Here is a 144,179-nt window from a genome sequence, read left to right as displayed (position 1 = left end):
CACGATAGAGGGCGGCTTCATCCACGCTCCGGTCCCTTGAGTCGAGTCGAAAGCAGTGATGCCGTGTCTAGTTCTGAAACATCGATTGGCTCATGTTGTAATTAAACTTTAATGAACTTGTAGTATGTCCTTTGGTTTCGAGAGTCGTTCAACTTAGATGTAATCGATGCTATTAATGTCTTGCTTTTCTCTTCTGATCGTTCTGTTGCATACTTATATATTGCTTATGTATTGTCTGTGAATTGGTACTAACGTTTCGTTTGGCTACTACATAGCGATGCCGTCGTATGTCGTGTACAAGGGTAAGGTTCCCGGAGTCTACGACGACTGGGAGGAGTGTCGGAGACAGGTTCACCGATTCAGCGGTAACAGTTACAAAGGGTACACCACTAGGGCCGAGGCCGAATCTAGATACGCCCGCTATCTAGCGGGAGAGGGGAGGGAGCGCTGGAGGAACCGGATGAAGACGAGTTTCATCGTGATGATGCTCATCGTGATGACCGCAGGTCTCTTCTATGTGATGGTAGTTTAGATGATCGATATCGACTTGTAATGTGAAGACAAACTCGCTACTCGCGGTATCGAGACTTGTAATATAATGTTCTATCTTTGTTCGGTCTTTTCAATTCGGAGACTAATATGATGAATTGTATTCGGAGACTAATATGATGAATTGTATTCAGAGACTAATCTTCTATTGTATTCGATGAATCTGTTGTTGATGTGTGCTGTTTATATTTTGTCCAATTATACATTTTGTAACCTGTGCAAAAAACAGAAAATTAAAAAATTAAAAAAAACCTAATATTCATACTAATGGCGCATCACATCACAGTGCGCCATTAGTATGCCAAAGGATACTAATGGCGCATCATTAAACAGTGCGCCATTAGTATGCCGGAGTTACTAATGGTGCATCTTGTTGTTGTGCGCCATTAGTATGCCAAAGCATCTGGGTATACATGGCCCCCTGGGAGGCATACTAATGGCGCACTGTTGTATATACTAATGGCGCATCTGAGGTGCGCCATTAGTATACCAGATACTAATGGCGCACATGTGGTGCGCCATTAGTAAAATATACTAATGGCGTGGCACTAATAGCGCACCACTAATGCGCCATTAATGGCCAAATTAGGTGCGCCATTAGTAGGCCTTTTCCTAGTAGTGTATATAACCTAGCTCCTTGGTTGTGTATGAAGAAAAAATACATTATGATGTCAATGATTATCCAAGGCCCAAAGCAAGCTGGAAATGACATCGACATTTACTTTCAGCTACTCGTAGAAGAACTGCTGACAGTGTCGATAGATGCACCTGCCGTAAAATGTTATGATGCTTACAGAAAGGAGATTTTTGATCTACATGCGATGCTGGTGCACACCATTCAAGATATGACGGCATTAGGCAACACATCAGGGAAGAAAACAAAGGGAGATGTAGGGTGTGTCACATGCATGGATAGGACAGCTAGCAAATTTCCTCCCAACTCACGCAAAACCGTGTATTTGCGTCATCGTAGGTTCTTACGGAGAAATCACCCATTCCAAAAGATGAAAGCTGAATTTTATGGTACTGCAGAGGTAGGTGTGGGCCCAAGACCCTATGATGGGGATGTGGTCCACAACATGGCTAAACAAATTAATGCTTTGCTTGGCAAGAAGCACGCTTTGACAGTGCAACAAACACCCAAGGGTCAAGTGTTTAAGAAGAAATCTGTGTTCTGGAAATTACCTTACTAGGAGATTCTACGTGTACGTCACTGCATCGATGTCATGCACATAGAGAAGAACATATATGAAAGCATCCTTGGTACTCTGCTCAAGATTAAAGGTAAAAGAAAGGATGGTGACGGTTCATGGCTCGATATGCTTGCTGATCAATCAAAATGCAAGAGTGAAGCAGAAGATGATGACAAACTCATCAATGCTCCCCAGAGTTAGAATTTCAGTACAAAAGAAGCAACACAGTTCTTCACCTATTTGTTGTCAGTTAAGACACCCTCTTCCTACTCCGCAAACATCAGAAATCTCGTGGATGTGAGCTCAGGTAAAATGAAGTTGGGACACATGAACTCACATGATTGCCACGTAATGTTGACACAAATCCTCCCGGTGGCCATCAGGAATCTGATGGAAAAATATATAAGAAACACACTCATTGAGCTCTGTGATTTCTTCAACCAATTATGGCAGAAAGTTGTAGATCCTAAAGAGTTGGATCGTATGAAAGATGATATTGCAAGAATATTGTCCAACCTAGAGGTGTTTTTCCCACCATCATTCTTTGATGTCATGGTCCATCTCACTGTGCACCATGTCGACAAGATAGAGTATTGTGGTCCTCTGTTTCTTCACAACATGTATACCTTCAAGCGGTTCATGGGAATACTGAAGCGCTTTTATCGGAACCGAAACCATCCAGAGGCAAGCATCCTACAAGGTTATACCGCGGAGGAGGTGGTTGAGTTTTGCACCGAATATATGAAACAAAGACCTATAGGTTTCCCCCTCTCTCGCCACGAGGGGAGGCTGAAAGGTAACCCGGTCCTTGCTGGCACGCAAATGGCTGCACCGAAGAATTGGCAGAGAGTGCCCATTTGATGGTACTGCTTAACAACGCAATTCTCGGCGCTTATGTCGAAGAACACTTGGTGGAGATACGCCAAAGTTTCTTACCAATGGTGCCTGCATCAGATGTGGAGATGAAGGATGACACTAAGAACAACGCCGAACGGCTGAAGAATCGTTTGGCACAAGGATCCATCGATGACATTGCTACGTGGTTGGCACAAAAGACATCACCTACGGAGTTGACGTACCAAGCATATGACATAAATGGATACAAGTTCTACACTGAGGAACGTGATGAGAAGACCTCATATCAAAACAACTCTATTTGAATAGAATGCATGACTGTAGATGAAGCCGATAAAAGGGTATACTATGGAACCATCAAAGAGATTTGGGAGCTTGACTATGTGGAAGATAAGGTGGCATTATTCAGGTGGGCATGGATCCGTCTTGGTCATGTAAAGGTTGATGATTACAGGAAGACCTCTATTAACAGGACAACGATGGCATATCACGTGAACCCATTCAATCTGTCAGTGATGCTACCCAGATTTTCTTTGCGGAAGACCCCTTGCGTAAGAACTGCCATGTAGTGATGCATGGGAAGAGGAGGGTACTGGGTGTCGAGGATGTTGCCGATGAGGACGAGTACGATGAATTTGCTGAGTTTCTAGCCAAGGGATCATCCACCCGTGTAACAAACAAGCATAAAATCATCAGAAAACCCAAGTTCATTCAGGGTCAACGTAATGATCCCACTTCCCCCATGTACATGGGAATTAAGCCATAAGACTAGTCTTTATGCCTACCCTGCAACTTAATTCGTACAATTTAGAACCGTCGCGTGATACGTCTCCAACGTATCTATAATTTTTGATTGTTCCATGCTGTTATATTATCAATCTTGGATGTTTTATAATCATTTTATAGTCATCTTATATCATTGTTTTCTACTAACCTATTGGCATAGTGCCAAGTGCCAGTTGCTGCTTTTTCCATATTTTTTACATCACAAAAAATCAATAACAAACCGAGTCCAAATGCCACGAAACTTTACGGTGATTTTTTATAGACCAGAAGACACCTAATGGGCCAAGGTTGTGCCTGGGGGTGCTCCGAGGAGAGAACAACCCACCAGGGCACGCCAGGAGGCCTACGCGCGCCCTGGTGGGTTGTGCCCACCTCGGGTGTCCCCCGGACCGCCTCTTTGCTCTACAAATACCCCAATATTCCAGAAACCTTAGGGGACTCGACGAAAATCAATTCCAGCCGCCGCAGAGTCCAGAACCACCAGATCCAATATAAACACCATCATGGATGGGGTTCACCACCTCCATTGGTGCCTCTCCGATGATGCGTGACTAGTTCTTTGTAGACCTTCGGGTCCGTAGTTAGTAGCTATATTGCTTCCTCTCTCTCTTGTTTGATTCCCAATACAATGGTCTCTTGGAGATCCATATGATGTAACCTGTTTTGTGGTGTGTTTGTTGGGATCGGATGAACTTTGAGTTTATGATGCATGAGTAGTTCTTTGTACACCTTCGGGTCCGTAGTTAGTAGCTAGATTGCTTCCTCTCTCTCATTTGATTCTCAATACAATGGTCTCTTGGAGATCCATATGATGTAACTCTTTTTGCGGTGTGTTTGTTGGGATCGGATGAACTTTGAGTTTATGATCAGATCTATCTTTTTATATCCATGAAAGTATTTGAGTTTCTTTGATCTCTTATATGAATGACTGCTTATAGCCTCGTATTTCTTCTCCGATATTTAGGTTTTGTTTGGCCAACTTGATCTATTTATCTTGCAATGGGAAGAGATGCTTTGTAGTGGGTTCGATCTTAGGGTGCTTGATCCCAGTGACAGAAGGGGAACTGCCACGTATGTATCGTTGCTACTAAGGATAAAACGGTGGGGTTTATCTCTACATAGACAGATCTTGTCTACATTATGTCATCGTTTTTATTGCATTACTCCGTTTCTCCATGAACTTAATACACTAGATGCAGGCTGGATAGCGGTCGATGTGTGGAGTAATAGTAGTAGATGCAGGCAGGAGTCGGTCTACTAATCTTGGACGTGATGCCTATGTAATGATCATTGCCTGGATATCGTCATGAGTATTTGAAATTCTATCAATTGCCCAACAGTAATTTGTTTACCCACCATTTTCTATTTTTCTCGAGAGACGCCACTAGTGAAACCTACGGCCCCCAGGTCTCTTTATCATATTATTTGCCTTCACAATCTATTTTATTTGCCTTTTATTTTCATATCTACTAAACCAAAAATACAAAATTACCTTGCTGCAATTTATTTTATATTGGCGTTCGATCTATCAATATTTACAACTCTCTCACATCCGTTTGCCCATCTTTGGGTGCCACTACCCGAAGGGATTGACAACCCCTTTTACATGTTGGGTTGCGAGTAGTTGTTATTTGTGTGCAGGTGTTGTTTACGTTGTGTTGCTTGGTTCTCTACTGGTTCGATAACCTTGGTTTCATTTCTGAGGGAAATACCTACCGCCGTTGTGCTGCATCATGCCTTCCTCTTTGGGGAAATACCGACTTAGCTTCAAGCGACATCAAAAGGAATTTCTGGCGCCGTTGCCGGGGAGGATCTTCAATATATACCAGGTTCCTTATCACAAATGTCGTCTCCTCGCAATTTACATTATTTGTCAGTTGCCTCTCATTTTGCTCTCCCCCACTGCACAAAAAGTTGTCGTTTTTATTCGCCCCTCTTTTTCATTCACCGTTTTCTTGCCGGATCTGTTTTTGAGTCCAATCTTGTTGTGTAGTCATCATGACTCAAGAGAACACCAGGTTGTGTGATTTCTCAAATACCAAAAACAATGATTTTATTGGCACTCCGCTTGCTCCTCCTGCCACTAGTGCGGAGACTTGTGATATTAATACTGCTTTCTGAATCTTGTTATGAAAGATCAATTTTCCGGTACTCCTAATGAGGATGTCGCTTCCCATCTCAATACCTTCGTGGAATTATGTGATATGCAAAAGAAAAAAGATGTGGACCATGATGTCATGAAGATGAAATTATTTCCATTTTCTTTGCATGATTCTGCAAAAAAATGGTTCTCTTCTTTGCCTCGCAATAGTATCAATTCTTGGAATAAGTGCAAAGATGCTTTTATCACTAAGTATTTTCCGCCCGCAAAAACTATTTCCCTTAGAACCCAGATCATGAATTTCAAGCAACTTGAACATGAGCATGTGATACGTCCCCAACGTATCTATAATTTTAAATTGTTCCCTGCTATTATATTATTTGTTTTGGATGTTTAATGGGCTTTAATATGCTCTTTTATATTATTTTTGGGACTAACCTATTAACCGAAGGCCTAGTGCCAGTTTCTGTTTTTTTGCCTATTTTAGAGTTTCGTAGAAAAGGAATATCAAATGGAATCCAAACGGAACAAAACCTTCGCGAGGATCTTTCTTGGAACAAACGCAATCCAGGAGACTTGGAGTGGAAGGATGGAAGTCCGCGTGGCGGACACGAGGCTAGAGTGCGCGCCCAGGGGGGTAGGCGCGCTCCCCACCCTCGTGGGCCCCATGGAGTTCCACCGGCGTACTTCTTTCGCCTATATATACTCTTGTGCGCTAAAAACATACAGGAGAGCCACAAAACCACTTTTCCATTGCCGCAACCTTCCGTAACTGTGAGATCCCATATGGGGCCTTTTCCGGCGATCTGCCGGAGGGGGAATCGATCACGAACGGCTTCTACATAAACACCATAGCCTCTCTGATGAAGCGTGAGTAGTTTACCACAGACCTTCGGGTCCATAGTTATTAGTGAGATGGCTTCTTCCCTCTCTTTGATTCTCAATACAAAGTTCTCCTTGATGTTCTTGGAGATCTATTCGATGTAATACTCTTTTGCGGTGTGTTTGCCGAGATACGATGAATTGTGGATTTATGATCAAGATTATCTATGAATATTATTTGCTTCTTCTCTGAATTCTTATATGCATGATTTTTCATCTTTGCAAGTCTCTTCGAATTATCGGTTTAGTTTGGCCTACTAGATTGATCTTTCGTGCAATGGGAGAAGTGCTTAGCTTTGGGTTCAATCTTGCGGTGTCCTTTCCCAGTGACAATAGGGGCAGCAAGGCACGTATTGTATTGTTTCCATCGAGTTTAAAAAGATGGGATGTATATCATATTGCTTGAGTTTATCCCTCTACATCATGTCATCTTGCCTAATGCGTTACTCTGTTCTTATGAACTTAATACTCTAGATGCATGCTGGATAGTGGTCAATGTGTGGAGTAATAGTAGTAGATGTAGAATCGTTTCGATCTACTTGACACGGACGTGATGCCTATAATCATAATCATTGCCTAGATATTCTCATAACTATGCGCTCTTTTATCAATTGCTCAGCAGTAATTTGTTCACCCACGGTAATTTATGCTATCTCGAGAGAAGCCACTAGTGAAACCTATGGCCCCGGGCCTCTTTCTTATCATATTGCATCTCTTTTATTTACATCGCATCTCGTTTTATTATTTTTGCAATCTTTACTTTCCAATCTATACAATAAAAATATCAAAAATATTTATCTTATCATCTTTATCAGATCTCACTTTTGCAAGTGGCCGTGAATGGATTGACAACCCCTTTATCGCATTGGTTGCAAGGTTCTTGATTGTTTGTGCAGGTACTAGGTGACTTGACCGTTGTCTCCTACTGGATTGATACCATGGTTCTCAAAACCGAGGGAAATAATTACGCTACTTTGCTGCATCACTCTTTCCTATTCAAGGGAAAACCAACGCATGCTCAAGAGGTAGCAGCATGTTGCACAATCTTGGGAAAGGATGAAAATGATGCTAAGGAATTGCCTAACTCATGGGTTAAATCTTTGGATGATCATACGCAAATTTTATGCGGGATTGAATTTTGTTTCTCGTAATATTTTAGATTCCCCCGCAGGTGGTACTTTTATGGAAATTACTTTGGGTGAATCCACCAAATTGCTTAATAATATCATGGCAAATTATTCACAATGGCATACCGAAAGAGCTCCTACTAGTAAAAAAGTTAATCCGGTTGAAGAAATTTCTTCTTTGAGTGAAGAAGTTGATGCTCTTATGAAATTGGTTGCTAGTAGAAGTTCTCCTATTGATTTCAATGATATGCCTTTGTCTACTTTGATTGAGCAAAATAGTGATGCCGTAGATGTGAATTTTATCTCTCGGAATAATTTCAACAACAATGCTTATAGAGGTAATTTTAATCCTAGGCCTTTTCCTAGTAATTCCTCTAATAATTATGGTAATTCCTATGGAAATCCTCCTTATAATAATAATAGGAACACCTCTGATCATGAGAATAATATTAAAGAATTTATCAACAGGCAAAAAGTTTTCAACACTTCCATAGAAGAAAAGTTGAATAAGATTGATGATTTGTCTAGAAGTGTTGATAGAATTTCTCATGATGTGGAAAATCTCAAGATGAAATTTTTTGTTCCTAAGGTTGATGAATCAATTAAAGCTCTTTATGTTTCTATGGATGAAAGTAAGAAAAGAACCGCTATGCTTAGAGCTAAAATAGAATTTTTAGAAAAAATGTTTTCTAGTGATTACTTTCGCAAAAGTGATGAAGACCTTAAAATGATTGGTGTTTCTTCTATTGATTCCTTGTTTAGTAATATTAAGATTGATGAAAAAGGGCCGGGAGAAGAGTCAACTTTAGCTAGAAGGCGTCCCCATATTTCGGAGGGTGAAAATCTTGTTGAGAAAATTGATAAAAGTGGTTTGAAGAGGTCAAAACTTTAACTAGTGATGTGCCCACTCTTTTGGATTAAAAAGACTTTAATTATGATAGTTTCTCTTTGATTGATTATATTTCTTTGATGCAATCCATGATTAATTCACCCCATGCTTATGAACAAAGTAAAGCTTTACTAAACATATTGTTGATGCTATGATGAAAGCTCTAGAATAAAAATTGGAATTGGAAGTTTCAATTCCTAGAAAATTGCATGATGAATGGGAACCTGCTATCAAAGCCAAGATTAAAAATTATGATTGTTTTGCTTTGTGTAAATTGGGTGCTAGTGTTTCTACTATTCCAAAATCTTTATGTAATGTGCTTGGTCTTACCGATATTGAATCATGTTCTTTAAACTTGCACTTGAGGGATTCTACTTAAAAAGCTTATGGGAAGAATTAATGATGTTCTTATTCTTGCAAATAGGAATTATGTGCCCATAGAATTTATTGTTCTTGATATTGATTGCAATCCGCCTTGTCCAATTATTCTTGGTAGACCGTTTTTACGCACTATTGGTGTCGTGATTGATATGAAAGAAGGAAATATTAAGTTCCAATTTCCTTTGAGGAAGGGTATCGAATACTTACCTAGAACAAGAATTGGGCCACCATATGAATCAATCATGAGGGCATCTTATGGATCTTGAACCAAAGATGACAAAACTTAGATCCTTGCTTTATGCCTAGCTAAGGGCGTAAAACTATAGCGCTTGTTGGGAGGCAACCCAATGAACAAAAATTATTTTTGCTTTTTGCTTCCTGTTATTGAGTGTTAGCACAATTATGATACTGTTATTATTGTGTTTTTGTGTGTTTTAATTAGTGTTTGTGGCAAGTAAAGCCTTTAGGATCTTCTTGGTTGATAGTTGTTTGATCTTGCTGAAAAAACAGAAACTTTTGCGCTCACAAAAACAATTCTCATTTCTAACCAGAGAGCGATAAAATACCCATTCCTTTTTCAGTAGATCATTATACAAATTTCTCAGGCCTTCCTAATTTTTCAGAATTTTTGGAGTTATAGAAGTATTCGAAAAACTCAGATTGCTACAGACCATTCAGTTTTTGACAGATTCTGTTTTCTTTGCGTTGTGTGCTTGTTTTGACGGCCCTATGGTTTTCTTTGATGATTTTTTGCCATAGAAAAGTTGGAATACGGTAGATATAATGCAAGAACAAAATATGAATTGGTTTGATACAACACTTATAGTAGTGATTTATTTTCTTATACTAACGGATCTCACGAAGGTTTTGTTGAGTTTTGTGTGATTGAAGTTTTCAAGTTTTGGGTTATCTTACGATGGATGAAGGAATAAGGAGTAAGAAGAGCCTAAGCTTGGGGATGCCCCGGCATCCCCCGCTATTATCCAAAAGAGAGCAAGCAACTAAGCTTGGGGATGCCCCCGAGTGGCATCCCTTCTTTCTTCTAACGACCATCGGTATTTTACTCGAAGCTATATTTTTATTCATCACATACTATGTGTTTTGCTTGGAGAGTCTTGTATGATATGAATCTTTGCTTGTTTTATTTTTGTGTTTTAAGTCTTGATTCTTTGCTGGACTCACCAATTTGATAGAGCCAAAATTATGTCATGACTTGTTAGAATTGTTGTCTATGCTTCACTTAAATTTTTATGAGCTATGGACTTGCTCTAGAGCTTCACTTATATCTTTTTGAGGACGGTGTGTTGTAGTATTTTTGAAAAAATGCTCTCTTGCTTCACTTAGATTTATTTGAGAGTTAGTAAAAATTTCAAGAAATTCTCTCTTGCTTCACTTAAATTAATTTGAGAGAAATTAAAATTATGCTCATGATCTTCACTTACATTTGTTTGAGCTTATCAAAAGCAACATATGAAAATTAGTTCCAAAGTGATAGATATCCAAGAAGGATACACTAAAAACTTTCATGAAGATCATTGGACAAAAAAGTTGATTCTTAGTAATAGTTTTGAGATATGATGATGTGATATGTGAGTTATGTTGATGAGTAATTATGCTTTAGTAAGAATATTGGTGTTAAGGTTTGTGATTCCCTATGCAAGCACGAAAATCAATAATTATGCAATGAAATTATATCCTACTTGTGGTGCATTATTCGTTGTTAATTATGCTTAATGCTCGCTTACGAGATTATTCGTTTCTTGGTTGGTCGCTTCTCAATCTATTGCTAGCCTTCATTTTGCACTAAGTATGATCACTGCTTGTGCATCCAAAAACGTTTAAACTAGTTTTTCCACATGAGTCCACTATATCTACCTATATGCGGTATTCCTTTGTCGTTCTAAGCAAATTTGTATGTGCCATCTCTAATTTTCAAAATAAACTTCTCTTTTGTGTGTTCGTTTCTCTCACGGAGCGGTGAGGGGTGGCTAATATTTTCCATGCTAGATGTGTTATTCTCACGATGAGTTTTTATTCACTTATCATTGCACGAGAGTAAGGCAAAGGTATTAAGGATGCCCAGTCCCGAAATGAAAAATAAATTTACTTTATGTTGTCAAATAATAAATTCCTTGGAAAGTGTTGGTATGGAGGGCAACCGTGGATACAACTAGCCATGGGAAGTGAATGTATGGTTGAAAAAGGAATAAAATTTATTTTCTGTTTGGGAACCACTTATGATATATCTAGCATGGAAAGTGTTGGGAAATCTAAGTCGTTTTCGTTGGTGGGATGGATACACCTCCCAAAAATTTTTTATCTCTAAGTTTTCGCTTTGAGCTCTAGCACCTCTACAAATCCCTACTTCCCTCTGCGAAGGGCCTTTCTTTTACTTTATGCAATTTTTATTTTGAACTTGAGTATCCATCTTCTCTTATAAAAGCACCAACTAAGAGGCACTATGATCGCACTTGAGCATTGGGTGTAGTTAATATGTGAGTGTGTTTCATGAATGGATCAATGATTGAGCATTATGGGCTTGGCATAACTTATTTTAGCATTGATATTTTCAAAGACATGGTTTCTTGTTGATATGCTTGAGTATTTAAGTTATCATGTCAAAACTAGACTATTGCTTTGAACAATATAAAATTCCAAATGTCCATGCTATAAAGAAAAGAGATATGATATGACATGATAGGCAACATTCCACATCAAAAATTCTGTTTTTATCACTTACCTACTCGAGGACGAGTAGGAGTTAAGCTTGGGGATGCCGATACGTATCCAATGTATCTATAATTTTTGACTGTTCCATGCTATTATATTATCAATCTTGGATGTTTTATAATCATTTTATATCATTTTTTGGTACTAACCTATTGACATAGTGCCAAGTGCCAGTTGTTGTTTTTTGCATGTTTTTTACATCACAGAAAATCAATACCAAACGGAATCCAAATGCCACGAAACTTTACGGAGATTTTTTATGGACTAGAAGACACCTAATGGGCCAAGGCTGCACCTGGGGGGTACTCCGAGGAGAGCACAACCCACCAGGGCGCGCCAGGAGGCCCAGGCGTGCCCTGGTGGGTTGTGCCCACCTCGGGTGCCCCCGGACTGCCTCTTTGCTCTATAAATACCCCAATATTCCATAAGCCCTAGGGAAGTCGACGAAAATCAATTCCAGCCGCCACAGATTCCAGAACCACCAGATCCAATCTAGACACCATCACGGATGGGGTTCACCACCTCCATTGGTGCCTCTTCGATGATGTGTGAGTAGTTCTTTGTAGACCTTCGGGTCCGAGTTAGTCGCTATATTGCTTCCTCTCTCTCGTTTGATTCTCAATACAATGGTCTCTTGGAGGTCCATATGATGTAACTCGTTTTGCGGTGTGTATGTTGGGATCGGATGAATTTTGAGTTTATGATCAGATCTATCTTTTTATATCCATGAAAGTATTTGAATTTCTTTGATCTCTTATATGCATGATTTCTTTTAGCCTCATATTTCTTCTCCGATATTTGGGTTTTGTTTGGCCAACTTGATCTATTTATCTTGCAATGGGAAGAGGTGCTTTGTAGTGGGTTCTATCTTACGGTGCTTGATCCCAGTGACAGATGGGGAACCGACGCGTATGTATCATTGCTACTAAGGATAAAATGATGGGGTCTATCTCTACATAGATAGATCTTGTCTACATCATGTCATCGTTCTTATTGCATTACTCTGTTTCTCCATGAACTTAATACACTAGATGCATGCTGGATAGCGGTCAATGTGTGGACTAATAGTAGTAGATGCAGGCAGGAGTCGGTCTACTAATCTTGGACCTGATGCCTATGTAATGATCATTTCCTGGACATCGTCATGAGTATTTGAAGTTCTAATTTCCCAACAGTAATTTGTTTACCCACCATTTGCTATTTTTCTCGAGAGAAGCCACTAGTGAAACCTACGGCCCCCGGGTCTCTTTCTCATATTATTTGCCTTCGCGGTCTATTTTATTTGCCTTTTAATTTCAGATCTACTAAACCAAAAATACAAAAATACCTTGCTGCAATTTATTTTATTTTGGCATTTGATCTATCAATATTTACAACTCTCTCATGTCCGTTTGTCCATCTTAGGGCGCCTCTACCCGGAAGGGATTGACAACCCCTTTTACACGTCGGGTTGCGAGTAGTTATTATTTGTCTGCAGGTGATGTTTACGTTGTGTTGCTTGGTTCTCCTACTGGTTCGGTAACCTTGGTTTAATTTCTGAGGTAAATACCTAGCGCCATTCTGCTGCATCATCCATTCCTCTTTGGGAAAATACCGACGTAGCTTCAAGCGACATCATCACGTGTACTAAATTTGTGAGTTATGCCCGGTTTTCTATTGATGTAAGAACCATTAATATGTTGACCTTGATATGCTGTCAGCTCAGGCAATCAATATGAACTGTCTATTATTATTATTATTATTATTATTATTATTATTATTATTATTATATCATAGAGATAGCACACTCAATTGATCTCACTACGGTATGTGTGAACAAAAATATGCAATCTGGTTTGCGAATAGCACACGATTCATTCATGAAAGCCGTGTGTCGACCAAACCCCGCGTGTGATCTGAGTCGTGCTTTCTGATTGGCCAAAACCCAAACCCCACGGATCGTACGTTTGCACCATGGTGGATGCTCACAAATCGAACAGCGATCCTCATCCCTTTCGACAACACATGCAGTTTCAGTTGTAATTTTATTTTTATGCACAAAATGCACGTTAAAGTCAAAAAATGTCTTCAATATAGCTAACAATACATGAAATGCGCCAGAAAATCAAACCCGTGGTATAATGGTGATTGCGTACCATGGAAGTTTTTATGAGGCCAAACGATGAAGTCACCGGCCACTGGAGTTTGAATTGACACGTCTCCTTTTGGAAACCATGATCCTTCATGTGAGATGCTCCGGTTTCAAAGGAGCGATCATGAAAACTTGTGCCTAACTTTACCAACAAATTTCGACAGGGTCGTGAGAGCATGCCATGGGGACACATCGATTTTGATGATGTCTGGACTCCATCTGAATTTCCTGTAATTAAAATACCAATTAGGCCTACGCCAGTGATCGCACCTCGCGGCCAAAATGTTTGAAACTTCTCCCCGCTTCTCGGACAAACGGATGAAAACTCGCAAAGCGACACACAAATGATTTGTACACCTTCTTTGCTAACGGTGGCCATAGTGGGGGTATCATAGCTGGTATCATGCACTCGGGAATAGAAAATATGATGATGTGGCAAGGAATTAAAGAAGGGAGAGTGGGTTATAGTAACATAGATAGACACCGTAACATAATAAATGCTATACTACTTTGTGTCATGCATGGCCATAAATACGGTCATCTATGATTCTACTCTATGATTCTATGCACTATGAAGGTACGTATGTAGTATCATACACTAGTATCATATGCATGATACTAGTATATGATACTCCCCTCTATTAGGCTGGCCATAGTGGTGGATCATAGCCGGTATCATGCACTCAGAAATAGCAAGTATGCTGATGTGGCAAAGAATTAAAGAAGATAGAGAGGGTTGGAGTAACATATAGGTAGATACCATATCATGTTAAATGCGATGCTAATTTGTGTCATGCATGGAAATAAATATGATCATCTATGTTACTACTCTATTATACTATGCACTATAATTAAAGGTAGTACCATACACTAGTATCATATATATGCATGATACTAGAATATGATAATCTCGACAATGAGTAGCCTAAGTATATCCTAACTAAAACACCCACATGTAGTTGTAATAGGGTTTTTGATTTTATATGCACTAAAATGCAAGGTAAGTGCAAAGAATGACTTAAACATAGAGGACGAGACCTAAAATGGGCTGGAAAATCAAACCAAGGGTATATCCATGATTGTTTACCATGATTTTTTTAGGAGGAATGATGTAGTAACTGAGGATTTGGAGCCCGAAGTGTCGCATCTCCTTTTGGAAACTATGATCCTTCTTGTGAGATGCTTCGGTATGGAAAGTGCAAGCACCAAAACTTGTGCCAAACTTTACCAAATGTTTTCCATGCAATCGTGAGAGCACGCCACAGTAACACAATGATTTTCGTTATTTTCTGGACTCTATATGCATTTCCTGAAATTAAAATACCAACAAGGCCTACGCCTCTGGCCGCACCCTGCGGCCGAACTGTTTGAAGTTTTTTCCCGTTACTCGAACAATGAATGAAAACTCGCAAAGTGTCAGTGCACAAAAGGAGGGGCTCTATTTTGTACCCCTTTACCTGTGCGCATGCAGTGGGAGACGTGCCTGCGGCCACACCTAGCGGGGCAGAGGAAGGAAGCAAAGCCACAAGACAACCAGAACAACGCCAAGCCAGAAACAAGAAGAGCGGAAGGGCGAGGTGAGCCCCCGGGCAAGGCCCTTGCCTGGGCGGCCTCCACAGCCCCGGCAAGAACCTTGCCGGGGCAACTTGCCAAACACCAGCAGAGCCGCCACCCTTGAGCCCAAGGGTTCCAACACCATCGACCACTTTGGAACCGAGCCTCGGGAGGCACCTCCATGGTGGCATGCAAATCTTTGTGGAAACTACAAGCACACAAGACTAGATGATAACCAAAAGATGACGATCCTCGGCAAGATCCTTGCCAAAGATACCCATGAGACCCCTGGCAAGACCCTTGCAGGGGACGACCACGATGTCGCGGCAAGAGCCTTGCCGGGGCCCCGACAAGACTCTTGCCGAAGACATCCACGGGGCCGCCGCCAGGCCCACATCTCCCAAAACTCCACCGCTGTTCCCATACAGCTACCAACCCTCCAGCTAGGCAGGCACCTGTGTGGCGACGTGCGGCCTCTAGGCCGACTCGGCAAGCACCTGCATGGTGGCATGCAGATCTTCGTGAGATTCTGCCACCCCACCAACTCAACAGCCAGCCAGCGTGGTGCTACACTACACGCCTCGTCAGTTCGGACGCGCGTCGAAGCCAGGCGAAGCGGTGACATTTGGGACGAGCTTCCTTGCCGTCTCCGATAAAGCAAGAAGGGCACGTCGGCAGTGCATTAAATGCGTTTGTCCTATGGTGTCAGGAGATAAACTCGACTATTGTATAGCTTTCCGCCTCCTGTGTGCCACTGCGGCAGCCCCTTTGACTATAAAAGGAGGCCCGCGATGTACTGAGTGGGGATTCGGATCTTTTGGATGACACACGCATCGTAGCAAGTTCAAGAACTCAAGAACACTCAAATATACACCAAAGCAGGACTAGGGTATTACGCATCCTCGCGGCCCGAACCTGGGTAAACGATCCTCGTGCTGGCTTCTAGACCCGCTCTTTGCACAACCCCGCGCCCGCCAACCGTAGCAAAAGGGATCCCAGTGATCCCATAGGTGTCGTTTCCCCCGACATCTCTGGCGCGCCAGGTAGGGGGCGCCATTGTGAAAATCCGGTCTACCAGTTAGTTTAGCAATTCATCATCGCCATGGCTTCCAAGAAGAAGGCGATCACGGCGATCGGTTCATCTGGAGCCGAACCGCCCATACCAGGGTGGGTGACGGAGCAGTCGTGGGTGGGAGCCGAGGCGTGGCTCGCGAGCACCCACGATGCTCTGGCAGCCAGAGCCCAGTGAGCAGCGTCGTTCACGCACGAGACGACGGGCCGCACGCCGATAAATCCAAAAATGGAGCCATGCCCCTAGCAGGTGGTGCGGGCCCCTCCAAGAGCGGTGTCGTGCCGCCTACAGGAGGCGCGGTGACTTCCAGGACGCCCACGCCGGCGCCCTCAACACGCTCTTCCCAGGTCATGCACGACGCGCAGCGCTACCACACCAGTGACCCCGGTCACCGTCGCGGGAAGAGTCCTATGCACCAGTCGTGGGACGCGCTGGACCAGCATGCACGCTGAGGCGCTGGAGAAAATGGCGCGCAGCGGCAATGCCGTGATAGAGCTCCTTCTAACATAGTTAGAAGTCGGAGCGCGTCATGGTCCACGCAGCTTCCACTGCCACCCATGCCAGCAGAAGCTTTGGCGCGCGCGCAGTTGCTCCTCGACTTCCCTCCTGCCACAGAAAAGCTCGACGAGTGGAGAGCCACCATCCGAAGCCTCATCGGCATCGCCAACAAAGACGATCCGTGACCAACAGGGCCCTCAGGTCGACGCTCTATCGAGCCACCGCACGCCATTGGTGGAAGGACCAGAGGCGCTGCGGCCATGGTGCATTCTCCTCCTCCACGCTAGTTACCGCGGGTACCGGTCCGTCGGGACGACGCTTGTGGTAACATTTCCGTAGCGTCGTCCAACCCATGGACCCACCGTGATCAACGCCAAGTTCTTTGGGAACGAGCCCATGAAGACGCTCGAACCACTATCGAGCGGCGGGGCGAATCGCGCCACTAGTCGGATAGGCGAGCATGGCCCACTATGGACCACCCAGCTCCGGAGGGCTCTGGTGGGCTACCTTACGAGGTGGGTTGCCCAGCCTTTACCCCTGAGCTATGGCAGTTCCAGTGGCCCACTCACCACACGTTCAAGCCTGACATCGGTGAGAAGTACAATGGAAAGACTCACCCGTCAGAGTTCCTTAGCATCTACACCATCGTGATGCAAGCTGCCGCAGCTCGCGACGACAAGGTGCTTGCCAATTACTTCCTGTTGGCGCTTAAACCCAACATCATGTCATGGTTGATGCACTTGCCAGTGGATTCTATTTCTTCTTGGTCGGATTTGTGCCATGATTTTGTTGGCACCTTTACGAGAGGCCACCAAGCTCATGGCCAGGCAAGCGACTTGGATATCATCCCCCAAAAAGAAGGCGAGAACCTGCGCAAGTACCTACAGAGGTTCAGTCGGGTGCAGTACAACATCCCAGACGTTCATCCCGCCGCTATCATCAGCGCATTCCATCAGAATGTGCGTAATCGAAAGATGCGTGAAGAGCTAGCGATGAACAAGGTGAGAGATGTGGCAGAACTCTACGTTCTAGCCGATAGGTGTGCTCGGGCAGAAGAGGGAAGGAATTACCCCGACAAAGACGCAGGTGTGGAAACCGATTCCTCAGATGAAGACGCTGCCGCCCCCCCAAAGAAGGGCCGATGTCGCAACAGGAAGCGCAAGGGAAAGGCCGTGCTTGCCGTCAAAGGATCCGATGACGCCGCCGCTGCCAAGAAGACCAAGGCAGACGACCCCGGCAAGGAAGTTGCCGGGTGCGCCGCTTGCCGGGCCTTGGCGGCTGCCGACAAGACAGGAGGCTCCGACAAGCAATACTGCAACATCCATCGCACCAAGGGCCACGACCTCCAGAACTGCCAGCAAGTCGAGCAGCTCGCAGAGAAGCAAAAAGCCGAATATGAGAGGTGAGATAAGGAGAAAGGCCAGGATGATGCTGAGGGATCCGGAAAGAAGCATGGTGGCCAAGCTGGACGCCGCGGCAAAGATAATCAACAGGAAAGGCCCGCCCGAGGCCGCGACAAGAAGCAAGAAGACGACGATCATGATGAGGATGACGAGTCCGGCGAGCATGAGTTCCAGAAAGCTACAGAGGCCATGTGCGTCGACGGGGGCGCTTCGCTGCACACCTCTCACCGCCAGCTCAAGCAGTGGGCGCGTGAGATCACAGTAGCGGAACCATTGTTCGATGCTCAAAGGCCACTGAAGTGGTCCAGCTGGCCTATCATTTTTGACACCGAGGACCACCCTGATCGCACAACTGCGGTCGGGTGTTTGCCGTTGTTGGTTTCGCCAACAATGCGCAACCTCAAGGTGACAAAAATGCTAGTTGACGGCGGGGCGGGTCTGAACTTGATCTCGCCCGTTGTGATCAAAAGGCTATAGATTCTTGATGGAGACCTTGAGGAGACGGGCACGTTTCGAGGAGTCAACCCGGGAAGAAGCCAGCCGAAGGGTAAGGTCACGCTACCCATGACATTTGGAGGCGAGCTGAACTATAGGACAAAGAGGATTGTTTTTTAGGTCGCCGAGATCCCCTTGCCCTACAACGGGATCCTCGGTCGCCCAGCACTAGCCAAGTTCATGGCAGCATCACATTACGCCTACAACACACTGGAGATGCCTAGGCCGATGACCATCATCAACGTCCCCTCCGACAAGAAGGATGCGCTGATTTGCGCTGACCAACTCTACCGGGAGGCAGTCGCAGCAACTGCCGCCAAGTTACTTTCTCCTGCCACTAAAGCCCCGGGAGGGAAGAAGACCAGTAAGACCTCTTGCACCAACTCCGGCGAGCGCACCTCTTTGGAGTGTTGTGTTCCCGTCGAGGACGTGCCGGAGAGCTCCACCGGCAAGAGCAAGAAATCCAGAGCTGCACCACCAGAAACCAAGAAGGTGCCCGTCAGGGAGGATGGCACGGGCTTTCACTATAAGCTCCACCCTCGACAGCAAATAGGAAGGTGAGTTCGTCACCTTCCTGCGGGCGAATGTCGATGTGTTTGCATGGCAAGCATCCGACATCCCCGGCGTTCCCAGGGAGGTGATTGAGCACCATCTTGCTGTCTGTCGTCATGCGTGACCCGTCAAGAAGAAGGTCAGGAAGCAAGATTTAGAGCGGCAAGAGTTCATCACAAAGGTGATCAAGAAGTTGGAAGCGGCAGGCGTAGTCAAAGGAGTGCTCCACCCAACGCGGTTGGTGTCGATGTCAAAACTGGCGGATATCGGGTAGGGGGGTCCCGAACTATGCGTCCAAGGTCGATGGTAACAGGAGACAGGGGACACAATGTTTACCCACGTTCGGGCCCTCTCTATGGAGGTAATACCCTACTTCATGCTTGATTGATCTTGATGAACGAGGCCCCGGACTGCAGCATGGGCACGGACGGATCACCGGCCTCCGTGTAAACTGGCGGCGGTGACGTCCCGATGATCCAGGCCGGAATTAGAGACGGTGACGGTGGGAACCGGACCAGCTGGATCGGAAGACCACCCGGCGTGGATTGGCCCATGCTGGAGTTGGGCGGCGGCGGTTGAACCTGGACCGGCGCCACAGGCACGGATGGCGCGGCTGTGACCGGCACGGGCCAGGCCGGCCACTGCGGGGCCGGGGCGGGCATGGACAACGCTGGCGGCGCCGCGAGTGCAGGCGTGGGCCACTGGGGCCAGGACGGCGTTGGAGCGGCCGGCTGCGGGAGCGCCGGGTAACCCCCGGCGATTGCCGCGGGGACCGAGTACCACGGCAGGGCGGGCGTGCCGGAGGGAACGGCCGGCGGCAGCATTGGTGGCGACCCGTACGAGCTGGCCAAGTAAAGGCGGATGCCCTGGACCGCGATGACCAGCTCATTGAGGACACCGGCCATGGCCTCTGGGGAGTAGTGGGTCGGCATGGCAGACGATGATGGCGGCAGATCCGTGACGGGGGACGGTGATCGGCCGGTCGACGCGCTGGAGGTGGAAGTCATCGGCGCCGAAGGGAGGGCCAGCGGCCCCGTGGCAGTCGGCGATGGCGCGGTGGCAGTGGTGGCGAGGGGCGGCGACGGGGTCGGTGGTGGTGATGACATGGTTGAAACCAAGCTAGCTGATACCAAGGTGATAGGAGCTAGGGTTCTCCCCGGTCTAGGGCGTAGCTTGTAGGGAAAGGAGGGAGGTGGGTGAGGGCTGGAGCGCGGCGGCCGGTGGCGAGGCGCCGTCCTTGCAGCGATGCGGCGGTGGCTGAGTCAGGAGGCGGCTAGGGTTTAGGGTTTCCGGCTCCTCTAGGAGCCGGGCAGTAGAATTGTCTTATTGCTTAAATCTCAAAATAGTCTTACAAGTTGTATATATATAACCACCATGTGAAATAAAAACTAAGATAACTTGCGGGCTAAGCTTGCCCGGTGGGCCTCCTACGGTCGTAGGTCCGGCCGGTCATAACAGAAAGTAGTAATATGCATTTGTGATTAGTCTCTTTGGTTCTACAGAGAGTCTGCAGGTGGAGGTGAGCTACGGGCTTCCTCATTGTTGGTGTTGTTGGCTTCCATCTATGTAAGGTGCTACGGATTTGAATCATTCCTACTTCCTCCATAGCGGCTGATTGTCTACAGGTATTTTTATTTCTTGTTACCATATGTTAGCAAGTTATATTACTTATATGTGTATTAAGACCAAGTAAGATGGCTTACATGTACTAACTGAAATATGGGTTCATGCAATGGATTTTTCACATGTGCTGGCTATAATGTTGGAGCTAGCTTTCCTCATGGTTCTGTTGACCTGAAAAAACCGTGGGAGAGGTGAACTGTTACCAGGAGCATAAAACTCATGAAAGTGCATGTCCCAATGTATTTAAATAATTACAATGTGGCATGCGTCTAATAGTGCTTATGTTACTGCTGTTATCACAGTTTTGGCCCAGTTTTCAGCTGATTAACATGGAAATTCTCTTCTGCTTGATTAATTGATTGAGGCCTTTGGCCTCCGCTTTCAAAAATAAATAAATAAATATACCATTGTTATCTAATATAAGTCTTCCTTATATTAATGGATGCCAAGTATTCCTACTCTATATCAGTAAATACAAATAGTATGTCTTACTACTGACTTTCAACATAATTAACATATAATCTTCCGCGCTTCTTCAGATTTCCCATCCAATGAGTTCATCAAGTTCAAGACAAATGTATTAAGATTCTTTTGTCACCCTCATTAAAGAAATTGCAGCTTGTAGTAGTTGTACAACCACTAATTTGGAGTTGAATACTATGCCTACCATACAATTGTATTTTGTGCAGAAAACTATCACCACATGACATATACCAACATCAAATATATTTTTGTAACATATCTATTGTAGATATTGGCATGGATGAAAAATCCTAAATAAGTTACGCAAAAAATTAATGTTAGCAATCTGAAGAAGTTCAGACACATTACTAAGTCGAATATGGCTCCATAAGGTTATAACTGATATAACTCAATTGTTCCTACAGGTCTTAGAGTCTTGTTGTTCTCGAAAAGTGGTGATATCTTATCTTAGAAGAAGTCTGATGCCTTACCTGATTTTCTTAGTTTCCATGTGCCATTCCAGTAAGTTCGGTAAAACATTTGTTATTCTGGTGTACCTTGCATACTTTTCTATCTATCTCGGTCATTTTTGGCGAAGTTTCTTCTAGTGAGTGTCTCCATATATGGAGTTAGTCAAGTATAATTATTATTTTACATTGGTTAATAAAAATGATTCATGCTTCATTAGTTCATAAATAATAAAAGATAGTGTTTCATACCTGCCAAGAAGTTTGTGAGTTGCAGATATATCTAGATCTGTATATACTTGTAGTAGTGGTTGACTTTGGGCACTATCCTATTTAACCATGAAAAACTTTTTTAAAAGTAATAGAAGATGTTGTGACTTTATTGGACTTACTGCTAAACTCCACCATTGTTGGTGTCACAATAATGATAGTTTGGCTGTCGACTACATCCTCATTCAAAAAATAAGTAGAATTTCCCCGATAGTGTAACTCTGATTTTATCACTCATGAAGAGTTTAAGCTGGAAAAGTTAATGTTAATGCAATGATGGACGTCAAATTAAAGTCTTTGTTATTATACACTTACTCTGTCAGCGTATATACCTAAATAGTTCATCTCCCATACACCCAATTCTCTCAACATGCAGCCTTCCACATCACCAATATGCCAAATCAGCATTTTTATTTTGGGACAATTCCATTTCTGCCCCTAACTAGAACCCACTACTCAAATTTGCCCCTAATTTCAATGTGTGCTCAAATTTGCCCCTCTGCCGTTAGTTGCCCTTATAGAAATGCCCTTCTGCGTCGTTACCGTCCGGTCAAACAACTTTGGACATCTCGAAAAAAATAGTAAAAAAATCAAAAAAATCTAAAATTTTGTGGGATTGAAGCTATTCATGTGCGCAAGGTGCGTACAAATTTTCATGCTATTTAGACATACCACGAGCTCATGGCAAAGGAAAACAATAAATATGTACATCTTTGAATAGTAAATTCAAAAAATAGCAAGAAAATTCAAAAATGTATGAATTTTTTTGGCATCAAAGGTGCTCGGGTGCACAAGGCATGTGCAAAAATTTGTTATCAAATGACATGCGAGGAGCTCTTGCAAAAAAACCAAAATAGTGTATTTTTTATAAGTTTTTTTCTCAGACAAATTTTGTTTTTTTCTCCATGAGCTCCTACAATGTCCAAACACAACAAAAATTTGCACACACCTTCCACACCTAAGTATCTTGGATGCCAAAAGAATTCATATTTTTTTTGAATTTTTTGCTATTTTTTTGAATTTACGGTTCACACGCGTACATATTTACTGTTTTCCTTCGCCACAAGCTCCTAGAATGTCCAAACAACATGAAAATTTGCACGCACCTTGCGAACCTGAGTACCTTCGATCCCACAAAATTTCAGATTTTTTTGACTTTTTTTGCTATTTTTTCAAGATGGTCAAAGCTGTTTGACCAGACGGTAACGACGCAGAAGGGCATTTCTATAAGGGCAACTAATGGCAGGGGGGCAAATTTGAGCACACATTGAAATTAGGGGCAAATTTGAGTAGTGGGTTCCAGTTAGGGGCAGAAATGGAATTGTCCCTTTTATTTTTATTCTTCTATTTTCTGTGCAGACCTATCGTCTTGATTCCACATGCTTCATTTGGGCGAGTAGTCCAAAACAGCATGTGTAAAACTGGTGATTAATTACTCCATAGCTAGAAAGATTAGTTAGTTGAGTCTTATTTGGAACTATATAGTATAGGTAAACCTGAGCATTGCTTATCTTTCCTGGCATGTTCTTGTACAGTTTCCTTGGAAGCAAACTCGAAGTAGTAATCAGGAAAACATTTTGATGATCCTTACCTTTGTATTTCATTGGTCGACTGGTGATACTTTGTTGCTTTCACAACTTTAAAATGGTAAATGCATAAACATAATTCTCTTTTATCTTTGATCAACAATTGTGTATCAACCTCCTCCGCATTTATAGTATCATGATCTTTTAGTGGTCACAGTAAAATGCATTGCTTGGCCCTGTCAAACAGTTACAATATATTAGCACTTGTGGTTCAAAACAATAGAACGATCAGCATGTAAATATATACTCCCTCTATTCCTAAATATAATACCTACTAGATATTCTAATATGTTCTACATATGGAGCAAAAGGAGTGAATCTACACTCTAAAATATGTCTATATACATCTGTATGTAGTCCGTATTGAAATATCTAAAAGGATTATACTTAGAAACAGAGGGAGTAAATATATAAACATTTTCATCCATCGAAGCTCATATGCTCATCGGTCGGAGGATTGATTGAATATATATTCTCGTCACTTTCACTTGAGTGTCGTTTGTCCTATCATTGTTAAGGCACTAAGATTCTTACACGCCATGGTGCCTTGGCTGCAAAACCATTTGAAAATTGTGTGTTAATTGATAATATCTCATAGATTTTATCCTCAGTAAGTGAATTCACTAAATAATATTTACGAACCTTGATTATTCAGGAGAGGCAGCAACTCCGAAGGTTTGGCTGGCGTCGTGACATCTGTCATAGTTTTGGCTGATTTGCATTGCATCGTTTGTTTCATCATTGTGGCAACTCAGAAGGTTTGGCTGGCGTCGAGACATGTTCTGTCACAGTTCTGGCTGATTTCTGTCGCATTGTTTGTTTCATCACGGCATCGGCAGATTTCTATATTGTAGGTGGTCTGCTTGTCGGGCAGATTTTGCTTCCTGGATCTCTCACAAAAAGTAGCCCTATATCTATGGAGCGAACTTATGGATGTATTTTGTCCATCATGATGCTCTCTAGCACAGTCCGATCCTACCCTGATTGCATCCATTGCACTTTGGTGCGGTGTTTACCATGCTCTCGGATGTCGTCCAATCACGCCCTTTTTGCATCCATCACACTTTGTCATGGTGATTAGCCTCACGTGGAGCATGATATGGATCGTGTCGGATCTCACTTGTGTTGTAGTACATGGAAAAAAAGTTTGGGCTTCTTGGGCGTTGCTGGACGTGGCCAGCTGGGTGTCTTTATTTGTTCGTGTTAGCCGACCCCGAGTGGAGTTCTTTGGTTGAGTCCGTGTGTATAGATTTGGAATTCCAACCACGCATGGAGTTCTTTGGTTGAGTCTGTGTGTAGATTTGGAACCGTGAACAGTAGATTCCATAGAGTATACTCTTCTTTGACAACTACTATATCGTACACCTATACTTTTTGTGTGGCGGGTATTTGTGGTTGTCTCGGACACATTAAAAAGGCTGGCATGTTCAGGATGACAGGCGTGTCAGTAGTGCGTGACAATCAAATTATTAGTACCTACAATAGTTGTATGTAACTTTTAATATCTTTAAATCTCAGCCGTTACCTTAAAAAATTAACGGTGGAGATAATTTAATCTATGTGGATTAACGTGATGGCTTGTTTGCCTTTTGTCTTAATTATATAATAGATATGAGTATTACAAGAGTTGATCTACCACGAGATCGTAATGGCTAAACCCTAAAAGTCTAGCCTGTCCGACTATGATTATGAGGATCTCTAGCCCTCCGGTTTATATAGACACCGGAGGGATCTAGGATTACATAATGTCTGTTACAGAGAAAGGAATCTTCATATTTGGACACCAAGCTTGCCCTCCACTCCAAGGAGAGTCCCATCCGGACACGGGTAGAGTCTTCGGTCTTCGTATATTCACAGCCCATCTGTCCGGCCCATGTCCAATAGGTCGGACGCCCGAGGACCCCTTAGTCCAGGACTCCCTCAGTAGCCTCCGAACCAGACTTTAATGACGAGGTGTCCGGCGCGCAGATAGTCTTTGGCATTGCAAGGAGGGTTCCTCCTTCAATGACTTGAAAGTGATATATTCGGCTTTCCATTTAATGTCGTACCCTTCGGCTTCCATGCCTTCCTGACTTCAGCTTCCGCGTGGCGAGTGAATACGAGAGGTCAGGGTATTTTTGCACATACCACCCTGACCGTACAAGAGAGGTGCCTATTTAAAGAGAATATATCTCAAATCCATTCCACACCCCGCGGAAAAATCCTCGGAGCTTGCTAAGCAGAACCACCCCAACATGGCTAATGCTCCCAGCTCCTCCTCTTGTCCCCACGGCTCTGAAAAGGGTGATTGGGAGAGATGCTCCGTGACTCATAGTCAGCTGTCAAAGCTGCAAAAACAAGGCTTTCTTCCCCCCGCGGATCTAGTCCCTGTACAAGCAGGGCTCACGTCCTTCAATGGCGGGGTTCAGGCGGAGAACTTCCCCAATCTGTCAAGGGGGAACGGGTATGATTCATTCCCTTCTTGTTAAGAGGCGTCGGATTTCCAATCCATCCCTTCCTCCGAGGACTTATGGAGTATTATGGCCTCCAACTGCACAGTTTCATTCCCGCCTCCATCCTGCACATCGCGGGTTATGTCTCTTTGTGCGAACTATTCCTAGGCTGCAAGGCCCATTTTGAATTATGGAGAAAACTGTTCTGCCTCGTCCCTCGTAATCAAGTGGGGTCAATATTCAAAGTGGGAGGAGCCGAAGTGTGGCGTATCGCCAGGACCGGATACCTGTCCGGCACGCCGAAGAAGGCTTCTGAAGAGTGGCCTTCCGAATGGTTCTATATTGACGATGTCGCTCTTCCTGACCCAGTCTAGATGGGCCTCCCCGAATTTTCAAGTGCTCCGTTGAAGAAACACTATAGCTGGAGTCCTCGGAGCCTCGAGGAGGAGGATAGCGAAGAAGTCAGTCAGTTGATGGGCAAGATTAAGATGCTCGCCCAGTCCGGATTGTCAATAATCGAGGTAATGGCGATCTCCATGGTGTGGGGGGTCCAACCACTACAATACAGAGGGCTTCCCATGTGTCACTATAATGGGGAAGATGACGCCTCACGCTGCGGTCGGAAGGGCCCGAAAATCCCCGCCGCTTTGGTCAAAATATTGGCCAAACTGTACAAAGGGGAGAAGGAGGAGTTCACTCGTCTTCAATGTCGAGATGGATTTTCCATGTATAATCCTCCTAGTTGGGTAAGCTCCAATCCCACCATTTTACTCCTCTCCCTGAATCACTTTCGATGGACAATAACCTATCCACTCACTACAGGAATGGTGGAAGGCTGTCGAGGGGATCCATAGCCCCGCTCCCCAGCCAGAGGGTCACAACCGGGACCTTGACCCCGGATTCGAAGAAGATCCGGATATATTTGTGGAGCTCGAGGATGGAGTATTCTATCAGACGAGTTACGATGGTACGGAAGTACCCATCATCGCCGATTACCCCGATCTCCTTCCTGCTTCGTATGTGAGTAATTTAAAAGACACCTTCTTCGAAAGAGTTTCCTTACTATGCCTCACCCACCACACTATTTCGTGTTCCAAAGGGGAGGCGCTCGACGCCACAAGGTGCACTAGAAGCGTCTCCGAGGAGAACGGCGCCCGCGCCGAGCATATCTTCGAAGAGGAAGGCAAACGATAGCATGGCAGAACCCTTGTCAAAGAGGCAAGGCTTTATTTTCAAGAATACATCTTCTGATCGCCACATCAAATCGTGATGCCATCCGCCGCATTCTATCATGAAAAGTATCCGCCGGACTGTGTCCGGGTATTCGGCCGGACGTGCCTCCACTAGTCAGGTTCCGGACCCTGCCCTAAGGACGGGAGCTGACACGGGAGTGGCGCCGAACTGTCCTTCCACAGAGGATTCGGACGATATGTCCGTCACGAACTCCGAAGTGGAGAGCGCCATGAATCACCATCGTCGGAGGGCTGCTCTTCGTGACCCCGGCTTTTCAAAGGAGGCATTTGATGCCTTCAGCTCGGCCAATGCGTACATCCGAGCTGCTCGGGACGGGCTTGCCAGAGCCATGGACCAGCATATGAAAGATATGCGGGTAAGCGTAGATTTAATAATCATACACTAGTAGCCCCTGAGACTTAAAGCAATTGATACAACTGATTTAAGGATCATTGTATAACCAGGTGCTTACGCAGAAGAACAACCTGTTATCTCAGGAACTAGAAAAGTATCGGACTCAGCTAACTGCTGCCAATGCCGAACTAGAGAAATCCATGAAGGCGTCTCCTGGTAATGTTCCCCTCCATCGCGAAAACATAATGGTATGCCAATAATGCTAACACGGTTGCTCACCTCTTAATAGGATCATTAGATCAACTGCAAGAGCAACTGAAAAGCTGCTCAAGGCGGAGAACGAGAAGCCAAAAAACTACTAGCCGCAGGCGAGTGTGTGCTAACAAAATTCGTGATGGAGAAAAGCAAGCTCCAGGATTCACCATGGGCGAGGAACTGAAAGATGTACGGGCCCAGCTGGCTGACTCCGTAAAGGAGAATAAAAGGCTGCGAGGCGGCATATTCAGTATGTGGTCGAACTTACCTTCGAATAATTCGGAGATAGAGGGGACTGATAGAGTTATGTCCACAGGTATGATGTCCGGTCGTCCCGAAGAGGAGATGTCCGGATTCTCGAGCGATCTGCTACAAGAGCTGTCGCAAGTGCACGAGCAGGCTCGGCAGGCGATGCGAAGTGTTGCCAAGGCCTTATGGCCATCCGCCTCCCCTTCGGGAAAGATGGAGGAGCTTATACAGCTATTCAAGGGAGCGCGGCGGCGCTTTAGATTGTGGAAGATATCGGCCTGCCGGGAAGGTGCATGAGAGGCCTGGGCCATGGTGAGAACACGGTATACCAAGCTTGATCCGAATCATATGGCTCGGGTCGGACCTCTAGGGTCAGATGGAAAAGAAGTTCCTGTTAATTTGGTATATGACCAAGTAGAAGTAGCCGCCAAGTATTCCCACCAGGATTGTAAGTTAGACAGCCTGCTGGACTGTATAGAGAAGGAAATTTTTGAATCCAAGTGACTATGTACTTTCCTTGACATATGTAACTCTAGCTGAATTGTAAAACGATTGTCATGGCAGACCTTTTCACTTCGACCTCTGGACCCGAAGGTGCGGAGTGTTTCCGAATACCTGAGCGGTAAAATAGACCGGGGTATGCGTGGAAACCAGGCGTAGGGGTCATAGTTGCTTGAACAGACAAGTTGTATCCGGCTAGTTATGTTATATTACATTATGATTGTAAGAAACATATTCCAGAGAGAATAGTTCCATTAAGGGTTTCTTTCCCTGGGTGTGCATGCGTTAAAATGCATGTCCGAACTGTGATTGGAAAAAATCGCAGTATACATAACATATGGGGGTTCACCATGGGGTGAATGCAAAAACATATTTAATACACTGACCGAATATTCCCTTAAGAGCGCTAGCTTTCGGCTTCACCTAGTCCGAGGTACACATCTGGATGACCCGGCAGTAACAATCACAGAGGTGCTCCCTTTATGCCCTAGCCGAACTAACGGGAATGTAGGGCATAAGCACAGGAGCCAGGCAACCCAGCTTGGCCAAAACTTAAGTCATATTGATACATATAATGGCAAAGAAAAGGTACATATGGGGAAAACGCATATGTGATGATCTTGATGCTCGGGAAATAAGAATAAGCTTCTGTTCGGGAAGCCCCCCAGGTATAATGGACGTACATGTTCGAGGATGTGTACATCACAGGTGCACGGTTTAGCCGTGCGAAAACTTTCAGGCTTAGAAAAAAAGGAAGAACGAAAAGAGAGGAAAAAGTAAAGGAAGCAACAGGGAGAAGGAGATGAACAAATAGTTCGGCGCTAGGCATAGAATCTTCGGAGTCTGGCCGCGTTCCAGGGGTTCGGCTCTAGGCGATTGTCTGATGCAACATGCAGGCGGTCCGCTCCTCCAGTGAGAACTTCGTCAATGATGAAGGGACCTTCCCACTTGGGCTTGAGTTTTTCTTTTTCTTCTCCGGCAAGCGTAGAACGAGTTCACCAACATTATAAATCTTGGCCCATACTTCTCTGCTTTGATATCTGCGGGCCTGTTGTTAATAAAATGCGGAACGGGCTTTTGCAACATCGTGCTCTTCATCCAGGGCATCTAGGCTGTCCTGCCGATCAAGCTCGGCCTCTCTCTCTTCGTACATGCACACTCGAGGTGAGTCATGAATAATATCACAGGGCAACATAGCCTCCACGCCGTACACCATGAAGAAAGGTGTATATCCAGTAGTGCGGTTGGGCATGGTCCGCAGCCCCCAGAGTACGGAGTCAAGCTCCTCAACCCAGTGCTTGTCTGATTCTCTCAAAGACCGCACTAGTATGGGTTCAATGCCGCTCATAATAACACCATTGGCCCATTCGACTTGACCATTTGTTTGCGGGTGATAGAAAGAGGCATAATCGAGCTTAATGCCCAAATTAGCACACCAAGTTTTCACCTCATCGGCTGTGAAATTGGAGCCGTTATGGATGATGATGCTGTGTGGAACACCATAACGGTGCACCACGCCGGATATGAATTCTATCATTGGCCCCGCCTCGGTCGTTTTAACTGGTTTGGCCTCTATCCACTTAGTGAATTTATCCACAATGACCAGCAGATACTTTCTCTTATGGCTTCCTCCTTTAAGGGGTCCGACCATGTCGAGCCCCCAGACCGCGAAAGGCCAAGTGATGGGGATCGTTTGTAGAGCGGTGGGGGCATATGGCTTTGATTAGCGAAGAGCTGGCATCTGACGCAACGTTGGACAAGGTCATGTGCATCTGCTCGGGCCATCGGCCAGTAAAAACCTGATGTAGGGTACAACCCTAATCGCCCGATCTTTCACGAAAGGAGCAGATCCCGCAAAGAACAGAAGGAACACGAGGGGGAAAACGAGGGAAATTATGAGGGGAAACACGAGAGAATCACTCAACCAACAAGAAATAGTCACACATGTTCTAGATCCTCGAGTACAAAGGGGAAGATACATGATCCAAAGTCAACAACGGACGATACATGGTAACCGGCTCTTCTCCCTGAGGAGGTCTTGAATCCACAAGGGGATCTTCCCATGAGGGGTCTTGAATCCTAGGTGGATCTTCTCCGTAGAGGGACCGCGGTCTCTCTCGTGGAGTAGATCCGATATGGATGAGCGAAGCTCTATCTCTCAAATGAGCTATCACAACGCTAACCCTAACTAGAAGGAGGTGGAGGAGTATATATAGTCTAGAGCCACGAAGGGGTAAGTGAGGAGGGGATACATGGGCCTTTGGACTGGTTAGGCACGCGCAGGTGCCGGACGTCCGGGCTGGGGGCCGGATGTCCGGGGCTTTGGGACGAGCCGGATGTCCGGGGTCACGGCCGGATGTCCGGGCTGAAGTGGAGGTTCAGCTGCTCTCTAGATACGTTGGTGCCGGATTTCCGGGGGAGATGCCGGATGTCCGGGCTGTCGGGAGGCGCCGGATGTCCGGGGTTGGCGCCGGATGTCCGGCCGCTGAGGCTTGTTCGGCCGACTGTTGGTGCAGCAGTTGGGCGGCTGCACAGGCGCCGGATGTCCGGCCTCTGGCCCGGATGTCTGGCCGCTGTAGCTTCAGCAGCGCCGTCTTCTTCCGTCGTCGCTTCCAGGCTTCCCTCGCGGATGGTGTAGTTGCTCCTTGGCACTTGCACTCCTCCTCAACATCCGTGAAGCTCCGACAATACCTATGCATGCACACGGGAGAAGTGTCAAGTAGTATACCATCCTCGAAGGGGTCAAGTGAGCACGTGTGAAGGAGATGATTCACCTTTATGTATGTGAAGTAGATGTCGCACGTGTCACCCTCCAAACGGACTCTTGACATGGTGATGTCCATAGGATGCTCCGCATCATCTCCCCTCCCTTGGGAAAGATCCGTCCTTGAATCGAAAACCAAATCACCATGGGAAAGTGGCTTCGCCGTGTAGAAGTGGACGTTCACCAAGTAGTTGTCATCTTGAAGCTTGAAATGGGAACTCTCCAATGTCGCACCGTCTTGTGATTCCTTCAAAAGGAGTAAGGACAACAAACACTTGGAAAAACAAATGTGGTTAGCGTTAGTGCAAAACCAAGCATTCAAGAGGTGAGTCGCCAAACAAGTGTCGTCATCATTCAAAGCATATAGTGTGACAAAGGACTGTGGCATGGCATGTAAGCATATCAATCTAGCACAAGCAAAGAAATCACGGGGACAAGCATGTGAATGTGAGGTAGTGATGCAAATATGTGTGACAAGAGAAGAAGCATCTACCTCAAGTTCATAGCAAGCACTCACAAATTGCTCAATGAAAGGTCTATGGTAGGCATAGGAATCATTCACAACACCAAATAAAATGAAGTGTCTAAACACATGGGTCAAGTGCAAGACAATCCAAGCATAATGTGCATTGGGTCTAGTGAATATCGTGTGGCACTCAACACAATGGAAAGAGCAATTGTTCATCATGTGTGAGGCAATCAAGGCAAGCATGTAGCAGTCAATGGGACATGGCATATGTGAAGTGATGACATTGTTGCAACCAAACATGTGAAAGGAGAAAGTAATCCAAGAATTGGATGCAACACACAAGGCATATATATCATGATGCATTGAATTGTGAAAATGACAAATGGAAGCAAGATCTCTAACATGTGCACAAGCAAGGGGTCCAAGATGACAAATAAGTCGCATGGTGCAAGCAACACAAGTAGTATGATCCACAATATGCATGCTCATGGTTTGGAGGTTCTCAAAAGAGAAGGACATCACCTTGAAAGCATGTTCTTGTGCGTCCTTCACAATGCCGAAGTACAAGCAAGTGCGGTGTAGAATCGTTGTGGTAGAAGGTGGTTCGCTCTCAAGAGCTCGGATGGTCAACCCATGTGTGGAAGTTGACACGAAGTCCAAGTATCCTACACATGCACACAACAAAAGAAAGAGTGCATGGTAGATAAACACATCATCCATCATGATGGTTCTCTGCTCTTGCACATAACCATTAGAAGCACAAGTGCATGAATAATATGATGAAACAATGGCAATATTTATGGCACTAGGTATATGGTGCAAAGAGGTAAGACAAGCATGCTTCATAAGGAATATGTCAAAATCTCCAAATATATGTGAGAATGCTATGGGGGCAAACTCATTATCAAGACTAAAGGCATAATTGCACTCAATACATGGCAAATCATCTAGCATGAGAGAGGCAACATATGGAAAGATATGACAAGAAGCGATAACAATCATGTCGTGCAAACTAGTGGAGCGAAGATGCAACACACTAGAGGAAATCATGGCAATGATGTCATGTGAGTAAATAATACGCATAGGCAATGCACATGACATATCGCAAGCACAAACACAAAGCAAGATCATAGTATAATCATACGCATGGGGCACAAAGCAAACATGGCAATAATAAGTGATATCTCCACCAAGCTTGCAAATACACATAGAAGTACTAGAATCAATCATCATGTGTAATGCAAAGCATGGGTCGCGAATGCATGGCAAAGGCATAGTAATGAGCATAGCATGCAAAGTGAACATGGCAAGATGGGCATATAATATGTAATGGACAGTAACCCATAGCCAAGTGAGAGCCAAGGAGAAGAAATGCGTGAAGTCTTTGCGCGAAGAGAGTGGTGGGAAAGACAATCCATGGAATCCCAAGTCATCATTCCTCTCTAGAGTTCGTTTTGTCAACTCGTGGGATTGCGAGGTTGACAAGAATTCGTGGGTACCTACACAAAAGAGACACAAACGAAAGAGATTGTGTGTGTGGTAAATGTACACATCATCCATCATGATGTGTATGTGCACATGAGAGTTAGTACAAGATAAGCATAGCTCAAAGAAATTTGATGCATGGTATAAGAACATGTCATCCATCATGAAATAATAGTTATTGTGTATGACACGATGGGGACACAAATTGAGAATGCAAGTATATGGCACATCAATAGCATGTTTATTCATGGGAAGCATATGATGCACACAAGTATTGGGATCATGCAATGAATGGGATGAATCAAAATCTCCTAAAATGTATGAGGAAACTATGGGGGTCTCCTCATGAGCAATATTGGAAACATCATATGGAGAAAATGGACAACATCCTAAACAATGCATATCCGAAGCTAGGTGGTTATGGCATGGCATATGAGATAAATGATGCAAAGGTAGCATGTCAATATCATCACAAGAGAAACAAATGCCAATAACCACGGGCTTGTCATCTATGCCATAAGTGCAAATTGGGTTAATCTTAGTGGCATATGCATAGTCACTATGAAGAGATTGCAAATATGACATGTGGTCGATCTCATGCATAGCATATGACAATTCAAGCGGATTGTCAAACATGATGTGACCTAGAGAATTGTCACAAGAAATCCTATGTAACATGGCATCACAACTAAGAGACTCCACATGGCAATCATCATACTCATCATAAATGGGTAAACCATTGCATGGGGAAGTCGCACTAGCATGAAGCATGGTAATAGGTTGATCAACATCATGCAAGCAATCAATCTCAAGAATGTCCACTAGTGGGACTAGAGCATCACCTTCACCTATGTTACCTTGTTCATTCCACTCTAGTGGTGTAGGTGAGGTGGGTAAGACCAAACGGTGGTCAAGATCATCATCGTGATGGAACCATGTGGGGGGTGCATCATATTCCACCATGGCCATAGTCTTGTCCAAAGGGAGGACGAAGTCATCACGAATCGGCGCGTCATCATATATGGGACCTAGCACCAAATGAGAAGGCACAATAGAGGTAGAGGTCAAGTCATTAGTGTTGAAAGTGCCCTCACATGACCTATCAACTATCTCACTCTCTCCATGTGGTGGCTCACTCACTCCCTCAAAATAGGTGCACTCAAACTCATGTATGGTGCAGTCACTTATCTCACTCAAGTGGTGGGGGTTCTGGCTCTTCTCACATGGGAATTGTGGCAACACATCATATACGAGGCTAGTGGTGAAGTCACTCCCACTCTCAATATGGTGGCACAAGTCACTCAAGTCATCATACGTCGCCGTGGTCGAAGGGAAAATCCCATGCTCAACCATCTCGTTGTTGTCGCCGTGGATGAAGGCCGAAGATGGCACATCATCACTCTCGCCTCCTAAGATGGAAGCATCATCCTTGCTCGCCACCATGTCGCTTGCCTCCAAAGCTTGTTCCTTGAGGGTCTCCGTAGTCGTACTCGTCATCGCCGTCTTGAAAAAGAGTCATGGAGGACTCGGCATCATCAATGCCACAAAGAGGGATGGCGGTGAAGTGGAACTTGGGAGCATCGTTTTGGAGCTCGTCGGGCTTGGACATATTGGTGGTACTATCCTCATGCTCGTTCTCATGGAGCTTGGTCATCGCGAAGTGAGCTTGGGGTGGAGAAGCTTTGGCCTTCATGAGTTCTTGTTCCACCTTGAGAGCACCAATGTAGTTGTCGTCGAGGGACTTGTAGTTCTCGAGGAAGATCGTCTTGGAGATGTCGTTGTGCAATCCCATCATGAAGTGGAACTTCATCGAAATGGGGTCGTCCATGCCGGCTAGTCGCAAGGAAATCTTCATCTCCTTGAAGTACTCGTCGATGGACTTGAATCCTTGGATGGTGTTCTCCAATTAGCGTTGAAGTTGTTCCGTGTAGGTTGGAGGCACGAACTCTCGCCGCAAAGCTCTCTTCGTCTTGGGCCAACTCATGTCATAGGTCTCCGAAGGTGCGTGAATCCACCATGTGGACGCGTAGTCATGGAAGTTTCTTGTGGCGCACTTCACTTGATCTTCGGGAGGAACTTGATGTAGCTTGAGGTAGTCGTCCATCAAACGCTCCCACTCGAGATACTCCTCGGGTTCTTGAGTCCCATATAAAGGAATCTCATGGTCGATGTCGAGGTCGTAGTAGCTCGTGGAAGTCACGGACTTGAGCTTGGGGAGCTTCTCTTGAGCGTATTCTTGAGGTGCTTGTTGGCGAAGATGTCGTATATCCGAAGGCGAAGATGCCTTGAAGTCGCTTGGCAAAGATGCCAAGGGAGATGGTGAAGTCGTCGAGCGGTTGTTGGTGCTGAGCTCTTGACCTTCACGTTCGTGGTGGTGATGGTGTTGATGCCGATGTGTCCTTGCCGGAGATGGTAGCTCGGAGGCATGTGCTCTTGAGCATCTTCTCAAAGATGAGGAAGACCGCTTGTAGGACTTGATGAGGGATTTGATCTCCTCCATTTGAGCTTGCATCTTGGCGTCGTTGGAGTTGTTCATGGCATCGAACTCGTCATTGTTGTTGTAGACCGAAGATGAAATGCCTTGCCTATCCATCACTCCAAGAGAAAAATGTGAGTGGTAGAAAGAGAAGAACGAATACCAAATGTACCTTGACCGAAGTTGAAAGTGGATCAATGATCACTCCAATGTGGACAAGGAAATAGCACAATTGGTACCAATTCTTGTCAATTTCTCACACCTACACAAATAAGGCTTATGGTGGAGCTCGGTGAGGATAGTGGCACAAAAATTTGATGTAAAATGTTAGCAATAGTCAATAATGTTGAAAGAGATTCACAAATTCGCAAGTGTAACAAGTAGACCAATAGCAATGAATGGCACATGGAAACACACACACAGATAGATAAATGGGGTCGTGCAACCAAGGAATGAGCACAAAATGTGGAATCCATGGAAAATGCTCGTGCTGCACAACTCAAGAGAGACGCTAGCACGATTGCTCTATAGGCGGATACGACACTTGTGCACAACCTATAAGATGCAAAATGTATTGACTTTCTATCCCAAGTATGCTATATATGTATGATGTTCCGGTGGTATGATCCAAGATGATCGGATATGACAATCTTATATGCAATGTGGTATGATGCTATGGCACTTTCTTACAAGCTTCTTTGCTCTTTCACTTTTGCTTAAAAGCTTATTCTCCTTTCTTTTTTTGTATGGCCACTATGCGAAATGCACAAACCGAGATAACAATTGGGTATATACGGGAACAATCTTGTGACACAAGGGATGATATGATACCAATATGATATGGTATGTATGCAATGTATGGTGTAGATCACTAATCTACACAAGTAACGTTGCCGGCAATACTCAAAGGCTAGTCTCGATAGGTAAGTGACACAAAATGGGCTAGGGGTAAACAATGCAATGGCAAGGGAATATACAATGGAGGGATACCACGATACTAAGATGATATGGAGGTTACCGTCCTTGACGATGAAGAGTGGCGGTGATCTTGATGGAGATATCAAGATGATGGAGACTCGTCCCTAAGTAGCCGAAACACCTTAGGAAACAGAACACCACGAACTCAAAATCTCAAATGTCAAATGGTGGTAGCGGGATGCGGTGGTGGTTGCGGAAAATCAATGGGATTGCGGAAATGCAATGATGGGTTTTGCGAGTAGGCAATGCGGAAGTGGAGGGTAAGGTTGGCTATACACGGTGTCAGAGTTGGAAGCACGGTCCCTAAGTAGCCTAAACACCTTAGGAGACACAACTCACAACACAAAACAAAAATTGGGTTAAATTGGGTTGGTGGAAGTGTATGGTGGTCAAGCCTATGCGGGAGTTATGGTGGTGGTGGTGGTTGATGAAGATGCAACCATCCCTAAGTAGCCTAAACACCTTAGGAGACTCAAATCACAACTCAAACAACCACAAATGCTATAAGGAACAAAATTGGTTAGGTTGCGGAAGTCGGTGGTGGTTATGCGGAGGTTGTGGTGGAAGCCCTAGGCAAAGATGCCAAAGTTCCAAAAATTTGATGGAGTCAAATGGTTATGGTAGTATTTTTGTTGGAAGGGGGGTGTCAAGAGCTTTTCAACGAGCTAAAGAACGCGAAAATCAGACTCCGGATGAATTAGTTATGGACAAAACGGTCAAACGGGAAAGCTGAAATGTACAGGGGCCGGACATCCGGAGGTGGGGGCCGGATATCCGGGGGCTGATGTCCAGAACCGTGCGGGTTTTATGCTCCAGGGGCCGGATATCCGGGGGCTGATGTCCAGAACCGTGCGGGTTTTATGCTCCAGGAGCCGGATGTCCGGCCTGATGGCCTGGATCTCCGGCCTGAGGCCCGGATGTCCGGCCCGATGATTCCAGATCTCGTTTGGGGCGGAAATTTTCGAATTGGGGGCGGAAGTGGATGATTCCAAAGGCAAAATTGGAGAGATTTCGTGGATGGAAAGTGGAGAAAAGTGGGGATATGCTAGATCCACTTGAAACCAAGCAAATCCATGGATCAAATCCAACAAAACTTCGTCAAACCAACAAATCACAAAAAAATTGGGGCTATTTTTGGTGGGGATTTTCGAAATTGGGGAAGAACACAACAACATTAGGCTAGAAAACTACGAGGGAGGCTCCGAAATCGTGATCAACGTGGCTCATGATACCAAGATGGTGGTATCAAGAGACAAGCTGGCTCCGATCCAAGATGATGTAGGGTAGAACCCTAATCGCCCGATCTTTCACGAAAGGAGCGGATCCCGCGAAGAACACGAGGAACACGAGAGGGAAAGCGAGGGAAATCACGAGGGGAAACATGAGAGAATCACTCAACCAACAAGAAATAGTCACACATGTGCTAGATCCTCGAGTACAAAGGGGAAGATACATGATCCAAAGTCAACAACGGATGATACACGGTAACCGGTTCTTCTCCGTGAGGAGGTCTTGAATCCACAAGGGGATCTTCCCGTGAGGGGTCTTGAATCCAAGGTGGATCTTCTCTGTAGAGGGGCCGCGGTCTCTCTCGCGGAGTAGATCCGATATGGATGAGTGAAGCTCTATCTCTCAAATGAGCTATCACAACGCTAACCCTAACTAGAAGGAGGTGGAGGAGTATATATAGTCTAGAGCCATGAAGGGGTAAGTGAGGAGGGGATACATGTGCCTTTGGCCCGGTTAGGCACGCACAGGTGCCGGACGTCCGGGCTGGGGGCCAGATGTCCGGGGCTTTGGGACGAGCCGGATGTCCGGGGTCGCGGCCGGATGTCCGGGCCGAAGTGGAGGTTCAGCTGCTCTCTTGATACGTCGATGCCGGATTTCCGGGGGAGATGCCAGATGTCCGGGCTGTCGGGAGGCGCCGGATGTCCGGGGTTGGCGCCGGATGTCCGGCCGCTGAGGCTTGTTCGGCCGACTGTTTGTGCAGCAGTTGGGCGGCTGCACAGGCGTCGGATGTTCGGCCTCTGGCCCGGATGTCCGACCGTTGTAGCTTCAACAGCGACGTCTTCTTCCGTCGTTGCTTCCAGGCTTCCCTCGCGGATGGTGTAGTTGTTCCTTAGCGCTTGCACTCCTCCTCAACATTCGTGAAGCTCCGGCAATACCTATGCATGCACATGGGAGAAGTGTCAAGTAGTATACCATCCTCGAAGGGGTCAAGTGAGCACGTGTAAAGGAGATGATTCACCTTTATGTATGTGAAGTAGATGTCGCACGTGTCACCCGCTGAATGGACTCTTGACATGGTGATGTCCATAGGATGCTCCGCATCAAAACCTGTACAGAAGGCCTTGCTAACAAGGGCCCGAGCTGCGGCATGGTGCCCGCCGAGACCGGCATGAATTTCAGCCAAGAGCTGCCGCCCCTCTTCCTCGGAGATACATCTTTGAAGAACTCTGGTAGCGCTTTCCTTGTAGAGCTCTCTGTCGTGGACCTTGTAGGCCTTCGAACGCCGGACAATGCGGCGAGCCTCATTCTGATCCTCCGGGAGTTCTCTCCTATTAAGGTAGGCTAAGAAGGGTTCGGTCCATGGGGCGATGACTGCCATGATGAGATGGGCCGACGGTGTTATTTCGGTGGCTGAGCCCCCGATGATATCATTGTGTTCGGATCCAGACTAGTGTTGCCGCTCTCCCCTTGCCACACAACGAATGGCTTAAAAAGCCTTTCCAGAAAGATGTTAGGTGGGACGGTGTCGCGCTTAGCACCGATGCGAGCAAGGACGTCCGCCGCTTGATTTCTTTCTCAAGCCATGTGATGAAACTGGAGCCCCTCGAATCGAGCCAGCATTTTTAGGACGGCATTGCGATAAGCCGCCATCTTCAGATCTTTGGCATCAAAATCTCCATTTATTTGAGATATTGCGAGGTTTGAGTCCCCGCGCACTTCCATGCGTTGTATGCCCATGGAGACAGTCATCCGGAGACCATGCAATAAGGCCTCATATTCGGCTACGTTATTGGAGCCTGTGTATAATATTTGGAGCATGTACTAGACTACGTCTCTAGTGGGGAACATTAAAATGACACACGCTCCTAATCCTGCCAGCATTTTGGAACCATCGAAATACATAACCCAGTTGGAATATGTGACGTACTCTTTAGGGAGTTCGGCCTCTGTCCATTCGGCGACGAAGTCCGCCGGTACTTGGGATTTGATGGCTCGACGTGGTTTGTATGTTATGTCGAATGGAAGGAGCTCAATGGCCCATTTGGCTATCCAGCCCATAGCATCGCGGTTGTTTATTATATCATTGAGTGGTACTTCGGAAGCCACCGTGATAGAACATTCTTGGAAGTAGTGTCATAGCTTCCGGATGCCATGAAGACCGCGTATGCAATCTTTTGATAATGAGGGTACCGGGATTTGCATGGTGTGAGGACAGTGGATACGTAATATACCGGCTTCTGAAGTGGAAATTTGTGTCCGTCATGCTCTCGCTCAACGACGAGCGCGGCGCTCACCACCTGGTGGGTTGCTGATATGTATAATAACATGGGTTCGCCAACGTTCGGCGCGGACAGGATTGGGTTGCTCGCAAGAAGGGTTTTTATTTCTTCCAATCCGGCTGTTGCTACATCCGTCCACTTGAAGTGATTGCTGCGCCGGAGGAGGCGATACAGTGGCAATGCATTTTCTCCCAATCTGGAGATAAAGCGGCTTAGAGCTGCCACGCATCCTGCGAGTTTGTGGACCTATTTAAGGTCCGTTGGCGTAGCCAATTGTGACAAAGCTCGGATTTCGGCTGGATTTGCTTCAATTCCTCTATTGGAAATGATGAAGCCCAGCAGCTTTCCAGCAGGGACGCCGAAAACAGACTTTTTCGGATTGAGCTTGATGTTATATGCACAGAGGTTGTCGAATGTGAGACGTAAATTGTCTATTAGTGAATCGACATGCCTAGTTTTAATGACGACGTCGTCCACATATGCTTCAATTGTCTTGCCGATCTGATTCTCCAGGCATGTTTGAATCATGCGTTGGTAGGTGGCCCCGGCGTTTTTGAGCCCGAAGGGCATGGTGTTGAAGCAGAATGGCCCATGTGGGGTAATGAATGCCGTTGCGGCTTGATCAGACTCCTTCATTTTGATTTGATGGTATCCGGAATATGCATCGAGGAAGCACAGTGAGTCGTGTCCTGCGGTGGCATCAATAATCTGGTCGATGCGGGGGAGGGGGAAGGGATCCAAAGGGCAGGCCTTATTGAGGTCTTTGAAATTGACGCACAAGCGCCAGGATTTATCCTTCTTTGGCACCATCACCAATTTTGCTAGCCAGTCTGGGTGTTTTATTTCTCTAATGAATCCGGCCTCGATTAGCTTGGCTAGCTCCTCCCCCATAGCTTGACGTTTGGGTTCGGAAAAGCGCCGCAGTGTTTGCTTGACCGACTTATATCCCTTCAATATATTGAGGCTGTGTTCGGTCAATCTGCGTGGGATTCCTGGCATATCAGAAGGGTGCCAGGCGAATATATCCCAGTTCTCGTGCAGAAACTCTCGTAGCACGGCGTCGACCGTTGGGTCTAGTTGTGCCCCAATAGATGTTGTCTTCTTGGGTCCGTTGGATGGACTTGGAATTTGACTATTTCTTCTGCTGGTTTGAAGGAGGTGAATTTGGGTCGTTTGTCCAGGATTACATCGTCCCTATCCACCATGGAGCGTAATGCGGTTAATTCTTCAACCACGAGGGCTTTAGATAATGCCTCAAGGGCTAGGGATGCGGTTTTATTTTCGGCGCGGAGTGCTATGTCCGGATCACTAGCGAGAGTGATTATGCCGTTGGGCCTAGGCATCTTGAGCTTCATATACCCATAGTGAGGTATAGCCTGGAAGCATATAAATGCATCTCGCCCTAATAGGGCGTGATATCCACTGTTGACAGGGGCCACTTGGAAGGTTAATTCTTCGGTCTGATAGTTCTCCAGTGTGCCGAATACCACTTCGAGCGAGATTTTCCCGCACATCGCGCCTCCCAACTAGGAATAATTACTCAGACGGTCGTGCCACTTTGCTTGATGCGGCTCCTGTCTATTTCCATTTTACTGAGTGTATCCTCGTAAATGAGGTTTAGTCTGCTACCGCCATCCATGAGAACCTTGGTGAGCCGAAAGTCGTCCACGATCGGACTGAGGACCAAGGCGGCTGGTACCCGGATTGTCCTGAATTTTGGTTCGTCATCGGCATTGAAAGTTATGGTCGTGTCGTTGTCAGGACCCCGATCCTAAGTCACGCTGATCTAGCATGTAACACATCATATCACTTTGCGGCCTCACACACGATATTCCCACGGGTGCCACCTTACCTGCCCTGGGACCGTTTGCGCCTTTTGGCTCATGTATATGATAGTGTCACTAGCATCCATATGACAAAGAACCCGGGCCAACATGACTAGTCGTGAACCCAAAGTGGCACTAACTTACAAGGACAAGCATACATGAACCGGCATCAAACGTGTCGGTCATCAGCATGTGAATCTGGGCTGTAGCAACTGGGCTAACCGGACTCCAGGAACCCGGGTTGTAGCAGGCTAGAAGGACTCCGGAAGTCACCGCGTGACATTTCCATGAAAGGACAGACACAGGAACAAAGTGGGACACATGCTGGCCAGTCTAGGTGTTCCAGACCAGTAGTAACTGGGCTAGCAGGACTCCGGTAAACCGGGCTGTAGCAGACTACCATGGCTCAGTGGAAGCACTAGACTACATTTCCCCATAAGAGAGGCTACCAAGGATAAACAACTAGGTTGTCAGATCCCACACATGCCAAGCATTTCAATCATACACACGATATGCCCGATATGTGTAAATACAACATGGCATCACAACAAAACTCTACAACTCAAAGTATTTATTCATTAGGCTCCGAAGAGCCAGATATTACAAACATGGGTCTCATGACCCAACATACAGAGCATACAAGCAACAAGCACATGTGGAAGCTTAACTTGTCTGAGTACATACAACTACAAATGAAAAAGGCTGAGAAGCCTGACTATCTACAAGATCCTGCCGAGGGCACAAGATCATAGCTGAGGTAACAAGCTAAATGTCAAAGTCCACGCGGAACTACAAGTGAGACTGAAGTCTCTCTGCGAAAACATAAATTAAGCAAACATGAGTACAAATGTACCCAACAAGACTTGCATCAGAACTAACTACATATGCATCGGTATCAACAAAGGGGGTGGTGGAGTTTAACTCCAGCAAGCCAGCTTTGACTCGGTGGCTATCCTAAACTACGACTGCAAGTAACTCTTTTGAGGTGGCACACATGAGTCCACATATTCACCATAACAATACACCACTATGGACCCGCTCCCGTCTCCCTACGAGAAGGCCATCCATAGCACTCACGCTTATCTAGCAATTTTAGAGTATCCACTTCAAGTTATCTAGGCAACCCAGAAGTCCTTTATCGCGGACGCGGCTATTTGAATAGATAATTTATAACCCTGCAGGGGTGTACTTCTTCACACATGTTTCCACCACTTAGCGTCTGCACACGACATGTGCTCGGCAGACTTCAAGCGAAAGCCAACGTGGGTGTAGACCACGACCTGACTGACCACACAAGTCTCTAGTCCAGGTTTATCGCCTATTCGGGTTCCATCCGCGAGGAGATCTAGCCGGGATTTCACTCACAGCCCCAAACGATTTGTGCAGGGTTCCTGAGACACCAAACGGGCGCCCGGTACACCGGGCCATGGTGTATCTACCACATCATAGCCCACCCCTAGGGTCAGTGCTATGCACAGCCTCCAATACATTTCCTACAAACACCAGAAACTAGTTGCAACTCCTGGACAAAGGACAGGGGCGGTTAATAAGTCGAGCGGGGTCATATTTTAGGGCCCAACGTGTGGTAGTAGCTGTTCATGGATCACAAACACAGAACTCAGTTCCTGAGGATGGTTTCAATGAGACAACCCACCATGTACTCTTACATGGCCTCTCACCGCTACCTTTACCAAATCGTGTTCACACACTTAGCTCACACACGGTAGGACATGTTCATCACCATTCCAATTCATCCCCGATGAATCAGACCTGACTCAACTCTAAGCAATCGCAGGCATGACAAACAAGCATGAATGAGTAGGCACATCAGGGCTCAAACAACTCCTACTCATGCTAGTGGGTTTCATCTATTTACTATGGCAATGACAGGTCATGCAGAGGAAAAGGGGTTCAACTACCGCAGCATGTAAAAGTTGAATCGTTGTTGTCCTAATGCAGTAAAAGAGAGCAGGAGCGAGAGAGTGGGATTGTATCGGAATGAACAAGGGGGTTTTGCTTGCCTGGCACTTCTGAAGATAATATAGCTCTTCATCGGTGTCATCGAACTCATCGTCGGAACGTCGTCTACTCAAAGGAAACAATTACCAACAACAGAGAAGAAACACAATCAATGCAATGCAACAATATGATGCATGCTCATGACATGGCAATATGCTGTTGATTGAACTAATTCAACTAGCAACCATATTAAATGAAGTTGGGTTGAACCCTAGGTTCAAATTCAACTCCATATGTTAATATTCAAATGCCATTCACTTAGTTTGTCTTAAACAGTGAGGTTAACTTTCTCAAACATGCATGAATATGGCATAAACAGATTCTTCATATTTTTCTGATAATTTTTCATATATAAATCTTTTCAAACTGAGTTATAGATTATTTTCTATGATTTTTAGATGTTTTGGACATTTTCTGAAATTTATAAATCATTTCTGATTTATTTTAAATTCTAGAAAATGTTTACTGCATCAGCATTAAGTCATGCTGACCTCAGCAGGTCAACAGGGCCGGTCCAGGTCAAACTGACTAGTGGGACCCGCGTGTTAGTGTAACAGTGTCAACAACAAAGGCTGACCAGTGGGGCCCGGTCAAAGCTGAGGTGGCAAGGTCAAACTGACCTGTGGGGTCACGGGTGAGGGAGTCCTGGATTAGGGGGTCCTCGGACTGTTGGACTATATACTTTGGCTGGACTGTTGGACTATGAAGATACAAGATTGAAGACTTCGTCCCGTGTCCGGGTGGGACTCTCCTTTGCGTGGAAGGCAAGCTTGGCAATTCGGATATGTAGATCTCCTCCCTTGTAACCGACTCTGTGTAACCCTAGCCCCCTCCGGTGTCTATATAAATCGGAGGGTTTAGTCCGTAGGACAACAACAATCATAATCATAGGCTAGCTTCTAGGGTTTAGCCTCTACGATCTCGTGGTAGATCAACTCTTGTAATACTCATATCATCAAGATCAATCAAGCAGGAAGTAGGGTATTACCTCCATCGAGAGGGCCCGAACCTGGGTAAACAGTGTGTCCCCTGCCTCCTGTTACCATCCACCTTAGACGCACAGTTCGTGACCCCCTACCCGAGATCCACCGGTTTTGACACCGACATTGGTGCTTTCATTGAGAGTTCCACTGCGCTGCCACGATAAGGCTTGATGGCCCGTCTTATTGTCAAGGACAACATTACCTTGGGGGGAGCCCTGGCTGTAGGCCAAATTCTCTGACTAGGCGGCTTCGTCATGACCGCCCGTTCGGCCATCGCGTAGACGATGACTTCTCGGGTCATCAAAAACAGCCTCCACGTCGGCTCGGGATTCGCCGAGCAGATAGATCCAATAGAGCTCTCTTCCCTGAACGAGCTCTTGGATCGCATCGCCTCCCTGGGAGTCACAACGGACTATGATCGGATCGGGCTTAAACCCGACCAAAGGGAGATTAACTCTCCGCCGGTCACCCATCAGATAGCGGTGGTGGAGCAATGTAGGAATTCTTCCTCTATTTTGAGGATAAACTATGTCTGGATTCCCAAGCTCTCCGAGCCGGATACCCGTCCACGGGAGGACATGGCCCAAGCTTCGAACCTAGAATCAGATAGCGGACCAGAACTATTGGGCAACATCCTGGAGTCTGAACTGCCAAGCTCGGAAACTCCTCCGCCCCTGGGTCTCATATCGGGTCAGGGTTTGGACCTAAATCTACCCACCCACCCAGACTCAAGTGATCTTTTCCACATTAGACAAGAGCCCCAAGAGATAGTACATCACTATTGGGCCAGATTCCTCCTTGTAATGAGCAAGGTCAAGGACTGTCGCGAGGAAGACGCAATTTCATTCTTTTGCAAAAATTGCACGGACAAGGGAATCCTCAACACCATAAGCCACCGTGACATAGCACACTTTGCTGACTTAGAGGCCATAGGGTGGAAGTATTGTGCGATGGAAAGCGCCTGCAAAACCCAAACCAAATTCTAGGTCCCTCTGGCTCTCACTAACCCCCCCCCCCCCCCCCCGTCTGAACTAAAAGGGTGTACTCTCGTAAGTCACCCGATCAAATTACAAAGAAACAAAAGCCCACTACAGGGCGTAAAACTATATTGGAGGGATGGCTCAATGGGCCATGCAAAATTCAAAGTATGACAGATACCATGCCAACACACAGCCTTACAGCATGTTGGATACTCCGGCAGGTGGCCAAGAGCGGCGAGGATATCCTCATCAACAATACAACAGAGTACCATCCCACAGAAAATAACAATACAATATTTACAGTCTTCGAGACCTTCGCCTCAAATAATAGGTGCAAGCGAATACTCTGCAGCCTTGCCGAAGTCTACCACGTTGCGGCAACAAATCCATGGAATGACACGGCCATAACCCTCAATGCCAGTGACGAACCTCAATTCCGAACAGGCCGAGCACTAGCCGCTTTGGTCCTTAGTCCAATTGTGGACGGCTTCCGGCTTACTAAAGTGCTCATGGATGGTGGCAACGGATTAAACCTCATCTACGAGGAAACTCTTAGCAAAACGGAAATAGACAAGAGCCGCATTGAGCAAAGCAGCACGACCTTCAGAGGAATCATCCCTAGTCGGGAGGCACGATGTGCGGGTAAATCACACTAGATGTGGTATTCGGCACGCCGGAGAATTATAGGTCCAAAGAAATCACATGCCAAGTGGCCCCGTTCAGTAGCGGATACCACACCCTTTTAGGGCGGGAGGCATTCACGATCTTCCAAGCTATACCCCATTACATGTACATGAAGCTCAAAATGTCTGGGCCCAATGGAATTATCACTCTGGCTAGTGATCCGGACATAGCACTCCGCGCCAAAAATAGAACCGCCACACTAGCACTCGAGGCGTTATCCGAAGCCCTTGCGGTCGAAGAACTAACTGTGCTGCGTTCCACGGTGGACAGGGACGACGTGGTACTCGACAAAAGACCCAAGTCCACCTCTTTTAAACCAGCGGACGAAATAGTCAAATTACAGGTCCACCCAACGGACCCTACAAAAACAGCATCCATCTGGGCACAGCTGAACCCCACAACAGACGCCGCACTGCGGGAGTTCTTGTGCGAGAATTAGGACATCTTCGCCTGGCATCCTTCAGACATGCCAGGAATCCCACGCAGGCTGGCCGAGCATAGCCTTAACATTCTAAAGGGGTTCAAGCCGGTCAAGCAAACTCTTCGGCGTTTCTCTGAGCCTAAGCGACAAGCCATGGGAGAAGAGCTAGCCAAGTTACTCGAGGCCGGATTCATTAGAGAAATAAAACATCCGGACTGGCTAGCAAACCTGGTAATGGTACCAAATAAGGACAAATCCTGGCGCCTATGTGTCGATTTCAAGGACCTTAACAAGGCTTGCCCCAAGGATCCCTTCCCCCTCCCCCGCATCGATCAAATTATCGACGCTAGCGCAGGACATGACTCGTTGTGCTTCCTTGACGCATACTCCGGATACCATCAAATTAAGATGGCGGAGCCCGATCAAGCTGCAACGACATTCATCACTCCATACGACCCCTTCTGTTTTAACACCATGCCCTTCGGGCTCAAAAACGCCGGTGCAACCTATCAACGTATGATTCAGACATGCTTGGAAACACAAATCAACAAAACAGTGGAGGCATACGTAGACGATGTGGTCATTAAAACAAGACACGTCGAATCCTTAATAGACGACTTGAGGCTCACGTTCGACAATCTCCGAACATATGACATGAAGCTCAATCCGGAAAAATGCGTTTTTGGCGTGCCCGCCGGAAAGCTCTTGGGCTTCATCGTCTCCAATAGAGGAATTGAAGCAAATCCGGCTAAAATCCGAGCTTTGTCACAGTTGGCTATCCCAACAGACCTCAAGCAAATCCAGAAGTTAACTGGATGCATGGTTGCCTTAAGCCGCTTTATCTCCCGATTAGGAGAAAAGGCACTACCTCTTTATCGCTTTCTTCGACGCACCGAACACTTCGAGTGGATGGATGCGGCCACGGCCTGATTGGAAGAAATAAAAGTCGTATTGGCCACCACCCCAATCTTGGCCGCGCCAAATGTCGGCGAACCAATGCTGTTATATATAGCGGCAACACACCAAGTTGTAAGCGCAGTGCTCGTCGTCGAACGAGAGACGGACGGACATAAGTTCCCGCTTCAAAAGCCGGTATACTACGTATCCACCACCCTCACTCCATGCAAATCACGGTACCCACATTATCAAAAGATAGCATACGCGGTCTTCATGGCATCCCGGAAACTACGACACTACTTTCAAGAGTGTTCAATTACGATGGCCTCCGAAGTACCACTCAACAACATAATAAATAACCATGATGCCACAGGCCGGATTGCTAAATGGGCTATCGAGCTCCTCTCGTTCGACATAACATATAAACCACGGCGAGCCATTAAGTCTCAAGTACTGGCTGATTTCCTCGCCGAATGGACGGAAGACGAACCCCCTAAAGAGTACGGCGCGTACTCCAATTGGATCATGCACTTTGATGGCTCTAAGATGATGGCTGGTCTGGGGGCAGGCGTTGTCCTGACATCCCCCACCGGAGATTCAGTCCAATACGTAGTCCAAATATTATACACAGACTCCAACAATGCAGCAGAATATGAGGCCCTGTTGCATGGTCTCCGGATGGCAGTCTCCATGGGCATTCAACGCCTAGAGGTGCGGGGGGATTCGAACCTCGCAATATCCATGGGGACTTTGACGCCAAGGACCCAAAAATGGCGGCTTACCGCAACGCCGTCCTCAAAATGCCACCTCGATTCGAGGGCCTTGAATTCCACCATGTGGTCCGACAAAACAATCAAGCGACGGATATCCTCGCCCGCATCGGCGCTAAGCGCGACCCTGTCCCACCTAATATCTTCTTGGAAAGGCTGTTTAAGCCATCCGTGGCGTGGGAAAGGGAGACCGGCAAAAACAGTCCAGATCCGGCCACAACACCAGACCCCGAACACTCTGACGTAATCAGAGGCTCTGCCACCAAAATAACATCTTCGGCCCACGTGATTATGGTTGTCATCGCCCCGTGGATAGAACCCTTCTTAGCTTACCTAACTAGGCAAGAACTCCCTGATGACCCAAACGAGGCACGTTTCATTGTGCGGCTGTCTAAAGCCTACAAGGTCCATGAGGGAGAGCTTTATAAGAAAAGCGCTACCGGAGTACTTCAAATGTGCATCTCCGAATTGGAAGGACAATAACTTTTCGCAGAAATTCATGCTGGACTTGTCAGCCACCACGCCGCAGCTCGGGCCCTTGTAAGCAAGGCCTTCCGTATAGGTTTTTACTGGCCGACGGCCCGAGCATACGCACAGGACCTCGTTCAACATTGCGTCGGTTGCCAGCTTTTTGCAAACCAAAGCCATATGCCACCTACCGCTCTCCAAACAATCCCCATCACTTGGCCCTTTGCGGTCTGGGAGCTTTACATGCTCGGACCCCTTAAAGGGGGAAGCCACAAGAAAAAATACCTATTGGTTATGGTGGATAAATTCACCAAATGGATAGAAGCCAAACCAGTTAAAACGGCCGAGTCCGGACTAGTGATAGACTTCATATCCGGGGTTGTACACCGTTATGGCGTCCCCCACAACATCATCACCGATAACAGCTCGAACTTTACATCCGACGATGTAAAAACTTGGTGCAGCAAAATGGGCATTAAGCTCGATTATGCCTCTGTCTATCACCCGCAAACTAACGGTCAAGTCGAGCGAGCAATTGGTCTTATCATGAGCGGCATTAAACCCAGATTAGTGCGATCCTTGAAGGAATCAGATACACACTGGGTGGAGGAGCTTGACTCCGTACTATGGGGGCTGCGGACCACGCCGAATCGCACTACCGGATACACACCGTTCTTTATGGTGTACGGCGCAGAGGCGGTACTGCCCTGCGACATCATTCATGACTCACCTCGAGTGCGCATGTACGAAGATAAAGAAGCTGAGCTTGATCGGCAGGATAGTTTGGACGCCCTGGAGGAGGAGCGTGACGTGGCAAAAGCCCACTCCTCATTCTATCAGCAACAGGCTCGGCGGTATCAAAGCAGAGAAGATGCATCGGACAATCGACTCAAGCCAAACCCGTGTAACGTAGCCAGACTCTGAAGGTTCTACGCCTAGTGCCGGACTCCATGTTCGTCTCCTTACCCCTGTCAATTTTTTATATATCCGTTATCTGTCTTTTCTTTCTTTCTTTCTTCCCTTTTCCTTCACAGCCTTAAAAGGTTAAAATGTGTCTTGACTACACAACCTTGACACGCTAGGCGTGCTCATTATACCTGGGGGCTTCTTATATAGAAGCTTAATTTAACTATGTTCCGGGCTCTATGCCCCCGCACATGTGTTACTTTTCCACATGTACCTTTTCTTCACCATTATATGCATCGATATGACTTAAGTTTTGGCCAAGCTGGGTTGCCTGGCTCTTGTGTTTATGCCCTACGTTCCCATTAATTCGGCTAGGGCATAAGGGGAGCACCTATGCGATTGTTACTGCCGGGTCAGCCGGATGTGTACCTCAGACTGGGTGAAGCCGAAAGCTAGCATTCTTTTGGGAATATTCGGTCGGTGAACAAAAGATGACTTTTATTTATTGTAATACATGCCCCCAGATGTTTATATCCCGCGTCTCTTCTCGCAGTTCGGACATGCACATTAATGCATGCGTACCCAGGGATAGGAACCTGATACGTCTCCAACGTATCTATAATTTTTGATTGCTCCATGCTATATTATCAACTTTTTTGAATGTTTATGGGCTTTATTATACACTTTTATATTATTTTTGGGACTAACCTATTAACCCAGAGCCCAGTGCCAGTTTCTGTTTTTTTACCCTGTTTTAGGGTTTCGAAGAAAAGGAAAATCAAACGGAGTACAATTGACCTGAATCTTCACGGAACTCATTTTTGGAAGGAAAGAAGCCCAGAAGACTTGGAGTGCACGTCGGGGGATCTGTGAGGAGGTCACGAGGCAGGGGGCGCGCCCACCCCCCCTGGGCGTGCCCTCCACCCTCGTGGGCCCCTTGTGCCCCCCCCCCTTGACGTACTTCTTCCGCCTATATATCTCCATATACCCTAAAAACATCAGGGAGCACAATAGATTGGGAGTTCCGCCGCCAGAAGCCTCCGTAGCCACCGAAAGCCAATCTAGACCCGTTACGGCACCCTGCCGGAGGGGGCAACCCCTCTCCGGTGTCCATCTTCATCATCCTGGTGCTCTCCACGACGAGGAGGGAGTAGTTCTCCCTCGAGGCTGAGGGTATGTACCAGTAGCTATGTGTTTGATCTCTCTCTCTCTCTCTCTCTCATGTTCTTGAGGTGATACGATCTTGATGTATCGCGAGCTTTGCTATTATATTTGGATCCTATGATGTTTTCTCCCCCCTCTACTCTCTTGTAATGAATTGAGTTTCCCCTTTGAAGTAATCTTATCGGATTGAGTCTTTATAGATTTGAGAACACTTGATGTATGTCTTGCCGTGCGTATCTGTGGTGACAATGGGATATCACGTGATTCACTTGATGTATGTTTTGGTGACCAACTTGCGGGTTCCGCCCATGAACCTATGCATAGGGGTTGGCACACGTTCTCGTCGTGATTCTCCGGTAGAAACTTTGGGGCACTCTCTGAGGTTCTATGTGTTGGTTGAATAGATGAATCCGATATTGTGTGATGCATATCGTATAATCATACCCACGGATACTTGAGGTGACATTGGAGTACCTAGGTGACATTAGGGTTTTGATTGATTTGTGTCTTAAGGTGTTATTCTAGTACGAACTCTAGGGCTGTTTGTGACACCTATAGGAATAGCCCAATGGATTGATTGGAAAGAATAACTTTGAGGTGGTTTCGTACCCTACCATAATCTCTTCATTCGTTCTCCAATATTAGTGACTTTGGAGTGACTCTTTGTTGCATGTTGAGGGATAGTTATGTGATCCAATTATGTTAGTATTGTTGAGGGAACTTACACTAGCGAAAGTATGAACCCTAGGCCTTGTTTCCTATCATTGCAATACCGTTTACGCTCACTTTTATTATTAGTTACCTTGCTGTTTTTATAATTTCAGATTACAAAAACCTTCATCTACTATCCATATTGCACTTGTATCACCATCTCTTCGCCGAACTAGTGCACCTATACAATTTACCATTGTATTGGGTGTGTTGGGAACACAAGAGACTCTTTGTTATTTGGTTGCAGGGTTGCTTGAGAGAGACCATCTTCATCCTACGCCTCCTACGGATTGATAAACCTTAGGTCATCCACTTGAGGGAAATTTTCTACTGTCCTACAAACCTCTGCACTTGGACGCCCAACAAAGTCTACAAGAAGAAGGTTGTGTAGTAGACATCAAGCTCTTTTCTGGCGCCGTTGCCGGGGAGGTTAGCACTTGAAGGTATATCTTTAGATCTTGCAATCGAGTCTTTTAGTTTCTTGTTTTATCACTAGTTTAGTTTATAAAAGAAAACTATAAAAAAATGGAATTGAGTTTGTCTCATACGCTTCACCTTTTTAATATCTTTCGTGAGTATGATGGAAAGGATAATCGTGCTCAAGTGCTAGAAGAAGAAATCTATAAAATGTTTGGCACTAAATATTTGAATGATGAGCATGATTGCAATGTTGTTAGTATGAATTCCTTGAATATCCATGATGCCAATGATATGCAAAGCCACAATCTTGGGGAAGCTATGTTTGATGAAGATGATATTTTTTGTCCCCCAAGTTTTGATGAGCAAATTTATTATGATGAAGGCATGCCTCCTATCTATGATGATTATTGTGATGACACATATGCTTTAAATAATAATTATAACCATGAAACTTTTCATCTTGATTTCAATTTTCAATCCCATGATAGTTATTTCGTTGAGTTTGCTCCCACTACTATTGATGAGAAGAATTTTGCTTATGTGGAGAGTAGTAAATTTTGCATGCTTGTAGATCATGAAAATAATGATTTAGGTGCTGGTTATATTGTTGAATTCATTCATGATGCTACTGAAAATTATTATGAGGGAGGAACATATGCTTGTAGGAATTGCAATAATATCAAGTTTCCTCTCTATGTGCTTAAAGTTTTGAAGTTATGCTTGTTTTGCTTTCCTATGCTAGTTGATTATTGTTCCCATAAGTTGTTTTCTCACAAAATCCCTATGCATAGTAAGTGGGTTAGACTTAAATGTGCTAGTCATATTCTTCATGATGCTCTCTTTATATTTCAATTCTTATCTTTTATGTGAGCATCATTGAAATCATCATGCCTAGCTAGGGGCGTTAAACGATAGCGCTTGTTGGGAGGCAAACCAATTTTATTTTTGTTTTTTCTGTTTGCTCCTGTTTAGTAATAAATAATTCATCTAGCCTCTGTTTAGATGTTGTTTTATGATTTTAATTAGTGTTTGTGCCAAGTAGAACCATTGGGAAGACTTGGGGAAAGTCTTGTTGATCATGCTGTAAAAAACAGAAACTTTAGCGCGCACGAAAATTGCTGCCATTTTTATTTGGGGAGTGATATTTAGTTAATTCTTTTTGAATATTATTAATAGATAAATTCCTCATGTCCAGAAATTTATTTGAGAATTTTATGAGTTCCAGAAGTATACGTTTGATCCAGATTACTACAGACTGTTCTGTTTTTGACAGATTCTGTTTTTCATGTGTTGTTTACTTATTTTGATGAATATATGGCTAGTAAAATAGTTTATAAACCATAGATAAGTTTGAATACAGTAGGTTTAACACCAATATAAATAAATAATGAGTTCACTACAGTACCTCAAAGTGGTGATTTACTTTCTTATACTAACGGAGCTTACGAGTTTTCTGTTAAGTTTTGTGTTGTGAAGTTTTCAAGTTTTGGGTAAGGATTCGATGGACTATGGAATAAGGAGTGGCAAGAGCCTAAGCTTGGGGATGCCCAAGGCACCCCAAGGAAACATTAAAGGATAGCCAAGAGCCTAAGCTTGGGGATGCCCCGGAAGGCATCCCCTCTTTCGTCTTCGTTCATCGGTAACTTTACTTGGAGCTATATTTTTATTCGCCACATGATATGTGTTTTGCTTGGAGAGTCATTTTATTTTATTTAGTTTTGCTTCCTGTTTGAATAAAATACCAAGGTCTGAAATTCTTAAATATTAGAGAGTCTTCACATAGTTGCATTATTATTCGACTACTCATTGATCTTCACTTAAATCTTTCGGAGCAGTTTGTCATTTGCTCTAGTGCTTCACTTATATCTTTTAGAGAATGGTGGTAGTTTTATTTTGAAGAAATAGATGAACTCTCATGCTTCACTTATTTTGAGAGTCTTAAATAGCATGGTAATTTGCTTAAAATCCTAATATGCTAGGTATTCAAGAATAATAAAATTCTCTTATGAGTGTGTTGAATACTATGAGAAGTTTGATACTTGATAATTGTTTTGAGATATGGAGATGGTGATATTAGAGTCATGCTAGTTGAGTGGTTATGAATTTGAGAAATACTTGTGTTGAAGTTTGTGATTCCCATAGCATGCACGTATGGTGAACTGTTATGTGATGAAGTCGGAGCATGATTTATTTATTGATTGTCTTCCTTATGAGTGGCGGTCGGGGACGAGCGATGGTCTTTTCCTACCAATCTATCCCCCTAGGAGCATGCGCGTAGTACTTTGCTTTGATAACTTCTAGATTTTTGCAATAATTATACGAGTTCTTTATGACTAATGTTGAGTCCATGGATTATACGCACTCTCACCCTTCCACCTTTGCTAGCCTCTCTAGTACCGCGCACCTTTCGCCCGTATCATACACCCACCATATACCTTCCTCAAAACAGCCACCATACCTACCTATTATGGCATTTCCATAGCCATTTCGAGATATATTGCCATGCAACTTTCCACCATCCAGTTTATTATGACACATTCATCATTGTCATATTGCTAGCATGATCATGTAGTTGACATAGTATTTGTGGCAAAGCCACCGTTCATAATTCTTTCATACTTGTCACTCTTGATTCATTGCATATCCCGGTACACCGCCGGAGGCATCCATATAGAGTCATACTTTGTTCTAGTATCGAGTTGTAATCATTGAGTTGTAAATAAATAGAAGTGTGATGATCATCATTCAATAGAGCATTGTCCCAAAAAAAGAGAAAGGCCAAAGAAAAAAAAAGGCCCAAAAAATGGAAAATAAATAAAAAGGGGCAATGCTACTATCCTTTTTTTCCACACTTGTGCTTCAAAATCTTCATGATAGAGAGTCTCGTGTTTTGTCACTTTCATATACTAGTGGGAATCTTTCATTATAGAACTTGGCTTGTATATTCCAATGATGGGCTTCCTCAAAATGCCCTAGGTCTTCGTGAGCAAGCAAGTTGGATGCACACCCACTAGTTTCTTTTGTTGAGCTTTCATACACTTATAGCTCTAGTGCATCCGTTGCATGGCAATCCCTACTCACTCACATTGATATCTATTGATGGGCATCTTCATAGCCCATTGATACGCCTAGTTGATGTGAGACTATCTTCTCCCTTTTTGTCTTCTCCACAACCACCATTCTATTCCACCTATAGTGCTATGTCGATGGCTCATGCTCATGTATTGCATGAAGATTGAAAAGGTTTGAGAACATTAAAAGTATGAAACAATTGCTTGGCTTGTCATCGGGGTTGTGCATGATTTAAATATTTTGTGTGGTGAAGATGGAGCATAGCCAGACTATTTGATTTTGTAGGGATAGCTTTCTTTGGCCATGTTATTTTGAGAAGACATGATTACTTTGTTAGTATGCTTGAAGTATTGTCATTTTTATGTCAGTATGAACTTTTGTCTTGAATCTTTCGGATCTGAATATTCATACCACAATTAAGAAGAATTACATTGAAATTATGCCAAGTAGCACTCCACATCAAAAATTCTGCTTTTATCATTTACCTACTCGAGGACGAGCAGGAATTAAGCTTGGGGATGCTGATACGTCTCCAACGTATCTATAATTTTTGATTGCTCCATGCTATATTATCTACTGTTTTTAATGTTTATGGGCTTTATTATACACTTTTATATCATTTTTGGGACTAACCTATTAACCCAGAGCCCAGTGCCAGTTTCTGTTTTTTTACCCTGTTTTAGGGTTTCGAAGAAAAGGAAAATCAAACGGAGTCCAATTGACCTGAGACTTCACGGAACTCATTTTCGGAAGGAAAGAAGCCCAGAAGACTTGGAGTGCACGTCGGGGGATCTGCGAGGAGGTCACAAGGCAGGGGGGCGCGCCCACCCCCCTGGGCGCGCCCTCCACCCTCGTGAGCCCCTCATGGCCCCCCTGACGTACTTCTTCCGCCTATATATCTCCATATACCCTAAAAACATCAGGGAGCACAATAGATCGGGAGTTCCGCCGCTAGAAGCCTCCGTAGGCACCGAAAGCCAATCTAGACCCGTTCCGGCACCCTGCCGGAGGGGGCAATCCCTCTTCGGTGTCCATCTTCATCATCCCGGTGCTCTCCATGACAAGGAGGGAGTAGTTCTCCCTCGGTGCTGAGGGTATGTACCAGTAGCTATGTGTTTGATCTCTCTCTCTCTCGTGTTCTTGAGGTGATACGATCTTGATGTATCGCGAGCTTTGCTATTATATTTGGATCCTATGATGTTTTCTCCCCCCTCTACTCTCTTGTAATGAATTGAGTTTCCCCTTTGAAGTAATCTTATCGGATTGAGTCTTTATAGATTTGAGAACACTTGATGTATGTCTTGCCGTGCGTATCTGTGGTGACAATGGGATATCACGTGATTCACTTGATGTATGTTTTGGTGAACAACTTGCAGGTTCCGCCCATGAACCTATGCATAGGGGTTGGCACACGTTCTCGTCGTGATTCTCCAGTAGAAACTTTGGGGCACTCTTTGAGGTTCTATGTGTTGGTTGAATAGATGAATCTGAGATTGTGTGATGCATATCGTATAATCATACCCACGGATACTTGAGGTGACATTGGAGTATCTAGGTGACATTAGGGTTTTGATTGATTTGTGTCTTAAGGTGTTATTCTAGTACGAACTCTAGGGCTGTTTGTGACACCTATAGGAATAGCCCAATGGATTGATTGGAAAGAATAACTTTGAGGTGGTTTCGTACCCTACCATAATCTCTTCGTTCGTTCTCTGCTATTAGTGACTTTGGAGTGACTCTTTGTTGCATGTTGAGGGATAGTTATGTGATCCAATTATGTTAGTATTGTTGAGGGAACTTACACTAGCGAAAGTATGAACCCTAGGCCTTGTTTCCTATCATTGCAATACCGTTTACGCTCACTTTTACCTTGCTGTTTTTATAATTTCAGATTACAAAAACCTTTATCTACTATCCATATTGCACTTGTATCACCATCTCTTCGCCGAACTAGTGCACCTATACAATTTACCATTGTATTGGGTGTGTTGGGGACACAAGAGACTCTTTGTTATTTGGTTGCAGGGTTGCTTGAGAGAGACCATCTTCATCCCACGCCTCCTATGGATTGATAAACCTTAGGTCATCCACTTGAGGGAAATTTGCTACTATCCTACAAACCTCTGCACTTGGAGGCCCAACAAAGTCTACAAGAAGAAGGTTGTGTAGTAGACATCAGAACCCTTAACGGAACTATTCTCCCTGTAAGATGTTTCTTACTATCCATGTAATATAACATAGCTACTTCGGTACTTGTTTGTTCAAGCACTTACGACCCCTACGCCTGGTTTCCACGCGTACCCGGGTTTTTACATAACTGAGCAGGTATTCGGATACACTCCGGACTGTCGGGTCCGGAGGTTGAAGCGAAAAGGTCCGCCATGGAAAATGATTTACAATCCGGCTAGGGACAATATGTGTCACTTGAAGTACACAGTCACTTAGACTGACTAAATTCTTCTTATATACCATCCAACAGGCTGTCTAGCCTACAATCCTGTTGGGAATACTTTGCGGATAATTTCACCTGGTCATACACCAAACTGACGGGGATTTCTTTCCCATCAGACCCCACAAGTCTGACTTCGGCCATGTGGTTCGGGTTAGCCTTGGTATATCGCGTCTTCACCATGGCCCAGGCTTCCCTTGCACCTTGTCAGCAGGCTGATATCTTCCATAATCGGAAGCGCCGCCGCACTCCCTTGAGCATCTCTACAAGCTCCCCCAGGCCTCTTGGCAGGGGGGCGGATGGCCACAAGGCTTGGGCAATGCCCTGCATCACCTGCCGAACTTGTTTGTGCAGTTGTGGGAGCTCTGGCAGAAGATCACCCGCAGACCCGGGCATCTCCTCTATGGGATGACCCGTCAGCATACCTACAGATATAACTGTTAGCAGGTCTCTTCGCCGAACTCTATAAAAGTTCGTTCAAGCACTTACTAAAAATGCCGCGTTGAAGCCTCTTATTCTCCTTTACGGAGTCAGCAAGCTGGGCCCGAACATCTTACAGTTCAACGCCCAGCCGGGTATTGGCATCTTGGAGATCGTTTTTCTCCCGCCTAACCTGCGTAAGCACGCGCTCGCTAGTCTTTAGCTGTCGTTGAGCATGTTGCTCATCCCCTCGCACGACCTCCGGATTCACTCCGGGATCATTTGCAGAATCTATAGTTAGATTTGCATGCATGCCGAATACTAAGTGGTACATGTCATTCTTTTAGATAGAAACAAGTGTTACCATATGGGGCCTTCTCGGACTCCTTCATTGTGGCAACTGCGGCCCGTAGTTGGGCTTTGCACTTCTCCAACTCTTGAGAAAATTGGGTATTCTTCTCCGTAAGAACCTACACAAACAATGATCCTTAAATCAGTTGTGCCAACTGTTTCAAGTCTCAGGGGCTACTGATATACATAATTATTTGATTTTCTTACCCATATATCCTTCACATACTGGTCCGTGGCTCGGGAAAGACCATTTTGAGCAGCTCAGATGTACGCGTCTCCTGAGTTGAAGGCATCGAACGCCTCTTCAGAGAAACAAGCGTCGCGAAGTACGGCCCGGTGACGCCTGTGATTCATGGCACTCTCCACTTCGGAATTCATAGCGGACAGCCTATCCGCATCCTCTGTAGGAGGAACATTCGGTGTTGGCCCCACGTTAGCATCTGCTTCTAAGTCCGGCTTTGGAGCCCGGCTGGTGGAGGCTTGGCCAGCAGGCTCTCCAGATATGGTCCGGCGAGTGTTTTTCCTGCCAGGAACCATGGACGTTATTATATTTTAAAAGACGACAACCATGGAGCGGGGTTCTTTTTCATACCTCTGCGACGGCATCTCAGTCCTAACTGCCTTGCTTTTAAGCCTACCCGGCTTCGGTGCCCCTTGTTGGTGAGTCACTGCGGGTTCGGCATGGCGTCCCAAGGGCCTTCCCTGTAAGACACCATATGTGTGCGGTACGTGAAGTGCGAAAAATAGGGATCCTTCTCGGAAGTTGGGACTCCGGTTTACTTACATGCGATGCAGGGAGCAATCCAGGATAATCGGCTATGATGGCCACCAAGGCACCATCATAGCTTAACTGATAGAACGTCCTGTCGATGAGCTCCACAAATGTGTCTGGATCCTCTTCGAGTCCGAGGTCGAGGGCCCGGTCAGGGTCCTCTGGTTGTGGAGACGGGCTGTGGACCTCCCTCACAGCTTTTCAAAGTTCCTCCTATGAAATAGCAAGGTAAATACTTATGACGAAGAATGCGGAAAGGTCTGGAGTAGAAAGTAGCAGCTCACCCAGTTTGGGGGGGTTGTACATGGAGAATCCATCCCGTGGCTTAATGCGAATGAACTCATCTTCCTCTCCTTTATATAAATTGGACAGTATTTTCGCTAGAGCAGCGATGGAGTCCGGTCCCTTACGACCGCAGTGGGTGGCATCGTCTTCTCCATTAAAGTGCCACATGGGTTGTCCCTGATATTGAAGTGGTTGCACCCCCCGCATTATACATATTGACATAACCTCGATTATTGTCAATCCCGATTTGGCCAGTGTTTTTATCCGGCCCATCAGGTAAAGGACCTCTCTGTTATCTTCCTCCTGGGGGCTCCGAGGGCGCCAGCTGCGGTGTTTCTTCAAAGGGGCGTTATCGAACTCAGGAAGGCCCATCCGAATAGGGTCCGGAAGGGGGACGTCCTCCATATAAAACCACTCCGAAGGCCAGTCTTCGGATGTCTTCTTCGGAGTACCGGACAGGTATCCGGTCCCGGCGATGCGCCATATCTCGGCTCCGCCCACTTGATATATTGACCCCTCCTGTGTACGTGGTACGAGGCAGAATAGCCTCTTCCATAGCTCTAAATGAGCTTCGCAGCCCAAAAACAGACCGCAAAGGGCAATGTAGCCAGCGATGTGTAATATGGAGGTGGGAGTAAAGTTATGCAGCTAGAGGCCATAGAACTCCAGGAGCCCGCGGAGGAACGGATGGATTGGAAATCCAAGCCCCCTCAATAAGTAAGGGACAAGGCATACCTGCTCCCCCATGGATGGGTTGGGAAAGCTCTCCGCTTGCTCCCCGCCGTTGTAAGTGGCAAGTCCGGCTCGAACGGGGACCATATACGCTGGAGGGAGAAAACCCTGGGTCTTTAACTCTACTAATTGGCTTTGGGGGACGGAACACTTCTTCCAATCGCTTGTCTTAGGGCTACGCGAGCGAGAGGAGGAGCTGCGATGGCCGGCCATGATGGGATGGACTTTTTCCGGGCGCGCTCCGATGGATACTCGCTAGGGGGAGGATGTTGTGATCTAGATATGAGGATCCCCGTCTCTTTAAATAGACGATTTACTCACATGGTTAGGGTGGGAAGTGTAAAAATGCCCCGACTTCTCGCATTCGCTCAACATGTGGAGGATAGCCATTATTAGACGCAGAAGCCAAGGAGTGCAACATTCATGGGAAGCCGAACACTAGTCGACAGGTATTCGAAATTTGGAGCAGAACCCGCCTTGCAATGCCGAAGACAATCTGCGCGCCGGACTCATCGTCATTGAAGCCTGGTTCAGAAGCTACTGAGGGAGTCCTGGATTAGGGGGTCCTCAGACTGCCGGACTATATACTTTGGCCGGACTGTTGGACTATGAAGATACAAGATTGAAGACTTCGTCCCGTGTCCGGGTGGGACTCTCCTTTGCGTGGAAGGCAAGCTTGGCAATTTGGATATGTAGATCTCCTCCCTTGTAACCGACTCTGTCTAACCCTATCCCCCTCCGGTGTCTATATAAATTGGAGGGTTTAGTCCGTAGGACAACAACAATCATAATCATAGGCTAGATTCTAGGGTTTAGCCTCTACGATCTCGTGGTAGATCAACTCTTGTAATACTCATATCATCAAGATCAATCAAGCAGGAAGTAGGGTATTACCTCCATCGAGAGGGCCCGAACTTGGGTAAACATTGTGTCCCCTGCCTCCTGTTACCATCTGCCTTAGACGCACAGTTCAGGACCCCCTACCCGAGATCCGCCGGTTTTGACACCGACAACAGGCATTAGCTTAATTTAAACAGGGAATAACCCTGTGGTTAAATGAGGGGTGGGGCCCGTCTGTCAAAGACCCCTGGGGTTACACTAATCGGTGGTTACCACTAATTAATCATGCGCCACGTCAGCTAATCGGGCTACTAACCGCCGGCGGTAAGCAGGCGCGGCGGCGCTCCTTGTCCGACCATCTCCGGCATCGGCTGGACGCACGGATGGGCGTGTTAGAAAGCCCGTGATGGGCGCATCTAGTGGTGGTCATGGTGTGTGCTGGGGCAGCGTGTAGCGGCGGTGGCGACGAGCCGGGCGGCGGCCAGAGTATGGGCGCCCTCGGGAGCGGGGCTGTGGTTCCCATGGGGTGGCGTGCTTGGCTCCTACGACACCTACGCGGCGCGGTGAGCATGTGGGTGTGCTCGGTTGGGGGTTGCGGCGGCTATGGCCACGACGGCGAGAAGCTCGGCGGCAGGGCGGTTTGTCTCCGGCGGAACGATGGCTACTGCGTGTAAACGGAGTGCGGAAGAGGGGGTTCGGGTGAGTGGCTCACGGAGATTGCATCAGTGCAGACGGCGAGCTCGGAGAAGGTCGGAAGCGAGCGGGGCGACGGAGGGGATCTCGGCGACCCGAGGAATAAGAAGGCGTCGGGGGCGGCACTTCGAGGCGTCCGGTGTTGTGTAGCTTAGCGAGGGGGTCGAGGACGAAGTGGCGGAGCTTCTGGGCGCGTCGGTGAAGCGTGGGGTGGCCGGTGGCCGCGGGAACGGCGAGCGGCGCGACGGGCGTGTTCGGGCGGCTGCGCGTGAGAGAGACAGAGGAGGGGAGAAGCACGGGGAGAGACCGAGGGGATTCCAGGGAGTGCGTGTCGTTGTCTGGAGTCGTTCAGGGCGTCAGCAGAAGCAGGAGGTGGCCGTTGGTGGCCGCACGCGTGCTAGCGCACCGTGGGCACACACCCGTGCCTACTGGCGCGAGGAGGAAGGCGAGAGAGGGGGCTGCGATGGTGGACTGGGCCAGTTGGCTGGGCCACCAGCTGGGCTAGCCAGGTGGGCTGCATAGGTGAGGCCAGGTAAAACTCTCTCTCTCTCTCTCTCTCTTTTAGTTCATGTTTTCTATTTCTTCTGTAGCTTCAGGGCTTTATTAAAAATACCATAACAAACCCAAAAATCATGAAACTGCTCGTGGCTACTGTTAAAATATATCCAACAGTAATCATTTTAGTTTATGATTATTTGGACATTTAAAATATTTTATAGTATTTAAATGTCAAAATGCAAATAGAGTATGATTTAATCCAGTGACCTTATGCTGTCCTAGAAAATTGTGCACCATTTTTGTTAGAGGTTCTAGACCAAGGCAAAGATGATGAACATTTTAGAAGGGCATTTCAGGTTCATTGAAAAGGATTTTAGTAAACCCTAGTTGGTTTAAGTGGTGCTGGGGGTTTTTGTCATCCCCATTTCAACTTTCCGAATAAAGTAGACATGATGCATTCACTCTAATGCATATACTGACTAGGGTTGTGACAACTCACCCCCACTAAACAAGAATCTCGTCCCGAGATTCAAGCGTAGGGTAAGTTGAAGGAGGGAACACAAACTAACAGAATCTTCACAATCCAGATTGCACTTCATAGGAACGTTGATTTGATCACCATCTTCGTCTCGATGTGTTGCTCTAAGAACTACATCCAATATTACAACGAGAAGAAAGGGAGAATTTTAGAAGAATCGATCTTCTTGAGGTTCGAGCAACTTAGGATCATAATAATGATCACAAGATCAACTCTCGGAATGAGACGTGGAACATCTCTGGAGATGATAGGCAAAGCATGTATCAGGGGGGACGGAGGAAACAATTTGACGAGGGTTTCAAGGTAGCGAGGAAACAATTACCATGATCCCATAACGGGGCACCTTGGAAGAGGTGACTCGTAACATTATTCCCTTAAGTGGCAAAAAGAATTACTTTTGTTACAGATATCATTGAAACTCTCTATACCAGCCTAAGGAAATTCACAAACGATCGTTTGAAGGAGTTTGAAGGAATGGCATACTCAAATCAGAAAGAAACTATGATTATAGAACAACTCGGCAAACGGAAGGCATGCTTCAATTGGTACCGAGGATATAACCTAGTGCCTGAGCGTGCTCTCAAGAACTTGAGCATTTCCGTACTCATCAAGGTCTTACCAACATCCGTGTCAGGGATCCTGGCAACACATCATACTACCATGATGAATAGTGATGGACAATGCAGATGCAAAGGAAGACAACACTTTCTTAGATTTCACCTTAGCGAGGCCAAGGGAACGAAATCTGGATGATCGACCGAGAGACATTTATCACTCCGCTTCTAATGTTCCCCCTTGATGTACCAGCTTAACCCAATACCATTCGGTATCTGGAACATCAAGTAAAAGTCTGACTTCGGGAGCTCAAGAAGCCCATAAGGAACAACTTATGTACAAAGTCATACCAAATCCTCATGGAAGAATGGCCAACTTGCTGACTCAAGATACTACAATAAGAGATCTTCCGGATAAGTGTGTTGGCCACGACATCCACTTAACGGTTTAGAAGACCAATATTATAATTCTTGGGAACGTCCCAACCATCACATCTGCCTAAGATTCAGATCTGGTTGGCGCCAGGATATCCAGATTCAGCATGTCTGAAAGTGAAAGGTTGCAACACAAATCGACGAGATGACGTTGCAATATTCTCGGGAAATGAATTACGATAGCAAGCTCCAAAACATGAGCTAGTTCTGCTACCCACATGTGAACACACTGTCCAAGACAAGCATGACCACGTAGTAGTCTTATAATAAAACACTACCGAGTTCTGGTAGGGAACCATCATTGAGGATATCGAAGTCCTTCTATAAGCCCGGGTTAGCTCTTAAGAAGGAGCTTCTTCACCTTGAACAAATCAATCAGTGGCTTTGTGTACTAGGGAAACCATATGGAATGGAGGTAATTAATCTACCAAACCACAGAATACTTCGCACATGCATGACTGACTTGGGACGATTCCAGGGGAAGCAAAACTTGTTGGAAATATGCCCTAGAGGCAATAATAAAATGGTTATTATTATATTTCTTTGTTCATGATAATTGTCTATTGTTCATGCTATAATTGTGTTATCCGGAAATCGTAATACATGTGTGAATACATAGACCACAACACGTCCCTAGTGAGCCTCTAGTTGACTAGCTCGTTGATCAAAGGATAGTCATGGTTTCCTGACTATGGACATTAGATGTCATTGATAACGGGATCACATCATTAGGAGAATGATGTGATGGACAAGACCCAATCCTAACCTTAGCTCAAAGATCGTGTAGTTCGTTTGCTGTAGCTTTTCTGAATGTCAAGTATCATTTCCTTAGACCATGAGATTGTGCAACTCCCGGATACTGTAGGAGTGCCTTGGGTGTGCCAAACGTCACAACATAACTGGGTGACTATAAAGGTACATTACAGGTATCTCTGAAAGTGTCTGTTGGGTTGGCACGAATCGAGACTGGGATGTCACTCCGTATGACGGAGAGGTATCTCTGGGCCCACTCGGTAATGCATCATCATAATGAGCTCAATGTGACCAAGGGGTTGGTCACGGGATCATGCATTACGGTACGAGTAAAGTGACTTGCCGGTAACGAGATTGAACAAGGTATTGGGATACCGACGATCGAGTCTCGGGCAAGTAACGTACCAATTGACAAAGGGAATTGAATACGGGATTGATTAAGTCCTCGACATCGTGGTTCATCCGATGAGATCATCGAGGAGCATGTGGGAGCCAACATGGGTATCCAGATCCCGCTGTTGGTTATTGACCGGAGAGGCGTCTCGGTCATGTCTGCGTGTCTCCCGAACCCATAGGGTCTACACACTTAAGGTTCGGTGACGCTAGGGTTGTAGAGATATTAGTATGCAGTAACCCGAATGTTGTTCAGAGTCCCGGATGAGATTCCGGGCGTCACGAGGAGTTCCGGAATGGTCCGGAGGTAAATATTTATATATAGGAAGTCCAGTTTCGGCCAGCGGGAAGGTTTCGGGGGTTACCGGTATTGTACCGGGACCACCGGAAGGGTCCCGGGGGTCCACCGGATGGGGCCACCTATCCCGGAGGGCCCCATGGGCTGAAGTGGCGTGGGAACCAGCCCCTGATGGGCTGGTGCGCCCCATCCAAGGGCCCAAGGCGCCTAGGGTTGGAAACCCTAGGGGGCCGTTGCCCCCCGAGGGGGCATGCGCCCCCCTGGTTGGAAACCCTAAGGGGGCCGTTGCCCCCAGGGGCCGCCCCCCCCCTTTAGATGGGATCTCCAAGGGGGCATGCACCCTCCCTAGCCCCTATATGTAGTGGAAGGGAGGGAGGGCAGCCGCACCTTGCTCTTGGCGCCTCCCTCTCCCTCCGTAACACCTCTCCTCCCCGCTTGTGCTTGGCGAAGCCCTGCCGGGATCCTGCTGCATCCACCACCACGCCATCGTGCTGCTGGATCTTCATCAACCTCTCCTTTCCCCTTGCTGGATCAAGAAGGAGGAGACGTCTTCCCAACCGTACGTGTGTTGAACGCGGAGGTGCTGTCCATTCGGCACTTGGTCATCGGTGATTTGGATCATGGCGAGTACGACTCCATCATCCCCGTTCACTTGAACGCTTCCGCTCGCGATCTACAAGGGTATGTAGATGCACTCCTATTCCCCTCGTTGCTAGAATACTCCATATATTGATCTTGGTGATGCGTAGAAATTTTTTAATTTCTGCTACGATCCCCAACAGTGGCATCATGGGCCAGGTTTATGCGTAGTTACTATGCACGAGTAGAACACAAAGTAGTTGTGGGCGTCAATATTGTCAATTGTCTTGCCGTTACTAGTCTTATCTTGATTCGGCGGTATTGTGGGATGAAGCGGCCCAGACCAACCTTACACGTACGCTTACGTGAGACCGGTTCCACCGACTGACATGCACTAGTTGCATAAGGTGGCTGGCGGGTGTCTGTCTCTCCCACTTTAGTCAGATCAGATTCGATGAACAGGGTCCTTATGAAGGGTAAATAGAAATTGGCAATTCACATTGTGGTTTTGGCGTAGGTAAGAAACGTTCTTGCTAGAAACCTATAGCAGCCACGTAAAAACTTGCAACAACAATTAGAGGACGTCTAACTTGTTTTTGCAACAAGTGTTTTGTGATGTGATATGGCCAAAGGATGTGATGAATGATATATGTGATGTATGAGATGATCATGTTCTTGTAATAGGAATCATGACTTGCATGTCGATGAGTATGACAACCGGCAGGAGCCATAGGAGTTGTCTTTATTTATTTATGACCTGCGTGTCAACATAAACGTCATGTAATTACTTTACTTTATTGCTAAAGCGTTAGCCATAGTAGTAGAAGTAATAGATGACGTGACAACTTCAAGAAGACACGATGATGGAGATCATGATGATGGAGATCATGGTGTCATGCCGGTGACAACGATGATCATGGAGCCCCGTAGATGGAGATCGAAAGGAGCGAATGATATTGGCCATATCATGTCACTATTTGATTGCATGTGATGTTTATCATGTTTTACATCTTATTTGCTTAGAACGACGGTAGCTTAAATAAGATGATCCCTTGAAATAATTTGAAGAAAGTGTTCCCCCCAACTGTGCACCATTGTGAAGGTTCGTTGTTTCGAAGCACCACGTGATGATCGGGTGTGATAGATTCTAACGTTCGAATACAACGGGTGTAAGCCAGATTTACACACGCGATACACTTAGGTTGACTTGACGAGCCTAGCATGTATAGACATGGCCTCGAAACACAGAAGACCGAAAGGTCGAGCATGAGTCGTATAGAAGATACGATCAACATGAAGATGTTCACCGATGTTGACTAGTCCGTCTCACGTGATGATCGGACACGGCCTAGTTAACTCGGATCATGTTATACTTAGATGACTGGAGGGATGTCTATCTGAGTGGGAGTTCATTGAATAATTTGATTAGATGAACTCAATTATCATGAACTTAGTCTAAAATCTTTACAATATGTCTTGTAGATCAAATGGCCCACGTTGTCCTCAACTTCAACACGTTCCTAGAGAAAACCAAGCTGAAAGACGATGGCAGCAACTATACGGACTGGGTCCGGAACCTGAGGATCATCCTCATAGCTGCCAAGAAAGATTATGTCCTAGAAGCACCGCTAGGTGACGCACCCGTCCCACAGAACCAAGACGTTATGAACGCTTGGCAGACACGTGTTGATGATTACTCCCTCGTTCAGTGCGGCATGCTTTACAGCTTAGAACTGGGGCTCCAAAAGCGTTTTGAGAGACACGGAGCATATGAGATGTTTGAAGAGCTGAAAATGGTTTTTCAAGCTCATGCCCGGGTCGAGAGATATGAAGTCTCCGACAAGTTCTTCAGCTGTAAGATGGAGGAAAATAGTTCTGTCAGTGAGCACATACTCACAATGTCTAGGTTACATAACCGCTTGACTCAGCTGGGAGTTAATCTCCTGGATGACGCGGTCATTGACAGAATCCTTCAGTCGCTTCCACCGAGCTACAAGAGCTTAGTGATGAACTTCAATATGCAGGGGATGGAAAAGACCATTCCTGAGGTATATTCAATGCTGAAATCAGCGGAGGTAGAAATCAAAAAGGAACATCAAGTGTTGATGGTGAATAAAACTACTAAGTTCAAGAAAGGCAAGGGTAAAAAGAACTTCAAGAAGGACGGCAAGGCAGTTGCCGCGCCCGGTAAGCAAGCTGCCGGGAAGAAGCCAAAGAATGGACCCAAGCCCGAGACTGGGTGCTTTTATTGCAAGGGAAGTGGTCACTGGAAGCGGAACTGCCCCAAATACTTAGCGGACAAGAAGGCCGGCAACAAGAAAGGTATATGTGATATACATGTAATTGATGTGTACCTTACCAGTACTCGTAGTAGCTCCTGGGTATTTGATACCGGTGCGGTTGCTCACATTTGTAACTCAAAGCAGGAGCTGCGGAATAAGCGGAGACTGGCGAAGGACGAGGTGACGATGCGCGTCGGGAATGGTTCCAAGGTCGATGTGATCGCCGTCGGCACGCTACCTCTACATTTACCTACGGGATTAGTTTTAAACCTCAATAATTGTTATTTAGTGCCAGCTTTGAGCATGAACATTGTATCAGGATCTCGTTTAATTCGAGATGGCTACTCATTTAAATCCGAGAATAATGGTTGTTCTATTTATATGAGAGATATGTTTTATGGTCATGCTCCGATGGTGAATGGTTTATTCTTAATGAATCTCGAGCATAATGATACACATATTCATAGTGTGAATACCAAAAGAAGTAAGGTTGATAATGATAGTCCCACATACTTGTGGCACTGCCGCCTTGGTCACATAGGTGTCAAACGCATGAAGAAGCTCCATGCAGATGGACTTTTAGAGTCTCTTGATTACGAATCATTTGACACGTGCGAACCATGCCTCATGGGTAAAATGACCAAGACTCCATTCTCAGGAACAATGGAGCGAGCAACCAACTTATTGGAAATCATACATACTGATGTGTGCGGTCCAATGAGTGTTGAGGCTCGCGGTGGCTATCGTTATGTTCTCACCCTCACTGATGACTTGAGTAGATATGGGTATGTCTACTTAATGAAACACAAGTCTGAGACCTTTGAAAAGTTCAAGGAATTTCAGAGTGAGGTTAAGAATCAACGTGACAGGAAAATCAAGTTCTTGCGATCAGATCGTGGGGAGAATACTTGAGTCACGATTTGGCACACACTTAAGAAAATGTGGAATAGGTTCACAACTCACGCTGCCTGGAACACCTCAGCGTAATGGTCTGTCCGAACGTCGTAATCGCACTCTATTGGATATGGTGCGGTCTATGATGTCTCTTACCGATTTACCGCTGTCATTTTGGGGCTATGCTTTAGAGACTGCCGCATTCACTTTAAATAGGGCTCTGTCAAAATCCGTTGAGACGACACCGTATGAATTATGGTTTGGGAAGAAACCTAAGCTGTCGTTTCAAAAAGTTTGGGGATGCGATGCTTATGTCAAGAAACTTCAACCTGAAAAGCTCGAACCCAAGTCGGAAAAATGCGTCTTCATAGGATACCCTAAAGAAACTATTGGGTATACCTTCTACCTCAAATCCGAAGGCAAGATCTTTGTTGCCAAGAATGGATCCTTTCTAGAGAAAGAGTTTCTCTCGAAAGAAGTAAGTGGGAGGAAAGTAGAACTTGATGAAGTATTACCTCTTGAACCGGAAAGTGGCGCAACTCAGGAAAATGTTCCTGAGGTGCTTGCACCGACTAGAGAGTTAGTTAATGATGATGATCATGAAACTTCAGATCAAGTTGCTACTGAACTTCGTAGGTCCACAAGGACACGTTCCGCACCAGAGTGGTATGGCAACCCTGTCTTGGAAATCATGTTGTTAGACAACGGTGAACCTTCAAACTATGAAGAAGCGATGGCGGGCCCGGATTCCGACAAATGGCTGGAAGCCATGAAGTCCGAGATAGGATCCATGTATGAAAATGAAGTATGGACTTTGAATGACTTGCCCGATGATCGACGAGCCATAGAAAATAAATGGATCTTTAAGAAGAAGACAGACGCGGATGGTAATGTGACCATCTATAAAGCTCGGCTTGTCGCTAAGGGTTATCGACAAGTTCAAGGGGTTGACTACGATGAGACTTTCTCACCTGTAGCGAAGCTGAAGTCCGTCCGAATCATGTTAGCAATTGCCGCATTCTATGATTATGAGATATGGCAAATGGACGTCAAAACGGCATTCCTTAATGGTTTCCTTAAGGAAGAATTGTATATGATGTAGCTGGAAGGTTTTGTCGATCCTAAGAATACTGACAAGGTGTGCAAGCTCCAACGCTCGATTTATGGGCTGGTGCAAGCATCTCGGAGTTGGAACATTCGTTTTGATGAGATGATCAAAGCGTTTGGGTTTATGCAGACTTATGGAGAAGCCTGCATTTACAAGAAAGTGAGTGGGAGCTCTGTAGAATTTCTCATATTGTATGTGGATGACATACTGTTGATGGGAAATGATATAGAATTCTTGGAAAGCATAAAGGCCTACTTGAACAAGTGTTTTTCAATGAAGGACCTTGGAGAAGCTGCTTATATATTAGGCCTCAAGATCTATAGAGATAGATCGAGACGCCTCATTGGTCTTTCACAGAGTACGTACCTTGACAAGATATTGAAGAAGTTCAAAATGGATCAGTCAAAGAAGGGGTTCTTGCTTGTATTGCAAGGTACAAGATTGAGCACGGCTCAATGCCCGACCACGGCAGAAGATAGAGAAAAGATGAGTGTCATCCCCTATACCTCGGCCATAGGGTCTATCATGTATGCTATGCTGTGTACCAGACCTGATGTAAACCTTGCCGTAAGTTTGGTAGGAAGGGACCAAAGTAATCCCGGCATGGAACACTGGACAGCGGTCAAGAATATCCTGAAGTACCTGAAAAGGACTAAGGACATGTTTCTCGTTTATGGAGGTGACGAAGAGCTCATCGTAAAGGGTTACGTTGATGCTAGCTTCGACACAGATCTGGATGACTCCAAGTCACAAACCGGATACGTGAATATTTTGAATGGTGGGGCAGTAAGCTGGTGCAGTTGCAAGCAAAGCGTTGTGGCGGGATCTACATGTGAAGCGGAGTACATGGCAGCCACGGAGGCAGCACAAGAAGCAGTCTGGGTGAAGGAGTTCATTACCGACCTAGGAGTCATACCCAATGCGTCGGGCCCGATGACTCTCTTCTATGACAACACTGGAGCTATTGCCCTTGCCAAGGAGCCCAGGTTTCACAGGAAGACCAGGCATATCAAGCGTCGCTTCAACTCCATTCGTGAAAGTGTTCAAAATGGAGACATAGAGATTTGTAAAGTACATACGGACCTGAATGTGGCAGATCCGTTGACTAAACCTCTCCCTAGGGCAAAACATGATCAACACCAGAAGGCATGGGTGTTCGATTCATCACAATGTAACTAGAATATTGACTCTAGTGCAAGTGGAGACTGTTGGAAATATGCCCTAGAGGAAATAATAAAATGGTTATTATTATATTTCTTTGTTCATGATAATTGTCTATTGTTCATGCTATAATTGTGTTATCCGAAAATCGTAATACATGTGTGAATACATAGACCACAACACGTCCCTAGTGAGCCTCTAGTTGACTAGCTCGTTGATCAAAGGATAGTCATGGTTTCCTGACTATGGACATTAGATGTCATTGATAACGGGATCACATCATTAGGAGAATGATGTGATGGACAAGACCCAATCCTAAGCTTAGCTCAAAGATCGTGTAGTTCGTTTGCTGTAGCTTTTCTGAATGTCAAGTATCATTTCCTTAGACCATGAGATTGTGCAACTCCCGGACACTGTAGGAGTGCCTTGGGTGTGCCAAACGTCACAACATAACTGGGCGACTATAAAGGTACATTACAGGTATCTCTGAAAGTGTCTGTTGGGTTGGCACGAATCGAGACTGGGATTTGTCACTCCGTATGACGGAGAGGTATCTCCGTATGCGTCATCATAATGAGCTCAATGTGACCAAGGGGTTGGTCACATGATCATGCATTACGGTACGAGTAAAGTGACTTGCCGGTAACGAGATTGAACAAGGTATTGGGATACCGACGATCGAGTCTTGGGCAAGTAACGTACCGATTGACAAAGGAAATTGAATACGGGATTGATTAAGTCCCCGACATCGTGGTTCATCCGAAGACATCATCGAGGAGCATGTGGGAGCCAACATGGGTATCCAGATCCCGTTGTTGGTTATTGACCGGAGAGGCGTCTCGGTCATGTCTGCGTGTCTCCCGAACCCGTAGGGTCTACACACTTAAGGTTCGGTGACACTAGGGTTGTAGAGATATTAGTATGCAGTAACCCGAAAGTTGTTCGGAGTCCTAGATGAGATCCTGAACATCACGAGGAGTTCCAGAATGGTCCGAAGGTAAATATTTATATATAGGAAGTCCAGTTTCGGCCAGTGGGAAGGTTTCGGGGCTTACCGGTATTGTACCGGGACCATCGAAAGGGTCCCGGGGGTCCACCGGATGGGGCCACCTATCCCGGAGGGCCCCATGGGCTGAAGTGGCGTGGGAACCAGCCCCTGATGGGCTGGTGCGCCCCACCCAAGGGCCCAAGGCGCCTAGGGTTGGAAACCCTAGGGGGCCGTTGCCCCCCGAGGGGGCATGCGCCCCCCTGGTTGGAAACCCTAAGGGGGCCGTTGCCCCCAGGGGCCGCCGCCCCCCCTTTTAGATGGGATCTCCAAGGGGGCATGCGCCCCCCTAGCCCCTATATATAGTGGAAGGGAGGGAGGGCAGCCGCACCTTGCTCTTGGCTCCTCCCTCTCCCTCCGTAACACCTCTCCTCCCCGCTTGTGCTTGGCGAAGCCCTGCCGGGATCCTGCTGCATCCACCACCACGCCGTCGTGCTGCTGGATCTTCATCAACCTCTCCTTTCCCCTTGCTGGATCAAGAAGGAGGAGACATCTTCCCAACCGTACGTGTGTTGAACACGGAGGTGCTGTCCGTTCGGCACTTGGTCATCGGTGATTTGGATCACGGCGAGTACGACTCCATCATCCCCGTTCACTTGAACGCTTCCGCTCGCGATCTACAAGGGTATGTAGATGCACTCCTATTTCCCTCGTTGCTAGAATACTCCATAGATTGATCTTGGTGATGCGTAGAAATTTTTTAATTTCTGCTACGATCCCCAACAAAACTAACTTTCTCAAATTCACGGCAGCAACTTGCATCGAATGCACATGAATGAGAGGGAGTCACTTCTTTCATCCAAACATATGCTTCATGAGCTAGCATGAAGAAATGCTTTCAAAGTTTCCAACGCTAGATTTATGTTCAACATAAACCATGGAGGAGACAAAATATTGCTGATGGGCTCAACAACAACTCATCGGAATTTCCATATCACTAGACTTCCACCATTATGTGAACAATGTGATAGTATTGGTCAGACCAAAAGATGAAATGGTGTATGCTTGAGGGATCAACCACGAGTAAGACAACGTTACAAATATCGTTGGTTCTAACTTGATTTAACAATAGCCCACACTCAAATCAAGGTTTGGACAAGACGATAGATTCAACAACCGATCACGAGGAACAATTTATGAAGATATCATCTCTCTTCAACATACGCACACACACAGAAGGATATCCCTTAGAAATGAACTAAGTCAGACAAGCTTTTATCTTCCAACTCTCCAAGTTGTTGTTTAGCTTAACCAACTAGCTTAGGGATATCCAACACGGATTCTTGGAGAAGGGGTGGTTTACAAGAAACCAACTTGATCACGAGCTCAACATAACAGTCAGGGAACAACCTGGTGATACTTCCGAGAGGATATTCGAAAAATCAAGAACCACCGATGTGCTACTAAGCTCGAGAATAATCTTGCTTTTGAGGAAAGACGATGTGACCAAGAGAGTAATGGATTGACACAATCCTATCTCATTGATCGAAGAGTGCACCAGGGAAAATGGACTAGGTAGCACGATCAATCTTAGAATGATGGTTCAATAACTAACACGCTAAGAGTGAGAGTATTGTCCATTAACTACCAAACAACGAAGTTGCTAGGAGTATTGATTTCACACATCACAGTTCACTTGTCAGCATTCCGGTTACAACAACACGGGACCGAGGAATGAATAATGATGGCGAGAAGTATCATTGCGTCAAGAATTCATGAGAGATGCTGCAATTCTCATGACAATCCTGACATAAAGGGGGTAATACTCCGAGGTAGAACAGAACAAAAGCTGGATTGGTATTTTAATCTGCGGAATACAACTACTTTGACTAGTCCAAGAAATGGATGAGGTGCTGTAGTTTGTTTCTCCTAGTCATTCCGGAATAGAATGGCTTGACGGACCACAAGAATAATAGGCATCGATAACACGAATGCACAATTAGTCCTGACTATCAATTGATAGACAGAGGTCAGAATACAACTAAAGAGAGACAACTCAAAGGAACATATGGTTTTCTGAGTTGTGAATGCATAGATTTAGTATGTCAAACAAGTTCAACATATTTCTTCCAGATAATCCATGCAGAAAGGTAGGACTGGCAGATTCACAATGCATAATGGAGAACTCATCAAGAGCACTCTGGTTGTGACCTTTTGGTTCAAGAACTTCTGCCATAAGCAGTTCATGGTATTTGGTTCAACATATATGCCGAGGCAATGAAGTACCTCAACACACTCGTTAGTGTGGTTAATCTGGCCCAAATGGACATCAGGAACATGGAGGAATGATTTGCAAGTGCGTCAGACTATTTAGAAACCTCGGATGACTCGGATAGCATAACAGCTGTAATTGCTCAAAAAGATTGGGACATTCTACAAAAATGGTGGCATAACCACTCAGAATCACAATATCAAGGTTCCGAGATCAACTGTCAACATACTGAAGTAGTAGAAACTGAACCGAGGCTTGAATCCAACAATCATACAAGTCTAAGTATTAGTAACACGTGATCCTGATAGAAAGAAGAGAAAGCCTAGTTCCTTAACCCCGTAGGAAAAATAGGATGACTCGGATCAGAAGGGCATAAGGTATAAGAAGTAAAAAGAGCCTTACGTTCCCATCCATAATCAATTCTCTTATTTAACTAAAGAATTTCTAGACTCAACTTCGACCAGTTTGGCATGGTAATCCTACAGGTAGTCAGGCTCTGATACCAAAGTTGTCAGGACTCCGATCCTAAGTCACACCGATCTAGAATGTAACACAACATATCACTTTGCGGCCTCACGCATGGTATTTCCATGGGTGCCACCTTACCTGCCCTAGGACCGTTTGCGCCTTTTGGCTCATGTATATGATAATGTCGCTAGCATCCATATGACAAAGAACCCGGGCCGCCATGACTTTTCGTGAACCCAAAGTGGCACTAACTTACAAGGACAGGCATACATGAACCAGCATCGAACGCGTCGGTCATCAGCGTGCGAATCCGAGCTATAGCAACTGGGCTAACAGGACTCCGGGAACCCGGGCTGTAGCAGGCTAGCAGGACTCCGGAAGTCACGGCGTGACATTTCCCCGAAACGAAAGACACAGGAACAAAGTGGGACACATGCCGGGTAGTCTAGGTGTTCCGGAGCAGTAGTAACTGGGCTAGCAGGACTCTGGTAAACCGGGCTGTAGCAGACTACCATGGGTCAGTGGAAGCACTAGACTACATTTCCCCATAAGAGAGGCTACCAAGGATAAACAACTAGGTTGTCGGATCCCACACATACCAAGCATTTCAATCATACACACAATATGCCCGATATGTGTAAATACAACATGGCATCACAACAAAACTCTACAACTCGAAGTATTTATTCGTTAGGCTCCGAAGAGCCTGATATTATAACATGGGTCTCATGACCCAACATATAGAGCATACAAGCAACAAGCACATGCGGAAGCTTAACTTGTCTGAGTACAGACAACTACAAATGAAAAAGGCTAAGAAGCCTGACTATCTACAAGATCCTGCCGAGGGCACAAGATCGTAGCTGAGGTAACAAGCTAAATGTCGAAGTCCACGCGGAACTACTAGTGAGACTGAAGTCTCTCTACAAAAACATAAATTAAGCAAACGTGAGTACAAATGTACCCAGCAAGACTTACATCATAACTAACTACATATGCATCAGTATCAACAAAGGGGGTGGTGGAGTTTAACTATAGCAAGCCAGCTTTGACTCTGTGGCTATCCTAAACTACGACTGCAAGTAACTCTTTTGAGGTGGCGCACACGAGTCCACATATTCACCATAACAATACACCACTATGGATCCGCTCCCGTCTCCCTACGAGAAGGCCATCCATAGCACTCACGCTTATCTTGCGAGTTTTAGAGTATCCACTTCAAGTTATCTATGAACTGTATAGGAAACCCAGAAGTTCTTTACCGCAGACGCGGCTATTCGAGTAGATCATTTATAACCCTGCAGGGGTGTACTTCTTCACACATATTTCCACCACTTAGCGTTTGCACACGACATGTGCTCGGCAGACTTCAAGTGAAAGCCGACGTGGGTGTAGAACACGACCTGACTAACACACAAGTCTCTAGTCCAGGTTTATCGCCTATTCAGGTTCCATCCGCGAGGAGTTCTGGCCGGGGTTTCGCTCACAGCCCCAAACGATGTGTGTAGGGTTCCCGAGACACCAAACGGGCGCCCGGTATACCAGTCCACGGTGTATCTACCGCATCATAGCCCACCCCTAGGGTCAGCGCTACGCACGGCCTCCAACACATATCCTACAAACACCAAAAACTAGTTGCAACTCCTGGACACAGGACAGGGGCGGTTAATAAGTCGAGCGGGGTCATATTTCAGGGCCCAACGTGTGGTAGTAGTTGTTCATGGATCACAAACACATAACTCAGTTCCTGAGGACAGTTTCAATGAGACAACCCACCATGTACTCCTACATGGCCTCTCACCGCTACCTTTACCAAATCATGTTCACACACTTAGCTCACACACAGTAGGACATGATCATCACCATTCCAATTCAACCCCAATGAATCAGACCCGACTCAACTCTAAGTAGTAGCAGCCATGACAAACAAGCATGAATGAGTAGGCACATCAGGGCTCAAACCACTCCTACTCACGCTAGTGGGTTTCATCTATTTACTGTGGCAACGACAGGTCATGCAGAGGAAAAGGGGTTCAAGTACCGCAGCATGTAAAAGTTGAATCATTGTTGTCCTAATGCAGTAAAAGAGAGCGGGAGCGAGAGAGTGGGATTTCATAGGAATGAACAAGGGGGTTTTGCTTGCCTGGCACTTCTGAAGATAATATAGCTCTTCATCGGTGTCATCGAACTCATCGTCGGAACATCGTCTACTCAGAGGGAACAATTACTAGCAACAGAGAAGAAACAGAATCAATGCAATGCAACAATATGATGCATGCTCATGACATGGCAATATGATGTTGATTGAACTAAAGCAGCTAGCAACCATATTAAATGAAGTTGGGTTGAACCCTAGGTTCAAATTCAACTCCATATGTTAACATTCAAATGCCATTCACTTAGTTTGTCCTAAATAGTGATGTTAACTTGCTCAAACATGCATGAATATGGCATAGAAAGATTCTTCATATTTTTCTCATAATTTTTCATATATAAATCTTTTCAAACTGAGTTATAGATTATTTTCTATGATTTTTAGAAGTTTCGGACATTTTCTGAAATTTATAAATCATTTCTGATTTATTTTAAATTCCAGAAAATGTTTACTGCGTTAGCATTAAGTCATGCTGACCTCAGCAGGTCAACAGGGCCGGTCCAGGTCAAACTAACCAGTGGGACCCGCGTGTCAATGTAATAGCGTCAACAACAAAGGTTGACCAGTGGGGCCCAGTCAACGCTGAGGTGGCAAGTTCAAACTGACCTGTGGGGTCACAGGCATTAGCTTAATTTAAACAGGGAATAACCCTGTGGTTGAATGAGGGGTGGGGCCCGTCTGTCAAAGACCCCTGGGGTTACACTAATCGGTGGTTAGCACTAATTAATCCTGTGCCACGTCAGCTAATCGGTCGACTAACCGCCAGCGGTAAGCAGACGCGACGGCGCTCCTCGTCTGACCATCTCCGGCGTCGGCTGGACGCGCGGATGGGCGTGCTAGAAAGCCCGCGATGCGGCACATCTAGTGGTGGTTGTGGTGTGTGCTGGGGCAGCGTGTAGCAGCGGTGGCGATGAGCCGAGCGGCGGCCGGAGTACGGGCGCACTCGGGTGCGGGGCTGCGGTGCCCGTGGGGTGGCGTGCTTGGCTCCTACGGCACCTACGCGGCACGGTGAGCACGTGGGTGCGCTCGGTTGGGGGTTGTGGTGGCTGTGGCCACAGCGGCGAGAAGCTCGGGGGCGGCGCGGTTCGGTCTCCGGCGGAACGACGGGTACAGCGTGTAAACAGAATGAAGAAGAGGCGGGTTCAGGTGAGTGGCTCACAGAGATTGCGGCAGTGCAAACGACGAGCTCAGAGGAGGTCCGAAGCAAGCGGAGCGGCGGAGGCGATCTCATCGACCTGAGGAAGAAGAAGGCGTCGGGGGTGGCGCTTCGAGGTGTTCGGCGTTGTGTAGCTCAGCAAGGGGGTCGAGGACAAAGTGGCGGAGCTTCTAGGCGCATCGGTGAGGCGTGGGGTGGCCGGTGGCCGCGGGAACGGCGAGCGGCGCGACGGGCGTGTTCGAGCGGCTGCACGTGATAGAGACAGGGGAGGGGAGAAGCACGGGGAGAGGTCAAGGGGGTTCCAAGGGGTGTGTGGCATCGTCTGGAGTCGTCTTGGGCGTCGGCAGAAGCAGGAGGTGGCCATCGGTGGCCGCGCGCGTGCTAGCGCACCGCGGGCACACGCCCGTGCCTATTGGCGCGAGGAGGAAGGCGAGAGAGGGGGCTGCGGTGGTGGACTGGGCCAGTTGGCTGGGCCGCCAGCTGGGCCGGCCAGGTGGGTTGCACAGGTGAGGCCAGGTAAAACTCTCTCTCTCTTTTAGTTCATGTTTTCTATTTCTTCTGTAGCTTCAGGGCTTTATTAAAAATACCATAACAAACCCAAAAATCATGAAACTGCTCGTGGCTACTGTTAAAATATATCCAACAGTAATCATTTTAGTTTATGATTATTTGGACATTTAAAATATTTTATAGTATTTAAATGTCAAAATGCAAATAGAGTATGATTTAATCCAGTGACCTTATGCTGTCCTAGAAAATTGTGCACCATTTTTGTTAGAGGTTCTAGACCAAGGCAAAGATGATGAACATTTTAGAAGGGCATTTCAGGTTCATTGAAAAGGATTTTAGTAAACCCTAGTTGGTTTAAGTGGTGCTGGGGGTTTTTGTCATCCCCATTTCAACTTTCCGAATAAAGTAGACATGATGCATTCACTTTAATGCATATACTGACTGGGGTTGTTACAGTCGTTCCAAGGGTTTGTTGCTGCGATTTGGCAGACTTGGGCGAGGTCGCGGAGTGCCCTTTTGCGCTTACTGTTTGAAGCGAAAGTCTCGAAGACCGTCAATACTCTGAGGTCGTCGTCTTCTGGGGGATATTGCTATGGGTTGTTTTTGGTGAGGATATCCTAGCCGCTTTTGACCACCTGCCATAGTATCCAACATGCTCTAAGGTTGTGGATTGATATAGTATCCGGTGTTGCGTGTAACTTGCATGGTCCATCGAGCCATCCCTCCAGAACGGTTATGTGTCCCGTAACGGGCTTATATTTCTTTACCATTGGGCTGGGCGTGCCACGAGGGTGCGTCCTTTTCACCTGAACGAGGGGTTGGGTGGAAACCGGCGGTTCCCAGCGGGCTGCCTGAGTTTTCCAGGCGCTTTCCATTGTGCTGTACTTGTATACTATGGTTGCCAAGTTTGCGAAGCATGATATGCGACGATGGTTGATGGCGTTGAGGATTCCTTATCCGTGCAATTGTTGCGGAACATTGAGATCGCGTCTTCGTCGCGGCAATCTTCCATCTTATCCTTGAAATGGAGGAATCAGGCCCAGAAGTGATGGACCGTTTCCTGAGACTACTGTCATATGCTCATGAGAGCGCTTATATCTGGGTGGGTGGGTGGTTTGAAATCCGAACCCTGACCCAATTTAGGATCCGGAGTTGGAAGAACTTCCGAACTTTGTAGTTTGGGCTCCGGGATGTCAACTGATTTTTTGGGCTTATCGTCCGATTCTATGTTCGGAGGACAAGGCATGTCTTTCTGCAGGTAGGTGTCCGGCTCTTCAAGCTCGGAGATCCGAACGTAGTTCATCCTCAATATAGAGGAAGAGTTGTCGTCCTGCTCCTCTACTACCGCTACTTGATGGGTGATCGGTGGAGTTTTAATTTCTCTCTGGTCGGGTATAAGCCCAATCCGATCATAGTCTGTGGCGACCCCCAGGGCGACAATGTGATCTAGGAGCTCGTTTAAAGACGACAGCTCCACCGGATCCATCTGCTTGGAGTATTTGGAGTCAACATGGAGGGAATTTTCAATGACCCGAGAAGTCATCATCAGCTTAACGGCCGAACGGGCGGTCATGATGAAGCCGTCCAGCCGGAGGGTTTGGCCTAGGGCTAGTGTTCCTCCGAAGGTGACGTTGTCCTTGAGAACAAGGCGAGCCATCGATCCTATCTTTCGATGTCACAGCAGAATTCTCAATGAAAGCACCAATGTCGGTGTCAAAACCGGCGGATCTCGGGTAGGGGGTCCCAAACTGTGCGTCTAAGGTCGATGGTAACAGGAGACAAGGGACACAATGTTTACCCAGGTTTGTCCCCTCTCTATGGAGGTAATACCCTACTTCCTGCTTGATTGGTCTTGATGAATATGAGTATTACAAGAGTTGATCTACCACGAGATTGTAATGGCTAAACCCTAAAAGTCTAGCATGTCTGACTATGATTATGAGGATCTCTAGCCCTCCGGTTTATATAGACACTAGAGGATCTAGGGTTACATAATGTTGGTTACAGAGAAAGGAATCTTCATATTTGGACGTCAAGCTTGCCTTCCATGCCAAGGAGAGTCCCATCCGGACACGGGTAGAGTCTTCGGTCTTCGTATCTTCACAGCCCATCAGTCCGGCCCATGTCCAATAGGTCGGATGTCCGAGGACCCCTTAGTCCAGGACTCCCTTAATTGGCCAATCCGGTAGTGGTGCGCAAGGCAAATGAGAAATGGAGGCTGTGTATTGATTACACGAACATCAATAAGGCTTGTCCAAAAGATCATTTCCCTTTGCCGCGCATTGACCAGATTGTGGACTCCATGGCCGGGTGTGACTTGCTATCATTCCTTGATGCTTACTTGGGATACCACCAGATCTTCATGACAAGAGAAGATGAAGAGAATACTGCGTTCATCACCCCATGTGGTACGTATTGTTTTATGCGAATGACTTTCAGGTTGAAGAGCGCTGGCTCAACATTTCCAAGAGCAGTCCAAATTGGTTTTGAGCCTCAGCTACATAGAAATATGGAAGCTTATATGGATGACAAAGTGGTCAAAACCAAAGACAAGGCAACACTCATACAAGACTTAGAAGAGATGTTTGCAAATTTGTGCAAGATCAACCTCAAGCTGAACCCTGAGAAGTGTGTCTTTGGTGTTTCGTCCAGCAAACTTCTCGGGTTCTTTGTGTCACAATGTGGGATCGAGGCGAATCCAGACAATATCAAGGCCATTGAGTAGATTGAGGCGCCCAGGCGAATCAAGGATGTGCGTCGGCTCGCTAGCTGTGTTGCCGCCATGAGCAGATTCATCTCCAAGTCTGCTGAGCGCGCCCTTCCCTTTTTCAAAATCTTGAAAAGGCGGGCCCAATGGAGTGGATCCCGGAGGCCGAAGCAGCACTGCAGGATTTGAAGGAATACCTCTCCTCTACGCCAATACTGGTTGCGCCTAAACCACAAGAGCCATTGCTACTGTATCTAGCGGCAACAAATCAAGTGGTCAGTGCTGCACTGGTGGCGCAGAGGGAGGTCAATGTGGGGGTGATAGCAACGGCACGGCTGACCAGTGGCGAGGCAGAGCACCTGACCGAATCTGACGCCACCAAAGCAGAAGCGACGCGAGCAAATGAAGTAGTGCAGAAGAAGAAGATGATGCAGCACCCGATCAACTTTGTCAGCTCCATCTTGCAGGGGGCTAGATCAAGGTACTCCGGTGTGCAGAAATTGCTCTTCGGCCTCCTTATGGCCTCGAGGAAGCTGCGTCATTACTTCCAAGCACACGAGATCACCGTCGTCACCCGCCTCCCGTTGCAACGGATATTGTATAACCCAGACGCAACCGGGAGAATTGTGGAATGGGCCTTGGAACTGTCGAGCTTTGGGTTGAAGTTTGAAAGCACTTCGACAATCCAGAGTAGAGTCTTGGCAGAGTTCATTGCAGAATGGACCTCAACGCCCGACAAAGAGATCCAGGAGACCACTCTCCCCGGCAAGGAAACAAGTCGCGACTGGATTATGTACTTTGATGGGGCTTTCTCGCTGCAAGGCGCCGGTGTTGGTGTGCTGCTCGTCGCACCTACCGGAGAACACCTCAAGTATGTAATCCAGATGCACTTTCCCAGGGAGATGTCAACGAACAACACTGCGGAATACGAGGGGTTGCTTGCTGGTCTCAGGATCGTGGCAGACCTCGGAATCAAGAAGCTCATCGTCAGGGGTGATTCACAGCTTGTCGTCAAGCAAGTTAACAAAGACTACCAGAGCCCATTTATGGAGGCCTACGTAGATGAAGTGGGGAAGCTGGAGGAGCGCTTTGACGGTATACAAGCGGAGCATGTTTCCCGGGTGGAGAACGGCATCGCCGACTACTTGTCAAAATGCACTACCCACAAACTGCCTGTGGAGCCAGGTACCTTTGTGCTTAGACTAACTCAAGCATCCATCGAACCATCGATAGAGCAAAACAAGCAGAGGAAATCAGGCCCCGGAAAGTACTTTCCTGCCATGCTCCCAGGAGCCGGTGGCAAGGATGTTGCCGGGGACACTGAGCCTGCCGTGGGGGGACAGACTCCGGTAGGGCGGCAAGCCCTGGCCGCGGAGACAGCCACCCCCATGGCAGAAGAGATGCCTTTGGTCATTGTCGTCTAGCCCCAGGCTCCGGCATGGGCGCAGCATACTGTTTGATTTCTCCAAACCGGGGAACTCCCTGAGGAGCAGGAAGAAGCGGAGAAAGTAGCCCGTCGGTCTGCCATGTATCAGTTCGTCGATGATGTTCTATACAGAAAAAACCAAACGGTGTGAAATTAAAGTGCATCTCCGAGGAGGAAGGACTAGAGCTGTTGGCAGAGATACACAGAGGCATATGTGGCTCCCACATAGGGTTGAGGGCCCTTGCCGGCAAGGCATTCCGACAAGGTTTCTTCTGGCCCACTACCCTCCAGGATGCAACGGCACTAGTAACCAAGTGCGAAGCGTGTCAGTTCCATTCGAAGAAGCTTCATCAACCAGCTCAAGCTCACCAAACAATTCCTCTCTCCTGGCCATTCTTGGTCTGGGGGCTCGACATACTGGGCCCCTTCCCCCATTTTGTCGGGGGCTTTGAGTACTTGTGCGTTGAAATCGACAAGTTCACAAAGTGGCCAGAGGTGGAAGCAACGAGAAAGGTAACAGCACAATCAGTCGTCAGGTTCTTCAAGGGACTAGTCTACCGTTTTGGTGTACCAAACAGAGTCATCACCGACAATGGCACACAGTTCACGAGCCGCACCTTCATGCAATACATTCAAGACCTCAGCAACAAGGTCTATTTTGCTTCTGTTGCACACCCACGAAGCAATCGCCAAGATGAGAGGGCAAATGCTGAAGTATTGCGAGGCCTCCGGACAAGGACTTTTGATAGGCTACACAAGTGCGGGAGGCGCTGGATTGATGGATTGCCGGCGGTTCTTTGGTCAATCGGAAGGACACCAAATCGAGCCACCGGCCAGACACCTTTCTCCCTCGTTTACGGGGGAGAAGTAGTTCTCCCCATGGAACTCACATACGGGTCACCCAGAGTGCTCGCTTATGAAGAGCTTGAGCAAGAGCAATTGCGGCAAGATGACGCAATGCTCCTTCAGGAAGATCATCTTCGGGCGGCTGTGCGAGCAGCGCGCTACCAGCAAGCCTTGCGCCACTACCATAGCCGCAAGGTTCATGCCTGAAGCTTTGAGGAAGGCGGCCTTGTTCTTCGGTGCATTCAGTCAGCCAAGAATTCCAACAAGTTGACGCCGAAGTGGGAAGGCCCTTATCGGGTAATACAAGTCACCAGGCTCGGCGCAGACCGCCTGGAGACCGAACATGGTATTCCAGTAAGCAATTCCTGGAACATCGAACATCTTCGTAAGTTTTACCCGTAAGGCACGGTTGTCGGCCCCCCGGAAGACCACCTTTTTGTACAAGCCTTGTCGGCAAGGCATGTAACCCTTTGTACAAAGCCAGGCGCAGACCCTGAGCATAAATAAATGAAGCGCTGGCGCCGTAAGTTTTAGCATGCATGCTAGGTTGAGTCTCTCCCTCGGTTAGGGTTGATAGTGCTTAGTGGTGACTAACCCCTAGCCTAGAGGTCGGGTGCGCGTCTCTCTGTTCTTTCCCGCCCTTTTCGGTTCGCAGGGCGCATGAACATTTCTGCTGAGCTGTTTGGAAGAAAGAGAACAGGCCGGCGCCCCAACCTCAGCAAGGCAAGGTTGCCGGGGGCTGCAGACCCAAAGATCCGACCGCGGCAAGCCAATATTGTCGGGAGGCTGCAAAATCAGATAAGTCTTTCATCCCCCACTCCTTACTTCTGTATGAAACTTGAACGTACGAGACTTCGCTCACCCTTATACCATCGTGTTCCCTCTTCCCCGTGTCCAAAAACTTTACATTGGGTCGGGACTTGGTCGTAGCTCGGTGGGAAAGGAATGGATGAAGGGCCCAATCCTACTTTGCCCCTACCTCCGCCAAGAGCATGAGTGTAGTCGAGCTATGGGGCAGGAGGACGGCAGGGTCTGTTGCCAGGTCACAATGTTTATATTAAGATAACAAGGACTCATTCCTTGGTGCGGGCCTCGCCCACGCGCAAAAGAAACCCGGCAAACACCCTTCTCTTCATTAATATGTTGATAACAAGTACAATTCATACAGAATGCATACATGAGCAGGGGGGTTACAAGGTTTAAATCTTACTGAGGCCTGTAGGCTTAAAAGCTAAAAAGAGATAAGATGCCCGTAATCCATTTCTTGTCCCTCTCCTCAGGAAACGGAACAAGATAACAGAAGGGCAAAAGGAGCGCCTAGGCGAGGTACGAGCAGCAGAAGGCACCAAAAGAACATCCCGGCGGTCGTCCAGAAGAGGGCTGGTGACGATGGTGCCGAGAGAAGAGCCGAATGATGAGGCAGCGGGCTGGCAATACGCGACGAAGGTGTCGGTGCCCGTGTACTCCAACTTGACAGCCCACCGCCCACCTTCTTCATCTTCCCCGACCTTCCCACGCCAACCGGCCAAGGAGGTGACCCCGAGAAGTTCAAGGAGCTAGCGATGCAGATGATGGTGCTGCCGGCATCGCCCAGGGATGGTGTGTCCAACGCCTAATCGGACCCATCACCCCCCCGCCCGCTACCCTCGTCGTCGTTGTCGTTGTCTCCCTCGTTGCTCTCGCCCGAAGAGGAGCTTCACCATCAGTCGAGCTCTCGGCATAAGACCCTAGTCTGTGTCCCGAGCGCCCGAAGACCTTGACGGGGAGCAGGTCGCTCTCCGCTAGCTTGAAGTAGAGGGCGTGCCCATCCATCAAGCAATGGGCATGTGCGAAGGTTTTCCAGTCCCGACAAAGAAGCATCACATGAGGGGCGGGGAACCCTGTGTTCAACCGCATGTCGCCATGGCAACACCCCTCCATGTGAAGCCTTAGCCTCGATGGACGGTCGATCTCTAGCACCCTCGCAAACGCTTTAGGAAGGCGAAGGCGGCTGCGCAGCGGCCCATGCATTTGCAGGATAAATTCCAGCGTCGAATCCCCAACATGACCGCTCGACAAGGTAGGAGGAAATGGCGGAGGAAATGGCGACGAAGATGGTGATGACGCGGGTGTCCCTCATCCGCGCCCACCTCTGCCTCGGCCACCTCCACGACCACGGCCCCGGCCGGCGCCTCTGCCTCGAGCATGGCCTTCACCATCGGCGTCCGGCTCTTCTTTGACCGCCGCCACCCTCTGGCATGAAGAAGACCTGCTCGCCTCCCCAGGAACACGGCCACGACCACGCCCTCTCGCCATGGCGAAGGGAAGGAAAGGGATTGGACTAAGAGAAGATGGGTGTGAGAAGATGCTATCCTTCTCCCCTTATATATAAAGGGACGAGGCCAAACGAGCCCGGGCATGATCACCCCAACCAGCCAATCCAACCGCTGGAGGCGCGAGGAAACAGGACCGACCCGCTACCCCAATCAGCGATGCCCGGTCCCCCGCCCCAGCATTAAAGCCCACGCCTTCTGTGTCCACCGCCTGCCCTCCCCGACGCATGCAGGACACGTGGCGGGTGAGCCAGGACTCAGATGGCGAGTGGAGCGGCCGTTTCGTGCCCCGTGATCGTAGGGCGCGGGCGCCATGATGGCCACGACCCAAGTCTACTTAGTAAATGAGCTGCGCCTCTGCAGCTCCCTCTGTTTTTGTGAGGATAACACGGACCGCCTCTTTACTATTGAAACCATGGAGTGACGCAAGCGTGTTGCGGTCACTCCACGCATGACATCCACGTCACGCACGACCCCCACGCCGTGCATCCAACACGGGTCATGGGGAAGCGTAAACAGCAAAGAGTTACTGCGATAAAAACTCCGCCCCACGTGCCCGTGCACCATTTTGGGCCTAGACCAACAACGCATCGTGCTTATATGTGGCCCAGGCCCAGGGGCTCTATTCTGTACCCCTTTACCTGTGCGCGGGCAGTGGGAGCCGCGCCTGTGGCCACACCTAGCGGGGCAGAGGAAGGAAGCAAAGCCACAAGACAACCAGAACAACGCCAAGCCAGAAACACGAAGAGTAGAAGGACGAGGTGAGCCCCCCCCCACCCCTTGCTGGGGTGGCCTCCACAGCCCCAGCAAGAACCTTGACGGGGCAACTTGCCCAATACCAGCAGAGCCGCCACCCTTGAGCCCAAGGGTTCCAACACCATCGACCACTTTGGAACCGAGGCTCGGGAGGCACCTCCAGGGTGGCATGCAAATCTTTGTGGAAACTAGAAGCACACAAGACTAGATGATAACTAGAATACGATGATCCTCGGCAAGATCCTTGCCAAAGATACCCACGAGACCCCCGGCAAGACCCTTGTCGGGGACGACCATGATGCCGCCGCAAGACCCTTGTCGGGGCCCCGGCAAGACTCTTGCCGAAGACATCCACGGGGCCGTAGCCAGGCCCACATCTCCCAAAACTCCATCGTCATTCCCATGCAACTACCAACCCACCAGCTAGGCACGCACTTGTGTGGCCACGTGCGGCATCTAGGCCAACTCAGCAGCCAGCCAGCGTGGTGCTACACGCCTCTTCAGTTCGGACGCGCGACGAAGCCAGGTGAAGCGGTGACATCTAGGATGAGCTTCCTTGCCGTCCCCGATAAAGCAAGAAGGGCACGTCGGCAGCACATTAAATGCGTTTGTCCTACGGTGCCAGGAGAACTCGACTACTGTATAGCTTTCCACCTCCTATGTGCCACTGTGGCAGCCACTTTGACTATAAAAGGAGGCCCGCGGCATACTGAGGGGGGACTCAGATCTTTTGGACGACACATGCATCGTAGCTAGTTCAAGAACTCAAGAACACTCAAATATCCACCAAAGCAGGACTAGGGTATTACGCATCCTCGCGGCCCGAACCTAGGTAAATGATCCTTGTGCTGGCTTCTAGACCCGCTCTTTGCACAACCTCGCGCCCGCCAACCGTAGCAAAAGGGATCCCGGTGATCCCATAGGTGTCGTTTCCCCTGACACATAGCGACACACAAATGATCTTGCTAATACCCATGCGTAGTTGCAACTATATATATATATATATATATATATATATATATATATTTGTGTGTGTGTGTGTGCAAAAAATGACTCAAATATAGCAAACGAGATCTCTTTTTTTGCATATTCAAAGTTTAAGATTGCTAGCCAGGCATGCCACCTGGTAAAATGTACCAGAAAATCAAACCATAGGGTACAATCGTGATTTCTTACCGTGGAAAAAAATTGGAGGCCAAACGATGAACTCATGTTTTCATTCAAACGAAAATATGTTGTTAGTTAATGCAAATGTTTTCAAATAGCACACGGTTCACTCACAAAAGTCGTGTGTCCACTAAACCGTGGTCGATGCCCTCTGCCACGCACGCAATCTGAGTCATGTGTTCTGATTGGCCAGAACCCAAACCCCACGGATCCTACGTATGCACTGTTGGACTCTCCTTGATCGAACGCGATCCTCATCCCTTTCAACGGCACATGCAGTTCCGGTTGTGATTTTATTTATATCCACAAATTGCACATTAAATTCAAAATATGTCTTAAATATAGCTAACGATACCTAAAATGCGTTAGAAAATCAATCCCGTGGTATAATGGTGATTGCGTACCGTGGAAATTTTTATGAGGCCACGATGAAGTCACCGACTACTAGAGTTTGAATTGACATGCCTCCCTTTGGAAACCATGGTCCTTCATGTGAGATGCTCCGGTTTGGAAGGAGCGATCATCAAAACTTGTGCGAAACTTTACCAAAAAATTTGCAGGGGTCGTGAGAGCACGCCACGGGCACACACCGATTTTGATGATGTCTGGACTCCATCTGAATTCCCAGTAATTAAAATACCATCTAGGCCAATGTCGGTGACCGCTCCTCGCGGCCGTAATGTTTGAACCTTCTCCCCGTTTCTCGGGCAATGGATGAAAACTCGCAAAGCGACACACAAATGATTTGTACACCTTCTTTGCTAACTAACACCCAGATGTAGTTATAGAACGGTTTTGAATTTAATTATATGCACTAAATGCAAGGTAAGTACAAAAAATGACTTAAATATAGCAGCAAGACCTTAAATGGGCCAGAAAATCAAATCTAGGGTATATACGTGAATGTTTACCATGAAAAAAAATCGAGGCGAAACGATCTAGTCACTGACGATTGGAGTCCGAAGTGCCGCGTCTCATTTTGGAAACTATGATCCTTCTTGTGAGATGCTCCGATTTGGAAGGTGTGAGCATCAAAACTTGTGCCATATTTACCAAAAAAATCCATGTGATCCTGAGAGCACACCACAGTGACACACCGATTTTTGTTATTTCTAGACTCTATGCATTTCCTGTAATTAGAATACCAATGAGGCTTACGCCTCTGGCCGCACCTTGTGGCCGAACTGTTTGAATTTTTCCCATTTCTCGAACAATAAATGAAAACTCCCAAAGCGACACACAGATGATCTTGCTAGCTAGCACCCACGTGTAGTTTCGACTATAGAAAACGACTCAAATATAGCAAACAATACCTCAAATGCACGAAAAAATTGAACCATATGGTACAATGGTGATTTCTTACCGTGGAAAACAATTTTGAGGCAAAGCAATGAACTCTTGTTTTCATTCAACCAAAAATATGATATTAGTTCATGTAAATGTTTTCAAATAGCACACGGTTCACTCACGAAAGCCGTGTCCCTACCAAACCATTGTTGATGCCCCCTTGCTGCACGCGCGAATTGAGTTGTGCGTTCTGATTGGCCAGAACCCAAACCCCACGGATCGTACGTCTGCACCATTGGATGCTCCCAGATCGAACGGCAATCCTCATCCCTTTCAATAGGAAATGCAGTCCATCTAGGATTTGATTTATCTGCCAAAATGCATGCTAAATGCCAAAAAATGTCTTAAATATAGCACACGAGACCTGAAATGCGCCAGCAAATCAAACCCGTGGTATAATGGTGATTGCTTAATGCGGGAAAAAAATTAGAGGCGAAACGATGAACTCACGTCTTCATTTCAAAATTACTACGTCTTCATTTCAAACGAAATTATTCTCTTTGTGCACACGAGCGCTTAGAGGCAACCGCTTGCATAGGCCTTTCCGCGCGGCGACCGGGGATATTTTTCACCCTTTTCACCTAGGCCCCCAACACCCCCCCATCGCCCGCCCGCGTTTCACTCAACTAGTCCACCCAATCTCCATCGTCAGCTCCCCCCTCTCCCAGATCCACAGTGGAACCCTCTCCGGCACTGGCGTGCTCACCCCGGCCGCATGCCAGCTCTTCAGTGTCAAGCCTACCTCCACTGCCGTTCCCAACACACGGCTGCCCGCGCCACGTCGTCTTTGTTTGCTCGCCATCCACCATTGAGAATATCGATCCTGTAACCCTCGCCTCTCACGTGGTCCGGTCGAGTTTGCATTAAGAAACCTGTTAGTTACTACTCTCCATCACGGTGAGGCATATTTCCTCGCAATCCCTCTTCCTATTTCATCCTATATGTTCCCAAATTGGCTATAAAATAACGGAGAGTGTATATATGTTCATTATCTACCTTCTTAACTAGTACATATAAGTTGTATTTGTTCCAATAAGTTACTGCCGATTTACAGATCGCGGGCGCCCGAGTCACACGAACTTAACAAATAAGCCATACATTTTCTAAATTATTGCATGACATGTTTAGACAGCTTGATACCAAGTTGCTAGTTTTATGCTTATCCTCCTTTCCTGAGTTTTGCATGTGTTCTCTGTAGATGCCGAGTAGAAGCGACAACACTCATGCTTCAGGAGATGTATCTTCATATGATTCTGACAACCCTAGGTCTTCAGCAAATGGTGAAGGATCAAGTAATCTTGCATGGGATAGAGCTGCAGCAATTACCCTTCCGGTCAGGACACGAAGGAACGCTCCTAGGAAGCCCACAAACCAGCCTAAAGGTGTATATGAAGTAACAGATATCGATTTAAAGTCTTGGGATCAAACTAAACCAGGTAAAGCATGCACAAGGTTCGGGAGTGTGTGTGTGGATTTGTTGGCAGGGAAAGGCTCAACATTAATCTGTCGGGGTTTCGGAAGCCTGACACAAAAACACGGCAAAGGATAGTCCGGGAGATCATGGATCACTTCAACGTTCCAGAGCAGTGGAGAATGCAGGTGGAACACGCTGCATTGAAGAATGCTAGGGATGCTTGGAGAAACTGGAAACACGTGTCGTACAAGAAGTACTTGAGTGACGGCAAGGACCCAATCCCCGCATACCCCAAAATTACAAAGGCGGATGGGGCGGAATTTAAAAGGATTAGGGAAACTAAAGTGTTTGCTGAGAAGAGTGCCAAGCAATCAGAACTTCAGAAGAAGAACACACACCCCCACCGTATGGGTGTGGCAGGATACTATGGCATGAAACCGATATGGGACCAGGAGGACAAAGAAGCAGCAGCAACGGTTGGGAAACCGGCCTTTAGTGAAATAAGGGGCGAACGTGCCAGAGACTACTTGCGGGCACGTGCAAGGAGGCGTGATGACGGAACTTATTACTTTGAAAACAAACGTGACAAAGAACTGTATCCAGTGATGTTAAAGGCTTCCAAGGTCCCTGGAAGGTTCTACAGGAACTCAGGGCCATGTGACATTCTGTTCGATGCTCTGGAAACAAGAGAGCCCCCTGGCCGTGCAAGGGGTATAGGTGTTAATGTCCTGCACAAGAGGGCTTTCACACTCAGCAGAGAAGAGAGGCCCATCATGAAAAAAGCGAGGAGTGAAATGAAGAAGAATGAATTGTATGAAAGGTTGAGGAACGACATGTATCTGGCTATTTGAAAGGATATTGAGGAGTCAATGATGATGCATAAGAGTCCAACACTGACAGATATCCAGCGGATGGGAGGGGAGGCGGGCATGGAGGATGTTTCTTATTGCGCAACAACACCGCACAAGAGTAGATGTGCATCAGCTGACCCCAGCAACACTAAGACTGCAGCTGCTCATGATGATGCTATATCTGATCTATCTAGAATGGAAGACAGACTGAAGGGCGTGCTTACACGAAATGAAGGTACATTAAAATGTGCAACACCCTGGGTTTGCCCACCCTTCTTGGAAGAGGGCCTCTTGTTGGACAATGTTCCATTGAAGCCGGGTTGTGTGAAGTGCTACGTGACTGAAGTAAAGCCTGGATTCAGTGAATTTGCCCTAAATAATGTCCTAGGAGACTTTGATGAGCAAAGGACCTTGGGAGAAACATTGTTACATCACATCCAGTGGCCAAGAAAGGAAAGTGTTCATCGATGAGATCCCTGAAGCCCCGCCAAGAGCAACCAATGTCGCCCCTCAACCGGTGACGCTCTCCTTGCCACAGTAGCTCTCACATGCTTCCCCTAAAGAACCTAATACCCGTGATCCGACGGCTGATGCATCAACCTATGATCAGCCGGCCCGACTGTGTCGTACAGGCCATGTCATCCTCCACCCCAGAGCAGCCAATGGCAAGGCCTACAACTGCTGCAGACGCACCACCGGTTTAGATGTCGGCCGCTAAAGCAGCGGGGGGAGACCTAGTTGCAGCACATGTTCAATAGACCAACCTGGTGGAACGGACTGCTAAGCAGTTTGATGCTTCGGAACCGCCTGCTAAGCAGTCTGTATGTCCAGAACCGACTGCTCATCAGTCCGTCGGTCCACAGCCACATGAACATCATACCAATGCATCAGCACTTCCTGCTCAGCAAACCAACGCGTTGGCACGGCCTCCTCAGCACACCGACAAGTTGGCACAACCTGCATAGAAACCCGACATAGCTTCAACGCATGGTCAGCAGTCTAATGCCTCTGCTCCTACAGCCCAGCAGTCCGTCAAAGCAGTACCGCCAGCTCAGTGGTCCGGCATAGATAACCCGTCTACTAAGCAGTCCGTCGAAGCTTCATCATCTTACCTTGCAGCCAACCAGACATTCCACCAGAAATGCTGAAGGAAATATGCCCTAGAGGCAATAATAAAGTTGTTATTTATATTTCCTTATATCATGATAAATGTTTATTATTCATGCTAGAATTGTATTAACCGGAAACTTGATACATGTGTGAATACATAGACAAAACAATGTGTCCCTAGTATGCCTCTACTAGACTAGCTCATTAATCAAAGATGGTTAAGTTTCCTAACCATAGACATGTGTTGCATTTGATGAACAGGATCACATCATTAGGAGAATGATGTGATGGACAAGACCCATCCGTTAGCTTAGCATAATGATCATTAAGTTTTATTGATATTGCTTTCTTCATGACTTATGCATATTCCTTTGACTATGAGATTATGCAACTCCCGAATACTGGAGGAATACCTTTTGTGCTATCAAACATCACAACATAATTGGGTGATTATAAAGATGCTCTACAGGTATCTTCGAAGGTGTTTGTTGTGTTGGCATAGATCAAGATTAGGATTCGTCACTCCGAGTATCGGAGAGGTATCTCTAGGCCCTCTCGGTAATGCACATCATGATAACCTTGCAAGCAATGTAACTAATGAGTTAGTTACAGGATGATGCATTACGGAACGAGTAAAGAGACTTGCCGGTAACAAGATTGAACTAGGTATGAAGATACCAACGATCGAATCTCGGGCAAGTAACATACCGATGACAAAGGGAATGACGTCTATTGTCATTGCGGTTTGACCGATAAAGATCTTCGTAGAATATGTAGGAACCAATATGAGCATCCAGGTCCATTGTTGGTTATTGACTGGAGATGTGTCTCGGTCATGTCTACATAGTTCTCGAACCCGTAGGGTCCGCACGCTTGACGTTCAATGACGATTTGTATTATGAGTTATGTGTTTTGGTGACCGAAGATTGTTCGGAGTCCCGGATGAGATCACGAACATGTTGAATAGTCTCGAAATGGTCAAGAGGTAAAGATTAATATATTGGACTATAGTATTCAGACACCGGAATGGTTCCAGAGTGTTTCGGGTATTTATCGGAGTACCGGAAGGTTACCGGAACCCCCAGGGGAAGTAATGGGCCACATGGGCCTTGGGAGGGAGGCACCCCAGCTCACAAGGCGCTGGCGCGCCCCCACTTGGAAGGGGTCTGAATTGGAGTGGGGAAGGGGGCGGCGCCCCCTTTCCTTCTCCTTCTCCTTCTCCTTCCCCCTTTCCCTCTCTGGTAAAAGGAAGGGGGTCCGAATTGGCCTTGGAGTCCTAGTAGGACTCTCCCCACTTGGGGGCGAGCCTAGGCCGGCCTCCTCCCCTATCCACCTTTATTTATGGGGGCAGGGGACACCTCTAAGGCACATCAATTGTTCTTAGCCGTGTGCGGTGCCCCCCTCCACCGTTTACTCCTCCGGTCATATTGTCGTAGTGCTTAGGCGAAGCACTACGCGGATCACTTCACCATCACTGTCACCACGCTATCGTGCTGAAAAAACTCTCCCTTGACACTTTGCTTCATCAAGAGTTCGAGGGATGTCATCGAGCTGAACGTGTGTCGAACTCGGAGGTGTCGTATGTTCGGTTCTTGATTGGTTGAATCGAGAAGACGTTTGACTACATCAACCGCGTTAAACTAACGCTCTACGAGGGTACATCCCCCTCTCTTTGTTATGCATCTCCTAGATAGATCTTGCGTGATTGTAGAATTTTTTTTGAAATTGCATGCTAGTTCCCTAATGGTGGCATCCGAGCCAGGTCTAGGCGTAGATGATATGCACGAGTAGAACACAAAGAGTTGTGGGCGATCATGGTCATACTGCTTACCACCAACGTCTTATTTGGATTCGGTAGTATTGTTGGATGAAGAGGCCCGTACCAACCTTACATGACCACGTTCATGACACCGGTTCCACCGACACACATGCAACTTGTTTTGCATAAAGGTGGTTGGCGGGTGTCTGTTTCTCCAACTTTGGTTGAATCGAATTTGATTACGGTCGGTCCTTGTTGAAAGTTAAAACAGCAAACTTGATGAAACATCGTTGTGGTTTTGATGCATAGGCAAGAATGGTTCTTAATAGAAGCCCGTAGCAGCCACGTAAAACTTGCAACAACAAAGTAGAGGGCGTCTAACTTGTTTTTGCAGGGCATGTTGTGATGTGATATGGTCAAGACATGCTGTGATATACGTTGTTGTATGAGATGATCATGTTTTGTAAAAGTTATCGGCAACTGGCAGGAGCCTTATGGTTGTCACTTTATTGTATGAAATGCAATCGCCATGTAATTTCTTTACTTTATCATCATGCGTTAGCGATAGTTGTAGAAGCAATAGTTGGCGAGACGACCACGACGCTACGATGGAGATCAAGGTGACAAGCCGATGACAATGGAGATCATGACGGTGCTTTGGATATGGATATCAAAGGCACAAGATGATGATGGCCATATCATGTCACATATTTTGATTGCATGTGATGTTTATCTTGTATGCATCTTATTTTTCTTAGTACAGCGGTAGCATTATAAGATTGTAGCGATCCTACCTCAAACGGTCAAATCTTTGTGTATAAGTTTCATCCCTGGATCGGTAATGCTGACACACACAGTACTTGAGGATTTATAACAGAGTTCAATCACACACTTATTACGTCGAATGTCTCAAAAGAGAGTACCTATTACAATAATATGGCTGAAGGCCATCTAAATAAGATAACTGTCGGGGATATACCCCGCGGTATGACCCGGCCGGAGTTATAACCCGGCTGGGACCTGGTAAACCGGCAGGTGTTAAGTCAATTAATAACGCGGTAGGTGTTAAGTCAAATGATAACCCGACAGGTGTTAAGTCAGATGATAACCCGGCAGACCATCATAAATCGGTAGACAGTCATAACCCGGCAGACCATCATAAACCGGCAGACAGTCATAATCCGGCAGACAGTCATAACCCGACAGACAATGATAACTGGTTGACAGTCATAACCCGGCGGCATAGAGTCGCATGGGGTTATGAAGCCCAAGACATTATGAAGCCCAAGACGTTATGAAGCCCAAGACGTTAAGCCCATGAAGAGAAGTCAGAATAGTTTAAGTCTTAATCCAAGTTGGACTCTACATGTAACCCGCCCCTTCAACATATATAATGAGGGGCAGGGCATCCCAAGGGGGGGGGGGAATAATCTTAAGGGTTAGGGATAACTGGGAGAGCCGGTTTACGGCGACTCCCTCGTGATGATAATAAAACCTAGCCACAAACAGCACGTAGGGTTGTTACCGGATGATGTTTCTCGGGGCCCGAAGCTGTCTAAATCCTTGTCTTGCGTTGCGTCTCTCGATTCCGCTCAACCCCTCTCAAGCTACCATATATATGTGTTGGCCTCATGACTAAGTCCTCACACTAGGACATTTGTCGTGACAAATCCACGACAGTTGTCGCCCGCCGTGGGGCTCGCGTACGGTGGTGTTGAGTTTTTGAAGGGATCTATCTCAGGGATCAGGGATTTGACAATTATCTGGATGAAAAGGAGCCGTACTGAAAGGATCGACATCAGCTTCGGGTTCATCTGTTCAGATTTTACAATCTATGAGATTTAAGTCAAAGAATAAAAATTAGGGTTACGGTCTGGTTGGTCGCCGCTGCAAAGAAGTTGCCGAAACCACCGATAGGATTTCCATCGTCTATGCAACGACAAGTCCGAGACAGGTGGAGCTGCACGGGCTGGCTCATCGGTGGTATTACTACGTATAAATGATATTTTTACAGAGACATGTAAGTCGCCCAGGCTGCAGTAAACCGCCGAGTTCTAGTTGTTCAAATGCGAGTCGTCTCCATGTTGAACCAGAGTCAAACTATGAGCCGGAACAAGATCCGCCTGAGCCGCCGCCGCGAGGATACAACCGTGCTTGATCCGGCTTGCCGCCCCGTCGACTTGCTTTGCTGTTGTGGGTCGCGACAAGTCACCATCATAAAGCCGCCTCTGTCGTGGCCGTGTTCTAGGCTACTACAGCCTCATCTCCGCCCTCGAGTCGCCGGCCACGCAGTGGTTTGCCTTCACATCCAAACCGTCTTACTGCGTCTGCTGCGGCTGTCTACGAGTCGCCGAGCGACTTTGTTGTTGCCACGGCTGCACTCTATTTCTACATATGGTTAATCCGGACCCAAATCCATCATCAGGAGGGCCACAGCTGCTGAGCTCCGTCAAGCTGCGGCCCTGACCCCGCATACCTCAAATCGCCACCGTCGATATGCCGGGCCAACCCGGCATCTGTCGCAAGACACAAAACGCCCAAGACGCTGCTGATGCGGTGACCCGATTTGATTCGTCCTGCTGCAGTAACGCCGCCGGCGCCCCTGCCGAGTTGATGATACTCCGTCTCTATTATAACCCGGAGTTCTCGAGCCGCTGTGTGCTATTGCTAAATCGCCGCACCGGATTAAGCCCGCCGGATTACAATGACAACAAGTCACTGCTCCATAACCATCTTGGTTGAGCCGCCGCACCGTTCCGAGTCACCGTCGCCGCCCGGTCGGCCCTGAGCCGCCAGCGGCCGTGACTCGACTCCGCCGGTTTACCTCTGTCTCACTTCGGCCTCCCAGTCGCCGCATGTGGCTGTGTTAAGCCACCGCTCCACCCCTGCCATAGCACTCCTCGCTAGCCTGCAATAACTAGAGCTGCGCGTTGAGCCACCGCTCCGGCCACCAGCAGGCCCCCATCCTTCATGTCCGGATCATCTCCTCAAGCCACCTCTGCTTCAAATGCTGCCTTGAGTCGCCGCTTGTACGCACTACGGCCGGTTGTACTGCGTCCGTTAAAGTCCGGTTTTGCCTCAGCTGCACCGCGCGTGGCCCGTCGTCTCCATGGTGCTGCATCAACCCGCCATCCTGGCCCGAGCTACCTCCGTTGCGCTGCCTCCAGGGCCCCGTGTCACCTCTGTTGGCCATCGTTGCGGGATTTGCCGGCTCGGTCGCTCTTCCGTCTGCTAATCCGCTGCTGCCGCCTCTGCCCTTGCTGATGTTGACCCGCCATTGTTGAGTCCCGCTCCAAGCCGCCATGATGTTCTGCGCCGCCGCAAGTCACGAGCCGTCGTTTCCATGGAGTCGCCGGTCCTTGTCCGCGGCCACGGCCCCGATCAGCCGCCTCCGCCTCCGGGTTGAGCCGGCCCTATCACCATAACTTGCCACCGGATCAAGCGTGGCTCCGAGTCACTTCAGCATGCGTCGAGCCGCCGCACCGTTCCGAGTCGCCATGCCACTATTCTGCCTGGAGTCGACGTGCCGCTGCTAAACTGATGTGCCTGATCCTGAGGCCGGCCTAACTGTTTCCACGCGCATACACCGCCGAGGATCGACAGCCTCCTGCGCCACGTCGTCACTTCGCCTTTTGCCGCAGGCCGGCCCTGTTCCAAATTGCAAACCGCCCACCGGTTCGTGCCTTTTTTCTGTCGTCTCGCCGTTGCGGCAAACCGCCTGCCGGTTCGTGCTTCTTCTGCCGCATCGCTCATGCTCTGCTCCGCAACTGCACAAACCGCCGGCAGTTTAGGAAGATCGATGCTCTGCCTCATCGGTGACCCGCCCGTGCCGCGCTTCTCCCCAGCCGCTCCTGAGCCACCGGCCGCACGCCCTCATCTCTACAGCCGCGAGCCCGGACCGAGTCGCCGCTCTGGTCAGTTCTGGCGATCACGCGCCAGTTCTGCGGCTCGATCTCCGCCCCTGCTGCTCCTCCGTGCCTGCTCGGCGGATCGGCCTCTGTTTCTGCTGCTGTCATGGCCGCGCTGAATCGGCTACAACCGCGCGACAACCCTCCTCGGTTTGAGCCGCCACTCTGCCAGCGAACGCCTAACCGCTGAGCCTCTCTACTATGCGCCGGTTCAGCATGCACCACCTCTTCTGGCCCGAGCCGCCTCTGTCGCGACCATCTCCAGCCCTGCTGGCTCTCGCCGCTCGCTCCACCAAAGAAGGAGCCCTGCTTCCCAACGCGCTCGCTCTGGCTGGAAAGAAGGAAACAAAGGAAACGTCAAGGGCGGTTTTTTTTAAAAAAAAGAGCAGCACAGTAAAAGAAGGAAGTACTACATAAAAAAGGGGAAGGCTACATGGGTGTTGTTGTTTTATCAGACATATATCTAGGCGGTCGTCTGACGCTGTTCAGCATCATCTAATGCCAGCGTTTGTGTCCATCTGATGAAATATACCAGCTGCTATTGTTTCTATATACTTTTAGTACATATTTTAATCAAAGAGAGCAATTACTTGGGTCTATATATTTTCATGTGTAGGGCAATGATTCATTGTAAAGGTGGTGCCATGCCGTGCTTATGGAGTATGCGTTAGCATCATCATGCATCGGTGACCGCACCGGCTTGCCATTGAACAAGTGTGCGCAAACCGCCGCCCGTGCAGCTTAATCTACATCAACTTGCTGGGATCGTGCCTGCAATTGACTCGCCCGTCCGCACTGGTTTATAATATTATGGCCGACTCATCTGTTTGCTCCCATGGTCGACCCGCCCGTGATTGATTTCAGCTTCACCGTGGTGATGATCAACTCCACGGTGGATAATTTGTGACCTAATATATCAGGTGAAATCCATCCAGTATATTTTTATATTATATATTGCTTTCTTTAAAAGAGAAATTACTCCGGCTTGCAAAGTTATCTAATGCAGAACCCTAAACCGCCTTATTGGTGCAAATTTAAAGGCCGTCGGAAAATTTCCGGCTTAAAAAGAAGGATTCCGGTTTGAAATCCGGTTCAAGGGAAAGCTATCTCCCACAAAGCTTTGAAGCTCTCAGTATCCGGTTTAAGAATTTTCGGTTCGAAAAGAATAATCTCTCGCAAGTTCGAGTTTTCAGGAAAAATAAAGGGACCAAAGAGAGTCTGTTGCAAAAGCACAGCTCAAACATAGGTGCCCCTTGAGCACAGCTCACAGTATCATTTGGGGCTTGGTCGTTTTCGAACCATAGCTACACCTCTTGATCCGGCTATCAAGCCAATATTATCATAAGAGCACAGCTCTAGTTACTCCGGTAATCCGCCTATCAAGCCAATATTATCATAAGGGGCCAAAGAGAGTCTGCTGCACAGCACAGCTCAAACATGGGTATCCCTTGAGCACAGCTCACAATATCACTTGGGGGTTATGTTCGAACCATAGTCACACCTCTTGATAGGCATAAGGGCCACCAGGGAAATCATTTGGGGGCTTGGTTGTATCTGAACCATAGCTACACCTCTTGATAGGCATAAGGCCACCAGGGAAATCACTTGAGGGCTCTGGTCATATCCGAACCATAGTTACACCTCTTGATATGCATAAGGACCACCAGGGAAATCACTTGGGGGTTTGGTCGTATCCGAACCATAGCTACACCTCTTGATAGGCATAAGGCCACCAGGGAAATCACTTGGGGGCTCTGGTCATATCCGAACCATATCTACACCTCTTGATCAGTGCAATGCCACAATTATGACTACTTGGGGGGCTCTGGTCGTATCCGAACCATAGCTTAAACCCTCTTAATCATACACATACATCATCATATATTGCGTCATACATTGCATCATCATTACATCATCATAGCATGTATCATATGGGCACAGATATACCAGTTTATATGGCAGGAACCGGTTTTCAAACCAGGTTATATTATTCAAATCTTTAATAGCCAACACGGCTGGATTTTTATTATGGTTATCAATAACCAATATTATGATTGAGGTTTTCAAATTCGCTTCAGCGCAATGGATATAATTTATTCTACAATGGAAGGAATAGTCCCGAGTCGCTGCAGGCTTACGACCCGACACTTGGGGGCTACATTATTCAAGTTGGGATTGCATCAAATACACAAGTCTCATGTCGCTACAAGCATGCACCATGACACTTGGGGGCTAATGCAAAGTCATTATTTGCTCACTTTATTGAAGACCCGACTCATCACATCGTAATGAGTCGGCCCTTGGGGGCTACCAATTGCTCCTGTCAACAATTCAAGGTACACAAGTTTTAATCCATTATATTGAAGGGTCCACTCCTCAGTTGGTAAAGCACAAAGCTCTTAACCTTATGGACGTGGGTTCAAGCCCAATGATGGGAGTTACATCATATGATGTTATTTTCAATGAAGTATATATAAAGTCCCAGCTCAGTATTATCTTACTGAGCCGGCCCTTGGAGGCTACACGTTGCTGTTAAAATCTACATGATCATATTTTCAAAGTCCCTGCTCATTATTTGCATAATGACCCGACCCTTGGGGGCTACACTGGTTGAAGTTTTTATGAGCATCGGGCAATTACAAGTCCCAGGTTGCTGCAAGCATGACAACCCGGCACTTGGGGGCTACATATATGGAATACTCAATTTATGACTAATGACTGGGATGAACAAATCAGATTTCTTCAAGATTGTGATATTTATATTGAAGCAAGTCTTAAGTTGTTGCTATGCTACCTTCTTAAGACTTGGGGGCTACAAGTGATAGGCATATAAGAGGTATATTTTCAAGCTTGATGTTAACTATAATTATGACCCTGTGCCATCAATATTTGTAAACCGGCAATGATAAACCGACAAGGTTCTACATTCTTAAACCGGCAAGTTCTACATTCTTAAACCAACAAGTTCTACATTCTTAAACCGGCTGAAGACCAGATGAGTATTTTAAAGACCAATATTTTTGTTAAGCATTGGGAGCTGAGTCAAATGAATTATTCTTCACAATATTTCTCTGTGACAAAATGAATGTCATCAAATTGATTATGAAGCTGGCCTATTGACCCGGATTTTCTAGAGGAAGGAAGTGACAAGGACTTAAGGATGATCAGGATCAGTTTAACATGGATAAATCCAAATTAAACTGGGGGCTAATGTCGGGGATATACCCCGTGGTATGACCCGGCCGGAGTTATAACCCGGCTGGGACCTGGTAAACCAGCAGGTGTTAAGTCAGATGATAACCCGTCAGGTGTTAAGTCAGATGATAACCCGACAGATGTTAAGTTAGATGATAACCCGGCAGGTGTTAAGTCAGATGATAACCCGGCAGACCATCATAAACCGGCAGACAGTCATAACCCGGCAGACCATCATAAACCGACAGACAGTCATAAACCAGCAGATAGTCATAACCCGGCAGACAATGATAACTGGTTGACAGTCATAACTCGGCAGCATAGAGTCACATGGGGTTATGAAGCCCGAGACATTATGAAGCCCAAGACGTTATGAAGCCCAAGACGTTAAGCCCATGAAGAGAAGTCAGAATAGTTTAAGTCTTAATCCGAGTTGGACTCTACATGTAACCCAACCCTTCAACATATATAAGGAGGGGCAGGGCACCCCAAGGGGGGAGAAAATAATCTTAAGGGTTAGGGATAACTGGGAGAGCCGGTTTACGGCGACTCCTTCGTGATAATAATAAGACCTAGCCACAAACATCACGTAGGGTTGTCACCGGATGATGTTTCCCGGGGCCCGAAGTTGTTTAAATCCTTGTCTTGCGTTGCGTCTCTCGATTCCGCTCAACCCCTCTCAAGCTACCACATAGATGCGTTGGCCTCATGACTAAGTCCTCACACTAGGATAACTGCGGAAGCTTCGAAGGTAAATGAGTCCATCAATTCCAAGGGCATAGCTTAGTGCACGACAACGACCTAGCGCACCTTACTCTTCGTCTGAAAACCCTGCAACATAATATGTTGCAGCCCGTGTAGGTCAGCACATGGAATATGTTGGCAAAATAACACTATAGAGCAATGAACATGTAACAGCTATAACTATATGCATATTTGGCTGGTGGAGGCTCTATGGTTATTTTTGCAGAAAGCTAGCTTTTTCCTACAACAAAGGAATAGATTTTATTTATCCACAAAGTTTGTTGAAAACATTGAGAAGGTTCCTCCAACTCAATCCCAATTAATAATCATCAACCCAAAAATTAATTAAATAGAGTGATGAGATCAAATCAATAATGCAAGTACCAGATACTCAAGATGTCCATAACCGGGGACACGGCTAACCATGATTAGTTTATACGCTCTGTAGAGGTTTGCGCACTTTTCCCCACAAGACTCGATCTCCTCCGTTGGATTTCTCTCACTACATGGTGTTTGAGAAACAGATGACCGAGACACAGTCTTTCAGAAGCATTAACTCTTTACTCTGGGTAGACAGTACCACCTACATCCCTACATCTACTAGCCTACCACCGAAAGAGGTCACACAACATACTCAACTATGCCAAAGCCCATAATGTCTTATGGCTGCACACGGAAGTTTCCAGCATGAATAATCTTATGATCCCTTTGAGTCTGGGTGGCAAACCGTAGGATGATCACACGGTACTCCGGGATATCCCAGGACAACACTGGATTGCTCCAGGTGCCCATACAACCACTAGGTGCTCCAGGGTGCCTCAACCAATCCACCTAGATGTGTATTAAAGTAGCCACCTTAAGTTTAACCATTAATTAAAACTCTCACATCTGTCATGGACCACTCAAACCCAAACCACGTCTACGAGCATAACATAGCAATAAGCATAACATAGAAGTAACTCCCGGGGTTGAAATAAAGAAAATAGGTTCTACCTCATCAGCTACTTCCCAACACCCACATGTTAAGCAGATCCTACTCATGAAATGTTTGAGGATTGAAACTAATGCATAAAAACTGGGTAATAAGGGGCAGGATCAAAGTGTTACTTGCCTTGCTGACGATTTGAAAATCCTAGTGACTCGTAGTAGCACGCTTCGCACTCCGGAAACTCTATCGTAAACAAACAATAACATACATAAGCACTCAAGCATAAGATGTAAGGGTAAAACTCAAATGAAAGGTTCCAAATTGAAAGTTCAACTAGAGAGCATCGATTTGCAAACAAAATCAATCGAATCAGAGCTACGAAACTCAAACTACAATAAAAAAAGTTCAAATTCAAATTTGCTTGAAACCAAATTTTAAATTATCAAAATCATGTTCAAATTGATTATCTGGAAAGAGGGGAACAATATGAAGATTTTGGCATTGGTTTCACTGGATTTGGACAAGCGAGCAAAAAGTTGCAAGGGTTTGAAGATCAGGGACTAATCTGTGAGAAAAGTAATCGCGGATAGGTCCTTGGCCGAAAAAAGAAGAAAAAACCTATCGAACGAACGTTCGCTAACAGAACCAAACGAACGAATGTGTTCGTTTAAACGAACTAAATAGTAAACATTCGCTAACTAGCGAACCCTAAAAAACCGATCTAAACCTTTGACCCGAAAAAAAACTGACAAAACCCTAAAAAAACTGATCTAGGTTTTATACCTAGAAACCGGCAAAAACCGACGGGACAGCGGCGGTTTCCGGCAAGTCGTCGGCTCCGGCGAACGGCGGCTTGGGCGGCGGCGAAGCGGGGCTGCGGGGCAGGGCGGCGGTGCGGTGGAGTGCGGCGTCAAGGCGGGCGGCGGCGTAGAAGCAGCAGCGGCAGCGGGCGGCGAGCGGCGGCGCGAGCTGCGGCGGTGGTGGTGGCTAGCGGCGCGGGTGGGTGCGGCAGGGAGGAGAGGAGGCGGCGGGTTATAAAGGCCAGGGGTGTGCCTTGGGCGAGGGGGCGGCGGTAGGAGTCCGGCTCGGACTCTCGAGCTCCGGCGGCGGCGCGGACTCCTGCGCGGGAGGAAGGCGGCGACGACGCGGGCCGGCCTGCTCGGCTGGGCCTCCGGCCCAGTCGTGCGGGAAGTTTTTTTTTAATACTATTCTCTCGAAGGAAAATCCCAATAAAATATAAAAAGTCTAAAAATGCCAGAAACAATTTTCACCGTCTAAACCTAATATTTAGAACAAAGTGAACATTTTTTGGCCTAAAAATGCATCTTTTTCTAATTCAAATAAAATCCAAATAAGGTATAAATTTGATTTTAAAATTTCTCCTCCAATATTCCTCTCTTTTGAAGAAGTCATATTATCTTCACTCTTTTATTTTTAATATTGGAAATAATTGGAGAGAAAAATATTAAAATCAAATTGGATCCTCTTTTCGAATTTGAAAAAAAATCAAATATGAAAATTTGTGAAACCTCCAACTCTCTCCTTGGGTCCTTGAGTTGCTTAAGATTTCTAGGATCACACCCAAATTGGAAATAAAACATGATATGCATATGATGACCTATGTATAACACCCAAATTGAAAATTGGGATGTTACAAAGATGATCCCTCACTAACTTTCAAGGTATAAGTGTTCTCCCTGAGTATGCTCCGTTGCGACAGTTCGTCGTGCCGAGACACCACGTGATGATCGGGTGTGATAAGCTCTACATTCACATACAACGGGTGCAAGACAGTTTTGCACGTGCGGAATACTCAGGTTAAACTTGACGAGCCAAGAATGTACAGACATGGCCTCGGAACACTGAGACCGAAAGGTCGAACGTGGATCATATAGTAGATATCATCAACATAGAGATGTTCACCATTGAAAACTACTCCATCTCACGTGATGATCGGACATGGTTTAGTTGTTATGGATCACGTGATCGTTTACATGACTCGAGGGATGTCTATCTAAGTGGCAGTTCTTTAGTAATATGATTAATTGAACATAAATTTATCATGAACTTAGTCCTGATAGTTTTTGCATATCTATGTGTTGGGGAACGTAGCATAAATTAAAAATTTTCCTACGTGTCACCAAGATCTATCTATGGAGTCATCTAGCAACGAGGGAGGAGTGGATCTACATACCCTTGTAGATCGCGCGCGGAAGCGTTCAAGAGAACGGGGTTGATGGAGTCGTACTCATTGTGATCCAAATCGCCAATGATCCTAGCGCCGAACGGACGGCACCTCCGTGTTCAACACAAGTACGGAGCAGCGACGTCTCCTCCTTCTTGATCCAGCAAGGGGGAAGGAGAGGTTGATGGAGATCCAACAACATGATGGCGTGGTGGTGGAAGTAGCGGGATTCCAACAGGGCTTCGCTAAGCGCTGCGGGAGGAGGGAGATGTGTCACGGGAGGGAGAGGGAGGCGCCAGGCCTTAGGTATGGTTGCTCCTCCTTTTCCCCACTATATATAGGGCCAAGGGAGAGAGGGGAGGCGCAGCCCTTGCCACTTCCTCCAAGGAAGGGTGCGGCCAAGGGGGGGAGGAGTCCATCCTCCCCAAGGCACCTCGGAGGTGCCTTCCCCTTTTAGGACTCTCCCCTTTTTCTCTTGTCTTGGCGCATGGGCCTCTTGGGGCTGGTGCCCTTGGCCCATGTAGGCCAAGGCGCACCCCCTACAGCCCATGTGGACCCCCGGGGCAGGTGGCCCCACCCGGTGGACCCCCGGGACCCTTCCGGTGGTCCCGGTACAATACCGATGACCCCGAAACTTGTCCCGATGGCCGAAATAGCACTTCCTATATATAATTCTTTACCTCCGGACCATTCCGGAACTCCTCGTGATGTCCGGGATCTCATCCGGGACTCCGAAAAACTTTCGGGTTACCGCATACTAATATCTCTATAACCCTAGCGTCACCGAACCTTAAGTGTGTAGACCCTACGGGTTCGGGAGACATGCAGACATGACCGAGACGTTCTCCGGTCAATAACCAACAGCGGGATCTGGATACCCATGTTGGCTCCCACATGTTCCATGATGATCTCATCAGATGAACCACGATGTCAAGGACTTAATCAATCCCGTATACAATTCCCTTTGTCTAGCGGTATTGTACTTGCCCGAGATTCGATCGTCGGTATCCCTATACCTTGTTCAATCTCATTACCGGCAAGTCTCTTTACTCGTTCCGTAACACATCATCCCGTGATCAACTCCTTGATCACATTGTGCACATTATGATGATGTCCTACCGAGTGGTCCCAGAGATACCTCTCCATTTACACGGAGTGACAAATCCCAGTCTCGATTCGTGCCAACCCAACAGACACTTTCGGAGATACCTGTAATGTACCTTTATAGCCACCCAGTTACGTTGTGACGTTTGGCACACCCAAAGCACTCCTACGGTATCCGGGAGTTGCACAATCTCATGGTCTAAGGAAATGATACTTGACATTAGAAAAGCTTTAGCATACGAACTACACGATCTTTGTGCTAGGCTTAGGATTGGGTCTTGTCCATCACATCATTCTCCTAATGATGTGATCCCGTTATCAACGACATCCAATGTCCATGGTCAGGAAACCGTAACCATCTATTGATCAACGAGCTAGTCAACTAGAGGCTTACTAGGGACATGGTGTTGTCTATGTATCCACACATGTATCTGAGTTTCCTATCAATACAATTCTAGCATGGATAATAAACGATTATCATGAACAAGGAAATATAATAATAACTAATTTATTATTGCCTCTAGGGCATATTTCCAACAGTCTCCCACTTGCACTAGAGTCAATAATCTAGTTCACATCGCCATCTGATTAACACTCACAGGTCACATCGCCATGTGACCAACATCCAAAGAGTTTACTAGTGTCACTAAACTAGTTCACATCATCATGTGATTAAGACTCAATGAGTTATGGGTTTTATCATGTTTTGCTTGTGAGAGAGGTTTTAGTCAACGGGTCTGCAACATTCAGATCCGTATGTACTTCGCAAATTTCTATGTCATCTCCTAGATGCAGCTACCCCGCTCTATTTGGAGCCATTTCAAATAACTGTTCTACTTGGAGTTATTCTAAATTGTTGCTCCATTATACGTATCCAGTATCTCTACTCAGAGCTATCCGGATAGGTGTTAAGCTTGCATCGTCGTAACTCTTTACGTCGAACCCTTCATCACCTCCATAACCGAGAAAATTCCTTAGTCCACTAGTTACTAAGGATAACTTTGACCGCTGTCTTGTGATCCATTCTTGGATCACTCTTGTACCCCTTGACTGACTCATGGCAAGGCACACTTCAGGTGCGGTATACAGCATAGCATACTGTAGAGAGCCTATGATAAAAGCATAGGGGACGACCTTCGTCCTTCCTCTTTCTTCTACCGTGGTCGAGCTTTAAGTCTTAACTTCATACCTTACAACTCAGGCAAGAACTCCTTCTTTGACTGGTCCATCTTGAACACCTTCAAGATCATGTTAAGGTATGTGCTCATTTGAAAGTACCATTAAGCGTTTTGATCTATCCTTATAGATCTTGATGCTCAATGTTCAAGTAGCTTAATCCAGGCTTTCCATTGAAAAACACTTTCCAAATAACCCTATATGCTTTCCAGAAATTCTACGTCATTTCTGATCAACAATATGTCAACAGCATATACTCATCAGAAATTCTATAGTGCTCCCACTCACTTCTTTGGAAATACAAGTTTCTCATAAACTTTGTATAAACCCAAAATCTTTGATCATCATCAAAGCATACATTCCAACTCCGAGATGCTTACTCCAGTCCTTAGAAGGATTGCTGGAGCTTTGCATATTTATTAGCATCTTTCAGGATTGACAAAAACCTTCCGGTTGTATCATATACAACCTTTCCTCAAGAAAATCGTCGAGGAAACAATGTTTTGACATCCTATCTGCAAGATTTCATAAATAATGCAGTAATCGCTAATATAATTCCAACAGACTCTTAGCATCGCTACGAGTGAGAAAGTCTCACCGTAGTCAACTCCTTGAACTTGTCGGGAAACACCTTAACGACAAGTCGAGCTTTCTTAATGGTGACACTTACCATCATTGTCTGTCTTCCTTTTAAAATCCATCTGTACTCAATAGCATTACGACCATCGAGCCGTTCTGCCAAAGTCTACACTTTGTTTTCATACATGGATCCTCTCTCGGATTATATGGCCTCGAGCCATTTATCGGAATCCGGGCCCACCCCATCGCTTCTCCATAGCTCGTAGGTTCATTGTTGTCTAGCAACATGACTTCCAAGAAAGGATTACGTACCACTCTGAAGTAGTGCGCGCATCCTTGTCATCCCACGAGGTTTGGTAGTGACTTGATCTGAAGTTTCATGATCACTATCATAAGCTTCCACTTCAATTGGTGTAGGTGCCACAGGAACAACTTCCTGTGCCCTGCCACACACTAGTTGAAGAGACGGTTCAATAACCTCATCAAGTCTCCACCATCCTTCCACTCAATTCTTTCAAGAGAAACTTTTCCTCGAGAAAGGACCCGATTCTAGAAACAATCCCTTATTGCTTTCGGATCTGAGACAGGAGGTATACCCAACTGTTTTGTGTGTCCTATGAAGATGCATTTATCCGCTTTGGGTTCGAGCTTATCAACCTGAAACTTTTTCACATAAGTGTCGCAGCCCCAAACTTTTAAGAAATGACAGCTTTAGGTTTCTCTAAACCATAGTTCATACGGTGTCATCTCATCGGAATTACGTGGTGCCCTATTTAAAGTGAATGTGGTTGTCTCTAATGCCTAACCCATAAACTATCGTGGTAATTCGATAAGAGACATCATGGTATGCATCATATCCAATAGGGTGCAGTTATGATGTTCGGACACACCATCACACTATGGTGTTCCAGGCTGTATCAGTTGTGAAACAATTTCCACAATGTCTTAATTCTGTGCCAAACTCGTAATTCAGATATTCATCTCTATGATCATATCATAGATATTTTTATCCTCTTATCACGACGATCTTTCAACTTCACACTGAAATTACTTGAACCTTTCAATAATTCAGACTCGTGATTCATCAAGTAAATATACTCAACATCTACTCAAATCATCTGTGAAGTAAAAACATAACGATATCCACTACATGCCCCAGCACTCATTGGATTGCACACATCAAAATGTATTACTTCCAACAGGTTGCTTTCTAGTTCCATTTTACTGAAACCGAGGCTTTCAGTCATCTTGCCCATGTGGTATGATTTGCATGTCTCAAGTGATTCAAAATCAAGTGAGTCCAAACAGTCCATTTGCATGGAGTTTCTTCATGCATATACACCAATAGACATGGTTCGCATGCCTCAAACTTTTCAAAACGAGTGAGCCCAAAGATCCATCAACATGGAGCTTCTTCATGTGTTTTATACCGATATGACTTACGTGGCAGTGCCACAAGTAGGTGGTACTATCATTACTATCTTTTGGCATGAACATGTGTATCACTACGATTGAGATTCAATACACCATTCATTTCAGGTGTAAGACCATTTGAAGGTATTATTCAAATAAACAGAGTAACCATTATTCTCTTTAAATGAATAACCGTATTGCGATAGACATAATCCAATCATGTCTATGCTCAACGCAAACACCAAATAACAATTATTTAGGTTTTAATACCAATCTCGATGGTAGAGGGAGCGTACGATATTTGATCAACCTTGGAAATACTTCCAACACATATCATCATCTCACCTTTAGCTAGTCTCCGTTTATTCCGTAGCTTTTATTTCGAGTTACTAACACTTAGCAACCGAACTGGTATCTAATACCCTGGTGCTACTAGGAGTACTAGTAAAGTACACATCAACACAATGTATATCCAATATACTTCTATCGACCTTGCCAGCCTTCTCATCTACCAAGTATCTAGGGTAATTCTGCTCCAGTGGCTGTTCCCCTTATTATAGAAGCACTCAGTCTCGGGTTTGGGTTCAACCTTGGGTTTCTTCACTAGAGCAGCAGCTGAATTGCCGTTTCATGAAGTATCCCTTTGTTCCCTTGCCCTTCTTGAAACTAGTGGTTTCACCAACCATCAACAATTGATGCTCCTTCTTGATTTCTACTTTCGCGGTGTCAAACATCGCGAATATCTCAAGGATCATCATATATATCCCTGATATATTATAGTTCAACACGAAGCTCTAGCAGCTTGGTGGTAATGACTTCGGAGAAACATCACTATCTCATCTGGAAGATCAACTCCCACTTGATTCAAATGATTGTTGTACTCAGACAATCTGAGCACAAGTTCAACAATTGAGCTTTTCTCCCTTAGTTTGTAGGCTAAGAAAATCGTTGGAGGTCTTATACCTTTTGACGTGGGCACGAGCCTGAAATCCCAATTTCAGCCCTCGAAACATGTCATATGTTTCGCGACGTTTCAAAAACCGTCTTTGGTGCCTCAATTCTAAACCGTTTAACTGAACTATCACGTAGTTATCAAAATGTGTATGTCAGATGTTCGCAACATCCACAGACAACGTTCGAGGTTCAGCACACTGAGCGGTGCATTAAGGACATCAGCCTTCTATGAAGCAATGAGTACAATCCTCAGTTTACGGACCTAGTCCGCATAATTGCTACTATCAACTTTCAACTAATTTTTCTCTAGGAACATATCTAAACAGTAGAACTAAAGCGCGAGCTACGACATAACTTGCGAAGATCTTTTGACTATGTTCAGGATAATTAAGTTCATCTTATGAACTCCCACTCAGATAGACATCCCTCTAGTCATCTAAGTGATTACATGATCCGAGTCAACTAGGCCGTGTCCAATCATCACGTGAGACGGACTAGTCATCATCAGTGAACATCTTCATGTTGATCGTATCTACCATACGACTCATGCTCGACCTTTCGGTCTTCTGTGTTCCGAGGCCATGTCTATGCACATGCTAGGCTCATCAAGTTAACCCTAAGTGTTTTGCATGTGTAAAACTGTCTTACACCCGTTGTATGTGAACGTAAGGATCTATCACACCCGATCATCACGTGGTGCTTCGAAACGACGAACTGTAGCAACGGTGCACAGTTAGGGGAGAACACTTCTTGAAATTGTAATGAGGGATCATCTTATTTACTACCGTCGTTCTAAGCAAATAAGATGTATAAACATGATAAACATCACATGCAATCAAATAATAGTGACATGATATGGCCAATATCATATAGCTCCTTTGATCTCCATCTTGGGGCTCCATGATCATCTATTACAAGAACATGATCAATCTCATACATCACATATATCATTCATCACATCCTTTTGGCCATATCACATCACATAGCATACCCTGCAAAAACAAGTTAGACGTTCTCTAATTGTTGTTTGCATGTTTTACGTGGCTGCTATGGGTTTCTAGCAAGAACGTTTCTTACCTACGCAAAAACCACAACGTGATATGCCAATTGCTATTTACCCTTCATAAGGACCCTTTTCATCGAATCCGATCCGACTAAAGTGGGAGAGACAGACACCCGCTAGCCACCTTATGCAACTAGTGCATGTCAGTCAGTGGAACCAGTCTCACGTAAGAGTACGTGTAAGGTCGGTCCGGGCCGCTTCATCCCACGATGCCGCCGAATCAAGATAAGACTAGTAACGGCAAGCATATTGAACAAAATCAACACCCACAACTACTTTGTGTTCTACTCGTGCATAGTAACTACGCATAGACCTAGCTCATGATGCCACTGTTGGGGAACGTAGCATAAATTCAAAATTTTCCTACGTGTCACCAAGATCTATCTATGGAGTCATCTAGCAACGAGGAAGGAGTGGATCTACATACCCTTGTAGATCGCGCGCGGAAGCGTTCAAGAGAACAGGGTTGATGGAGTCGTACTCGTCGTGATCCAAATCGCCAATGATCCTAGCGCCGAACGGACGGCACCTCCGCGTTCAACACACGTACGGAGCAGCGACGTCTCCTACTTCTTGATCCAGCAAGGGGGAAGGAGAGGTTGATGGAGATCCAACAACACGACGGCGTGGTGGTGGAAGTAGCGGGATTCCAACAGGGCTTCGCTAAGCGCTGCGGGAGGAGGGAGATGTGTCACGGGAGGGAGAGGGAGGCGCCAGGCCTTAGGTATGGTTGCTCCTCCTTTTCCCCACTATATATAGGGCCAAGGGAGAGAGGGGAGGTGCAGCCCTTGCCCCTTCCTCAAAGGAAGGGTGTGGCCAAGGGGGGGAGGAGTCCATCCTCCCCAAGGCACCTCGGAGGTGCCTTCCCCTTTTAGGACTCTCCCCTTTTTCTCTTGTCTTGGTGCATGGGCCTCTTGGGGCTGGTGCCCTTGGACCATGTAGGCCAAGGCGCACCCCCTACAGCCCATGTGGACCCCCGGGGCAGGTGGCCCCACCCGGTGGACCCCCGGGACCCTTCCGGTGGTCCCGGTACAATACCGATGACCCCGAAACTTGTCCCGATGGCCGAAATAGCACTTCCTATATATAATTCTTTACCTACGGACCATTCCGGAACTCCTCGTGATGTCCAGGATCTCATCCGGGACTCCAAACAACTTTCGGGTTACCGCATACTAATATCTCTATAACCCTAGCGTCACCGAACCTTAAGTGTGTAGACCCTACGGGTTCGGGAGACATGCAGACATGACCGAGACGTTCTCCGGTCAATAACCAACAGCGGGATCTGGATACCCATGTTGGCTCCCACATGTTCCACGATGATCTCATTGGATGAACCACGATGTCAAGGACTTAATCAATCCCGTATACAATTCCCTTTGTCTAGCGGTATTGTACTTGCCCGAGATTCGATCGTCGGTATCCCTATACCTTGTTCAATCTCGTTACCGGCAAGTCTCTTTACTCGTTCTGTAACACATCATCCCGTGATCAACTCCTTGATCACATTGTGCACATTTTGATGATGTCCTACCGAGTGGGCCCAGAGATACCTCTCCGTTTACACGGAGTGACAAATCCCAGTCTCGATTCGTGCCAACCCAACAGACACTTTCGGAGATACCTGTAATGTACCTTTATAGCCACCCAGCTACGTTGTGACGTTTGGCACACCCAAAGAACTCCTACGGTATCCGGGAGTTGCACAATCTCATGGTCTAAGGAAATGATACTTGACATTAGAAAAGCTTTAGCATAGGAACTACACGATCTTTGTGCTAGGCTTAGGATTGGGTCTTGTCCATCACATCATTCTCCTAATGATGTGATCCCGTTATCAACGACATCCAATATCCATGGTCAGGAAACCGTAACCATCTATTGATCAACGAGCTAGTCAACTAGAGGCTTACTAGGGACATGGTGTTGTCTATGTATCCACACATGTATCTGAGTTTCCTATCAATACAATTCTAGCATGGATAATCAACGATTATCATGAACAACGAAATATAATAATAACTAATTTATTATTGCCTCTAGGGCATATTTCCAACACTATGTTGTAGATCAATGGCCCGTGATACCGTCCCCTTGAATTTTAATGCGTTCCTAGAGAAAGCTAGGTTCAAAGATGATGGTAGCAACTACATGGACTGGGTCCGTAACTTCAGGATTATCCTCATTGCTGCATAGAAGAATTACGTCCTTGATGCACCGCTAGGTGCAAGGCCTGCTGCAGGAGCAACTGCTGACGTTGGGAACATCTGGCAAGCTCGACCTGATGACTACTCGATAGTTTACTGTGCCATGCTTTACGGCTTAGAATCGGGACTTCAAAGACGTTTTGAACGTCATGGACCATATGAGATGTCCTAGGAGTTGAAGTTAATATTTCAAGCAAATGCCCGAGTTGAGAGATAAGAAGTCTCCAACAAGTTCTGTAGCTGCAAGATGGAGGAGAACAGTTCTGTCAGTGAACACATACTTAGAATGTCTCGGTACCATAACCACTTGACTCAGCTGGGAGTTAATCTTCCGGATGATAGTGTTATTGACAGAGTTCTTCAATCACTAACACCAAACTACAAAGGCTCCGTGATGAACTATAATATGCAAGGGATGGAAAAGACTATTCCTGAGCTCTTCGCAATGCTCAAAGTTGCGGAGGTAGAAATCAAGAAGGAGCATCAAGTGTTGATGGTTAACAAGACCACTAGTTTCAGGAAAAGGGCAAAGGAAAGAAGGGGAACTTCAATAAGAATGGCAAGCAAGTTGCTACTCCCGGGAAGAAGCCCAAGTCTGGACCTAAGCCTGAAACAGAGTGCTTCTACTGCAAAGGGACTGGTCACTGGAAGCGGAACTGCCCCAAGTATTTGGCGAATAAGAAGGATGGCAAAGTGAACAAAGTTATATTTGATATATATATGTTATTGATGTGTACCTTACTAATGCTCGTAGTAGCGCCTGGGTATTTGATACTGGTTCTGTTGCTAATATTTGCAACTTGAAACATGGGCTACGGATTAAACGAAGACTGGCTAAGGACGAGGTGATGGTGCGCGTCGAAAATGGTTCCAAGGTCGATGTGATCATCGTCGACATGCTACCTCTACATCTACCTTCGGGATTAGTTTTAGACCTGAATAATTGTTATTTGGTGCCAGCGTTGAGCATGAACATTATATCTGGATCTTGTTTGATGCGAAACGGTTATTCATTTAAATCAGAGAATAATGGTTGTTCAATTTATATGAGTAATATCTTTTATGGTCATGCACCCTTGATGAGTGGTCTATTTTTGTTGAATCTTGATCGTGGTGATTGTGACAGCCTGATTTTGCCCTTATTTGCCTGATTTTCATTTGGATTTATTTTGAAAGTTGGGGTTTCTGAATCTTTTCATATGGACTTAAACACTTGGGTACCCTTGGCTTTCACCCAAGTGCATCATTCCCCTCTCTAATCATCATTCCCCTTCTGATCCATCTCAAAATAATCTTGGGAATATTTTTCTTAAATGAAAAATATTCATTTTCTTCTCTAAAACCCTAGCTAGTTCAATGAGCTCCAAAGCAACCCTCACTTTTATGGCCCACAAAAATCCGAGAAAATTCCCAAATATTCTTTGAACCCTAGGGCACCTTCCTGAGCAAAAATATTTCATCACTTTTTGGAATATATTTGCTATAGAAAATATTTTCTGTTGTGGACAGAAATGGTGGTTTCTACAGAACTACCATTTTACTTGCTCCCCTGTGCCTGAATTTTCTTGTGCATCATCACCTTTGTAGATGATGGCTAGCCTCCAAAGCACAGCCCCCAACTCCCAGCCATTTAACCCCAGTAACACCTCAAAGTTACTGATCAGAAGCTTACTTGGCGTGTGAAATCTTCTCTACTGCACCTGGATCCAAACCAAGGCGTGGTAACATTCAAAACTACCACGAACAACGTGCCAGACATGGAGTTTGGGCTTAGGTCGGCATGAGGTCATAGTTCACGCGGTGACCGCGTTTGTCCAGGCATGCTGGCTTGTAGCCGACGCGTGCGACGCGCCCGAGCCTCTGTTGCTTGCGTGCTCGCTTCCCCGCCTACGTAACAGTGCCAAACCTCGCCACCATCATCGTCTCAACGCCATTTACTCCTCCGAGTGGGGCCCGCTAGTCAACCACTCTGTACGCGCGTGAAGCGGTATGAGTGGTGGCGCCCTGAGGCTTTACGCCTTCGACGTCACCCCCCTAGTTTGTTTATTTAAATTCAAATTTCATTCAATTCCAGAGAGCTTCAAACAGCCATAACATTTCAACCGTAAGTCCAAATGAATTGATTTTTTTGCATTATGTTCTTTGCAAGGAAATCTAGCAGCTCACCAAAAATGAGATTTTTCTGAGCTGTCTAAAATTTCTGGTGATTTTTAGAAGAGTTCTTGATATTTTCTTCTTGTGTTTAAAATTATTTTCAAAGGGTGAGGCTTGTCTTGAGGATCGCCAGAAGGCTTGTGAACCTCATCTGCGCTAAGGCAAGCCACAACAACATTTTCATGGTGCCATTTCAATATTGATGAATTTCTTACTTGAATTGAATGATTAATCCATGCATTTTAAATAACTATTATGTTATTTATATGCTGTTAAAGTGTGTGCTGGTATTATGCTTGATTTACAGAACCTTGAAACTAGTTTAGTTGGTAAAGAGGCTAAGATCTAATTATGGTAATGATAAAATGAGTTGTTATGTGTATGAATAATTGCTTAAAGTTATTTTCTTGCATAAATAAATAGTTAAATTTGCTAGAATATATCCTGTTTAGTGTTGGTGTAGCCATTTTACTTAATTTCCAGAATGTTTGAACCTAACTTGATTGGTAAAGAAATTAGGATTTGCTTGAGGTGATGATGGTAGAATCTTTGCTATGCATATGAGGAATTAATCGAAGTTATTTTCTTGCATGAGAAAATAATGTTACTTGCTGAAAAATATATTGTTAAAGTGAGACCAGGAAAGTAAGATAAGTAGTTGATGCTTATGCTTAGTGTGAATATGGTTGACAGCAGTCATTTTCGTATTATATGATGCATGTGTAGTATTGCATTTCATGGCATGCTATGACACCAGTCATTTTCATTTTAAGTTGAACCTGAATATAACTCAACTTGAATATATCGTTGACTGGGTCATGGTGCCGCTGCATCGAGATTTTCCCAGTGCAACCACATTTGCCTTTGTGGGAAGGCCTTGATTCGGTCCATTGACATGTCTCTGGTCGGTGCCTCCAACTAGGGAAGGTTATGGGCGTGCTTACCCTGGCCCGGTAAGCAGGCATAACCTTGTGTGCCCGTTGTTGAGATTTTGGTACCGGGTTCCCGAGTGGATTGTTTTGGCCACGACGGTGGTTGGTGTGTCTTTGGTAGACACGGGGCCACCCAGGACTAGCCCGTTGGGGATTGGGTCGGAGTGGCCGGGAGAGTGTCATGGCAATGGAAGGGTTTTGTCGGAATGCCGTTGGTCCACCCGAATGGGAGTGCGAGGCCATGGGTTCTGTGGTGTGGGTACAGTGTGCTACCTCTGCAGAGTGTATAATCTATCGATAGCCGAGTCCACGGTCATGGACAACTCGTAGTTGGTCCCACCATGAGTCAATGTTTAATAAACATGCACACTAAGTTATGATCATTGCACTGATGATGATGGCAGAAAGGCCATCGAGCTGTTCGAGACCCAATATGGGTCGTGGTGGTGATCGTCGGAAGGATCACGAGTTACTTTGGTTAAGACCACGATGGTGGTGTGGTGGTGATTGTCGAAAGGATCACGAGTTACTCTGGTTAAGACCACGATGGTGGTGTGGTGGTGATCGCCATAAGGATCACAAGTTACTCTGGTTAAGAGCATGATGGTGGTTTGTTTTGTGATCCGAGAACGATCACAGTTGGTAAGTTGGTCCCGAGGGATGTTTATCCCAAGAGCATGAGCACAACATTTTTGAACATTATTGCATTATTAATTGGTTAAATATCATGATATTGTTTGTCATTATGATTATGCCTGTTGTGATCTTGCAAGTACATTCAATGTACTGACCTGGCGTGTCATGCCAGATTTCAGGAAAGTCGCGTTGGAAAGGGGCGCTGCTCGAGTCTAGATCGTGTCTACATCGGTGTCCCTGTGCTATGGAGTTACCGCTACGACGTTGTTTCGCTGCCGCATAGTTGATATGATCGAGGCCCCATTATGTTCACTAAATAATGTACATATTGTTCAGCCGCACCGTGTTTGCTGCTCGGCCTCGACATCTGTTGTAATGTAAACTCCGACCCGCTAGCATCAATAAAGTAGTTGTTTTCTGTACCAAGATGTTGTGTGTTGCCAGAAGACATGGTCTCTGGGCTGGCAATGCAGGGTAAACCGGTCGCTCTGAGCCGGGGTGCCACAACGCTTGGTATCAGAGCCGCACTGACTGCAGGCCACGCTAGACTACGACATGTTAACTCGACGTTAGATATGAGTTTTAGTTGAGTGTCGGTAGCTAATGTAGCTGATTGTTGCATTGCATGCACTTGATTTATATTTTTATGCTAAACTGCTAATGGTTGTGAGTGTAGATGGCTCCGGTGCCGTATCCGTGCTAGTTGCAGCTGATGCCGTACACATCACCGCACCTTCTTTGCAACATGTGGCGTTGGCTGTACCCCCTCGGAGACGATCCAGTCTATCGTGTGTACTGGTAGCGTCTAGCTGATTCAGTGTATGAGTATCACGCAGTGGTTACTCTACGCGCTATTTCCGATTCCGGCTCTTACACTCGTACTTCTCGGAGCGGTTACGCCTCTACCGCTTCTCAGGCCGTCCAGTTTGCTGCATTCGAGGTCCTTATTGAGCTTCACTACAACGAGATCCGAATGCAAAACCATCCAGGTTTCTTTTACTACCCTTCTCTACACGACAATGGTAGTGTCCGCTTCTAGATCATTGATCCGGAGTCTGATAGTGTTGCTAGCCACCTTGCTCGTTATGTCACTGCTAGCTATCTTATGATCCACGAGCTGGCTCGAGAGCTGACTTGTGCCCGTACTGCTTTAGCCGCTGCTTTGGTCACCACTAGATCTTCCACTACTCCATCTTCTCTGGGATTTACTCCCTATATTCCAGCCAGTTCTAGTTCCCCTGTTTCACCGGTTACTCGCCGGAGTAGCTCAGGCACCTCATCGATGAACCCTCTCACTACTCCTGCTGAGTGGGCTTCACTTCTCACCACTCCTACAGCCCCGATGCTTCATCCTGCCCCTGCCCCTGAGGGAGAGCCCTCGAGGCAGCGTCGTCGTGTTACCTTTAACATGGAGGTTTCCGTTAACCATGTCAATTCAGGATCCGAGTCCGCTTCAGGGGAGGACACCGCAGCACCAGCAGAGCAGTAGTATCTCGGAGTATTCGCAGTTGTCCGGATGATGTACGGATGTAGTCGTACGAGTCATGATGTTTCATTGTATGTATGAGAGTAGTTGAACATGTCATGTTGTTTATCTTTCATGTATGAGCCTATGTATAATTATATTGGGACTTTATTCGCCGTATTTTCTTCGCTCTTTTGCTTTCTTCTGGGATTTGTCGCTGGCTTTTCCCCAAATTTATTATTGGATGTTTCTCATCTCGATTGCGTTGTCTTGGGAAAAATCCACAATAGGATGACGTGGGGAGGCAGTAGTAGCAACGTTCATGAGGGAACTCCTGTTCGTCGTTCCGCACGACAGGCAGGACATTCTCCCGAGCCGTACGTTCCGCCACCGCCTCCACCGCCAAATCCGCCCTCCACCGAGCAAATTCTGCGTATGTTTGAGGAAAGAAGGAACAATGATCTGCTTGAAATATTAAGAAGTGTGCAAGCTATGGTTGGACAGAATGGAAATCAGAACGGTCATTACTCAAAGCTGTCAGATTTTCAAAGGACCGAGCCACCCAATTTTAGTCAGATTGTTGACCCATTGGATGTAGACGATTGGTTGCGTACCATTGAGAAAAAGCTTGAGATTGCTTGTACTGAAGAAAATGATAAAGTTCCATTTGCAACTCATTATCCTGAAGGCACTGCTGCCATATGGTGGGAAAATACAAAAGCCATGTGGCCTGCTGATGAAGAAATCACCTGGGAAATATTTAAGGATCAGTTCCGGAAACATCATATCCCTACTGGAGTTATGAAGGTTAAGCAACATGAATTTCTTGTACTCGTCCAAGGAAATCAGTCTATGGGTGAATATTTGCAAAAATTCAATCACCTGGCCTGTTACTCCCTTTATGACGTGGCCACCGCAGAAAGGAAGATTGACAGATTTCTTGGAGGCTTAAATCCACAACTTCGGTGTACTCTCAGTATGTTTGACTTCCTAGATTTCCAAACTCTGGTAAACAAGGCTTTCATTGCTGAACGGGAGCACAAGCTTATATCAGATAATAGGCCTGCCAACAACGACAACAAGCGTAAGTTTGAGCCAAAGAAGGATGGGCAACCAGTGCAAAAGGCTTGAACCTGGCAGCACCCTCGGGTGGAATACAAGCCCAATTGGCAACAGAATGTTAACAAGGCCACCACTCAAGTCAAGAATGTCATGACCAACCCAATACGTGAGGAGCGTCAGCGCAACAATTCGTGCTTCATTTGTGGGCAGAACGGACATTATGCCAAACAGTGCCCCAAGAACAACAAGGTGGATGCCCCATTCAGGCCACAAGTCAACTTTATAGACTCATGCCCGACCCAGCAAAACATTACTGGGCACGTGCATCATCTCTCAGCCCATGAAGCACAAGAGAACCCCGAAGTCGTCATTGGTATGTTTTCTGTTAATGACATACATGTCATAATTTTCTTTGACTCTGGGGCTTCCCATTCTTTTATTTCTCGGAGTTTTGCTGCCCAAAATAAATTTCCTTGTACACTTTTGGGAAAAAAATATGCTGGTACAAACCCCGGGATCTCTAATCAAGAGCAACATGGTCTGCGTGATCTGGAAATCAATATCAACGGAGTCTACTTTCCAACCTCTCTGATAATTATTGAGTCTGAAAAGTTGGATATTATATTGGGTATGAATTGGTTGACCCAATATCAAGTTTATATAAACTGCGCAACACAAGAAGTCACTTTAACCAGTCTAAATGGGCAGACTACCAAATTCTATGCTCGCAAGAATATATCCAAGCAAGAATTGGTTTTCACCATTGTGGCTGAGTTGGAATTAATTCATGTGGTCAACGAGTACCCTGATGTATTTCCAGAAGAACTGCCAGGCATGCCACCAGACCGAGAACTGGAATTTGCAATAGATCTTGTGCCTGGAACTGCATCGTTATACAAGAAGTATTATCGGGTGCCTTCATCAGAATTAGTGGAGCTAAAGAAACAGCTTGATGAACTGCTCCAAAAAGGAAACATTCGTCCCAGCTCTTCACCATGGGGATCACCCGCTATTTTCGTGGACAAAAAGGATGGCAGCCTCCGCATGTGCATAGATTACCGTCAGCTGAATGAGGTCACCATCAAAAATAAAAATATCCGCTGCCAAGGATTGATGATTTGTTTGATCAGCTTAGTGGGGCTAAGGTATTCTCTAAGATCGATTTACGGACCAGATATCATCAGCTCAAAATTAAAAAGGAAGATATTCCTAAGACCGCATTCAGTACTCGGTATGGTCTTTATGAATATACAGTGATGTCCTTTGGTCTCACCAATGCCCCTGCTTTCTTCATGCATATGATGAACAAAGTATTCATGGACTTCCTCGACAAATTCGTGGTAGTCTTCATCAATGACATCCTCATTTACTCCAAGGGTGAAGACGAGCACAAGGATCACCTCCAAGCAGTGCTACAACGACTCCGCGACCATCAACTTTACGCCAAATTCAGTAAATGTGAGTTTTCGCTAAAGCAAGTTGGGTTTCTCGGACATGTACTATCCGCTGAGGGTATAGCCGTGGACCCGAGAAAAGTAAAAGATGTGCTCGATTGGTTGCCTCCCACGACAGTGACACAGATCCGGAGTTTTCTCGGATTATCTGGATATTACCGTCGTTTCATTAAAGGGTTTTCCAAGATTGCTAAACCCATGACAGAGCTGCTCAAAAAGGATAAGAAGTTTGAATGGACGGAGGACTGTGAGAAAAGTTTTAATGAGCTAAAGATACGGCTGACAACCGCACCTGCATTGACTCTCCCAGACATTTATCGCAGCTTTGATGTGTATCGTAACGCCTCCAGGCAAGGCCTCGGTTGCGTACTTATGCAAGATGGCAAGGTAGTAGCATATGCATCGCGACAGCTACGGCCTTATCGTACTCATGATTTGGAATTGGCTGCGATGGTTCATGCGCTAAAAATTTGGAGACGCTATCTCATTGGAAAAAGGTGCCAAATTTTTACCGATCATAAAAGCCTTAAATACATATTTACTCAACCGGATTTAAATCTTCGTCAACGAAGATCGCTAGAGTTAGTCAAGGATTATGATCTTGGAATAAATTACCACCCGAGAAAGGCCAACGTGGTTGCTGATGCCCTCAATCGGAAGCCTGTCAGCTTAAATGTCATATCGAAATCATTGCCTCTCAAACTCCAAGAGGAGATCGCTCAGCTCAACCTAGTCATAGTGGATGCTGGCCTCGCTAATATTTTGGAAATTACCCCCACACTTGAGGAAGAGATCTGCAAGGCTCAGCCAGCTAACATCAAACTGCAGAAGCATGCCAAGAGCCCGATGGCAGGGCAGACCCCAAATTTCTCCAAGGAAAAATTCGGTACTCTCCGATTCCGTGGATGGATATGTGTACCCAATCAGCCGGACTTAAAGAAGAAAATCCTGTCGGAAGCACATGAATCCTCGTATTCCATTCATCCGGGAGGCATGAAAATGTATGAGGACCTTAGACAAATATTTTGGTGGGATGGAATGAAGAAAGACATTGCCTATTTTGTGGCCTGTTGCGACATATGCAACAAGGTGAAGGCAGAGCATCAGAAGCCAGCCGGACTCCTCCAACCGCTGCCGGTTTCGCAATGGAAATGGGAAGACATTTGTATGGATTTCATTACGGGATTGCCTAAGACTTAGAGAGGAAATGATGCAATCTGGGTCATAGTGGACACCTTAACCAAGGTTGCTCACTTCATTCCGATCAGCACCAAATATCGAGCAGATCAACTTGCACAGCTATATGTATCCAGAATCGTCAGTCTGCATGGAGTACCTCGAACCATCACTTTCGACCGAGGTTCCTTGTTTACCTCCGCTTTTTGGTCTCCATCAAGCCTTGGGGACAGTGCTGAAATATAGTACTGCTTATCATCCTCAGACCAATGGACATACAGAGCGGGTAAATCAAATACTAGAAGATATGTTGCGAGCCTGTGCTTTAGTCCAAGGAACTAAATGGGAAGATTTCTTGCCATATGCCGAGTTTTCTTACAACAACAGCTTCCAGACCAGTCTAAAGATGTCACCGTATGAAGCTCTGTATGGCCGTAAGTGCCGCACTCCATTAAATTGGTCTCAAACTGAAGATAGCCGTATCTTTGGAACAGATCTCATGATGGAAGATGAGAAGCAAGTTAAGGAAATAAAAGACATATTGCAATTGGGCAAATCTCGACAGAAAAGTTATTATGATGCAAAGCATAGACAGATCAATTTTGAACCCGGAGAACACGTATCCCTCCGAGTCACCCCTATGAAAAGAGTCAAGATATTCAAACCCGTGGAAAGTTGGCACCCAGGTTTATTGGTCCATTCCCGGTTATGTCCCGAGTGGGTACTGTTGCATATCAGTTGGAACTACCCACTGAATTGGCAGACGTGCATAATGTGTTTCATGTTTCACAACTAAGGCGTTGCATATCCCCGCCTGAGAAAAGAATTGCTATGGCTGAGGTAGAGTTGGTAAATGATTTGACCTATGAAGAAAGAACGTATAGAATTTTGGATCAGATGGAAAGGGTCACTCGCAGTAAAGTGAGAAAATTTTACAAGGTTCAGTGGGAGCATCACACAGAGTCAGAATCAACTTGGGAGCGGGAAGAATTCCTAAGGGCTCATTATCCAGAGTGGTTTTCCCAAGCAACCGAATCTCGAGGACGAGATTCATTCTAAGTGGGGGAGGTTTGTGACAGCCTGATTTTGCCCTCTCTTATTTGCCTGATTTTCATTTGGATTTATTTTGAAAGTTGGGGTTTCTGAATCTTTTCATATGGACTTAAACACTTGGGTACCCTTGGCTTTCACCCAAGTGCATCATTCCCCTCTCTAATCATCATTCCCCTTATGATCCATCTCAAAATAATCTTGGGAATATTTTTCTTAAATGAAAAATATTCATTTTCTTCTCTAAAACCCTACCTAGTTCAATGAGCTCCAAAGCAACTCTCATTTTTATGGCCCACAAAAATCTGAGAAAATTCCCAAATATTCTTTGAACCCTAGGGCACCTTCCCGAGCAAAAATATTTCATCACTTTTTGGAATATTTTAGCTACAGAAAATATTTTCTGTTCTGGACAGAAATGGTGGTTTCTACAACAACTACCATTTTACTTGCTCCCCTGTGCCTGAATTTTCTTGTGCATCATCACCTTAGTAGATGATGGCTAGCCTCCAAAGCACAACCCCCAACTCCCAGCCATTTAACCTCAGTAACACCTCAAAGTTACTAATCAGAAGCTTACCTGGCATGTGAAATCTTCTCTACTGCACCTGGAGCCAAAACAAGGCATGGTAACATTCAAAACTACCATGAACAACGTGCCAGACATGGAGTTTGGGCTTAGGTCAGCATGAGGTCATAGTTCACGCAGTGACCGCGTTCATCCAGGCGTGCTGGCATGCAGCCGACGCGCTCTACGATGCGTGTCGTGGTTCTAAGTCTGAAAGTAGAATGGGGGTAGGAATGTAGAGGCAAGATCCTAGCTATGGAGGAGTTGTACACGCGAGTTTTACGAGTTCAGGCCCTTCTCGGAGGAAGTAACAACCCTACGTCTCAGAGCCCGGAGGCGGTCGACTGGATTATATGCGTGTGTGTTACAGGGGGTGCGAACCCTTCTCCTTAAGGAGGGGGGTGGCTTATATAGAGTTCGCCAGACCCCTCCCGCCCTCAGTTATAAAGGGTTTAAGGTACATAAAGATGGAGACATTACTGGTAACGCCTGTAATAAAAGTACATAATGACCATTAAGGCTATGACTTAAATCCTGACCGTTGCAGAGTGGAGTGGCTCTAGATCTTATGGTAGTCGAGTGGTTGTCCATACGGTCGAGTGTCTTCAAGATTGTCGAGTGGAACATAGCTTCATGGTCGAGTGGATGATGATTTTTCTTCGACTGCTTCTGGTTCTTTTAGAGGTGTCCTTGGGGAGGGTATCTTGGACAGATCCATGACCCTACCCTAGGTACATGGCTTCATCATTAGCCCCCGAATGGATCAGGGTTTGAGTGAGGAAGGAGTTGAGAATGCTTCTGACTCATTTTTTGTTGCTATGAATACATCTTGTTCGGGATCAATGAACCGAGGCGATGACACCAACTTCTTTTTCAGTTGCCTTGATCCATTCTTAGTTTTTTGTCGAGTGAACTTTTAAGGTAGAGTTCCAAATGATGATGCGGAGGATGTCTTCCGTCTGACAAGTTGTCCTGCTGTCCGCGGATTTTGCGGGATTCGAATTTCGGGAAGCGCGCTGGACTGGCAAGGCCGTGGTAATCAGGACGGATTAGGCAGGTCGCCTTGATTCCCGCGCCACCTTTTTCACCACGTATCACACGCGCGACTGTTGCGGGATTTGTTTAGATCGTTCGGGCCTACAAGTCAGCCACTCGAAAGTGACCTTATAAAAGGCATCGAACCGGGCCTTTGAATAGTGCGCCCTCATTCTCTTTCTTCTTCCTCAGATTTCTCCGCTGCGCCCGCTTCCGCTCTCGGCGTCATAGCCTTGCTCGGATTCAATCCGCCGCCATGGGAAAGGAGAAGACGGTGGCGTTGGAGCGCACGAAGAAGGCGACCGCGAAAGCCAAAGGAAAGAGGACCAGCCGGGGCGGATCCTCGTCAAGGTCCGGCCTGCCGCCGGGCTGGATCCAGGGCGGTTGGATCGGCTCGACGATCAGCCAGGATGACCTCGACGACCTGGTTGAGGGGGGATTGATCCCCCACGAATCGGCGCAGCTCCCGGGGAACGAGACCGAGCCGCGGCCGCTGGAGGGTGAGTGTGTTCTCCTCGCCACCCATGTCGACCGAGGGTTCACTTTGCCTCCACATCCTTTCTTTTGTGGCTTTTTGAACTTCTTCGGGGCTCAACTCCACCACTTCAATCCAAACACCATAGTGTATCTTGTTGCCTTTGTGTCGATGTGCGAAAATTTCTTGGGTTGTCGACCGCACTGGGTCTCTTCAAGCACATATTCACCTGCCGCTCCCAGTCGATCAAGAAGGCCAACCTGAGTGACGAGAGGACACACGTGATTTAGATGTGCGGGGGCCTTGGAATCCAAATGAGGAATAAGAGCACCTTCCCAGCTATGATCCTTCTTGACTCGGTCCGGGGCTGGCAGTCGACCTGGTTTTACTGTAAGGACCAGCCGACCCCGGGTCAGTCGACAGGACTTCCCCCCTTTTCCTTGGCTTGAGTGGAGAAGCCCTCCTTCTTGAGGGTGATCCCGGAAGAGAAGGCGCAGGTGAAGGCATTGGTCGAGCGGGTCGTCCAACTTGTCCATGACGGGGTGACTGGAATGGACCTGCTGGAGGTCTTTCTCAGTCGACGCATCCAACCACTTCAAGCCCGTGACCATCCGATGTGGATGTACTCGGGACTCGAGGACTCCACTCGGATCCACCCGGAGGACGTCAGTGAAGACTCGGTGGAGAAGTGGCTGAGACGGATCACCGGCAACAAAGATAATCCCCGGGAGTCTAGGAGGGTGATTCCATTCGACCATTCGCGCCAGCCGGAACATGTATGATTCTGCTTTGTCAAGTATCTTCTTGATTCACTGTGTAACACCTTGTTGACGGTCGACTGTATTTCTTTCATTCATTGTCTTTTCAGGCTCTTATTGATATGTACTCGATGCCCAATGGAGTGCAGGAGCAAGACGTCGAGGAGGGGGCAAGCGGGGGCGAGAGTGGTGAGTGGCACTCGGATGCGGAGGAGGACGAGGAGAGCGACGACTTGAGTGACGACGAGGAGGTCGACTCGCCTCCTTGCAGAGAGAGAAGATGCAAGCACGCTCAAGACCAGGCGAGCACCCCGGTCCTGGCGGCTGCACCGGCTGGGCCATCTTCGAAGCGCCCTCGGACCTCTTCGCCAGCGCCGACTGAGAAGATATCGAAACAGCCCAAGATTGTGCCGCCTCCTGCTCCAAAAGCATTGAAAGCCACCTCCTCTAAACCACCGAAGGCTTTGCCCCGAATCAAAGTGACCGTCCCCACCATCTCCGGGTAATCATGTGGTCTGTTCTTTTGGCCAAATCGAGCAACAGAAACATAATCTACTGAATGCTGACATTTGCAGTGCTGCTACGTCTGGAACTTCTTCCTACCAATATCGAGATGAGGAGATGGAAGACGCGGTTACCTCCAACCCAGGTAAAAACTCTTATGATCTTGTTCTTGATTACTTGGTCGATTAAATTCTAGCGGTTCACTCGGGGTCGACTGATTTCTCTGCAGCTCCACCCAATGTCATCAATCTTCCAGATGATGATGAAGACGTGACCCCTAGGCCCAAAAAGAACAAAAAGGTAGCAGCTGGCAAGACGTCTCAACAGGGACCGACGACCACACCAACCGCCTGGCAATCTGAAGACGCAGGCGGGGCCTCTGTAACTTTCGTTGTACCATTGTCGAGTGAGAGCCCCACACCGTCGATTGAACCGGTGTTCCCTTCAGTCGTCGAGACTCACGCTTCGGAGCTCCAAGCTTCCACACCTAGGTTGTCTGCCCCCTTCTTCACCAACTACCATGTTCCGGAAAACCAGTCGAACACGGCTGCGGAAGCCATCCGTCAGGCTGACGTGATGATGGAGCGGATGAAGACGGTGCACGAGCATAGCCAGGCTTCTTACGACGCCAGTGCTGCTCTTCGGGCCAATGTCCAGGTAAGTAAACTTCCGACTGACCTTGTTCTATTAGGATATGCTACCCGAAATATTTTCTTCCATACAATCTCTTACTGTTTGTGTCGAATCTGTACACCCACTGGGTGTTTTGTTGTCTTTGGTTTTTGTACTCTTCCACTCGGTCTGGGCGAGTAGGATCTGAACCGGTGGGGGCACTCTAAGTGCACCCACTGGGCGTAGTCCCCGAGACAACACTCGACTGCGGGCAGTCGACCGGGGTCTGAGTTCTTTTTTTCTTTCTTTTCTTCCACTCGACCCGGGCGGGCCGGTCGAATGAGATTTGAACCAGTTGGGGCATGTCAAGTGCACCCACTGGGTGTAGTCCCCGTGACCGCAGTCGACTGCTGGTAGTTGGCCGGGGTCTGAATAGTTAACCAGTGGGGGCACGTCAAGTGCACCCACTAGGTGTAGTCCCCGAGACCGCAGTCGACTGCGGGCAGTCGGCTGGGGTCTAAGTGAACTTTTAAGTTTTATTCACTCGGAAGTAAATAACCTTTGATCTTGTCGATTGACACGTCTTTTACCTCCTGCAGAAATCTTGTCTCTCATTTCTAAGTTTGCCGAGTTTGGGGAGAAGCAGAGGCAACTCAACCTCGACTTGGATTTGGCCCAGCAAAAGATGAAGAAAGCCGAAGATGAAGCTGCTGGTATGGAAGGTTGCTGCCTATCGACTGTTCACGTTGATCGTCTTTTAAGATATTTCTTTGATCTCTTGTTTGATCCGATTGCTTCTTTTGCAGAGAAAATGAAGTTGGCTCTGGAGAAGAAGGACTCATACCTTGCCGATGCACAAAAGGAAGCTCGGGATAAGACTGCCCTTGCAGACCAGAAGCTGGCTTTGGTCGAAGCGTTGGAAGGGGAGGTGAACAAGCTGAAGACCTGTCTCAATGAGTCCAATCGAGAAGTAAGTCGCCTGAAGAAGGATAAGATTGCCCTGAATGAAAAGCTGGAGTCTCCGGTCCGTAAGAGAACTGACACGGAAGCCCATCTGAGAACTCTTGCCAAGAAGCTCTATCTCATGCTGGAAGGTACTCCTTTTAATCTGACTGCTTCGCTGCTTGCAAGTTAATCCTATCCAGTCAACTCACTAACTCTTTGACTGCAGAATTCTGCCAAGACTTTGACGAGGAAACCGGAAGGATCGAGACTGGTCTAGACCCTATCGTTTCTCCGGTTTGCGACGAGACTGCCATGAACGTGCTCCGACTGGAATCCCGTGTCGCCGGCGTCACAAGTTATCTCGCACGCCTGAAGGTGGCAGTTTCATGGATCGACTCATCACTCTGGCCCGGGGCGACGCTTCAAAGTGACCTGGAATCTCTGATGGCTCGGCTCGACGAGATTCCTAGTTGAGTGCAAGAATGGAAGAAGTCCTCTGCCCGGTGTGGTGCTGACGTGGCGTTGTCCTTGGTCAGAGTCCACTGCAAGGAAGCTCATGAAGACAAGGTGGCGGTGATCAAGGTCTCCAACACCAAAAGGCACGACTTCCAGTCCTTTATGGAGACTTTCATCGCGGCTGCCACTCGGATCACAGATGGAATCGACTTGGACGAATTTGTCGAACCCGCCGGCCCTCCTCCTGCCGAGTGAACAAACTATGAGATTTAAACCTGTCTTAAATTTGCCTCGGAATGCCGAGTGGTTGTCATAACCATTAAACTCCTTCAGGCTTGATGCTCGGATACTTTTGATTTGTTGCTTGGAACTTTAGGATTTATCTGAACTGCTTTTGAGTATACTTGCAATTGCTTTTGGGCTCTGCTCCGTTGTATTTGTGGCGTAGCTCAGAGGAGAAGGTTGCAGTCAACCTCCGCCTCGCCGTCCTTGCGGACAAGGATGGAGTGCGCATTATACTTGTGGCAAAGCTCGGAGAAAAGGGTTGCAGTCGACCTGCGCCTCGTCGTCCTTGCGGACAAGGGTGGAGCGTACGTTGTATTTGTGGCGTAGCTCGGAGGAGAAGGTTGCAGTCGACCTGCGCCTGGCCATCCTTGCGGATAAGGGTGGAGCGTACGTTGTATTTGTGGTGCAGCTCTTAAGGAAAGGATTTTACAAACTTAGGCAAGTACTGGACTGCAACTAAGCCCCCGAGTGGGAGGATTGCTCACCACTCGGTAGGATTTTACAAACTTAGGAGAGTACTGGACTGCAGCTAAGCCTCCGAGTGGGAGGATTGCTCACCACTCGGTAGGATTTTACAAACTTAGGAGAGTACTGGACTACAGCTAAGCCCCCAAGTGGGAGGATTGCTCACCACTCGGTAGGATTTTACAAACTTAGGCGAGTACTCGACTGCAGCTAAGCCCCCGAGTGGGAGGATTGCTCACCGCTCGGTAGGATTTTATAAACTTAGGCGAGTACTAGACTGCAGCTAAGCCCCCGAGTGGGAGGATTGCTCACCACTCGGTAGGAATTTACAAACTTAGGCGAGTACTGGACTGCAGCTAAGCCCCCGAGTGGGAGGCTAGCTCTCCACTCGGTAGGATTTTACAAACTTAGGCGAGTACTGGACTGCAACTAAGCCCCCGAGTGGGAAGATTGCTCACCACTCGGTAGGATTTTACAAACTTAGGCGAGTACTGGACTGCAGCTAAGCCCCCGAGTGGGAGGATTGCTCACCACTCGGTAGGATTTTTTAAACTCGGGCGAGTACTAGACTACAGCTAAGCCCCCGAGTGGGAGGCTGGCTCACCACTCGGTAGGATTTTACAAACTTAGGTGAGTACTGGACTGCAGCTAAGCCCCCGAGTGGGAGGATTGCTCACCACTCGGTAGGATTTTTTAAACTTAGGCGAGTACTGGACTGCAGCTAAGCCCCCGAGTGGGAGGCTGGCTCACCACTCAGTAGGATTTTAAACTTAGGCGAGTACTGGACTGCAGCTAAGCCCCCTAGTGGGAGGATTGCTCACCACTCGGTAGGATTTTTAAAACTTAGGCGAGTACTGGACTACAGCTAAGCCCCCGAGTGGGAGGATTGCTCACCACTCGGTAGGATTTTACAAACTTAGGAGAGTACTGGACTGCAGCTAAGCCTCCGAGTGGGAGGATTGCTCACCACTCGGTAGGATTTTACAAACTTAGGAGAGTACTGGACTACAGCTAAGCCCCCAAGTGGGAGGATTGCTCACCACTCGGTAGGATTTTACAAACTTAGGCGAGTACTCGACTGCAGCTAAGCCCCCGAGTGGGAGGATTGCTCACCGCTTGGTAGGATTTTACAAACTTAGGCGAGTACTAGACTGCAGCTAAGCCCCCGAGTGGGAGGATTGCTCACCACTCGGTAGGAATTTACAAACTTAGGCGAGTACTGGACTGCAGCTAAGCCCCCGAGTGGGAGGCTAGCTCTCCACTCGGTAGGATTTTACAAACTTAGGCGAGTACTGGACTGCAACTAAGCCCCCGAGTGGGAAGATTGCTCACCACTCGGTAGGATTTTACAAACTTAGGCGAGTACTGGACTGCAGCTAAACCCCCGAGTGGGAGGATTGCTCACCGCTCGGTAGGATTTTATAAACTTAGGCGAGTACTAGACTGCAGCTAAGCCCCCGAGTGGGAGGATTGCTCACCACTCGGTAGGAATTTACAAACTTAGGCGAGTACTGGACTGCAGCTAAGCCCCCGAGTGGGAGGCTAGCTCTCCACTCGGTAGGATTTTACAAACTTAGGCGAGTACTGGACTGCAACTAAGCCCCCGAGTGGGAAGATTGCTCACCACTCGGTAGGATTTTACAAACTTAGGCGAGTACTGGACTGCAGCTAAGCCCCCGAGTGGGAGGATTGCTCACCACTCGGTAGGATTTTTTAAACTCGGGCGAGTACTAGACTATAGCTAAGCCCCCGAGTGGGAGGCTGGCTCACCACTCGGTAGGATTTTACAAACTTAGGTGAGTACTGGACTGCAGCTAAGCCCCTGAGTGGGAGGATTGCTCACCACTCGGTAGGATTTTTTAAACTTAGGCGAGTATTGGACTGCAGCTAAGCCCCCGAGTGGGAGGCTGGCTCACCAATCAGTAGGATTTTACAAACTTAGGCGAGTACTGGACTGCAGCTAAGCCCCCTAGTGGGAGGATTGCTCACCACTCGGTAGGATTTTTAAAACTTAGGCGAGTACTGGACTACAGCTAAGCCCCCGAGTGGGAGGATTGCTCACCACTCGGTAGGATTTTACAAACTTAGGAGAGTACTGGACTACAGCTAAGCCCCCAAGTGGGAGGATTGCTCACCACTCGGTAGGATTTTACAAACTTAGGCGAGTACTCGACTGCAGCTAAGCCCCCGAGTGGGAGGATTGCTCACCGCTCGGTAGGATTTTATAAACTTAGGCGAGTACTAGACTGCAGCTAAGCCCCCGAGTGGGAGGATTGCTCACCACTCGGTAGGAATTTACAAACTTAGGCGAGTACTGGACTGCAGCTAAGCCCCCGAGTGGGAGGCTAGCTCTCCACTCGGTAGGATTTTACAAACTTAGGCGAGTACTGGACTGCAACTAAGCCCCCGAGTGGGAAGATTGCTCACCACTCGGTAGGATTTTACAAACTTAGGCGAGTACTGGACTGCAGCTAAGCCCCCGAGTGGGAGGATTGCTCACCACTCGGTAGGATTTTTTAAACTCGGGCGAGTACTAGACTACAGCTAAGCCCCCGAGTGGGAGGCTGGCTCACCACTCGGTAGGATTTTACAAACTTAGGTGAGTACTGGACTGCAGCTAAGCCCCCGAGTGGGAGGATTGCTCACCACTCGGTAGGATTTTTTAAACTTAGGCGAGTACTGGACTGCAGCTAAGCCCCCGAGTGGGAGGCTGGCTCACCACTCAGTAGGATTTTAAACTTAGGCGAGTACTGGACTGCAGCTAAGCCCCCTAGTGGGAGGATTGCTCACCACTCGGTAGGATTTTTAAAACTTAGGCGAGTACTGGACTACAGCTAAGCCCCCGAGTGGGAGGATTGCTCACCACTCGGTAGGATTTTACAAACTTAGGAGAGTACTGGACTGCAGCTAAGCCTCCGAGTGGGAGGATTGCTCACCACTCGGTAGGATTTTACAAACTTAGGAGAGTACTGGACTACAGCTAAGCCCCCAAGTGGGAGGATTGCTCACCACTCGGTAGGATTTTACAAACTTAGGCGAGTACTCGACTGCAGCTAAGCCCCCGAGTGGGAGGATTGCTCACCGCTTGGTAGGATTTTACAAACTTAGGCGAGTACTAGACTGCAGCTAAGCCCCCGAGTGGGAGGATTGCTCACCACTCGGTAGGAATTTACAAACTTAGGCGAGTACTGGACTGCAGCTAAGCCCCCGAGTGGGAGGCTAGCTCTCCACTCGGTAGGATTTTACAAACTTAGGCGAGTACTGGACTGCAACTAAGCCCCCGAGTGGGAAGATTGCTCACCACTCGGTAGGATTTTACAAACTTAGGCGAGTACTGGACTGCAGCTAAACCCCCGAGTGGGAGGATTGCTCACCACTCGGTAGGATTTTTTAAACTCGGGCGAGTACTAGACTATAGCTAAGCCCCCGAGTGGGAGGCTGGCTCACCACTCGGTAGGATTTTACAAACTTAGGTGAGTACTGGACTGCAGCTAAGCCCCTGAGTGGGAGGATTGCTCACCACTCGGTAGGATTTTTTAAACTTAGGCGAGTATTGGACTGCAGCTAAGCCCCCGAGTGGGAGGCTGGCTCACCAATCAGTAGGATTTTACAAACTTAGGCGAGTACTGGACTGCAGCTAAGCCCCCTAGTGGGAGGATTGCTCACCACTCGGTAGGATTTTTAAAACTTAGGCGAGTACTGGACTACAGCTAAGCCCCCGAGTGGGAGGATTGCTCACCACTCGGTAGGATTTTTTAAACTTAGGCGAGTACTGGACTACAGCTAAGCCCCCGAGTGGGAGGCTGGCTCACCACTCGGTAGGATTTTACAAACTTAGGCGAGTACTGGACTGCAGCTAATCCCCCGAGTGGGAGGATTGCTCACCACTCGGTAGGATTTTTTAAACTTAGGCGAGTACTGGACTGCAGCTAAGCCCCCGAGTGGGAGGCTGGCTCACCACTTGGTAGGATTTTACAAACTTAGGCGAGTACCGGACTGCAGCTAAGCCCCCGAGTGGGAGGATTGCTCACCACTCGGTAGGATTTTTAAAACTTAGGCGAGTACTGGACTGCAGCTAAGCCTCCGAGTGGGAGGCTAGCTCACCACTCGGTAGGATTTTACAAACTTAGGCAAAACGGGTTCGCAGCTAAGCCCCCGAGTGGGACGCTGGCTCACCACTCGGTAGGTTGTTTGAAAACTTAGGCGAAACGGATTCACAGCTAAGCCACCCACTGGGGGTTTTCAGACGTAAACGAAAGCAACAAAATCATGCCAGAGGACTATAAAGCTCTTGTCTTTGATAAAAAAATTACAAAGGTACTTCTTATTACACTTTATTCGAATGAGTACTTAAGTATAAAAGGGGCGGAGCAGTTCCACATTCCAAGCTCGTGGCTCGTCTTTCTGATGCTCGACACTGTAAAGATGGTATGCTCCATTGTGGAGAACTCTGGTGATGATGAAGGGGCCTTCCCAAGCAGGGGTGAGCTTGTGTGGCTTCTGTTGATCCACTCGAAGAACCAAGTCTCCCTCTTGAAAGGCTCGACCCCTCACATTTCTGGCGTGGAATCTACGCAAGTCTTGCTGATAAATGGTCGATCGGATAAAGGCCATCTCTCTTTCCTCCTCTAAGAGATCGACTGAATCTTGCCGGGCCTGCTCTGCTTCTTCTTCAGAGAAGAGCTCGACTCGGGGTGCGTTGTGGAGCAGGTCACTTGGTAGAACAGCTTCGGCTCCATAGACCAAAAAGAAAGGAGTTCGTCTAGTCGATCGATTAGGAGTTGTCCTCAAACCCCAAAGAACTAATGGAAGTTCATCGACCCAAGTGCCTGCTGCGTGTTTGAGATCATGCATCAGTCGGGGTTTCAGTCCTTTGAGAATTAGGCCATTTGCTCTTTCTGCTTGTCCATTCGACTGCGGGTGAGCGACTGAAGCATAGTCGACTCGTGTGCCTTGAGAAGCGCAGAAAGCTCTAAACTCATCAGAATCGAAGTTCGACCCGTTGTTAGTGATGATGCTGTGTGGAACTCCATATCTGAATGTCAATTCCCTAATAAAACTGACAGCGGTGCTGGCTTCAAGATTCTTGATAGGTTTAGCTTCAATCCATTTGGTAAACTTGTCGACTGCTACTAGCACATGAGTGAAGCCACTCCTACCAGTTCTCAGTGGTGCAACCATATCTAATCCCCAAACAGCAAAGGGCCAGACGAGGGGAATGGTCTTCAGGGCTGACGCTGGCTTGTGAGACATGTCAGAGTAAAACTGGCAGCCTTCACACCTCTCGACTATATCTTTCGCCATTTCATTTGCTCGTGGCCGATAAAATCCGGCTCGGTATGCTTTAGCCACGATGGCCCGAGAGGACGCATGGTGACCACAGGTCCCCGAGTGGATGTCATTGAGGATCATTCAACCTTCTTCTGGCGTTATACATTTCTGACTGGCTCCAGTCACGCTTTCCCTGAACAGTTGTCCTCTTATCACAGTAAAGGCCTTGGATCGACGGACGATCTGTCGAGCCTCTTCTTCATCCTTTGGGAGTTTCTTCCTAAGGATGTATGCAATGTGTGGCACTGTCCAGTCGGGAGTAATGACCAGGACCTCCATGATTAGATCGACCACGGCTGGGACCTCGACTTCAGTCGGATCTGTGGCGCTCTTAGGTTGCGGGGCTCTTCCATGAAAGGATCTTCCTGAACTGTCGGTGTGTGAATATGTTCCAAAAACACATTGCTGGGAATGGCTTCTCTCTTGGAACCTATCTTTGCCAAATCATCGGTTGCTTGATTTTTCAGACGGGGTATATGATGGAGCTCTAACCCCTCAAACTTCTTTTCCAACTTCCTCACCGCATTGCAGTAACCAGTCATAGCTGGGCTTCTAACGTCCCATTCTTTCATCACTTGATTGACCACCAAATCTGAGTCGCCATAAACCATGAGGCAACGGACACCGAGTGAAATGGCCATACGTAATCCATACAGGAGTGCTTCATATTCTGCTTCGTTATTGGAGGAATCAAAGTGAATCTGGAGAACATATCTGAGCTTGTCTCCTCGGGGGGATACCGACACCACCCCAGCACTGGAACCATTCAGCATATTGAAACCATCAAAGAACATGGTCCAGTACTCCGAGTGAACTTGAGTCGACAGTTGCTATTCAATCCACTCAGCGAGGAAATCTGCTATTGCCTGGGACTTAATAGTTTTCTTTGCCTCAAACTTGATATCTAAGGGAAGAAGTTCAATCGCCCATTTTGCCACTCGACCAGTTGCATCTCTATTGTTCAGAATCTCTAATAATGGGGCATCACTGATAACTATAATGGAGTGATTAGAGAAGTAATGTGCAACCTTCTTCGTGGTCATATAAATCCCATAAACAAGCTTCTGATAATGTGGATATCTTTGCTTTGATGGAGTCAAAACTTCAGAGACATAGTACACTGGGTGCTGAACTTTGTAAGCTTTTCCTTCTTCTTCCCGCTCGACCGTAAGTACTGTATTGACGACTTGTCCAGCGGCTGCAATGTAAAGCAGTAAAGGCTCTTTGCTGATTGGAGCAGCAAGCACCGGCTGGGTGGAAAGCAGGGCTTTAAGCTCCGCGAATGCTGCATCAGCTTCAGGAGTCCACTCGAACTTATCTGACTTATTCATCAGTCGGTAAAGGGGCAGTGCCTTTTCAACAAGGCGAGAAATGAATCGACTCAGGGCGGCCAAGCAACCAGTAAGCTTCTGAACATCGTGCACACGCACAGGGCGTTTCATACGGAGTATGGTACCCACTTTCTCTGGGTTGGCATCGATCCCTCGTTCAGAAACGAGAAAACCGAGTAATTTTCCGCCTGGAACTCCAAACATGCACTTTGATGGATTAAGCTTGATATCATACCTTCTGAGGTTGGCAAAGGTTTCAGCGAGGTCAGCCAGTAGGTCGGAACCTTTACGTGACTTAACCACAATGTCATCCATGTATGCTTCCACATTCCGACTGATCTGAGTGAGCAAGCACTTCTGAGTCATCCGCATGAATGTAGCTCCAGCGTTCTTCAAACCGAATGGCATAGTGACATAACAGAAGTACCCAAATGGGGTGATGAAAGCTGTTTTTATCTCGTCGGGTCCGTACAGACGGATCTGCTGGTACCCGGAATAAGCGTCCAAAAAGGACAAACGCTCGCACCCCGCAGTCGAGTCGACTATTTAGTCGATGCGAGGGAGAGGAAAGTGATCTTTCGGGCAGGCCCGATTGATATGTTTGAAGTTGATGCACATGCGAAGTGAGTCATCCTTCTTTGGGACCATGACAACATTAGCTAACCGCTCGGAGTGGTAAATCTCACGGATAAACTCAGCTGCCAGAAGCCGAGCCACCTCTTCACCGATTGCCTTCCTCTTCTATACGGCGGACCGTCGAAGATGTTCTTTGACTGGTTTCACTTTTGGGTCGACTCGCAAACGATGCTCAGCCAGTCCCCTGGGAACACCTGACATGTCCGAAGGTTTCCATGCAAAGATGTCCCAGTTCTCACGGAGGAACTGGATGAGCGCTTCTTCCTATTTGGAGTCGAGTGTTGTTGAAATGTGAGTCGGAGCAGCATTGGGATCTGTATAGTGAATGTGAATCGGCTTGGTTTCGCCAGACCACTGGAATGCTGAATCCGAGGCAGGCTTCTTGGCTCGCAACAAATCACTCGGATCTGCATTTTTTTTTGATATTCCAGCAATTCAGCTATGGCCATTTGTGCATCGACGATCTTTGAGCCCTTCTGGAAGCACTCTTCCGCCTTCTTCTGACTATCAGTGATAGTGATCACCCCTTTGGGACCAGGCATCTTCAATTTGAGGTACACGTAACATGGTCGAGCCATAAAACGTGCATAAGCTAGCCTGCCCAGAATAGCATGATAGGCACTCTGGAAATCCACAACTTCAAATGTCATCCTTTCTTTGCGGTAATTCTTGGAATCACCAAAAACCACGTCGAGAGCAATCTGGCCGAGTGATGCAGCCTTCTTGCCAGGGATGACCCCATGGAAACTCATATTGCTTTCACTGAGTCTGGACATTGGAATGCCCATTCCTTTCAACATCTCTGCATACAGTATATTCAGGCCACTGCCACTATCCATCAGAACCTTAGTTAGTCGGGTGCCTTCGACTACTGGGTCGACCACCAAGGCTTGCCTCCCAGGGGTGGCTATGTGCGTTGGGTGATCGGACTGGTCAAATGTAATGGCAGTCTGGGACCACTTCAAATAACTGGGTGTCACCAGAGCAACCATGTTCACTTCTCTGTTGATGACTTTCAATCGACTCTTACTCTCAACATCAGCGAAAATCATCAGAGTGGAATTCACGTGGGGATAACCATCATCATCCTCTTCCTCATCCTCAACCTTGTCTGCTTCTTTCTCCTTTTCCTTGGGTGGTTTCTCTCGGAATTGCTAGATTAGGAGTCAACATTGTCGAGTGGTATGCTTCGGGTAAATGAAATTACCCTCTTCATCTTTTTTGGTGTGAATGTGACATGGTAAATCCAACACATCATTTCCATCTTGATCTTTTACCTTCTTGGGGTTCCACGGTCCTTTGGGCTTCCCCTTGAACTTTCCTTGAGTCACGGCTAAGGCTTCACCAGGAGCGGTTGGCTCAGCTTTGCGCTTCTGCTTCCGACTGGAGTTTCCTCCTCCGGTTTCGTGGGCGACTGTTTTGTGCTTGCCACTCCGGAGTCGGTCTTCTTCTTCACCGTTGGCGTACTTGGTGGCAATTTCCATCATCTGAGTCAGAGTCATATCTCCTGTCCGATCGAATTTCAGATTCAACTCCCGATATTTGACGCCTTCTTTAAAGGCACAAATTTCCTGATGATCAGACACATTCTCCACCGTGTGGTGCAATGTGATCCATCTCTGGATATAATCCCTCAGAGTTTCATTCGGTTTCTGAATGCAACACTGTAATTCTGTCAACCCCGCTGGCCGCTTGCAAGTACCTTCAAATGTCCTAACAAATACTCGAGCAAGATCTTCCCAAGTATAAATACTACTAGGTGCTAACTGATTTAGCCACGCTCTGGCCGAGCCCTCCAGCATCAAAGGTAGGTGTTTCATGGCCACCTCATCATTGCCACCACTGATCTGAACAGCCACTCGGTACTCTTCAAGCCAAGTATCAGGCTTGGACTCACCAGTGAACTTACTGACTCCAGTCGCCAACCTGAAGTTGGGGGGAATCACTGCAGCCCTGATGGCTCTACTGAAGCACTCCGGACCTGAGACATGCACTCTGCTGCTCGTTGGTAGATCTCTGTCATGACCTTCTCGGTGAGCTCTGTTTCTGTCGACCAAGCCCTGAACAAGAATAGATCTCTCATCAAATCCTGGCTCTCTGGGGTCAACTAGAATCCCTCGCCCAATACCGTGAGGATGCCTGTCATCATGTTGCCGAGGCACGTATGACCCACTCCTTGGGGAGGTGTGGGCACTCGACGATGATCATCGCGATCGACTCGGTGATCATACTGCTCACGGTTTCTGTACTAATCTCGTCGATCTTCACGTCCCTCACGCCTCTGGGGCGATCTTGCGCTGTGAGCCGACTGGACTGTGTCTGCAACCACAGATCTGCTGTGAATCCTATTCCGCGACTGAGATACTACTGTGTTCTGCTCACCCGCGACTCGGAGCAAGGCCCAGATCTGCACCAAACCCCGACCAGCTTCTGACTGGGAAGGTTGAATTGACTCTGCTATTCGGGCCGCAGCTGCGAGATTCTGGAATGGAGTTCGGTATACCTGAGTCGGAGGCGGAAAAAGTTGACGTCGGCTGGATTCAGGAGCACGCTGCCGAGCATGCTCGTCGAGTCTGCGCTGGAGGTTCTCCAGTCGAGTGCGCTCAGCCAAGTTGGCAAGGCGCGCTCCTTCAAGGCCTGGACCTCAGGGGTTTCTCCAACGATAGGAGTGTGAAGTGCATCCATGTTTCGGCGGCGAAGTTCTTCTCTCCGCTGCGAAGAGAGGGGTTCGGGGCGGTACTCTTCATGAACACGCGACAAATCACCGCCCCCATCGCCTGCGTCTTCACGGGTGAAGCCAGGAGGACTGCATGGTCCATTGACCATCAAAACTTCCGCCACAGGATCGCTGTTGTCGCACTCGGATGCAGTCTCTACGGAGCCAGTCGACAGATCGAACAGGCGGTAGAGAGTTTCGTCAGGCTCGATTGCCGCGACTTAGGGGGTGGCCGATTGGTGAGCCACCGCATGCTTCACCCACCGCTGCAGCCTCGATCGACCGGAACGTTTGCTCCGGCGGGTCGTAGGGATGGAGGAAGCCACAGGAGCCGACCAATACTGGGTCGACGGCTGCCGAAGGAGGACGCCGCGGACGCACGCGCGAAAGTGCGTTGCCCCGCGGACGAGGAGCGCGTCGACGTCGAGTGGAGCCTCCTGAAGCCAAGCGGAGTCGTCGGCGACAAACACGAGCGTGCCGAGATGGATCTCGCGGCCCTCAGCCAAACCTCTGCCTGAAACCATGATGAAGGGGATCGGAAAAATTGCAACTTCTCCAAAAAGTCGCTAAGACACCTTCCCCACGGTGGGCGCCAACTGTTGTGGTTCTAAGTCTGACAGTAGAATGGGGGGTAGGAATGTAGAGGCAAGATCCTAGCTATGGAGGAGTTGTACATGCAAGTTTTACGAGTTCAGGCCCTTCTCGGAGGAAGTAACAGCCCTACGCCTCGGAGCCCGGAGGCGGTCGACTGGATTATATGCGTGTGTGTTATAGGGGTGCGAACCCTTGTTCCTGAGGAGGAGGGTGGCTTATATAGAGTTTGCCAGACCCTTCCCGCCCTCAGTTACAAAGGGTTTAAGGTACATAAAGATGGAGACGTTACTGGTAACGCCTGTAATAAAAGTACATAATGACCATTAAGGCTATGACTTAAATCCCGACCGTTGCAGAGTGGAGTGGCTCTAGATCTTCTGGTAGTCGAGTGGTTGTCCATACGATCGAGTGTCTTCAAGACTGTCGAGTGGAACATAGCTTCATGGTCAAGTGGATGATGATTTTTCTTCGACTGCTTCTGGTTCTTTTAGAGGTGTCCTTGGGGAGGGTATCTTGGACAGATCCATGACCCTACCCTAGGTACATGGCTTCATCAACGTGCCCGAGCCTTTGTTGCTCGCATGCTCGCTTCCCCGCCTGCCTAAGTGTGCCAAACCTCGCCACCATCATCGTCTCAATGCCATTTACTGCTCCCTGGCGCTCGCCGACACCGGAGCTCGCCGCAGCGAGCACGGGCATGGTCCGGCCAACCCAACAGTGCGGTGCGCACTGTGCTCATCGCCATCTCCTCGTTCCTGTGCTCGTCCCCGCTCGCCCACAGTTCCCGCGTGAGCTGCGTCGCCTTCTCCCCCTCTCGCTGACGCCGCTCGTCGTCGGGCGCCGTGGACAGGTGTCCATCGGTGGAGCCCGAACCCCCCTCTCCGCTCGCCTATAAATGGAGCCGCCCCCAGCCTCCTCGCGCACCATCCACCACTCCCACACACCCCACAAACACGTAGGAAGCCGTAGCCCGGCCGGGCAGGCCGCGGGCCGCCGCCCTCGAGCTCGAGCTCGCCAGCGATCCCCTCTGGTCGCCGCAGTAGCTCCAGCCCCTCCTAGGCCAAGGCGATCCTTCTAGGGCCTCCGCCTCTCTCCGGAGAAGCCATGCCTTCCCCCTAGAGCCCCTAGAGCTGCCTTTGCTCGTCGTCTTCTTCATCTCCGGCGACCCCCGCCCTCTGCCTCCATTTGCGAGGAAGATTCTGACGCCGTCCGACTGCCCCTAGCTACGCTACGGGTACAGGCAGGTGCGCCTCAACCCCCTCTCTCGATCCCTCCCTCTGGTTTTGGCCAAGGAGCCCTCGTCGCCGGCGAGAGCTCCGACGAAGCCGCGACCTACCCATGTTTCCTTCTCTCCTCCTTCTCACCTGACTAGCGGGGCCCGCTAGTCAACCACTCTGTACGCGCGTGAAGCGGTACGAGTGGTGGCGCCCTGAGGCTTTATGCCTTCGATGTCACCCCCTAGTCTGTTTATTTAAATTCAAATTTCATTCAATTCCAGAGAGCTTCAAACAGCCATAACTTTTCAACCGTAAGTCCAAATGAATTGATTCTTTTTGCATTATGTTCTTTGCAAGGAAATCTAGCAGCTAACCAAAAATGAGATTTTTCTGAGCTGTCTAGAATTTCTGGTGATTTTCAGAAGAGTTCTTGATATTTTCTTCTTCTGTTTAAAATTATTTTCAGAGGGTGAGTCTTGTCTTGAGGATCACTAGAAGGCTTGTGAACCTCATCTGCACTAAGGCAAGACACAACAATATTTTCATGGTGCCATTTCAATATTAATGAATTTCTTACATGAATTGAATGATTAATCCATGCATTTTAAATAACTATTATGTTATTTATATGCTATTAAAGTGTGTGCTGGTATTATGCTTCATTTACAGAACCTTGAAACTAGTTTAGTTGGTAAAGAGGCTAAGATCTAATTATGGTAATGATAAAATGAGTTGTTATGTGTATGAATAATTGCTTAAAGTTATTTTCTTGCATAAATAAATAGTTAAATTTGCTAGAATATATCCTGTTTAGTGTTGGTGTAGCCATTTTACTTAATTTCCAGAATGTTTGAACCTAACTTGATTGGTAAAGAAATTAGGATTTGCTTGAGGTGATGATGGTAGAATCTTTGCTATGCATATGAGGAATTAATCGAAGTTATTTTCTTGCATGAGAAAATAATGTTACTTGCTGAAAAATATTTTGTTAAAGTGAGACCAGGAAAGTAAGATAAGTTGTTGATGCTTATGCTTAGTGTGAATATGGTTGACAGCAGTCATTTTCGTATTATATGATGCATGTGTAGTATTGCATTTCATGGCATGCTATGACACCGGTCATTTTCATTTTAAGTTGAACCTGAATATAACTCAACTTGAATATATCGTTGATTGGGTCATGGTGCCGCTGAATCGAGATTTTCCCAGTGCAACCACATTTGCCTTTGTGGGAAGGCCTTGATTCGGTCCATTGACATGTCTCTGGTCGGTGCCTCCAACTAGGGAAGGTTATGGGCATGCTTACCCTGGCCCAGTAAGCAGGCATAACCTTGTGTGCCCGTTGTTGAGATTTTGGTACCGGGTCCCTGAGTGGGATTGTTTTGGCCACAACGGTGGTCGGTGTGTCTTCGGTAGACACGGGGCCACCCGGGACTAGCCCGTTGGGGATTGGGTCGGAGTGGCCGGGGGAGTGTCATGACAATGGAAGGGTTTTGTCGGAATGCCGTTGGTCCACCCGAATGGGAGTGCGAGGCCATGGGTTCTGTGGTGTGGGTACAGTGTGCTACCTCTGCAGAGTGTATAATCTATCGATAGTCGAGTCCACAGTCACGGACAACTCGTAGTAGGTCCCACCATGAGTCAACGTTTAATAAACATGCACACTAAGTTATGATCATTGTACTGATGATGATGGCGGAAAGGCCATCGAGCTGTTCGAGACCCAATATGCGTCGTGGTTGTGATCGCCAAAAGGATCACGAGTTACTTTGGTTAATACCACGATGGTGGTGTGGTGGTGATCGGCGAAAGGATCACGAGTTACTCTATTTAAGACCACGATGGTGGTGTGGTGGTGATCGCCGTAAGGATCGCAAGTTACTCTGGTTAAGACCACGATGGTGGTTTGTTTTGTGATCCGAGAACGATCACGGTTGGTAAGGTGGTCCCGAGGG

At 47.0% G+C, this 144,179-nt stretch overlaps 1 protein-coding gene across 1 annotated transcript; it reads left to right on the top strand.

The window, feature by feature from the left end:
* Nucleotides 1-120,046: 120,046 nt before the first annotated feature.
* Nucleotides 120,047-120,685, top strand: LOC147965143 (uncharacterized). The gene has a single exon (XM_087530311.1). It carries the CDS (start codon nucleotides 120,047-120,049, stop codon nucleotides 120,683-120,685), a length of 639 nt encoding a protein of 212 aa, XP_087386437.1.
* Nucleotides 120,686-144,179: the final 23,494 nt, after the last annotated feature.

Source organism: Triticum urartu, chromosome 6A, assembly GCF_056163025.1.
Source record: "Triticum urartu cultivar PI428250 chromosome 6A, HENAU_Tu73, whole genome shotgun sequence".
Lineage (NCBI taxonomy): Eukaryota > Viridiplantae > Streptophyta > Magnoliopsida > Poales > Poaceae > Triticum > Triticum urartu.
Note: the sequence above shows the minus strand (reverse complement) of the source record. Positions and strands in the feature narration are given on the sequence as shown.

Excerpts from the sequence above, each read along its gene's own strand:
- LOC147965143 (XM_087530311.1), top strand. The coding sequence starts at position 120,047 with ATGGTTGGACAGAATGGAAATCAGAACGGTCATTACTCAAAGCTGTCA.